We start from the raw sequence: 134113 nt of genomic DNA on the forward strand, positions 1-134113 counted from the left end.
CATGGAGAATAATGGAGCCTCCAGCACCGACCTCCACCCGCAGAGCCGCACTCCACATAGAGAATAATGGAGCCTCCAGCACTGACCTCCACCCGCAGAGCCGCACTCCACATAGAGAATAATGGAGCCTCCAGCACTGACCTCCACCCGCAGAGCCGCACTCCACATAGAGAATAATGGAGCCTCCAGCACTGACCTCCACCCGCAGAGCCACACTCCACATAGAGAATAATGGAGCCTCCAGCACCGACCTCCACCCGCAGAGCCGCACTCCACATAGAGAATAATGGAGCCTCCAGCACCAACCTCCACCCGCAGAGCCACACTCCACATAGAGAATAATGGAGCCTCCACCACCTACCTCCACCCGCAGAGCCACACTCCACATAGAGAATAATGGAGCCTCCAGCACCGACCTCCACCCGCAGAGCCGCACTGCACAGAGAATAATGGAGCCTCCAGCACCGACCTCCACCCGCAGAGCCGCACTCCACATGGAGAATAATGGAGCCTCCAGCACCGACCTCCACCCGCAGAGCCGCACTCCACATAGAGAATAATGGAGCCTCCAGCACTGACCTCCACCCGCAGAGCCGCACTCCACATAGAGAATAATGGAGCCTCCAGCACTGACCTCCACCCGCAGAGCCGCACTCCACATAGAGAATAATGGAGCCTCCAGCACTGACCTCCACCCGCAGAGCCACACTCCACATAGAGAATAATGGAGCCTCCAGCACCGACCTCCACCCGCAGAGCCGCACTCCACATAGAGAATAATGGAGCCTCCAGCACCAACCTCCACCCGCAGAGCCGCACTCCACATAGAGAATAATGGAGCCTCCAGCACCGACCTCCACCAGCAGAGCCGCACTCCACATAGAGAATAATGGAGCCTCCAGCACCGACCTCCACCCACAGAGCCGCACTCCACATGGACAATAATGGAGCCTCCAGCACCGACCTCCACCCGCAGAGCTGCACTCCACATAGAGAATAATGGGGCCTCCAGCACCGACCTCCACCCGCAGAGCCACACTCCACATAGAGAATAATGGAGCCTCCAGCACCGACCTCCACCCGCAGAGCCGCACTGCACAGAGAATAATGGAGCCTCCAGCACCGACCTCCACCCGCAGAGCCGCACTCCACATAGAGAATAATGGAGCCTCCAGCACCGACCTCCACCCGCAGAGCCGCACTGCACAGAGAATAATGGAGCCTCCAGCACCGACCTCCACCCGCAGAGCCGCACTCCACATAGAGAATAATGGAGCCTCCAGCACCGACCTCTACCCGCAGAGCCACACTCCACATAGAGAATAATGGAGCCTCCAGCACCGACCTCCACCCGCAGAGCCGCACTCCACATAGAGAATAATGGAGCCTCCAGCACCGACCTCCACCCGCAGAGCCGCACTCCACATAGAGAATAATGGAGCCTCCAGCACCGACCTCCACCCGCAGAGCCGCACTCCACATAGAGAATAATGGAGCCTCCAGCACCGACCTCCACCCGCAGAGCTGCACTCCACATAGAGAATAATGGAGCCTCCAGCACCGACCTCCACCCGCAGAGCCACACTCCACATAGAGAATAATGGAGCTTCCAGCACCGACCTCCACCCGTAGAGCCGCACTCCACATAGAGAATAATGGAGCCTCCAGCACCAACCTCCACCCGCAGAGCTGCACTCCACATAGAGAATAATGGAGCCTCCAGCACCGACCTCCACCCGCAGAGCTGCACTCCACATAGAGAATAATGGAGCCTCCAGCACCGACCTCCACCCGCAGAGCCGCACTCCACATAGAGAATAATGGAGCCTCCAGCACCGACCTCCACCCGCAGAGCTGCACTCCACATAGAGAATAATGGAGCCTCCAGCACCGACCTCCACCTGCAGAGCCGCACTCCACATAGAGAATAATGGAGCCTCCAGCACCGACCTCCACCCGCAGAGCCGCACTCCACATAGAGAATAATGGAGCCTCCAGCACCGACCTCCACCCGCAGAGCCGCACTCCACATAGAGAATAATGGAGCCTCCAGCACCGACCTCCACCCGCAGAGCCGCACTCCACATAGAGAATAATGGAGCCTCTAGCACCGACCTCCACCCGCAGAGCCGCACTCCACATAGAGAATAATGGAGCCTCCAGCACCGACCTCCACCCGCAGAGCCGCACTCCACATAGAGAATAATGGAGCCTCCAGCACCGACCTCCACCAGCAGAGCCGCACTCCACATAGAGAATAACGGAGCCTCCAGCACCGACCTCCACCCGCAGAGCCGCACTCCACATAGAGAATAATGGGGCCTCCAGCACCGACCTCCACCCGCAGAGCCGCACTCCACATAGAGAATAATGGAGCCTCCAGCACCGACCTCCACCCACAGAGCCGCACTCCACATAGAGAATAATGGAGCCTCCAGCACCGACCTCCACCAGCAGAGCCGCACTCCACATAGAGAATAATGGAGCCTCCAGCACCGACCTCCACCCGCAGAGCTGCACTCCACATAGAGAATAATGGAGCCTCCAGCACCGACCTCCACCCACAGAGCCGCACTCCACATAGAGAATAATGGAGCCTCCATTACCGACCTCCACCCGCAGAGCCACACTCCACATAGAGAATAATGGAGCCTCCAGCACCGACCTCCACCCGCAGAGCCGCACTGCACAGAAAATAATGGAGCCTCCAGCACCGACCTCCACCCGCAGAGCCGCACTCCACATAGAGAATAATGGAGCCTCCAGCACTGACCTCCACCAGCAGAGCCGCACTCCACATAGAGAATAATGGAGCCTCCAGCACCGACCTCCACCCGCAGAGCCGCACTCCACATAGAGAATAATGGAGCCTCCAGCACCGACCTCCACCAGCAGAGCCGCACTCCACATAGAGAATAATGGAGCCTCCAGCACCGACCTCCACCCGCAGAGCCGCACTCCACATAGAGAATAATGGAGCCTCCAGCACCGACCTCCACCCCCAGAGCCGCACTCCACATAGAGAATAATGGAGCCTCCAGCACCGACCTCCACCCACAGAGCCACGCTGCACATAGAGAATAATGGGGCCTCCAGCACCGACCTCCACCCGCAGAGCCGCACTGCACATAGAGAATAATAGAGCCTCCAGCACCGACCTCCACCCGCACTCCACATAGAGAATAATGGAGCCTCCAGCACCGACCTCCACCCGCAGAGCCGCACTCCACATAGAGAATAATGGAGCCTCCAGCACCGACCTCCACCCGCAGAGCCACGCTGCACATAGAGAATAATGGGGCCTCCAGCACCTACCTCCACCCGCAGAGCCGCACTCCACATAGAGAATAATGGAGCCTCCAGCACCGACCTCCACCCGCACTCCACATAGAGAATAATGGAGCCTCCAGCACCGACCTCCACCCGCAGAGCCGCACTCCACATAGAGAATAATGGAGCCTCCAGCACCGACCTCCACCCGCAAAGCCGCACTCCACATAGAGAATAATGGAGCCTCCATCACCGACCTCCACCCGCAGAGCCGCACTCCACATAGAGAATAATGGAGCCTCCAGCACCGACCTCCACCAGCAGAGCCGCACTCCACATAGAGAATAATGGAGCCTCCAGCACCGACCTCCACCCGCAGAGCCGCACTCCACATAGAGAATAATGGAGCCTCCAGCACCGACCTCCACCCGCACTTCACATAGAGAATAATGGAGCCTACAGCACCGACCTCCACCCGCAGAGCCGCACTCCACATAGAGAATAATGGGGCCTCCAGCACCGACCTCCACCCACAGAGCCGCACTCCACATAGAGAATAATGGAGCTTCCAGCACCGACCTCCACCCGCAGAGCCGCACTCCACATAGAGAATAATGGGGCCTCCAGCACCGACCTCCACCCGCAGAGCCGCACTCCACATAGAGAATAATGGAGCCTCCAGCACCGACCTCCACCCGCAGAGCCGCACTCCACATGGACAATAATGGAGCCTCCAGCACCGACCTCCACCCGCAGAGCCGCACTCCACATGGACAATAATGGAGCCTCCAGCACCAACCTCCACCCGCAGAGCCGCGCTCCACATAGAGAATAATGGAGCCTCCAGCACCGACCTCCACCCGCAGAGCCGCACTCCACATGGAGAATAATGGGGCCTCCAGCACCGACCTCCACCCGCAGAGCCACACTCCACATAGAGAATAATGGAGCCTCCAGCACCGACCTCCACCCGCAGAGCCACACTCCACATAGAGAATAATGGAGCCTCCAGCACCGACCTCCACCCGCAGAGCCGCACTGCACAGAGAATAATGGAGCCTCCAGCACCGACCTCCACCCGCAGAGCCGCACTCCACATAGAGAATAATGGAGCCTCCAGCACCGACCTCCACCAGCAGAGCCGCACTCCACATAGAGAAAAATGGAGCCTCCAGCACCGACCTCCACCCACAGAGCCGCACTCCACATGGACAATAATGGAGCCTCCAGCACCGACCTCCACCCGCAGAGCTGCACTCCACATAGAGAATAATGGAGCCTCCAGCACCGACCTCCACCCACAGAGCCACGCTGCACATAGAGAATAATGGGGCCTCCAGCACCTACCTCCACCCGCAGAGCCGCACTCCACATAGAGAATAATGGAGCCTCCAGCACCGACCTCCACCCGCACTCCACATAGAGAATAATGGAGCCTCCAGCACCGACCTCCACCCGCAGAGCCGCACTCCACATAGAGAATAATGGAGCCTCCAGCACCGACCTCCACCCGCAGAGCCGCACTCCACATAGAGAATAATGGAGCCTCCATCACCGACCTCCACCCGCAGAGCCGCACTCCACATAGAGAATAATGGAGCCTCCAGCACCGACCTCCACCAGCAGAGCCGCACTCCACATAGAGAATAATGGAGCCTCCAGCACCTACCTCCACCCGCAGAGCCGCACTCTACATAGAGAATAATGGAGCCTCCAGCACCTACCTCCACCCGCTGAGCTGCACTCCACATAGAGAATAATGGAGCCTCCAGCACCGACCTCCACCCTCAGAGCCGCACTCCACATAGAGAATAATGGAGCCTCCAGCACCGACCTCCACCCGCAGAGCCGCACTCCACATAGATAATAATGGAGCCTCCAGCACCGACCTCCACCCACAGAGCCGCACTCCACATAGAGAATAATGGAGCCTCCAGCACCGGCCTCCACCCACAGAGCCACACTCCACATAGAGAATAATGGAGCCTCCAGCATCCACCTCCACCCGCAGAGCCGCACTCCACATAGAGAATAATGGAGCCTCCAGCACCGGCCTCCACCCACAGAGCCACACTCCACATAGAGAATAATGGAGCCTCCAGCACCGACCTGCACCCGCAGAGCCACACTACACATAGAGAATAATGGAGCCTCCAGCACCGACCTCCACCCGCAGAGCCGCACTCCACATAGATAATAATGGAGCCTCCAGCACCGACCTCCACCCGCAGAGCCGCACTCCACATAGAGAATAATGGAGCCTCCAGCACCGACCTCCACCCGCAGAGCCGCACTCCACATAGAGAATAATGGGGCCTCCAGCACCGACCTCCACCCACAGAGCCGCACTCCACATAGAGAATAATGGAGCTTCCAGCACCGACCTCCACCCGCAGAGCCGCACTCCACATAGAGAATAATGGGGCCTCCAGCACCGACCTCCACCCGCAGAGCCGCACTCCACATAGAGAATAATGGGGCCTCCAGCACCGACCTCCACCCGCAGAGCCGCACTCCACATGGACAATAATGGAGCCTCCAGCACCGACCTCCACCCACAGAGCCGCACTCCACATAGAGAATAATGGAGCCTCCAGCACCGACCTCCACCCGCAGAGCCGCACTCCACATAGAGAATAATGGGGCCTCCAGCACCGACCTCCACCCGCAGAGCCGCACTCCACATAGAGAATAATGGAGCCTCCAGCACCGACCTCCACCCGCAGAGCCACAATCCACATAGAGAATAATGGAGCCTCCAGCACCGACCTCCACCCGCAGAGCCGCACTCCACATAGAGAATAATGGAGCCTCCAGCACCTACCTCCACCCGCAGAGCCGCACTCCACATAGAGAATAATGGAGCCTCCAGCACCGACCTCCACCCGCAGAGCCACACTCCACATAGAGAATAATGGAGCCTCCAGCACCGACCTCCACCCGCAGAGCCGCACTCCACATGGACAATAATGGAGCCTCCAGCACCGACCTCCACCCGCAGAGCCGCACTCAACATAGAGAATAATGGAGCCTCCAGCACCGACCTCCACCCGCAGAGCCGCACTCCACATAGACAATAATGGAGCCTCCAGCACCAACCTCCACCCGCAGAGCCGCGCTCCACATAGAGAATAATGGAGCCTCCAGCACCGACCTCCACCCGCAGAGCCGCACTCCACATGGAGAATAATGGAGCCTCCAGCACCGACCTCCACCCGCAGAGCCGCACTCCACATGGAGAATAATGGGGCCTCCAGCACCGACCTCCACCCGCAGAGCCACACTCCACATAGAGAATAATGGAGCCTCCAGCACCGACCTCCACCCGCAGAGCCGCACTCCACATGGACAATAATGGAGCCTCCAGCACCGACCTCCACCCGCAGAGCCGCACTCCACATGGACAATAATGGAGCCTCCAGCACCAACCTCCACCCGCAGAGCCGCGCTCCACATAGAGAATAATGGAGCCTCCAGCACCGACCTCCACCCGCAGAGCCGCACTCCACATGGAGAATAATGGGGCCTCCAGCACCGACCTCCACCCGCAGAGCCACACTCCACATAGAGAATAATGGAGCCTCCAGCACCGACCTCCACCCGCAGAGCCACACTCCACATAGAGAATAATGGAGCCTCCAGCACCGACCTCCACCCGCAGAGCCGCACTGCACAGAGAATAATGGAGCCTCCAGCACCGACCTCCACCCGCAGAGCCGCACTCCACATAGAGAATAATGGAGCCTCCAGCACCGACCTCCACCAGCAGAGCCGCACTCCACATAGAGAAAAATGGAGCCTCCAGCACCGACCTCCACCCACAGAGCCGCACTCCACATGGACAATAATGGAGCCTCCAGCACCGACCTCCACCCGCAGAGCTGCACTCCACATAGAGAATAATGGAGCCTCCAGCACCGACCTCCACCCACAGAGCCGCACTCCACATAGAGAATAATGGAGCCTCCAGCACCGACCTCCACCCGCACTCCACATAGAGAATAATGGAGCCTCCAGCACCGACCTCCACCCGCAGAGCCGCACTCCACATAGAGAATAATGGAGCCTCCAGCACCGACCTCCACCCGCACTCCACATAGAGAATAATGGAGCCTCCAGCACCGACCTCCACCCGCAGAGCCGCACTCCACATAGAGAATAATGGAGCCTCCAGCACCGACCTCCACCCGCAGAGCCGCACTCCACATAGAGAATAATGGAGCCTCCATCACCGACCTCCACCCGCAGAGCCGCACTCCACATAGAGAATAATGGAGCCTCCAGCACCGACCTCCACCAGCAGAGCCGCACTCCACATAGAGAATAATGGAGCCTCCAGCACCTACCTTCACCCGCAGAGCCGCACTCTACATAGAGAATAATGGAGCCTCCAGCACCTACCTCCACCCGCTGAGCTGCACTCCACATAGAGAATAATGGAGCCTCCAGCACCGACCTCCACCCGCAGAGCCGCACTCCACATAGAGAATAATGGAGCCTCCAGCACCGACCTCCACCCGCAGAGCCGCACTCCACATAGAGAATAATGGAGCTTCCAGCACCGACCTCCACCCGCAGAGCCGCACTCCACATAGAGAATAATGGAGCCTCCAGCACCGACCTCCACCCGCAGAGCCACACTCCACATAGAGAATAATGGGGCCTCCAGCACCGACCTCCACCCACAGAGCCGCACTCCACATAGAGAATAATGGAGCTTCCAGCACCGACCTCCACCCGCAGAGCCGCACTCCACATAGAGAATAATGGGGCCTCCAGCACCGACCTCCACCCGCAGAGCCGCACTCCACATAGAGAATAATGGAGCCTCCAGCACCGACCTCCACCCGCAGAGCCGCACTCCACATGGACAATAATGGAGCCTCCAGCACCGACCTCCACCCACAGAGCCGCACTCCACATAGAGAATAATGGAGCCTCCAGCACCGACCTCCACCCGCAGAGCCGCACTCCACATAGAGAATAATGGGGCCTCCAGCACCGACCTCCACCCGCAGAGCCGCACTCCACATAGAGAATAATGGAGCCTCCAGCACCGACCTCCACCCGCAGAGCCACAATCCACATAGAGAATAATGGAGCCTCCAGCACCGACCTCCACCCGCAGAGCCGCACTCCACATAGAGAATAATGGGGCCTCCAGCACCGACCTCCACCCGCAGAGCCGCACTCCACATAGAGAATAATGGAGCCTCCAGCACCGACCTCCACCCGCAGAGCCGCACTCCACATAGAGAATAATGGAGCCTCCAGCACCGACCTCCACCCGCAGAGCCTCACTCCACATAGAGAATAATGGAGCCTCCAGCACCGACCTCCACCCGCAGAGCCGCACTGGACATAGAGAATAATGGAGCCTCCAGCACCGACCTCCACCCGCAGAGCCGCACTCCACATAGAGAATAATGGAGCCTCCAGCACTGACCTCCACCCGCAGAGCCGCACTCCACATAGAGAATAATGGAGCCTCCAGCACCGACCTCCACCCGCAGAGCCGCACTGCGCATAGAGAATAATGGAGCCTCCAGCACCGACCTCCACCCGCAGAGCCGCACTCCACATAGAGAATAATGGAGCCTCCAGCACTGACCTCCACCCGCAGAGCCGCACTCCACATAGAGAATAATGGAGCCTCCAGCACCGACCTCCACCCGCAGAGCCGCACTCCACATAGAGAATAATGGAGCCTCCAGCACCGACCTCCACCCGCAGAGCCACACTCCACATAGAGAATAATGGAGCCTCCAGCATCGACCTCCACCCGCAGAGCCGCACTCTACATAGAGAATAATGGAGCCTCCAGCACCGACCTCCACCCGCAGAGCCGCACTCCACATAGAGAATAATGGAGCCTCCAGCACCGACCTCCACCCGCAGAGCCGCACTCCACATAGAGAATAATGGGGCCTCCAGCACCGACCTCCACCCGCAGAGCCACACTCCACATAGAGAATAATGGGGCCTCCAGCACCGACCTCCACCCGCAGAGCCGCACTCCACATAGAGAATAATGGAGCCTCCAGCACCGACCTCCACCCGCAGAGCCGCACTCCACATAGAGAATAATGGAGCCTCCAGCACCGACCTCCACCTGCAGAGCCGCACTCCACATAGAGAATAATGGGGCCTCCAGCACCGACCTCCACCCGCAGAGCCGCACTGCACAGAGAATAATGGAGCCTCCAGCACCGACCTCCACCCGCAGAGCCGCACTCCACATAGAGAATAATGGGGCCTCCAGCACCGACCTCCACCCGCAGAGCCGCACTCCACATAGAGAATAATGGGGCCTCCAGCACCGACCTCCACCCACAGAGCCGCACTCCACATAGAGAATAATGGAGCCTCCAGCACCGACCTCCACCCGCAGAGCCGCACTCCACATAGAGAATAATGGAACCTCCAGCACCGACCTCCACCCACAGAGCCGCACTCCACATAGAGAATAATGGAGCCTCCAGCACCTACCTCCACCCGCAGAGCCGCACTCCACATAGAGAATAATGGAGCCTCCAGCACCGACCTCCACCCGCAGAGCCGCACTCCACATAGAGAATAATGGAGCCTCCAGCACCTACCTCCACCCGCAGAGCCGCACTCCACATAGAGAATAATGGAGCCTCCAGCACCGACCTCCACCTGCCGAGCCGCACTCCACATAGAGAATAATGGAGCCTCCAGCACCGACCTCCACACGCAGAGCTGCACTCCACATAGAGAATAATGGAGCCTCCAGCACCGACCTCCACCCGCAGAGCCGCACTCCACATAGAGAATAATGGAGCCTCCAGCACCGACCTCCACCCGCAGAGCCGCACTCCACATAGAGAATAATGGAGCCTCCAGCACCGACCTCCACCCGCAGAGCCACACTCCACATAGAGAATAATGGAGCCTCCAGCACCGACCTCCACACGCAGAGCTGCACTCCACATAGAGAATAATGGAGCCTCCAGCACCGACCTCCACCCGCAGAGCCGCACTCCACATAGAGAATAATGGAGCCTCCAGCACCGACCTCCACACGCAGAGCTGCACTCCACATAGAGAATAATGGAGCCTCCAGCACCGACCTCCACCCGCAGAGCCGCACTCCACATAGAGAATAATGGAGCCTCCAGCACCGACCTCCACCCGCAGAGCCGCACTCCACATAGAGAATAATGGAGCCTCCAGCACCGACCTCCACCCTCAGAGCCACACTCCACATAGAGAATAATGGAGCCTCCAGCACTGACCTCCACCTGCAGAGCCGCACTCCTCATAGAGAATAATGGAGCCTCCAGCACCGACCTCCACCCACAGAGCCGCACTCCACATAGAGAATAATGGAGCCTCCAGCACCGACCTCCACCCGCAGAGCCGCACTCCACATAGAGAATAATGGAGCCTCCAGCACCGACCTCCACCCTCAGAGCCACACTCCACATAGAGAATAATGGGGCCTCCAGCACCGACCTCCACCCTCAGAGCCGCACTCCACATAGAGAATAATGGAGCCTCCAGCGCCGACCTCCACCCCCAGAGCCGCACTCCACATAGAGAATAATGGAGCCTCCAGCACCGACCTCCACCCGCAGAGCCGCACTCCACATAGAGAATAATGGAGCCTCCAGCACCGACCTCCACACGCAGAGCTGCACTCCACATAGAGAATAATGGAGCCTCCAGCACCGACCTCCACCCGCAGAGCCGCACTCCACATAGAGAATAATGGAGCCTCCAGCACCGACCTCCACACGCAGAGCTGCACTCCACATAGAGAATAATGGAGCCTCCAGCACCGACCTCCACCCGCAGAGCCGCACTCCACATAGAGAATAATGGAGCCTCCAGCACCGACCTCCACCCGCAGAGCCGCACTCCACATAGAGAATAATGGAGCCTCCAGCACCGACCTCCACCCTCAGAGCCACACTCCACATAGAGAATAATGGAGCCTCCAGCACTGACCTCCACCTGCAGAGCCGCACTCCTCATAGAGAATAATGGAGCCTCCAGCACCGACCTCCACCCACAGAGCCGCACTCCACATAGAGAATAATGGAGCCTCCAGCACCGACCTCCACCCGCAGAGCCGCACTCCACATAGAGAATAATGGAGCCTCCAGCACCGACCTCCACCCTCAGAGCCACACTCCACATAGAGAATAATGGAGCCTCCAGCACCGACCTCCACCCGCAGAGCCGCACTCCACATAGAGAATAATGGAGCCTCCAGCACCGACCTCCACCCGCAGAGCCGCACTCCACATAGAGAATAATGGAGCCTCCAGCACCGACCTCCACCCTCAGAGCCACACTCCACATAGAGAATAATGGAGCCTCCAGCACTGACCTCCACCTGCAGAGCCGCACTCCTCATAGAGAATAATGGAGCCTCCAGCACCGACCTCCACCCACAGAGCCGCACTCCACATAGAGAATAATGGAGCCTCCAGCACCGACCTCCACCCGCAGAGCCGCACTCCACATAGAGAATAATGGAGCCTCCAGCACCGACCTCCACCCTCAGTTCCACACTCCACATAGAGAATAATGGAGCCTCCAGCACCGACCTCCACCCGCAGAGCCGCACTCCACATAGAGAATAATGGAGCCTCCAGCACCGACCTCCACCCTCAGAGCCGCCCTCCACATAGAGAATAATGGAGCCTCCAGCACCGACCTCCACCCGCAGAGCCGCACTCCACATAGAGAATAATGGAGCCTCCAGCACCGACCTCCACCCTCAGAGCCACACTCCACATAGAGAATAATGGAGCCTCCAGCACCGACCTCCACCCGCAGAGCCGCACTCCACATAGAGAATAATGGAGCCTCCAGCACCGACCTCCACCCTCAGAGCCACACTCCACATAGAGAATAATGGAGCCTCCAGCACCGACCTCCACCCGCAGAGCTGCACTCCACATAGAGAATAATGGAGCCTCCAGCACCGACCTCCACCCGCAGAGCTGCACTCCACATAGAGAATAATGGAGCCTCCAGCACCGACCTCCACCCGCAGAGCTGCACTCCACATAGAGAATAATGGAGCCTCCAGCACCAACCTCCACCCGCAGAGCCACACTCCACATAGAGAATAATGGAGCCTCCAGCACCGACCTCCACCCGCAGAGCCACACTCCACATAGAGAATAATGGAGCCTCCAGCACCGACCTCCACCAGCAGAGCCGCACTCCACATAGAGAATAATGGAGCCTCCAGCACCGACCTCCACCCGCAGAGCCACACTCCACATAGAGAATAATGGAGCCTCCAGCACCGACCTCCACCCGCAGAGCCACACTCCACATAGAGAATAATGGAGCCTCCAGCACCGACCTCCACCCGCAGAGCCGCACTCCACATAGAGAATAATGGAGCCTCCAGCACCGACCTCCACCCGCACTTCACATAGAGAATAATGGAGCCTCCAGCACCGACCTCCACCCGCAGAGCTGCACTCCACATAGAGAATAATGGAGCCTCCAGCACCGACCTCCACCCGCAGAGCTGCACTCCACATAGAGAATAATGGAGCCTCCAGCACCGACCTCCACCCGCAGAGCTGCACTCCACATAGAGAATAACGGAGCCTCCAGCACCGACCTCCACCCGCAGAGCCGCACTCCACATAGAGAATAATGGAGCCTCCAGCACCGACCTCCACCCGCAGAGCCGCACTCCACATAGAGAATAATGGAGCCTCAAGCACTGACCTCCACCCGCAGAGCCGCACTCCACATAGAGAATAATGGAGCCTCCAGCACCTACCTCCACCCGCAGAGCCGCACTCCACATAGAGAATAATGGAGCCTCCAGCACCGACCTCCACCCGCAGAGCCGCACTCCACATAGAGAATAATGGAGCCTCCAGCACCGACCTCCACCCTCAGAGCCACACTCCACATAGAGAATAATGGAGCCTCCAGCACTGACCTCCACCTGCAGAGCCGCACTCCTCATAGAGAATAATGGAGCCTCCAGCACCGACCTCCACCCGCAGAGCCGCACTCCACATAGAGAATAATGGAGCCTCCAGCACCGACCTCCACCCTCAGAGCCACACTCCACATAGAGAATAATGGAGCCTCCAGCACCGACCTCCACCCGCAGAGCCGCACTCCACATAGAGAATAATGGAGCCTTCAGCACCGACCTCCACCCGCAGAGCCACACTCCACATAGAGAATAATGGAATCTCCAGCACCGACCTCCACCCGCAGAGCCGCACACCACATAGAGAATAATGGAGCCTCCAGCACTGACCTCCACCCACAGAGCCGCACTCCACATAGAGAATAATGGAGCCTCAAGCACTGACCTCCACTTGCAGAGCCACACAGTTGTCCATCCACTAGTTCTTGACTAAGATGACTCTTTTAATAACACTTCTGTTAGTTGTCTTACACATTAATTTATTTTTTACCCTTGTGGCAGCTATACTTACTGGATCAATGAATTTGCATCCCATGGTCTTATGGCATATACAAAAATCTATTTTTCCAGCAGCTGACCCTGTTATTTTTCTACTTTACACATATGATAATAATAATAATTTTATTTATATATAGCGCCAACATATTCCGCAGTGCTTTACAAATTATAAAGGGAATTTGTACAGACAATAGACATTACAGTAGAAAAAAAACAGTTCAAAATAGATACCAAGAGGAGTGAGGGCCCTGCTCGCAAGCTTGCAAACTATGAGGAAATAGGGGAGACACAAGAGGTGGATGGTAACAATTGCTTTCATTGTTCGGACCAGCCATAGTGTAAGGATCGGGTGTTCATGTAAAGCTGCATGAACCAGTTAACTGCCTAAATATGTAACAGTACAGATACATAGGGCTATTAAATACATAAACCGTATGAAAACATGATGCGAGGAACCTGGTTATGGTTTAAGTTTTTTGAATGGGCCACACAGGGATAGTTAGGTTATTGCATTGTGGCGGTAGGCCAGTTTGAACACATGCGTTTTTAAGGCACGCTTAAAACTGTGGGGATTGGGGATTAATCGCATTAACCTAGGTAGTGCATTCCAAAGAATTGGCGAAGCACGTGAAAAGTCTTGGGGACAGGAGTGGGAGGTTCTGATTAGTGAGGATGCTAACCTCAGGTCATTAGCAGAACGGAGAGCACGGGTTGGGTGGTAGGCTGAGACCAGGGAGGAGATGTAGGGTGGTACTAAGCCATGGAGTGCTTTGTGGATGAGGGTAATAGTTTTGTACTGGATTCTGGAGTGGATGAGTAACCAGTGTAATGACTGGCACAGGGTAGAGGCATCGGTGTAACGGTTGGCGAGGAATATAATTCTGGCAGCAGCATTCAGGACAGATTGGAGTGGGGAGAGTTTGGTAAGAGGGAAGCCGATTAAGAGAGAGTTACAATTGTCCAGACGAGAATAAATGAGTGAAACAGTAAGGGTACCGTCACACAGTGCCATTTCGATCGCTACGACTGTACGATTCGTGACGTTCCAGCGATATCGTTACGATATCGCTGTGTCTGACACTCAGCAGCGATCAGGGATCCTGCTGAGAATCGTACGTCGTAGCAGATCGTTTGGAACTTTCTTTCGTCGCTGGATCTCCCGCTGTCATCGCTAGAGCGGTGTGTGTGACACCGATCTAGCGATGCGATCTAGCGATGCGTTCGCTTGTAACCAGGGTAAACATCGGGTTACTAAGCGCAGGGCCGCGCTTAGTAACCCGATGTTTACCCTGGTTACCAGCGTAAATGTAAAAAAAAAACAAACAGTACATACTTACATTCCGGTGTCCGTCAGGTCCCTTGCCGTCTGCTTCCCGCACTCACTGACTGCCGGCCGTAAAGTGAAAGCAGAGCACAGCGGTGACGTCACCGCTGTGCTGTGCTTTCACTTTACGGCTGGCAGTTAGTGAGTGCGGGAAGCAGACGGCAAGGGACAGACACCGGAATGTAAGTATGTGCTGTTTGTTTTTTTTTACGCTGGTAACCAGGGTAAACATCGGGTTACTAAGCGCGGCCCTGCGCTTAGTAACCCGATGTTTACCCTGGTTACCCGGGGACCTCGGGATCGTTGGTCGCTGGAGAGCTGTCTGTGTGACAGCTCCCCAGCGACCACACTACGATTTACCTACGATCACGGCCAGGTCGTATCGCTGGTCGTGATCGTAGGTAAATCGTATAGTGTGACAGTACCCTAAGAGTTTTTGCAGAGTGGAAAGTAAGAAAAGGGCGAATTCTAGAAATGGTTTTGAGATGCAGATAAGAAGAGCGAGCCAGTGAGCGGATGTGGGGGGTGAAGGAAAGCTCGGAATCAAGTATGACCCCAGGGCAGCAGGCATGTTGCTTGGGAGTAATGGTGGAACCACACATGGAGATGGCAATGTCAGGCAAAGGTAGGTTAGTATATATCCAATAGAGAAAAAGGAAGGTACAGACTATGTACAAATATATAAATTTATTAAACACACATATATATCAATAAATACAGATATTGAATCACAAATATGACAAAATGTACAACAACAACAATACCCTAAAAATAGGGGAAGAATAAGGTAGGCTGTATATTAGCAAAGAACCAAAAGGGACCACTGTCATGATTCCAATGGCAGGGAATCACAAAAGGACAAGCACCAACGAGCTCTAGGGTGATGGAACCTGAGCTGACCGCGACCCTAAACCTGAACACACAAATAACAATAGCCGGGGAACGTGCCTACGTTGATCCTAGACGTCTCGCACCAGCCGAAGATCTAACTTCCCCTATTAGAAGAAACACAGACCTCTCTTGCCTCCAGAGAAATACCCCACAGAAATAGCAGCCCCCCACATATAATGACGGTGAAATGAGAGGAAGGCACATACACAGTATGAAAACAGATTCAGCAAAATGAGGCCCGCTAAAACTAGATAGCAGAGGATACAAAAGTAAACTGCGCGGTCAGCAAAAAACCCTTCAAAAAACCATCCTGTAATTACTTGAACTCATGTTCCAACTCATGGAACATGAGGAGCAATTACAGCCCACTAGAGCAACCAGCAGCAAAGAAACAATTACATGCAAGCTGGACAAGACAAAAATAAAGCAAAACGTGGAACAAGAAAATCAAAAACTTAGCTTGTCCTGAAGATTACTGAAGCCAGAAGCTGAGGTAACAAAACACTCTGATAACCTTGATAGCCGGCGGGGAAATGACAAGAAAGCCCGGTTAAATAGGAAACTCCCAAATCCTAATAGAACAGGTGGACACCAGAGACAGCAGAACACAAATCACCCAGTACCATCAGTAACCACCAGAGGGAGCCCAAAAACAGAACTCACAACAGACCACAATACATCCAGACCTCCTGACGAAACTGCGGGGGCAGTGAAACGCGCGTCGAGGTGCGCTATGGGACCACTATCTGGGGAATACCATGGCTGCAGGTAATATACCAGTTCCTTATGGCATGTGTTATCATTAGATCATACTATTACTCTATGGGTATTATTTAGCCTTTGCCTCTGGACTGTTAGTGTAGCTACCACTTTAGCTGGCTACTTCTCGGAAGAACGGATACTATTGGTACATGCGTTTCCGATACCTCTGTATGTATTTCATATATGGTTCATTTTGGACCCTTGCAGGTGAGTGTAGCCACATATTGCCAGTGCGGCTATCACCATAGTCAGATGTCCTTTTGGGACACTTATATTTTTGTTGGCTTGCCCCACCAATATTGTTACACTTATAGTTATTGGGTGTTTGGCTTGCCTTTACTTTGATTTAGAACTGTGTTACCGCAGATGGTTAACATGTAATATTGATATTTGTCATCTCTTAACATTACTTATCACATGCGGGGCACATTTCTGTACTGGCTGTAGGTGTTATAGCTAATGGTATGTGCTATTTTTAGCTTTGATGACGTATACTCTGGATGTATTGTGGTCCCTTTTGGTTCTTTGCTAATATACAGCCTACCTTATTCTTCCCCTATTTTTAGGGTATTGTTGTTGTTGTACATTTTGTCATATTTGTGATTCAATATCTGTATTTATTGATATATATGTGTGTTTAATAAATTTATATATTTGTACATAATCTGTACCTTCCTTTTTCTCTATTGGATAAAAGGTAGGTTAGTAGAGGGAGAAAACATGAGGAGTTCAGTTTTTGACAGGTTCAGTTTCAGATAGAGAGAGGACATGATGTTAGAGACAGCGGTAAGACAATCACTGGTGTTTTCTAAAAAGACAGGCGTGATATCAGGAGAAGAAGTGTATAATTGAGTATCATCAGCATAGAGATCGTACTGGAACCCAAATCTACTGATTGTTTGTCCAATAGGGGCACTATACAAAGAGAAGAGGAGGGGGCCTAGGACTGATCCTTGAGTAACCCCAACAGTAAGGGGAAGGTGAGAGGAGGAGGAACCAGCGAAAGATATAGTGAAGGATCGGTCAGACAGATAGGAGGAGAACCAGGAGAGAACGGTGTCCTTGTACATTTACCTATACTGATCCTCTTACATAGTAACATAGTAACATAGTTAGTAAGGCCGAAAAAAGACATTTGTCCATCCAGTTCAGCCTATATTCCATCATAATAAATCCCCAGATCTACGTCCTTCTACAGAACCTAATAATTGTATGATACAATATTGTTCTGCTCCAGGAAGACATCCAGGCCTCTCTTGAACCCCTCGACTGAGTTCGCCATCACCACCTCCTCAGGCAAGCAATTCCAGATTCTCACTGCCCTAACAGTAAAGAATCCTCTTCTATGTTGGTGGAAAAACCTTCTCTCCTCCAGACGCAAAGAATGCCCCCTTGTGCCCGTCACCTTCCTTGGTTTAAACAGATCCTCAGCGAGATATTTGTATTGTCCCCTTATATACTTATACATGGTTATTAGATCGCCCCTCAGTCGTCTTTTTTCTAGACTAAATAATCCTAATTTCGCTAATCTATCTGGGTATTGTAGTTCTCCCATCCCCTTTATTAATTTTGTTGCCCTCCTTTGTACTCTCTCTAGTTCCATTATATCCTTCCTGAGCACCGGTGCCCAAAACTGGACACAGTACTCCATGTGTGGTCTAACTAGGGATTTGTACAGAGGCAGTATAATGCTCTCATCATGTGTATCCAGACCTCTTTTAATGCACCCCATGATCCTGTTTGCCTTGGCAGCTGCTTCCTGGCACTGGCTGCTCCAGGTAAGTTTATCATTAGCTAGGATCCCCAAGTCCTTCTCCCAGTCAGATTTACCCAGTGGTTTCCCGTTCAGTGTGTAATGGTGATATTGATTCCTTCTTCCCATGTGTATAACCTTACATTTATCATTGTTAAACCTCATCTGCCACCTTTCAGCCCAAGTTTCCAACTTATCCAGATCCATCTGTAGCAGAATACTATCATGATGCACTCTAATATTTTTTTTCCTTTCTAACCATATTACAATTATTTATTTACTCATTTATTGGGCTAGATAGGCATAATATTCTGGATTTATTCAGCATCATGTATTTATTTGGATCATGTATGTGTTTTTGTTATGGTGATTTATCACTATTAATTTGTGCATATACCTACCCCGCACCCCCTGTACTATTTTCCACCTTTTGGGGTTTCCCCTCCTGCTTGCCCCTTCTCATGTTATGATTTATAATTATAAATATAAAATACGTTCTGTTACCCTAGTTGTGTATCATATTTGTAGGTCTAATGCATTTCTAGCAGGTTCACAACATTTTGCTTGATTGTTTATGCATATGCTAATATACAGAGGTCTGCCACATATTCATATTTACATACACCCAACTGTGCTAAATATGCACATTTGCATACACATACACTGCATATACAATACCCAATTTTGCAGTTCCTTTCAGGTCATGTGATTGATTACATGATCTGACAGGTCCTTGAGCTAGTCGGGTGGAAGGTTCTTCAGCTGATCACTAAGGGCATACAGACTGTGCAGGTCTCAGTACCTTCCTCTCCTTTCGGCTTTGCGCCAGTTAGATAAATGTGGGGCTGGAGGAGAGAGATCAGTTCTCTCAGTGATCATTGTTCTCCTCTGTCACAGAAAGCTGCCTTCAGTGTATAAACACACTCACTTATTAGGAAGATTTTTTCTTGCTAAAAATGTGTCTTATAGTGCAAAAAATTCAGTAAGTTCTAAAGTAATTTCACTTTCTCATCAAATTATATGACCGTCTGTTATATGTTTTTGATGTTTAGATGGGGTGTTCACTACTTGTATAACCAATTCTCATTCCTCATGTTTGATCCTGTTGAAAAAAATCAATGATTCAAACCTTCCATACCAGCAGCGTTCCAGCGGTGTTGCCACTTGCACTCCTAGGGCTCATGTGAGGTTGTTATGTCATGTGAGCCCTGCGCCGAATAAGTGATGGCGTCAGAGTCCCCACCTTTGGGCAAAATGAACATTAATATGAATTTGGAGAGCAGCCAAACCCCTCGCTTCCTGTTGATCTTCAACACACCTGTTGGTGAGAACAGTGAAGCTGGTGCTGATTGGGCGCAGTGCTCATGTGATGTAACAACCTCATGAACCTCGGGAACGCGAGTACAGAAAGTGATTCAACGGCATTGGCAAGGAAGGTGAGCATGAGTGCTTTATTTTTTACCAGGCTAAACATGAGGAATGACAAGTGGTTGTCCTTGTAGTGGACAAACCCTTTAAGAAGATACAATGTTCAGTTAAAACATTTTCCAAATTCTGAACATGAAAAAGACTTTTTCCCTGTGCGACATCTCTGATGTTTATTACCAATTAATTTCTGGATAAAACATTTCACACATTAAGCACATGAAAAAGGCTTTTTCCCTGTGTGGGTACGCTGGTGTCTATTAAGATTCGATTTCCGGTTAAAACCTTTACCACATTCTGAACAGGCAAAAGGCTTCTCCCCTGTGTGGGTTCTGTGGTGAATAACCAAAGCTGATTTCTGGTTAAAACATTTCCCACATTCTGAACAGAAAAAAGGCTTCTCCCCTGTGTGACTCCTCTGATGGGTATTAAGATTCACTTTCCGGTTAAAACATTTTCCACATTCTGAACAGGAAAAAAACTTCTCCCCTGTGTGGGTTGTCTGGTGCTTAACAAAATTTGATTCATTTGTAAAATATTTCCCGCATTCTGAACAGAAAAAAGGCTTCTCCCCTGTGTGGGTTCTTTGATGAATATTTAGATTTGCTTTCCGGTTAAAAAACTTTCCACATTCTGAACAGGAAAAAGGCTTCTCTCCAGTGTGAATTCTCTGGTGCTTAACAAAATCTGATTTCTGGTTAAAACATTTCCCACATTCTGAACATGAAAAAGGATTCTTCCCTGTGTGAAATCTTTGGTGTACAACAAGATTGCACTTCTGGTTAAAGCATTTCCCACATTGTGAACACGCAAAAGGCTTCTCCCCTGTGTGAGTTCTCTGGTGCTTAACAAAATCTGATTTATGGTTAAAATATTTCCCACACTTGGGACAAAAAAAACTATTCTCTGCTGTTTGAATTTTTTGATGTTTAAGAAAAGAGTTTTCAAGGGGAAAACTATTTGCATTTTCTAAAGGTAAAAATGACTTTCTTGCTTTTGGAGCAATTTGTTTTTTAATGCATATTTTGTGACTTTGATTTTCCTTAGTAGTCGGTAATAAATCAGAAGACAGACCTGTTTCAAAGGATCAGATGACAGGTCTTTGCTGTTTAGGGATAATGATATATCTGGAGTCATGGTATTCACTTCAATTGTATCCTGTGGGATCTCAAGATCATCTGATTTAAAAATTGAAGATGTCAGCTGTCCCTCTGATCTCCTGGTACAGTCATCTGGCAAGAATAAAACTAATTATTAATTTTGAATAAAATATCGTTGAATTTTATATTTTTTAACATTTCTACTTAAACTGTCTGTAAAATTAGCAAGCTATGTAAAAAAAAGAATTACTCACAAGACAATGACAGTTCACAGTCTAATAGAAAACCTGATAGCATGAACCTGTGGAGCAAGGTGTTCAACTGTTTATTAATTCTGCCTCTCAAATTTAGAATAAAAATCCACCCAACAGTGTTATGTAGGCAAAACTTATGCCAATCAAAACTTTACTCACCTCACAAAAAAAAAGCCCTGAATTAAGTCCATCATGTGTCAATGGAAAACCAGAGGTTTCCAAATTATTAGTGGTTCAAATGCTCTTGAAAAGCAACATGGCTTCCACAAACCAATCCAGCATTATCCGCTATCCCAAAATTCAAGTCTTCTCCTCGCTTCAGAGCCTTGCAGTTGGCTCAAACCACATTTAGCATCCATGTATTTGGCTTTACTACAGGGTGGGAAAGCCACTTAATTTATGGTGTGCATGTCTCTCCTGAAGCACAATCTGGGCACTTGGTGTTGGGTAATAAAATGGCAAATGTGCTATTTTCCCTCTCCAACATCCACTGCATGCTAGTTTCCAGAAAGTGGCTGTGGAGTCAAGATTGTCACTACTCCCTATAGATTAATTCACAGAGGGCTATAATTTCCAAAATGGAGTCACTTTATGAGGATTTCTACTGCTCTGGTTTTCTGCCATTTTGTTATTTTAGGGATTCTGCAAATGGTGTGTCCCATCTCCTCTGGGATCTGCTACTGCAACATCTGCTTCTTTCACCAGGAGCCACCTTATTAATTCTGCAGACGGCGCTGGTGATGTAGGAAATGTTGGAACCAGAAGCTCTGGGTGGCACAGGCCCTGTCCAGCCACTAAGATTAGGGTGCCTGGAACCTCTAGTACCATCCCGTCAGGAAGCTGCCAGATACAGCCTTGTTCTATTCTGGTTCAGGCCTCTGTGCTCAGCTCACAGCTTGTTTATTTGTTTCTTGTTGTAATCCCTGACCGTTTACGGACTACTCTTGTGTCTTCTCATTTTGTATTATCTCTGCCCTTCTGGTTATGACCCAGCTAACTGATTATTCTTCTTCCCTCACACACCACAGAACAGCACGTAACACCATGGCTCAAGCCTAGAGGTCTCTGTGTAAGTCCAGATTATGTATAGGAGTTAAAAGGCGATGAACAAGGCAATCTTCAGGATCTGGAAAAGGAATAGACAGTATCAAGCCTGTTCGCGGTAGACATTTTTTTGGCTGCCAGGTGATCACGAACAGTGCCCCAATTCATTGGGACTGCAAACTATTTCAGAAAGATCTGCAGTCATATAGCTAAATGGTGCTCCTTCTCTTCTTAACTTGCCATGTGCCCAGACAGTAGTGTACAACCGTTTATAGGGCATTGTCGGATTCAAGAGAAATTTGAAAATAATTTGTTAGTTCCATTTGTTTCCTATTATCCTTTGTGAAGAATTCCAAAGTTATCACCATATAAAGTGACGCACGTCAGATTTGAAAAATGGGCCCTGATTAAAAACAGAAATAAATCAGAGTATTTTTGGCAGTAACTACTGTAGTAAAAAACTGAATATAGACAACACATCTACTGAAATGATCAAATGCAACAGTCTTCTTAAAAAAAAAAAATTAGTAACGAGTGGTGAAACCTCTCTGGGGTAATCAGAGTACGGGGCTTTGTGGCTCTTGGCAATCTAAACTATCGTAAGGGCCAATATTTTCTGTCAGATGAGTTTCAATAAGAAATATTAGACATTTAACGAGAACTTTTTATAATAGTGCAGAGCGGAGGTGTCTTAACCCCTTTACCCCCAAGGGTGGTTTGCACGTCAATGACCAGGCCACTTTTTACAATTCTGACCACTGTCCCTTTATGAGCTTATAACTCTGGAACGCTTCAACGGATCCTGGTGATTCTGACAATGTTTTCTCGTGACATATTGTACTTCATGATAGTGGTAAAATTTCTTTGATAGTACCTGCGTTTATTTGTGAAAAAAATGGAAATTTGGCGAAAATTTTCAAAATTTCGCAATTTTCAAACTTTGAATTTTTATGCAATTAAATCACAGAGATATGTCACACAAAATACTTAATAAGTAACATTTCCCACATGTCTACTTTACATCAGCATAATTTTGGAACCAAAATTTTTTTTTGTTAGGGAGTTATAAGGGTTAAAAGTTGACCAGCAATTTCTCATTTTTACAACACTATTTTTTTTTTAGGGACCACATCTCATTTGAAGTCATTTTGAGGGGTCTATATGATAGAAAATACCCAAGTGTGACACCATTCTAAAAACTGCACCCCTCAAGGTGCTCAAAACCACATTCAAGAAGTTTATTAACCCTTCAGGTGTTTCATAGGAATTTTTGGAATGTTTAAATAAAAATGAACATTTAACTTTTTTTCACAAAAAATTTACTTCAGCTCCAATTTGTTTTATTTTACCAAGGGTAACAGGAGAAAATGGACCCCAAAAGTTGTTGTACAATTTGTCCTGAGTACGCCGATACCCCATATGTGGGGGTAAACCACTGTTTGGGCGCATGACAGAGCTTGGAAGCGAAGGAGGGCAATTTGACTTTTCAATGCAAAATTGACAGGAATTGAGATGGGACGCCATGTTGCGTTTGGAGAGCCACTGATGTGCCTAAACATTGAAACCCCCCACAAGTGACACCATTTTGGAAAGTAGACCCCCTAAGGAACTTATCTAGAGGTGTGGTGAGCACTTTGACCCACCAAGTGCTTCACAGAAGTTTATAATGCAGAACCGTAAAAATAAAAAATCATATTTTTTCACAAACATTATATTTTTGCCCCCAATTTTTAATTTTTCCATGGGTAAGAGAAGAAATTGGACCTCAAAAGTTGTTGTACAATTTGTCCTGAGTACGCTGATACCCCATATGTGGGGCTAAACCACTGTTTGGGCACATGGTAGAGCTCGGAAGCGAAGGAGCACCGTTTGACTTTTCATGCCAAAATTGACAGGAATTGAGATGGGACGCCATGTTGCATTTGGAGAGCCACTGATGTGCCTAAACATTGAAACCCCCCACAAGTGACACCATTTTGGAAAGTAGACCCCCTAAGGAACTTATCTAAAGGTGTGGTGAGCACTTTGACTCACCAAGTGCTTTACAGAAGTTTATAATGCAGAACCGTAAAAATAAAAAATCATATTTTTTCACAAAAATTATCTTTTCGCCCCCAATTTTTTATTTTCCCAAGGGTAAGAGAAGAAATTGGACCCCAAAAGTTGTTGTACAATTTGTCCTGAGTAGGCTCGGAAGGGAAGGAGCGCCATTTAGAATGCAGACTTAGATGGAATGGTCTGCAGGCGTCACATTGCGTTTGCAGAGCCCCTAATGTACCTAAACAGTAGAAACCCCCCACAAGTGACACCATTTTGGAATGCAGACCCCCTAAGGAACTCATCTAGATGTGTTGTGAGAGCTTTGAACCCTCAAGTATTTCACTACAGTTTATAACGCAGAGCCGTGCAAATAAAAAATATTTTTTTTCCACAAAAATTATATTTTAGCCCCCAGTTTTGTATTTTTCCAAGGGTAGCAGGAGAAATTGGACCCTAAATGTTGTTGTCCAATTTGTCCTGAGTACGCTGATACCCGATATGTGGGGGGGAACCACCGTTTGGGCGCATGGGAGGGCTCGGAAGGGAAGGAGCATCATTTGGAATGCTGACTTAGATGGATTGGTCTGCAGGCGTCACATTGCGTTTGCAGAGCCCCTAATGTACCTAAACAGTAGAAACCCCCCACAAGTGACACCATTTTGCACAGAGGGGTTAAATTTAGATCTCAGGCATTTGGCAGAGGAAATAGACACCTTTTCTTAACCCCTTTACCCCCAAGGGTGGTTTGCACGTTAATGACCGGGCCAATTTTTACAATTCTGACCACTGTCCCTTTATGAGGTTATAACTCTGGAACACTTCAACGGATCCCAGTGATTCTGACATTGTTTTCTCGTGACATATTGTACTTCATGATAGTGGTAAAATTTCTTTGATATTACCTGCGTTTATTTGTGAAAAAAACTGAAATTTGGCGAAAATTTTGAAAATTTCGCAATTTTCCAACTTTGAATTTTTATGCATTTAAATCACAGAGATATGTCACACAAAATACTTAATAAGTAACATTTCCCACATGTCTACTTTACATCAGCACAATTTTGGAACCAAAATTTTTTGTTAGGGAGTTGTAAGGGTTAAAAGTTGACCAGCAATTTCTCATTTTTACAACACCATTTTTTTTTTAGGGACCACATCTCATTTGAAGTCATTTTGAGGGGTCTATATGATAGAAAATACCCAAATGTGACACCATTCTAAAAACTGCACCCCTCAAGATGCTCAAATCCATATTCTAGAAGTTTATTAACCCTTCTGGTGCTTCACAGGAATTTTTGGAGTGTTTAAATAAAAATGAACATTTAACTTTTTTTCACAAAAATTTTTACTTCAGCTTCAGTGTTTGGGCGCATGACAGAGCTCGGAAGCGAAGGAACGCCATTTGACTTCTCAATGCAAAATTGACTGGAATCGAAATGGGACACCATGTTGCATTTGGAGAGCCCCTGATGTGCCTAAACATTGAAACCCCCCACAAGTGACACCATTTTGGAAAGTAGACCCCCTAAGGAACTTATCTAAAGGTGTGGTGAGCACTTTGACTCACCAAGTGCTTTACAGAAGTTTATAATGCAGAACCGTAAAAATAAAAAATCATATTTTTTCACAAAAATTATCTTTTCGCCCCCAATTTTTTATTTTCCCAAGGGTAAGAGAAGAAATTGGACCCCAAAAGTTGTTGTACAATTTGTCCTGAGTACGCTGATACCCCATATGTGGGGGTAAACCACTGATTGGGAGAGCTCGGAAGGGAAGGGAAGGAGCGCCATTTGACATTTCAATGCAAAATTGACAGGAATTGAGATGGGACGCCATGTTGCCATGAGCGCTTTGACCCACCAAGGGCTTCATAGAAGTTTATAATGCAGAGCCGTAAAAATAAAACAAAAATTTTTTCCCACAAAAATTATTTTTTAGCCCCCAGTTTTGTATTTTCCCAAGGGTAACAGGAGAAATTGGACTCCAAAAGTTGTTGTCCAATTTGTCCTGATACCCCATATGTGGGGGGAACCACCGTTTGGACGCATGGGAGGGCTCGGAAGGGAAGGAGCGCCATTTGGAATGCAGACTTAGATGGAATGGTCTGCAATCGTCACATTGCGTTTGCAGAGCCCCTAATGTGCCTAAACAGTAGAAACCCCCCACAAGTGACACCATTTTGCAAAGTAGACCCCCTAAGGAACTCATCTAGATGTGTTGTGAGAGCTTCGAACCCCCAAGTGTTTCACTACAGTTTATAACGCAGAGGCGTGAAAATAGAAAAATCTTTTTTTTCCCACAAAAATTATTTTTTAGCCCCCGGTTTTGTATTTTCCCAAGGGTAACAGGAGAAATTGGACCCCAAAAATTGTTGTCCTATTTGTCCTGAGTACGCTGATACCCCATATGTTGGGGTAAACCCCTGTTTGGGCATACGGGAGAGCTCGGAAGGGAAGGAGCACGGTTTTACTTTTTCAACGCAGAATTGGCTGGAATTGAGATCGGACGCCATGTCGTTTTTGGTAGAGCCCCTGATGTGCCTAAACAGTGGAAACCCCCCAATTATAACTGAAACCCTAATCCAAACACACCCCTAACCCTAATCCCAACAGTAACCCTAACCACACCTCTAACCCTGACACCCCTAACCCTAATCCCAACCCTATTCCCAACCGTAAATGTAATCTAAACACTAACCGTAACTTTAGCCCCAACCCTAACTGTAGCCTTAACCCTAGCCCCAACCCTAGCCCCAACCCTAGCCCTAACCCTAGCCCTAGCCCTAACCCTAACCCTAATGGGAAAATGGAAATAAATACATTTTTTTAATTTTTCCCTAACTAACGGGGTGATGAAGGGGGGTTTGATTTACTTTTATAGCGTTTCTTTTAGCGGATTTTTATGATTGGCAGCCGTCACACACTGAAAGACGCTTTTATTGCAAAAAATATTTTTTGCGTTACCACATTTTGAGAGATATAATTTTTCCATATTTTGGTCCACAGAGTCATGTGAGGTCTTGTTTTTTGCGGGACGAGTTTCCATTTTTATTGGTAACATTTTCGGGCACGTGACATTTTTTGATCGCTTTTTATTCCGATTTTTGTGAGGCAGAATGACCAAAAACCAGCTATTCATGAATTTCTTTTGGGGGAGGCTATTATACCATTCCGCGTTTGATGAAGCAGTTTTATTCTTCGGGTCAGTACGATTACAGCGATACCTCATTTATATCTTTTTTTTATGTTTTGGCGCTTTTATACGATAAAAACTATTTTATAGAAAAAATAATTATTTTTGCATCGCTTTATTCTCAGGACTATAACTTTTTTATTTTTTTGCTGATGATGCTGTATGGTGACTCGTTTTTTGCGGGACAAGATGACGTTTTCAGCGGTACCATGGTTATTTATATCTGTCTTTTTGATTGCGTGTTATTCCACTTTTTGTTCGGCAGTATGATAATAAAGCGTTGTCTTACGGTGTTTACTGAAGGGGTTAACTAGTGGGCCAGTTTTATAGGTCGGGTCGTTACGGACGCGGCGATACTAAATATGTGTACTTTTATTGGTTTTTTTTAAATTTAGATAAAGAAATGTATTTATGGGAATAATATTTTTTTTTTTTTTCATTATTTAGGATTTTTTTTTTTATTTATTTTTTACACATTTGGAAAAAAATGTTTTAAACTTTTTTACTTTTTTAAACGATCTGTCTCAGAGCACTGCAGCCTTACCAAGCGCCTGCTCTGAGCAGGCACTTGGTAAGCCACCTCCCTCCCTGCAGGACCCGGATGCCGTGGCCATATTGGATCTGGGCCTGCTGCATGGAGGGAGGTAAGGAGACCCTCGCAGCAACGCGATCACATCGTGTTGCTGCGGGGGTCTCAGGGAAGCCCGCAGGGAGCCCCCTCCCTGCGCGATGCTTCCCTATACCGCCGGCACACCGCGATCATGTTTGATCGCGGTGTTCCGGGGGTTAATGTGCCGGTCTGTGACCACTCCTGGCACATAGTGCCGGATGTCAGCTGCGATAGGCAACTGACACCCGGCCGCGATCGGCCGCGCTCCCCCCGTGAGCGCGGCCGATCGCGTATGACGTACTATCCCGTCGGTGGTCGTACGGGCCCACCCCACCTCGACGGGATAGTACGTCATATGGCAGAAAGAGGTTAAAGATACCAGGGAATTGTAGACTCACATAAGTGCGGCAGACCGATCCCACCACAATTAAACTATTATACAGAATGAACTTATACAAAAATTACATTTTTTTATTCTATGTTGCATCTTTAACAACAACATATGTTTAAGGGGAGAGCTCCAAACGAAAGCTGGAGTTGCACTCATTTATAATGGACCATTGGAGCTACTGTGAGATCTGACCAGAAGAGTAGAGAAAGTATTAGTGCCCCCAATTCAGGAGAGATTGTGCAGTAATCTGAATTCCTTAGGATGGAAAACAGAATGGAATTCATGACGTGGAGTGAATCCATGAAACCAGAACTCGAGCCAACACATCTCCTGCAGGCGTGAATAAATGTATATTACAGCCATCAGCCACACACAGCTTAGAGATATAAAACATTACACCTGTGCCATGATATATGTAGTTGATCACAATCCTCCATGAAGTTAGTCGGTTTAAAAAGAAATTGAAAATTCAGTATAAAGGGAAACTCTGATGTTATTGTACAGAAATTCACACTTGGCCCTCACTGCACATTTATTGTAGTCGATCATAAAAGTGAAGTTTGGTCAGAAAGACTGGACCTGGTCTTGTAGGGACCATATGATCACATTCAGCAGCACAGAAGGGAGAGAAGGTAGATTCATCCAATAAGATATCAGGGTTCTAGGAAGCCAACAGCATCATTACCCTCCGCTTTCTCTTAGGCTTCTTTCACATTTCCGTCGGGACTCTCCCGTCCTGCTGCGTCGCCGAGACGTAGCGACGGACGTTTACAAAATAGTGTCAAAACGTATGTGACGGGTGCACTGGGCCCGTCTTTCTGACGGATCCGTCGAGGCTATGTGCACCTGTTGTGTATGCATCTTCGCAGCGGTTTTATTTTATTTTTTTATTATTTTTAACATTATATTTTGTTACTATTGATGCTGCAAAGGCAGCATCAATAGTAAAAAGAGAAAGAGCGAGCGAGAATTTCCCTGATGGGAAATTCTTCCACGCATGCTCAGTTTGAAAAGACGGGACCCGTCGCTGGATTCCTGCTTTGCACAGTCAGCGACGCATCCTGCGCCCATAGGCTTCCCTTGTAGCCAGTGACGGACAGCGCAGGATGCGTCGCTGTCCGATTTTCCGACGTGCAGAAAAAACGTTCCTCTGAATGTTTTCTCTGCCCGAAGGACTGTTTTTTTATGCAGGATCCAGTGCATGACGGATGAAACGGACAGCCATCCGTCACAATCCGTCGCTAATACAAGTCTATGAGAATATGCAGGATCCTGCATTCTCAAAAAACGACGTATCTCGATGGGAGGTGAAAGACGGAAGTGTGAAAGAGGCCTTACAGACCCATCATAGTTTTCTTCAAGATATTTTTTTTTATTTGTTAGCACATTCCACGTACGCTGTCATTTGGCTTTGTAGTTTACAGATCTGGGCAGGTAAGAGTCAGTAACTTCTAAACCCAGGGGGTAGGTGGATCCTCCAAGTTGCAAGTTCTATAGAAGAAGGCTTTCAATACCCAAAGTAATTTGAACAGTTTTGGGTGATTGAATATGCCATGTTCCAAAGAAAAATGGTGATTGTGGTATGGACGTACTACAACACCGATAAAGCAGCCACAGTCGGTAACCGAGAAGAATCTGTGACTTCTCTGCATTTAGTGGTTACTACTCACCTGGGTAGTCATATGTAGGAATCTCCTCCTTACACCGCTCATCACCCCTCACATATGTCTCTGTAGTATTAATATGGGTCAGGTCTTCTCCCTGAAACAAATATTGTAAAAGTCACAGACAGATGGAAAAATCACATCTATGATCAGCTCTAATCCTGCCATCTCCACCGTTCTCATTACACAAGTATAAAACATATAATACTGGAGGATAAAACAAGACTGAGCACAAGACCTTCACAGCCGTGTACACATCACCATGACACCTCCTCTCCATCTACCTGATGATACTGAGGAACATTGGGATCTTCTTGTTTACAGTCCTGTGGAAGAAGAGGACGGGGACATCTCTCTGGTGTTGTCCTCTTACTGGATAGATCTGGAGGAAACACATACAGGGACTGAATTCATTCTTTACATACAGATAATTATAGGCCGTGTGTATTTAGCCCTGTCTATTACCTGGTGATGTGAGGGGCTGGGGAACCTCCATCATGATGTCCTTGTACAGATCTTTGTGTCCTTCTAAATACTCCCACTCCTCCATGGAGAAATAGATGGCGACATCCTGACACCATATAGAAACCTGACACATACAATGATACCGTCATCCCACCAATCCCTTCATAGCGTTACTGTATAATGTCCCAGCATTCCCAGCAGTGTCACCTCTCCAGTCAGCAGCTCAATCATCTTGTAGGTGAGTTCTAGGATCTTCTGGTCATTGATGTCCTCATGTATCAGGGGGTGAGGTGGAAGCCCCGTGATTGGGCTCAGGGGTCTTCCCCATCCCTCAGACACAGGGTCCTGACCGCGCTCACTAGAGGTCTTCTTCACTACTGTGTAATCCTGGTTATGGAGAGACACATTAATAAATCTCACTACAGACATTTCCAGAGTCCTCAACTCTCCAGTTCTGTCCATCTGTTATTCCCATAGATAAGAATGATGTAATGTGACGTCATCAGAATCTCTCACCTCTCCAGTAAGCCGGAAGAGGATCTCTAGGGTGAGGTGTAATATCCTCTCTGCCATCTTGTCTCTATCCATATCCATCTTTGATGGGTAAATTATGAAAAATTTCTTGTATAGAAGATCTTCAATGAGCGGATCCGATATTGTAGAGACCTGAATGAGAAGAAGATGTAACATCATAAAAATCCTGTGTAATAATACAATTACTGGAGATAATAAGGGAAACATATGAGGAGATTTATTATTTTACAGTATTTAGTTTTCTTTTTTATAATCCATATACAGTATATATATATATATATATATATATATATATATATATACGTATATATATATATATATATATATATATATATATATATATATACGTATATATATATATATATATATAAAGCAGAAAATCTGTGTGCGGTAGCCCGTGGGACACAAAACTACATTTTTCACCTGGTTTTAGGAAAATTTTGCCCGTCTTTAACACCAGACTAAAAATACTGCAAACATTAAAACTCAAAATATCCCCCCTTCACAAGATTTGGCCCTCAGAATTAAGACTCTATAGAAATAAAGGAGAAAATGGGCTTCTGTGAGTTGAATGCAAAACAACAGTTGTTGCCCAAAAGGTTTTAAAGATCTAGAATGAGAGGGCCCAAAGAGTCGCTCTTAAAGGGGTAGCAACCATATATTCGCTAAGGTGGGCAACCTGATAAGTCACTCTAAGGCTATGTGCACACGTTGCAGATTTCGTGCAGAACCGCAGCTTTTTTTTCCGCGCAGAAACACTGCAGATCTGCAAGTGATTTACAGTCCAATGTAAATCAATGGCAAAAAAAAAAATGCTGTGCTAATGGTGCGGAAAAATCTGCATGGAAAACGCAGCAGATTCAAAAAAGGACCATGTCAATTCTTTGTGCAGATCTGCTGCGTTTTTGCACCCATTCCATTATAGAAATCTGCACAAAAATCTCCAACCTGTGCACATACTAAAAAAAGGTGCTGATTCTGACCTGCATTTTCTGCCAAGAAATGCAGAATCTGCCAGAAAATTCCACAGTCAAATCTACAATGTGTGCACATAGCCTTAGGCTAGGTTCACATTGCGTTAATGGGTGTCCGCTAGCGGACTCCGTCACATGGCGCAATTGTCGCAATTAACGCTATGTAACGGATCCGTTAGCGCACCCATTGACTGCAATGTGCTATCGGATCTCTAGCGCATCGCTAGCGCATGCCATTTTTGGCATGCGCTAGCGATGTCCCGTTAGTTTCGGATGGACCGCGGACGCTGCTTGATCGGGTATCTGCGCTAGCGGGATCGCCAAACGCGATCCCTTTTGGGACATTGCGTTAGTGCAATCCGCTAGCGTATGCGCTAAACGGATTGCCCTAACGCAATGTGAACCTAGCCTTAAGCCTGTAATTATAGCAACATCTGTTGTAGAAGTAACTCGGGCCTCATTTAGGAAAACTGCCTCACAGTAAGATTGTTTTGGTTACCTATAGCAACCAAAGTGCAGCTTTCAGCATTGAAGCTACTGATATAAAGTGGAAGCTGAGATGTGATTGGTTGCTATGGACAACTAGAACAGTCTGATTGTGAGGCAGTCTCACATTTCCTGCTTTATATATATAGATTCACCTACTACATCTCTGATCAGTGAAAGATGATTACTAAGGGTCATAATACTAAGAGCTGTTTTTTAACCCCTTTCTGACATTAGACGTACTATCCCGTCGAGGTGGGGTGGGCCTCTATGACCACCGACGGGATAGTACGTCATACGCGATCGGCCGCGCTCACGGGGGGAGCGCGGCCAATCGCGTCCGGGTGTCAGCTGCCTATCGCTCCCGGCACATTAACCCTCGGCACACCGCGATCAAACATGATCGCGATGTGCCGGCAGTACGGGAAAGCATCGCGCAGGGAGGGGGCTCCCTGCGGGCTTCCCTGAGACCCCCGCAGCAACGCGATGTGATTGCGTTGCTGCGAGGGTCTCCATACCTCCCTCCCTGCTCCAGACACGGATCCAATATGGCCGCGGCATCCGGGTCCTGCAGGGAGGGAGGTGGCTTACCAAGTGCCTGCTCAGAGCAGGCGCTTGGTAAGGCTGCAGTGCTCTGAGACAGATCGTTGATCTGACAGCGTGCTGTGCAAACTGTCAGATCAGCGATCTGTGATGTCCCCCCCGGGACAAAGTAAAAAAGTTTTAAAAAAAATTTCCAAATGTGTAAAAAAAAATATTCCTAAATAATGAAAAAATATATATATATATTATTCCCATAAATACATTTCTTTATCTAAATAAAAACAAACAAACAATAAAAGTACACATATTTAGTATCGTCGCGTTCGTAACGGCCCGACCTATAAAACTGGCCCACTAGTTAACCCCTTCAGTAAACACCGTAAGAAAAAAAAAAACGAGGCAAAAAACAACGCTTTATTATCATACTGCCGAACAAAAAGTGGAATAACACACGATCAAAAAGACAGATAGAAATAACCATGGTACCGCTGAAAACGTCATCTTGTCCCGCAAAAAACGAGCCGCCATACAGCATCATCAGCAAAAAAATAAAAAAGTTATAGTCCTGAGAATAAAGCGATGCAAAAATAATTATTTTTTCTATAAAATAGTTTTTATCGTATAAAAGCGACAAAACATAAAAAAATGATATAAATGAGGTGTCGCTGTAATTGTACTGACCCGAAGAATAAAACTGCTTTATCAATTTTACCAAACACGGAACGGTATAAACGCCTCCCCCAAAAGAAATCCATGAATAGCTGGTTTTTGGTCATTCTGCCTCACAAAAATCGGAATAAAAAGCGATCAAAAAATGTCACGTGCCCGAAAATGTTACCAATAAAAACGTCAACTCGTCCCGCAAAAAAACAAGTCCTCACATGACTCTGTGGAATATTTAGAGAGTTAGGAAGCACCACAACTGGGGGACTACCATAATTGTGATGAACATATAAAAGGGTGCAGCTCAATGCATAGCAAAAACATCATGGAAAAACAACAAGAGAAAGAAAGCTATGCAAATAGGGCGCACGCCCCAAAAAAATACAAACTGAATAGCAAAAAATACAAAAATATTTTACCTATATAAGTATCAGGGGGTTCTTATTTTTCCATATTATAGGCCTTTCCCATATATTGTTTTAGGAAAGGTATGTATGTATATTCATGCATATACTTCTATGGTATAACAATCCAATTGTAGCATGTCTTTATTGCTGTCGTTTAATATCATTTATATTTGGGCTGTTTATATATGAATATCTTGGGACCAGTAGTGTGGTTGTTGTATTTTATATGTTTTTATTTTTGTGCATTTGTCTCTTTCTTTAATAAATTATTTTTGCATATTTTTTGCTATTCAGTTTGTATTTTTTTTGGGCGTGCGCCCTATTTGCATAGCTTTCTTTCTCTTGTTGTTTTCTCACATGACTCTGTGGACCAAAATATGGAAAAATTATAGCTCTCAAAATATTTTTTGCAATAATAAGCGTCTTTCAGTGTGTGACGGCTGCCAATCATAAAAATCCGCTAAAACACCCGCTATAAAAGTAAATCAAACCCCCCCTTCATCACCCCCTTAGTTAGGGAAAAATTAAATGTATTTATTTCCATTTTCCCATTAGGGCTAGGGTTAGGGTTAGGGTCAGGGTTAGGGCTGGGGTTAGGGCTAGGGTTAGGGCTAAGGTTAGGGCTAGGGATAGGGCTACAGTTAGGGTTGGGGCTAAAGTTAGGGTTAGGGTTGGGGCTAAAGTTACGGGTTTAGATTACATTTACAGTTGGGAACAGGGTTGGGATTAGGGTTAGGGGTGTGTCAGGGTTAGAGGTGTGGTTAGGGTTACTGTTGGGATTAGGGTTAGGGGTGTGTTTGGATTAGGGTTTCAGTTATAATTGGGAGGTTTCCACTGTTTAGGCACATCAGGGGCTCTCCTGTTGTGAATTCTGTTATCGAACTCCCTCCTGTGGTCATGAATGGTACTTCGGCGAGTTCTGTCCATGGACTCCCTCTGGTGGCTGTGAGTAGAGCTGCTGCTTCTGAGGTTCCTTCCACAGGTGACTTAGTTTATTCTTTGGCTGGCTGCTCTATTTAACTCCACTCAGATCGTTACTCCATGCCAGCTGTCAATGTTCTTGTACTGGTTCAGTTCGCTCTTGGATCTTTCTGGTGACCTGTCTACTCCAGCAGAAGCTAAGTCCCTGCTAGTTAATTATTTGTTCATCGTTTTCTTGTCCAGCTTGTTATCATGATTTTGCCTTGCTAGCTGGAAGCTCTGGGATGCAGAGTGGCACCTCCGCACCGTGAGTCGGTGCGGAGGTCTTTTTGCACACTCTGCGTGGTCTTTTTGTAGTTTTTGTGCTGACCGCAAAGATACCTTTCCTATCCTCTGTCTGTTTAGTTAGTCTGGCCTCCCTTTGCTGAATCCTGTTTCATTTCTGTGTTTGTGACTTCCATCTTAACTAACAGTCAATATATGTGGGGGGCTGCCTTTTCCTTTGGGGAATTTCTCTGAGGCAAGGTAGGCTTTATTTTCTATCTCTAGGGCTAGTTAGCTCTTAGGCTGTGAAGAGGCGTCTAGGCAGAGTTAGGTACGCTCCACGGCTATTTCTAGTGTGTGTGATAGGATTAGGGGTTGCGGTCAGCAGAGCTCCCACTTCCCAGAGCTTGTCCTGTGTTAGTTTAACCATCAGGTCGTTCCGGGTGCTCCTAACCACCAGGTCCATAACAGTACAGCTGGCCCAAAGTGTTAATGCATCTCAATAGAGGGATAAGAGAAGTTCTGAGACCATTTTTTTTTCTCTGCAGTGTGATTTGTCTTTCTTTTCCCCTTAACCTCTGGGTGGTTCAGGACACAGGTGTAGATATGGACATTCAAGGTCTGTCCTCTTGTGTGGATCATCTCACTGCAAGGGTACAAAACATTCAAGATTTTGTGGTTCAGAATCCTATGTTAGAGCCTAGAATTCCAATTCCTGATTTGTTTTCTGGGGATAGATCTAAGTTCCTGAATTTCAAAAATAATTGTAAATTGTTTCTTGCTTTGAAACCCAGCTCCTCTGGTGACCCCGTTCAACAAGTGAAAATCATTATTTCTTTGTTGCGTGGTGACCCACAAGACTGGGCATTTTCCCTTGCGCCAGGAGATCCTGCATTGTGTGATGTACATGCGTTTTTTCTGGCGCTTGGATTGCTTTATGATGAACCAAATTCAGTGGATAAGGCAGAGAAAATCTTGCTGGCTTTGTGTCAGGGTCAGGATGAAGCGGAGGTATATTGTCAGAAGTTTAGAAAGTGGTCTGTGCTTACTCAGTGGAATGAGTGTGCCCTGGCGGCAATTTTCAGAAAGGGTCTTTCTGAAGCCCTTAAGGATGTCATGGTGGGATTTCCCACGCCTGCTGGTCTGAATGAGTCTATGTCCTTGGCCATTCAGATCGATCGACGCTTGCGTGAGCGCAAAGCTGTGCACCATTTGGCGGTATTCTCTGAGCATAGGCCTGAACCTATGCAATGTGATAGGACTTTGACCAGAGCTGAACGGCAAGAACACAGACGTCGGAATGGGCTGTGTTTTTACTGTGGTGATTCCACTCATGCTATCTCCGATTGTCCTAAGCGCACTAAGCGGTTCGCTAGGTCTGCCACCATTGGTACGGTACAGTCTAAATTTCTTTTGTCTGTTACTCTGATTTGCTCTTTGTCGTCCTATTCTGTTATGGCATTTGTGGATTCAGGCGCTGCCCTGAATTTGATGGACTTGGAGTTTGCCAGGCGCTGTGGTTTATTCTTGGAGCCCTTGCAATATCCTATTCCATTGAGAGGAATTGATGCTACGCCTTTGGCCAAGAATAAGCCTCAGTACTGGACTCAATTGACCATGTGCATGGCTCCTGCACATCAGGAGGATATTCGCTTTTTGGTGTTGCATAATCTGCATGATGTGGTCGTTTTGGGGTTGCCATGGCTACAGGTCCATAATCCAGTATTGGACTGGAAATCTATGTCTGTGTCCAGCTGGGGTTGTCAAGGGGTACATGGTGATGTTCCATTGCTGTCAATTTCGTCTTCCACTCCTTCTGAAGTCCCTGAGTTTTTGTCGGATTACCGGGATGTATTTGATGAGCCCAAATCCAGTGCCCTACCTCCTCATAGGGATTGCGATTGTGCTATTAATTTGATTCCTGGTAGTAAGTTTCCTAAGGGCCGACTGTTCAATTTATCTGTGCCAGAGCACGCCGCTATGCGGAGTGATATAAAGGAATCCTTGGAGAAAGGTCATATTCGCCCGTCGTCATCACCGTTGGGAGCAGGGTTCTTTTTTGTGGCCAAGAAGGATGGTTCTTTGAGACCTTGTATTGATTACCGCCTTCTTAATAAGATCACGGTCAAATTTCAGTACCCTTTGCCGCTGCTGTCTGATTTGTTTGCTCGGATTAAGGGGGCTAGTTGGTTCACCAAGATAGATCTTCGAGGGGCGTATAATCTTGTGCGTATTAAACAGGGCGATGAATGGAAAACAGCATTTAATACGCCCGAGGGCCATTTTGAGTACCTGGTGATGCCATTCGGGCTTTCTAATGCTCCATCTGTGTTTCAGTCCTTTATGCATGACATCTTCCGAGAGTACCTGGATAGATTCATGATTGTATATTTGGATGATATTTTGGTCTTTTCGGATGATTGCTAGTCTCATGTGAAGCACGTCAGAATGGTGTTCCAGGTCCTTCATGCGAATTCCTTGTTTGTGAAGGGGTCTAAATGTCTCTTTGGAGTTCAGAAGGTTTCATTTTTTCCCCTTCTACTATCGAGATGGACCCTGTTAAAGTTCAGGCCATTTATGATTGGACTCAGCCGACATCTGTGATGAGCCTGCAGAAGTTCCTGGGCTTTGCTAATTTTTAGCGTCGCTTCATCGCTAATTTTTCTAGTGTTGCTAAACCGTTGACTGATTTGATCAAGAAAGGTGCTGATGTGGTCAATTGGTCCTCTGCGGCTGTAGAGGCTTTTCAAGAGTTGAAGCGTCGTTTTTCTTCTGCCCCTGTGTTGTGCCAGCCAGATGTTTCGCTCCAGTTTCAGGTCGAGGTTGATGCTTCTGAGATTGGAGCAGGGGCTGTTTTGTCGCAAAGAAGTTCTGATGGCTTGGTGATGAAACCATGTGCCTTCTTTTCTAGAAAGTTCTCGCCTGCTGAGCGCAATTATAATGTTGGCAATCGAGAGTTGTTGGCCACGAAGTGGGCATTCGAAGAGTGGCGACATTGGCTTGAAGGAGCCAAGCATCCCGTGGTGGTCTTGACGGATCACAAGAATTTGACTTATCTCGAGTCTGCCAAACGGTTGAATCCTAGACAGGCTCGATGGTCGCTGTTTTTCTCCCGTTTTGATTTTGTGGTTTCGTACCTTCTGGGCTCTAAGAATGTGAAGGCTGATGCCCTGTCAAGGAGTTTTGTGCCTGACTCTCCGGGTGTTCCTGAGCCGGCGGGTATTCTAAAAGAGGGGGTAATTTTGTCTGCCATCTCCCCTGATTTGCGGCGGGTGCTGCAGAAGTTTCAGGCTGATAGACCTGACCGTTGTCCAGCGGAGAAACTGTTTGTCCCTGATAGATGGACTAGTAGAGTTATCTCTGAGGTTCATTGTTCGGTGTTGGCTGGTCACCCTGGAATCTTTGGTACCAGAGATTTGGTGGCTAGATCCTTTTGGTGGCCTTCTTTGTCACGGGATGTGCGTTCTTTTGTGCAGTCCTGTGGGACTTGTGCTCGGGCTAAGCCCTGCTGTTCTCGTGCCAGTGGGTTGCTTTTGCCCTTGCCGGTCCCGAAGAGGCCCTGGACGCATATTTCCATGGATTTTATTTCAGATCTCCCTGTCTCTCAAAGGATGTCGGTCATTTGGGTGGTTTGTGATCGCTTCTCTAAGATGGTCCATTTGGTACCCTTGTCTAAATTGCCTTCCTCCTCTGATTTGGTGCCATTGTTTTTCCAGCATGTAGTTCGTTTGCATGGCATTCCGGAGAACATCGTCTCGGACAGAGGTTCCCAGTTTTTTTCGAGGTTTTGTGTTATGAACAGGTAATTCAGAACCACAATGGACATTGAAGTTCAGAGCACACAAAGTGACCTGACAATTACCAAAAACAAAGGACGAGCTCTGAGACGTGGGAACTCTGCTGACCGCAACCCCTATTCCTAACACACCACACTAGAGGTAGCCGTGGATTGCGCCTAACGCTCCCTATGCAACTCGGCACAGCCTGAGAAACTAACTAGCCCTGAAGATAGAAAAATAAGCCTACCTTGCCTCAGAGAAATTCCCCAAAGGAAAAGGCAGCCCCCCACATATAATGACTGTGAGTAAGATGAAAATACAAACACAGAGATGAAATAGATTTAGCAAAGTGAGGCCCGACTTACTGAATAGACCGAGGATAGGAAAGATAGCTTTGCGGTCAACACAAAAACCTACAAACAACCACGCAGAGGGGCAAAAAGACCCTCCGCACCGACTAACGGTACGGAGGTGCTCCCTCTGCATCTCAGAGCTTCCAGCAAGCAAGAAAAACCAATAAAGCAAACTGGACAGAAAAAATAGCAAGCAAAAATAACACAAGCAAAACTTAGCTTATGCAGGATAGACAGGCCACAGGAACGATCCAGGAGGAAGCAAGACCAATACTAGAACATTGACTGGAGGCCAGGATCAAAGCACCAGGTGGAGTTAAATAGAGCAGCACCTAACGACTTAACCTCATCACCTGAGGAAGGAAACTCAGAAGCCGCAGTACCACTCTCATCCACCAAAGGAAGCTCATAGACAGAACCAGCCGAAGTACCACTCTCGACCACAGGAGGGAGCTTGGCCACAGAATTCACAACAGTTTTGGCGGTCCTTTTGTGCTAAGATGGGCATTGATTTGTCTTTTTCTTCGGTTTTCCATGCTCAGACAAATGGCCAAACCGAACGAACTAATCAGACTTTGGAAACATATCTGAGATGCTTTGTTTCTGCTGATCAGGATGATTGGGTGTCCTTCTTGCCTTTGGCTGAGTTCGCCCTTAATAATCGGGCCAGCTTGGCTACTTTGGTTTCGCCTTTTTCTGTAATTCTGGTTTCCATCCTCGTTTCTCTTCAGGGCAGGTTGAGCCTTCGGACTGTCCTGGTGTGGATACTGTGGTGGACAGGTTGCAGCAGATTTGGACTCATGTGGTGGACAATTTGACATTGTCCCAGGAGAAGGCTCAGCGTTTCGCTAACCGCCGGCTCTGTGTTGGTCCCTGACTTCGTGTTGGGGATTTGGTTTGGTTGTCGTCTTGTTATGTTCCTATGAAGGTTTCCTCTCCTAAGTTTAAGCCTCGTTTCATTGGTCCGTATAAGATTTCTGAAGTTCTCAATCCTGTGTCATTTCGTTTGGCCCTTCCAGCTTCTTTTGCCATCCATAATGTGTTCCATAGGTCGTTATTGCGGAGATACGTGGCGCCTATGGTTCCCTCCGTTAATCCTCCTGCCCCGGTGTTGGTCGAGGGGGAGTTGGAGTATGTTGTGGAGAAGATTTTGGATTCTCGTATTTCGAGACGGAAACTCCAGTACCTGGTCAAGTGGAAGGGTTATGGTCAGGAAGATAATTCCTGGGTTTTTGCCTCTGATGTTCATGCTGCCGATCTAGTTCGTGCCTATCATTTGGCTCATCCTGATCGGCCTGGGGGCTCTGGTGTGGGTTCGGTGACCCCTCCTCAAGGGGGGGTACTGTTGTGAATTCTGTTATCGAACTCCCTCCTGTGGTCATGAATGGTACTTCGGCGAGTTCTGTCCATGGACTCCCTCTGGTGGCTGTGAGTGGAGCTGCTGCTTCTGAGGTTCCTTCCACAGGTGACTTAGTTTATTCTTTATTATATAGAACTGGTGCACAGCCTCAAAACAAGTGGTGCTCAGGTAGGTTCCAACACCATGACCATATATAACACAAAACCTGGCACTCAGCTTTTATGTCTGAAGAAATATTTATTTTGTCAGCAACGAAACGTTTCGGTCCCAAACAAATTGGACCTTCATCAGTCACTGAAAGTTTAAATAATGTACAGAATAACGAAAAAAATCATAAGAATACAAAAAAATAAATTTACAAAAAAATAAAGCATATACAGTAAATGACATAGAATATATGGCAATACGGTTAGTCAAGTTTCAACAACAGTATGGAACCGCCCTCTAGTGGCACAATACTACTCCGGTTAGTTAGTGGTTAACAAGGTGAAAGAATGGTAACGTACCGTGCTATATTGGTGTAGTGATAAGTGACGTACTCCTATGGGCAGGTACTAGGAGGTATCTATAATGGATGGTATAGCATGAGGGTGGTAAAATGAAAGGAATGGTAAAAAGAATGGTAGTGTGGAAGAAATGACACATACCAGTAAGGCTGTAAGGAAAAAGTCCGTATCGCTGCAAGGGCAGCATCCTATATGAATGCACAAAGTGGAGGATAAGAGGGTATACACGTAGCTTAGCCCAATAAAGAATAAACCGCCATGTGTGTGTGTATCTTACCGTGCAGTAATGGCTGTGCTAACGCGGAGTCCACCGCTAGTTAGGGAGCTAGATCAGGAGGGCGCCATGGCAGTGATCCGGTCACAGCGTGATATACGCTGCCGGCCGGAAGTGGGCGTGTCCGGCGCATGCTAACCCGAGACCCGGTGCGTCACCACCAATATGGTGGTGCGTTCCAGGAAGCCTCCAGTGCGTGTCACGCTAGCAGAGCGTGACAGAGTAACGGAGGAGTGTCTACAACAGAGCCGCATCCCACAAATGTGGCTGTACACAACAGGGGGGCTGTCACTGCATGAAATATAAGGAAATAAACACCGGCACAGAAGTGTGTACCAAATAAGAATAGGGAAAAGCCTATATGCATAAAATAGATGTAAAGTGGCAGAATACGCAGGGATAGGACTTTAGTAAGTGTATGTATTAGATAGACCCATGTTAGAAAAGTGATACCATAGACTGTGTATGGATAATGTATGGATATATAGTATAATATTATGAATGGATCACATTTGGCAAAGGGAATACCTGCATGGAAAACATATCTATCACAAACATAGTGGTACGAGGAGCGTGGAGCAGGCGTGTCTGAAGGCGAAATAACATAATATTCATTAAGGTTGAAATAGTGCTGGTGAGTAGAGGGTGAGCCTTCGTGCTACAGTGAGTGCCACATAGAAGGATTCTCAGTCCTAGGTTCAATATAGACGATTCTAGAATAAGCAAACAAAGAGAATAATTAGCAACATTGTCACACAAGTTTACTCACATAGTAATAACTGATAACATGGTTTTAGATAAATGCCAGCAAATCGTAGTCTCTATTTAACCCTTTTGGTGAAAGGGTATCCAACGTATGAATCCAGAACGCTTCTCGCTTCTTAAGGAGCGCAATGCGATCACCCCCCCGGCGTTGTGGTGGGACGGAATCAATCACTTGATATCTCAATTGTGAAATTGTGTGGCCGTGAGTTGAAAAATGATAGGGAATTGGTAGAAGAAGATTGTTACAACGGATGGTGGATTTATGCTTCGATATCCTGTCTCGCACTGATTGGGTCGTCTCCCCCACGTACAGAAGGCCACAAGGGCATTTGATGAGATAAATCACGAAAGATGAAAGGCATGTGTAATAATTATGAATCTCGAAGCTTTTACCTGTGTGGGGGTGTTGGAAAGTGTGACCTTTTTGCACATTCCCACACTGTGCACAGTGAAGGCACGGGAATGTCCCCATTCTGGGATGTGACAGGAATCTAGATTTCATTAACCGTGTAGTCCCAAAGTCTGCTTTAACCAGTGTGTCCCTAAGATTATGTGGTCTTTTATAACACGGCAAGAAGGGAAGTTTGAATTCGGGTACCGTAGGGTATGCTGTTGAAAGCAATGACCAGTGTTTTCTAATGTGTTTGTGGAGAATGGAGGTAACCGGGTGGTAGACATGTACGAAAGGGACCCTTTTGCCCTGATTGTTATCCCGTGTTCGGGAAGGAGGGTTTTTTTGTTCCTCTAGGATGCGTGTCGGGTACCCACGTAGTTGGAATTTAGTGGTCATGTCCTGTAGGCGTTGCTCACATGTGTCTTGATCAGAGACAATGCGGCGTACACGTTGAAATTGTGACTTTGGAATGCAGCGTTTAACTGCTGGAGGATGGAAGCTATCGTAGTGCAGAATACTATTCCGGTCAGTCGGTTTTGTATGTAAGTCAGTGGTTAAGTGACCCTCTTGGTCCTTCAACACCGTGGTGTCTAGAAAACTCACAGACCTCGTGTCATGGGTGATGGTAAACCTTATGCCCGGCCATGCCTCATTCAGAGCTTGTCCTGTGTTAGTTTAACCATCAGGTCGTTCCGGGTGCTCCTAACCACCAAGTCCATAACACTCTCCAAACGCGACATGGCGTCCGATCTCAATTCCAGCCAATTCTGCGTTGAAAAAGTAAAACAGTGCTTCTTCCCTTCCGAGCTCTCCCGTGTGCCCAAACAGGGGTTTACCCCAACATATGGGGTATCAGCGTACTCAGGACAAATTGGACAACAACTTTTGGTGTCCAATTTCTCCTGTTACCCTTGGGAAAATACAAAACTGGGGGCTAAAAAATAATTTTTGTGGAAAAAAAAAAGATTTTTTATTTTCACGGCTCTGCGTTATAAACTGTAGTGAAACACTTGGGGGTTCAAAGTTCTCCCAACACATCTAGATAAGTACCCTGGGGGTTCTAGTTTCCAATATGGGGTCACTTGTGGGGGGTTTCTACTGTTTAGGTACATTAGGGGCTCTGCAAACGCAATGTGACGCCTGCAGACCATTCCATCTAAGTCTGCATTCCAAATTGCACTCCTTCCCTTCCGAGCCCTCCAATGCGCCCAAACGTTGGTTCCCCCCCACATATGGGGTATCAGCGTACTCAGGACAAATTGGACAAAAACTTTTGGGGTTGAATTACTCCTCTTACCCTCGGGAAAATACAAAACTGGGGGCTAAAAAATAATTTTGGGGGGAAAGTTTTTTTTTATTATTTTCACGGCTCTGCGTTACAAACTGTAGTGAAACACTTGGGGGTTCAAAGCTCTCACAACACATCTAGATAAGTTCCTTAGGGGGTCTAGTTTCCAAAATGGTGTCACTTGTGGGGGCTTTCTACTGTTTAGGTACATTAAGGGCTCTGCAAACGCAATGTGACACCTGCAGACCATTCCATCTAAGTCTGCATTCCAAATGGCGCTCCTTCCCTTCCGAGCCCTCCCATGCGCCCAAACAGTGGTTCACCCCACATATTGGGTGTCATCTCACTCAGGACAAATTGGGCAACACATTTTGGGGTCCAATTTCTCCTGTTACCCTCGGGAAAATACAAAACTGGGGGCTAAAAAAATAATTTTTGTGGGAAAAAATTTTTGTTTTATTTTTACGGCTCTGCATTATAAACTTCTGTGAAGCCCTTGGTGGGTCAAAGCGCTCAAAACACATCTAGATAAGTTCCTTAGGGGGTCTACTTTCCAAAATTGTGTCACTTGTGGGGGGTTTCAATGTTTAGGCACATCAGTGGCTCTCCAAACGCAACATGGCGTCCTGTTATGATCTGGTGGTTTAGGAACAACATGAGACAAGCTCTGAAGGAGGTGGTATCTGTACTGACCGCAAACCCTGAACCTAGCAGCGCAACTAAAAATTGCCGTGGGGGGTACCTGACACTCCCTAGACCCCTCGGCACAGCCTAAGATCTAACTTCCCCTAAAGATGGAAACAGGAAACCTATCTTGCCTCAGAGAAAATCCCCAAAGGAAAGATAGCCCCCCACAAATATTGACGGTGAGAGGAGGGGAAAATAACATACGCAGAAATGAAATCAGATTTTAGCATAGGAGGCCAGTCTAGCTTGATAGACAGGACAGGAAAGGATACTGTGCGGTCAGTATAAAAACTACAAAACAATCCTCACAGAGTTTACAAAATCTCCACACCTGACTAAGGCTGGTTTCACACTTGCGTTTTTGTCTGCTGCGTTTTTTTTTTCAAAAAAACGCATGCGTTTTTTTTCCTATATTTAACATTGAAAACGCATGCGTTTTTTTGTGTATGCGTTTGGTCGCGTTTTGCAACGCATGCGTTTTTTTACTGCATGCGTTTTTTTTCTAAAATGCTACTTGTAGCATTTTTATCAGCGTTTTTTGGACCAAAAAAAAACGCATGCGTTTTCATGCGTTTTTTTTGTGTCAAAAAATGCATTGGAGTCAATGGTCAAAAAACGCATGCTTTTTTTATTAAAAACACTGAAAACACACTAATATGCCACCACCCAACGTAAAGGTGATAAAGGGATCCTAACCCTACCCCTAACCCTACCCCTAACCCTAAGGGATCCTAACCCTACCCCTAACCCTACCCCTAACCCTAAGGGATCCTAACCCTACCCCTAACCCTACCCCTAACCCCTTTATGGTTAGGGGTAGGGTTAGGGGTAGGGTTAGGATCCCTTAGGGTTAGGGGTAGGGTTAGGGGTAGTGTTAGGATCCCTTAGGGTTAGGGTTAGGGGTAGGGTTAGGGTTAGGGGTAGGGTTAGGATCCCTTTAGGGTTAGGGTTATGATCCCTACCCCTAACCCTACCCCTACCCCTAACCCTAACTATTTCTGTTTATAGTGGGTTTTTTACTTTTTTTTAATGATTGGCAGCTGTCACACATTTCTCAGCATGCGTTTAAAAAACGCAAACGCATGAAAAAACGCATGTAAACGCGGTAAAACGCCGCGTTTTTACACCACATGCAAAAACGCATGCGTCAAAAAAACGCAGCGTTTGCATGCGTTTACATGCGTTTTTTCACCATGCGTTTTTTTGCGTTTTTTTACCGCAAAAACGCACCCAAAAAAACGCAAATGTGAAACCAGCCTAAAGGTGTGGAGGGTAAATCTGCTTCCCAGAGCTTCCAGGTAACAGAAATAATAATCCATACTGACAAGCTGGACAAATATAGAATGCACAGAACAATAAGTCCACAACATGTGGACTGAAATGAGCAAAGCCAGAACTTATCTTTGCAGAACTGGTCAGGAAACCAGGAGAATCCAAACAGAGATGTGAATCCAGCCAGGAAACATTGACAAGTGGCACAGGCTGAAGAAAGAGCCAGACTTAAATAGCGGAGCAGAAGAGACGATAAGTGGAGGCAGCTGATGACAGCTAACTCCAAGGAGCAGCCATACCACTAGAAACCACAAGAGGGAGCCCAAGAGCAGAACTCACAAAAGTGCCACTTACAACCACCGGAGGGAGCCCAAGAGCGGAATTCACAACAGCGTCCCATCTCAATTCCTGTCAATTTTGCATTGAAAAGTCAAACAGCGCTCCTTCCCTTCCGAGCTCTCCCATGCGCCCAAACAGTGGTTTACCCCCACATATGGGGTATCAGCGTACTCAGGACGAATTGCACAACAACTTGTGCGGTCCAATTTCTTCTCTTACCCTTGGGAAAATAAAAAATTGGGGGCGAAAAGATAATTTTTGTGAAAAAATATGATTTTTTATTTTTACAGTTCTGCATTATAAACTTCTGTGAAGCACTTGGTGGGTCAACGTGCTCACCACACCTCTAGATAAGTTCCTTAGGGGGTCTACGTTCCAAAATGGTGTCACTTGTGGGGGGTTTCAATGTTTAGGCACATCAGGGGCTCTCCAAACGCAACATGGTGTCCCATCTCGATTCCAGTCAATTTTGCATTGAAAAGTCAAATGGCGCTCCTCGACTTCCGAGCTCTGTCATGCGCCCAAACAGTGGTTTACCGTAAACAGTACTTAGCTGAGCGGGCACCATCCAATTATAATAAGTAAAGGGGATCACCAACTGCATACCATATATACATGTGACACAACGAAGAAAGATGTATGCAGAAAAATTGGGATCACCACAATGAGTATATGGATATAAAAATCAACTTTATTTGGGAACAAAAACACAAAACATTAAAAACACTTAAAACCCATATCAAAACTTGGGGTGATGGGTTCACATGAATATCAGGTACAATACCATCAAAAACAGCATAACACTAAACAGCCACTAGATAGCAGAATACATAAGCATAGGTAGATCCTCCATTGCACTCAAAGATGATACAAATAATCCTAGTATGAACAGGTCCTAATGACAGAGACAAACACGCTCTCACAGATAAGAGCACATAGGTACATTCCCCATAAGCAGCAACACATGCTGACACGGGAGAAGAAAGATAGTGTGTATTCCTCCAAATAAAGTCCCCCGTAGCAAAAAAGGATCTCACCTAGCCTCTCATAAAGGATTTAACCTATAGTTAGAGTATATCACACACATGAAATCTGCATGGAATCTGCTGGGCTGTGTGAGTGCTAAGACCCACGCGTATCAACGCTAAGAAGCATCTTCCTCAAGGTCAGCAATCTCGATCTCGATACGCGTGCGTCTTTTTGAAATGTCTCTGTCATTAGGACCTGTTCATACTAGGATTATTTGTATCATCTTTGAGTGCAATGGAGGATCTACCTATGCTTATGTATTCTGCTATCTAGTGGCTGTTTAGTGTTATGCTGTTTTTGATGGTATTGTACCTGATATTCATGTGGACCCATCACCCCAAGTTTTGATATGGGTTTTAAGTGTTTTAAATGTTTTGTGTTTTTGTTCCCAAATAAAGTTGATTTTTATATCCATATACTCATTGTGGTGATCCCAATTTTTCTGCATACATCTTTCTTCGTTGTGTCAAACAGTGGTTTACCCCCACATATGGGGTATCGGTGTACTCAGGACAAATTGTTCAACAACTATTGGGGTCCATTTTCTCCTGTTACCCTTGGTAAAATAAAACAAATTGGAGCTGAAGTAAATTTTTTGTGAAAAAAAGTTAAATGTTCATTTTTATTTAAGCATTCCAAAAATTCCTGTGAAGCACCAGAAGGGTTAATAAACTTCTTGAATATGGTTTTGAGCAGATTGAGGGGTGCAGTTTTTAGAATAGTGTCACACTTGGGTATTTTCTATCATATAGACCCACAAAAAAGCACAAAGTGGAAAAAATAAAACATAACTTTTAATACACAAAAGTAGATAAAAACAAGTCACCCAAGTGAACACTTAATACGGGGCCACGTCACCACCATATAAAATGGACATAGAAAGATGACAGGCCCTACACGGGATTAAAAGTTTCCAGCAATATATGCGGAATCAATCCGGGATAGGGTACCCAAAGGAGCTGTTCAAAAAAATATATAAGACAGCAACTGACTCTATACAACCAGACGCATATAGACACAATAGACAGTAATCAGCATGTACTGTAAAATATGCTTACTGTACTAATAAACAAACAGGAACGGTCTCACCAATTCCGTAGGCAGGCATAGGAGCACCGGATATTCTTTAGTCAGACAGACATCCGGACCATGAAGAGATGACAATCCCTATGTCAATCCCTATGGGGCTACGATAGACTATCCCCCAAGCTCCTGCCCTTACAAGGGCAGTCCACATCTACCCCTGTAAACATGTGCCCTGCACTCTCCCTATGTTGTCCCGACGCGTTTCTTCCAAGCTCAAGTCATCAGGGGACTAGCTTGTATGAGGAGATTAGGTGCTAATAACAGAGGGACAAAAAGTCCTGCCCCCCTCTATGCTGTCATGCAAAGAATGGAGGGTTGGGGCAATTCTTAAATAGGAAATGTGAAGTAACATATCACACTCCCCATTGGGCAATCTGAATACATGGCAGCTGGAAGTAGTTAGGGTAAATAAGAAAAATAACGGCAGCGCGCTGTATACTGCATAAAAGATGTAACCCGGCACTTGATAAACATACAAAAATGCATGAGAATGGAACACTCACAGATCCGGTGATGTCACACGCCCAGCACCATGTGGAGCATGTGTCTCCGCAACAAAGGAGGTATTTCCGGTCCTGCGTCCCAGAACCGGAAGTACACGCTGCCTAGCGACCGGACAATACACGCTCTAGGATGACGCTTACTAAAATAATAAAAAAATCCTTTAGAAAACAAGGAAGAGCGATACCGAACGAGCGATATGTAACGCTATGTCTCAAAGAAGCGTACGCTAAATGCGGCTCGCGATACCAAGACCGGAAGTGTCGCCAGATGCAGTGCGTAACCATGGAGGCGTTTACAGTCCTCAGTTCCAGGGCCGGAAGTAATTGTTACCTGGCAACCGGACAGCGCATAATAGAGTCAATCTTAGCAGCTGGATCTCCAATACTACAAAAAGGAGGCGGTCACAAAAGGACTACATTTACATATGAGTCGATGGTAGCAACCCCGGACCTCAATGATAGCCGGCAGACAATGTAAGGCTACGTTCACACTAGCGTTCTGCTAGTGTGCGTCGCCTTAGCGTCGGGCGACGCAGCGGCGACGCACGCGTCATGCGCCCCTATGTTTAACATGGGGGACGCATGCGTTTTTGTGTGTTGCGTTTTGCAACACTTGCGTCTTTTTTGCAGCTAGCGTCGGACCAAGAAAACGCAACAAGTTGCATTTTTCTTGCGTCCGATTTTCGGCAAAAAACGACGCACGCGTCGCAAAACGCAGAGTTTTTGCGTGCGTTTTGCCGCGTTTTTGTGTGCGTCGTGCGTTGCGTCGCCGACGCAGCGGCGCGCAACGCTAGTCTGAACGTAGCCTTACATACACATAGTGCGGTGAAAAAACCACCGCGACCATATAGATGATGATATATTCACAAAACAGCACCACAACTAAAGTACTCATAAATTGGCACCCAGAATACCCCAAGTGGTGCAGTGAATATACCACCTCTACTATATGACCAAATGCCAGGATAATAGTATGTCTAACAGCAGAGTCCATAAAACATAGTAGAACACAATAACGGTAATCTGCCAATGAGATAAATTTGAGCGGCAGAAGCAAGAGTGCTGAACTAAGCATATAAATGTAATGTGGACACTACAAAGGACAATGTGTGATGAATAAAAAACCCTAAAAAAAGGGGGCAGTATATGCGGCTAAATAATCGCATAGAATAAAAAATACCCCAACTACCCAAAATATACAGACCATGCAAAAAGAGCCCCATAGAAATTAGATATGGTGAATAGCATATTATATTGTAAATATAGCGAATCCTATAAACAATAATTGGATGACAAAATTAAGGATTTAGGCACGATGGTACTGAAAAACTGTGAAAAATCAGAAGGTAGGCTAGAAAGGGAGGCCAGGAGGCCCTTCAAACAAAGCAGCTATAATTGATCTGATCGTTAAGGCCATGTGGGCTCACAGTATACAGTATTTAGGTAAAAAGTCCACTTGGCCTCCTGCTGCAACAGTACACGATCCCAATCACCTCCCCGTATTGGTTTATTTACTTTCTCGATGGCCATAAATTTGAGATGGCTAAGTTGGCCATCATGCAAATGATTGATATGCCGGGCGATAGAAGTATCTCTCTTATGTTCCACATCACCAATGTGTTCTCCGACACGTCGCTTGAATTCTCTAATCGTCTTTCCGATATATTCGGCGCCGCAGGAGCAAGAGGCCCTATAGACAACTCCTCTAGTACTGCAATTGATAAATTGTTTAATAGTGTAACTCTTACCCGTAACATTGCTTGTAAAGCATTTACCTACTTCAATGTACCGACAGATAGTGCAGTGTTATGAACAGGTGATTCAGAACCACAATGGACCTAGTGGTTAAGAGCACACAAGTGACCTGTTTAGTTACTAAATAGGACGAGCTCTGAGACGTGAGAACTCTGCTGACCGCAATCACTGATCCTATCATACCACACTAAAGGTAGCCGTGGAGCGCTCCTGACCAGAACCTAGGCGCCTCGTCACAGCCTGAGAAACTAGCTAGCCCTGAAGATAGAAAAATAAGCCTACCTTGCCTCAGAGAAATTCCCCAAAGGAAAAGGCAGCCCCCCACATATAATGACTGTGAGTAAGATGAAAATACAAACACAGAGATGAAATAGATTTAGCAAAGTGAGGCCCGACTTACTGAATAGACCGAGGATAGGAAAGATAGCTTTGCGGTCAACACAAAAACCTACAAATAACCACGCAGAGGGGACAAAAAGACCCTCCGCACCGACTAACGGTACGGAGGTGCTCCCTCTGTGTCTCAGAGCTTCCAGCAAGCAAGAAAAACCAATATAGCAAGCTGGACAGAAAATATAGGAAACAAAAGTAACATAAGCAAAACTTAGCTCATGCAAGGCAGACAGGCCACAGGAACGATCCAGGAGATAGCAAGGCCAATACTGGAACATAGACTGGAGGCCAGGAACAAAGAACTAGGTGGAGTTAAGTAGAGCAGCACCTAACGACTTAACCTCATCACCTGAGGAAGGAAACTCAGAAGCCGCAGCCCCACTCACATCCACCAGAGGAAGCTCATAGACAGAACCAGCCGAAGTACCACTCATGACCACAGGAGGGAGCTTGACCACAGAATTCACAACAGTACCCCCCCTTGAGGAGGGTCACCGAACCCTCACCAGAGCCCCCAGGCCGACCAGGATGAGCCAAATGAAAGGCACGAACCAGATCAGCAGCATGAACAACAGAGGCAAAGACCCAGGAATTATCTTCCTGACCATAACCCTTCCACTTAACCAGGTACTGGAGTTTCCGTCTCGAAATACGAGAATCCAAAATCTTCTCCACTATATACTCCAACTCCCCCTCAACCAAAACCGGGGCAGGAGGATCAACGGATGGAACCACAGGTGCCACGTATCTCCGCAACAATGACCTATGGAACACGTTATGGATGGAAAAAGAAGCTGGAAGGGTCAAACGAAAAGACACAGGATTAAGAACCTCAGAAATCCTATAAGGACCAATGAAACGAGGCTTAAACTTAGGAGAGGAAACTTTCATAGGAATATAACGAGATGACAACCAAACCAAATCCCCAACACGAAGTCGGGGACCCACACAGCGCCTGCGGTTAGCGAAACGCTGAGCCTTCTCCTGAGAAAATGTCAAATTGTCCACCACATGAGTCCAAATCTGCTGCAACCTATCCACCACAGTATCCACGCCAGGACAGTCAGAAGATTCAACCTGCCCTGAAGAGAAACGAGGATGGAAGCCGGAATTGCAGAAAAACGGCGAAACCAAAGTAGCCGAGCTGGCCCGATTATTAAGGGCGAACTCAGCCAAAGGCAAAAAGGACACCCAATCATCCTGATCGGCAGAAACAAAACATCTCAGATATGTTTCCAAGGTCTGATTGGTTCGTTCAGTCTGGCCATTTGTCTGAGGATGGAAAGCCGAGGAAAAAGACAAATCAATGCCCATCCTAGCACAAAAGGCTCGCCAAAACCTCGACACAAACTGGGAACCTCTGTCAGAAACGATATTCTCCGGAATACCATGTAAACGAACCACATGCTGGAAGAACAATGGCACCAAATCAGAGGAGGAGGGCAATTTAGACAAGGGTACCAAATGGACCATCTTAGAAAAGCGATCACAAACAACCCAAATGACCGACATTTTTTGAGAGACGGGGAGATCCGAAATAAAATCCATAGAGATATGTGTCCAGGGCCTCTTCGGGACTGGCAAGGGCAAAAGCAACCCACTGGCACGAGAACATCTGGTTGGCACAACACAGGGGCAGAGGAAAAACGACGCTTCAACTCTTGAAAAGCTTCCACAGCAGCCGAAGACCAATTGACCACATCAGCACCCTTCTTGGTCAAATCAGTCAACGGTTTAGCAATACAAGAAAAATTATTGATGAAGCGACGATAAAAATTAGCAAAGCCCAGGAACTTTTGCAGACTCTTCAGAGATGTCGGCTGAGTCCAATCATGAATGGCTCGAACTTTAACAGGGTCCATCTCAATAGTAGAAGGGGAAAAAATGAAACCCAAAAATGAAACCTTCTGAACACCAAAGAGACACTTAGACCCCTTCACAAACAAAGAATTTGCACGCAGGATCTGGAACACCATTCTGACCTGCTTCACGTGAGACTCCCAATCATCCGAGAAGACCAAAATATCATCCAAGTATACAATCAGGAATTTATCCAGGTACTCTCGGAAGATGTCATGCATAAAGGACTGAAACACCGATGGAGCATTAGAAAGCCCGAATGGCATCACCAGGTACTCAAAATGGCCCTCGGGCGTATTAAATGCTGTTTTCCATTCATCGCCCCTTTTAATACGCACAAGATTATACGCACCACGAAGATCTATCTTGGTGAACCAACTAGCCACCTTAATCCGAGCGAACAAATCAGACAGCAAGGGCAAGGGGTACTGAAATTTGACCGTGATTTTATTTAGAAGGCGGTAATCAATACAAGGTCTCAGCGAACCATCCTTCTTGGTCACAAAAAAGAACCCTGCTCCCAATGGTGATGACGACGGGCGAATATGACCCTTCTCCAAGGATTCCTTTATGTAACTGCGCATAGCGGCGTGCTCAGGTACAGACAAATTAAACAGTCGACCTTTAGGAAACTTACTACCAGGAATCAAATCGATAGCACAATCACAATCCCTATGCGGAGGTAGGGCACTGGACTTGGGCTCATCAAATACATCCTGGTAATCTGACAAGAACTCTGGGACCTCAGAAGGGGTGGATGATGAAATAGACAGAAATGGAACATCACCATGTACCCCCTGACAACCCCAGCTGGACACAGACATTGATTTCCAATCCAAAACTGGATTATGGACTTGTAGCCATGGCAACCCCAACACGACCACATCATGCAGATTATGCAACACCAAAAAGCAAATATCCTCCTGATGCGCAGGAGCCATGCACATGGTCAGCTGGGTCCAATACTGAGGCTTATTCTTGGCCAAAGGCGTAGCATCAATTCCTCTCAATGGAATAGGATGCTGCAAGGGCTCCAAGGAAAACCCACAGCGCCTAGCATACTCAAAGTCCATCAAATTCAGGGCAGCGCCTGAATCCACAAATGCCATGACGGAATAGGATGACAAAGAGCAGATCAAAGTAACTGACAAAAGAAATTTCGACTGTACAGCACCAATGGTGGCAGACCTAGCGGACCGCTTAGTGCGCTTAGGACAATCGGAGATAGCATGAGTGGAATCACCACAATAAAAACACAGCCCATTCTGACGTCTGTGTTCTTGCCGTTCAGCTCTGGTCAAAGTCCTATCGCACTGCATAGACTCAGGTACATGCTCAGATAATACCGCCAAATGGTGCACAGTTTTACGCTCACGCAAGCGTCGACCGATCTACATAGCCAAAGACATAGACTCATTCAAACCAGCAGGCATAGGAAATCCCACCATGACATCCTTAAGGGCTTCAGAGAGACCCTTTCTGAAAATTGCTGCCAGCGCGCATTCATTCCATTGAGTGAGCACAGACCACTTCCTAAACTTTTGACAATATATCCCTACCTCATCCTGACCCTGACACAGAGCCAGCAAATTTTTCTCTGCCTGATCCACTGAATTAGGTTCATCATACAGCAATCCGAGCGCCAGAAAAAGCGCATCAATATTACATAATGCCGGATCTCCTGGCGCAAGAGAAAATGCCCAATCTTGAGGGTCGCCGCGTAATAAAGAAATAATGATCTTTACTTATAGATAAATAAAAACACCGCGCTAACTAGAAAAGGAGGATCAATAAATAAATAATAAGGCTATACCTTCAGCAGGAAACAGTACTGCATAAAATGGGGATATTATCCCAGTAGTCAATAATGGGCAATAATATCTATATATGGCAGTAAAAAAGAGCAAATGCTCACAAAACCAGCAGAGTAATCAATAATAATAATAAAGCATGTTGCAAAAAATGTATAATAGATCAATAAAAAGACCGCACACTTACTTAGTGGAAGGTGACTGCTGAGAGGCTGCTGGCGCTGTCTAAATGGAAGATAACTGCTGAGAGGCTGATAGCGCTGTCCTAACAAAAATGGGCGCTGTCCCAGGAGGTAATGAGACGGGATCTCCAGCGGTCCGGGTAGCTGAAGCTGCAGGATCCAAGATCACGACAAGAGGCGGCACAACACCTGTAGATATGGGGAGCGTCCTCCCCGGTGAGTGCACAGCCTCCGTGCGTCTGGAACGCTGCTAGGCGGCACACGTGGGCCAGAGGAAAGCCGCTGTACAGAGCGGTGAGAGAGAGGGGGCGTGGTCTGGGTGACGTCACCAAGACAGAAGAGAAAGGAGCAGCGGACGGAGGCCGCACAGGGACAAACTTGCCTACGCGTTTCGAAGGTCACCGGACCTTCTTCGTCAGGGCTATGGTCCCGGCAGTCAGAAGCTCCTTATATAGCCCCAGATACCCTCAAAGACACGCCTGCCTATAGGACACAGCAGTAACATAAAAAAGAAGAATGGGAAATATAGTAAATATACAATGTGCAAATGTGAGTGGAGTGTGCCCTTATATAAAAAAATATATATATAACCTTTATTAAATACAAATGAATAAAAGCCCATAAAGGCACATAAAAACAAGGATACACCAAGTATCCTACAGAATAGGAAATAAATAGGGGAAATGAAAAAAATGAAATATAATATTGTATAAAATGTGATATAAATATATAATAAATATACATATACAATCTAGGGAAAAAAGGGGGACGACTAAGAAGTAGAGAAAACACAAAAGAAAAAAGAAAAAGCTAAAAAACTAATAAAAGAGGGAGCTCTAAGCAATATGAACATTAAGAACCAGAGTTTAATTAAAAGCATATAGTTCAACCTCATGGTTCAAGCCTCTAGGGGCTAAACTATCTAACATAAAAATCCACTTGGATTCGGTGCGTGACATAAGTTTAATGTAATCACCTCCCCTCCAGTTCCTATGAACCCGCTGAATGCCACAAAAAATCAATCCTCTGGTTGACCTCCCATGGTGTTCTATAAAATGTCTCGACAGAGGATGGCCAACAAAACCTCTCTTAATATTGTAGAAATGTTCTTTAAGTCGATCCATAAGCCTACGTTTAGTCCGGCCTACGTAAATTTTGTCGCAAGGGCATTTAATAAGATAAATCACTCCCGTAGACCAACATGAGATACTGTCCTTGATTAAAAATTCACGGGTACCATCTGAATTAAAAAATTGGCGTTGTTTAATTTTCCCAAAATTAGTGCGCACACAACAAGAACAGGTGCCACAAGGAGTGAAGCCTGGATTAATTGGGAGTGTCTTAATGATGGGACCCTTTCTAGTAGTTGGGGCTATAGTATTACCAATAGTTTGTGTCTTCCTAAAGATAAATCTAGGGTGTTGGGGTAATATATCACCTATCACTTTATCGGTTTTAAGGGTAGACCAATGTTTACGTATGATTTTAGTAAATTGTTTATACCCCTGATAAAACTGCGTGATAATAGGTAGCTGGTGGATTTGTTCAGTAATATCCCCTAAAGTAGATGTTTTCCTAGTAGTTTTATGTATGAGGGAATCCCTCGGAATTACAGATACCTCCTTGTTAGCTGCCTCAATGAGATCTTTAGGATAACCCTTTTTCAGAAATTTTCTGGCCAAATGCACAGCCTCAGTTTCATAATCTTGTAACTTACTACAATTCCGTCTTAGCCGAATGAATTGGCTTTTGGGGATATTAGTCAACCAGACAGGCAGATGACAGCTACTGATGTCAATAAAGCCATTGGAATCAGCCGACTTACGATGACATTTAGTTAACACCTGATTCCCTTCAATAAAAATACTCAGGTCTAAAAAATTAACCGTTGTTTTACTAGTAATAGCCGTAAACTCCAGCCCGAAGTCGTTATGATTAAGACTGGCAATAAAAACATCCAAATCATGTTGGGGGCCATTCCAAATAAACAATACATCGTCTATAAACCTTTTCCACATAACCAACCCAGTATTAGGGCTGTTAGTGAGTTTTATGTGTAGCTCCTCCCATCTAGCAACGTATGTGTTCGCGTAACTGGGGGCGAAGCGGGTACCCATGGCCGTTCCCCATGTTTGAAGGTAGAATTGGCCATCATAAATAAAATAATTATGTTCTAAAATGAATAGGATACTCTCGATAATAAAACTAATCTGTATGTCTTTATAAATATTCAGTTTATTCAAAAAATATTCTGCCGCTTCGATACCTTTTGAGTGACTAATCACTGTATAGAGTGACCTAATATCAAGTGTCCCCAGAATAAAACCACTCTCCCAATGTATCTTCTCCAATAATTGGAGCACATGGCTAGTGTCTTTAAGGTAGGCCGGAATAATAGACATACACTTCTGAAGATGTGTGTCAACATAGCGTGATAAATTAGAAGTCAGACAATTGACGCCTGAAATAATAGGCCTACCAGGTGGATGTATCGCATCTTTGTGGACTTTAGGGAGGTAATAAAAAACTGCGATACTAGGGTTTTTATTCAGAATAAATTCAAATTCTTTTTTATTTAGGATTCCTAGGGATTTACCTCTTGTTGCAAAAGCACTCAGGTTATTAACAAAACGATCAGAAGGGTCACTAATAAGTGTCTTATAGGTAGTTACGTCTGACAAGAGTCTAATAGACTCCTCCTGATAAGTAGTCAGATCCAATATCACAATATCACCCCCTTTGTCAGCGGGACGTATAACAATATCATTGTTTTCTTGAAGATCACGTAGTGCCTTCCTCTCACGATAGGTTAAATTTTGGGAGATATATTTACCATTTTTATTACTTATTTTTCTAATGTCCTGTGTCACCGCTGACTCAAATGCATGGAACGCGTTGGAATATTCATGTATGGGGTGGAAAGTGGACGGATTAGATAATGATGTCTGTATATACTCCGTCGTATTGGTGGCGGTGAGCGACGGGCCTTTTTTGAGGAAATATTTTTTAATGGCTAGGTTACGTAGATATTGTTTAAGACCAATGTATAAATTAAAAGGTTTCACCATCGTAGTTGGCGCGAACTTAAGACCCTTTTGAAGAAGGGATGTTTCGCTTTCTGAAAGTGTATGGGAACTCAAATTAAATATTTTCTGAGTAGAGGGGGGTTTTGTCACTTTCTTTTTGGAGAGTTTCCCCCCCCTCTTACCTCTTTTGGTTTTGAAACATCTACTCGAAAAAAATCCCGATTAATTGTAGTTTGTACTTTAGATCCTCTCCCTCTATTTGGTAGGAGGCTAGGGATTCTATTGGAGTTGTTAATCCTATTATTAGTTTTACCAGCATTACTAGAAACAAATCCAGTCCTCTTAAAGGGTTTGGATAATCTCTGAGTAATAATCTCTGAGTAATGGTAGTTCTCATCGGTTTCCCATTTCTATTAGGGAAAATTAAACAACGCCAATTTTTTAATTCAGATGGTACCCGTGAATTTTTAATCAAGGACAGTATCTCATGTTGGTCTACGGGAGTGATTTATCTTATTAAATGCCCTTGCGACAAAATTTACGTAGGCCGGACTAAACGTAGGCTTATGGATCGACTTAAAGAACATTTCTACAATATTAAGAGAGGTTTTGTTGGCCATCCTCTGTCGAGACATTTTATAGAACACCATGGGAGGTCAACCAGAGGATTGATTTTTTGTGGCATTCAGCGGGTTCATAGGAACTGGAGGGGAGGTGATTACATTAAACTTATGTCACGCACCGAATCCAAGTGGATTTTTATGTTAGATAGTTTAGCCCCTAGAGGCTTGAACCATGAGGTTGAGCTATATGCTTTTAATTAAACTCTGGTTCTTAATGTTAATATTGCTTAGAGCTCCCTCTTTTATTAGTTTTTTAGCTTTTTCTTTTTTCTTTTGTGTTTTCTCTACTTCTTAGTCGTCCCCCTTTTTTTCCCTAGATTGTATATGTTTATTTATTATATATTTATATCACATTTTATACAATATTATATTTCATTTTTTTCATTTCCCCTATTTATTTCCTATTCTGTAGGATACTTGGTGTATCCTTGTTTTTATGTGCCTTTATGGCCTTTTATTCATTTGTATTTAATAAAGGTTATATATATATTTTTTTATATAAGGGCACACTCCACTCACATTTGCACATTGTATATTTACTATATTTCCCATTCTTCTTTTTTATGTTACTGCTGTGTCCTATAGGCAGGCGTGTCTTTGAGGGTATCTGGGGCTATATAAGGAGCTTCTGACTGCCGGGACCATAGCCCTGACGAAGAAGGTCCGGTGACCTTCGAAACGCGTAGGCAAGTTTGTCCCTGTGCGGCCTCCGTCCGCTGCTCCTTTCTCTTCTGTCTTGGTGACGTCACCCAGACCACGCCCCCTCTCTCTCACCGCTCTGTACAGCGGCTTTCCTCTGGCCCACGTGTGCCGCCTAGCAGCGTTCCAGACGCACGGAGGCTGTGCACTCACCGGGGAGGACGCTCCCCATATCTACAGGTGTTGTGCCGCCTCTTGTCGTGATCTTGGATCCTGCAGCTTCAGCTACCCGGACCGCTGGAGATCCCATCTCATTACCTCCTGCGACAGCGCCCATTTTTGTTAGGACAGCGCTATCAGCCTCTCAGCAGTTATCTTCCATTTAGACAGCGCCAGCAGCCTCTCAGCAGTCACCTTCCACTAAGTAAGTGTGCGGTCTTTTTATTGATCTATTATACATTTTTTGCAACATGCTTTATTATTATTATTGATTACTCTGCTGGTTTTGTGAGCATTTGCTCTTTTTTACTGCCTTATATAGATATTATTGCCCATTATTGACTACTGGGATAATATCCCCATTTTATGCAGTACTGTTTCCTGCTGATGGTATAGCCTTATTATTTATTTATTGATCCTCCTTTTCTAGTTAGCGCGGTGTTTTTATTTATCTATATCTTTTTACTGCGGTTCTTGACAGATTTAGCACAGTAACTGTCTAAAACACCTGCAGCTTTCTAGTAGATATCCCCTCTGGGAGCGCCGGTGTGTTTTTTTCTTTTTTCTTTTTTATATAATGATCTTTACTTGTTGAACTGGGTCACCAGAGGAGCGGGGTTTCAAAGCCAGAAATAATTTACAATTATTTTTGAAATTCAGAAATTTAGCTCTATCTCCAGAAAATAACTCAGGAATAGGAATTTTAGGTTCTAACATAGGATTCTGAACCACTAAATCTTGAATGTTCTGTACACTTATAGCGAGATTATCCATCAAAGAGGACAGAGCTTGAATATCCATCACAACACCTGTGTTCTGTACCACCCAAATGTCTAGGGGAAAAGAGAGACAAAACACAGTGCAAAGAAAAAAAAATGGTCTCAGAACTTCCCTTTTCCCTCTATTGAGAAGCATTAGTACTTAGGGCCTCCAGTACTGTTATGAACAGGTGATTCAGAACCACAATGGACCTAGTGGTTAAGAGCACACAAGTGACCTGTTTAGTTACTAAATAGGACGAGCTCTGAGACGTAGGAACTCTGCTGACCGCAATCCCTGATCCTATCATACCACACTAAAGGTAGCCGTGGAGCGCTCCTGACCAGAACCTAGGCGCCTCGTCACAGCCTGAGAAACTAGCTAGCCCTGAAGATAGAAAAATAAGCCTACCCTGCCTCAGAGAAATTCCCCAAAGGAAAAGGCAGCCCCCCACATATAATGACTGTGAGTAAGATGAAAATACAAACACAGAGATGAAATAGATTTAGCAAAGTGAGGCCCGACTTACTGAACAGACCGAGGATAGGAAAGATAGCTTTGCGGTCAACACAAAAACCTACAAATAACCACGCAGAGGGGACAAAAAGACCCTCCGCACCGACTAACGGTACGGAGGTGCTCCCTCTGTGTCTCAGAGCTTCCAGCAAGCAAGAAAAACCAATATAGCAAGCTGGACAGAAAATATAGGAAACAAAAGTAACATAAGCAAAACTTAGCTCATGCAAGGCAGACAGGCCACAGGAACGATCCAGGAGATAGCAAGGCCAATACTGGAACATAGACTGGAGGCCAGGAACAAAGAACTAGGTGGAGTTAAGTAGAGCAGCACCTAACGACTTAACCTCATCACCTGAGGAAGGAAACTCAGAAGCCGCAGCCCCATTCACATCCACCAGAGGAAGCTCATAGACAGAACCAGCCGAAGTACCACTCATGACCACAGGAGGGAGCTTGACCACAGAATTCACAACAGTGCAGTGCCCACACTTAAAACATCCCGTAACATCACTTCTAAGCCAGGTGTCCCCAACAGGGCTAATAAAGTGACTACGAACCAATCTGTCATTTAGGGAGCGAGACTTTCTGTAAGTAATTGTAGGGGAGTCACTGAGATACTGAGAGATGTCACGGTCCATACGCAAGACAGGCCAATGTTTTTGAATAATCCGCCTTACATAATTTGCCCCATTGTCAAAGGTAGTTATAAAACGAACAGTATCCTGTTCCTGTGTCCTGATAGTAGGATTCAACAGACTTGTTCTATCCCTTCTTTTTGCTTATTGATAAGCCCTTGTGAGGGTTTTAGAGGGATAACCTCTATCCTGGAAATTCCTCCTCAATTCCTTGGCCTGGAGTTCAAAAGTTGCATCCTCAGAACAGTTCCTCCGGATCCTAAGGTACTGTCCCCTAGGGATCCCCCTCTTGAGATGTTCAGGATGGTGGCTACTCCAGTGAAGGAGGGCATTCATGGCCGTAGGTTTTTTATACGTAGAAGTGATCAGATTACCATCACTGCCCTTCGTAATAAGAATGTCCAAGAAGGGCAATGAAGTAGGCTCAATCACAGATGTAAAAAAGAGCCCAATATCATTGTGATTGAGCTTCTTGACAAAGTTGTCAAAGTCACTGATGGAGCCAGACCAGATGAGAAAAACATCATCTATGTAGGGTTGAGGCCCTTGTGTACCTTGGGGAGGCAGTAGAAGGTGGCGGTGATAGGATGTTGTGGGAGGATGAAGTCAAATTCAGTCTTATTAATTACTCCACTCTCCAGACCCTCCTGCAGTATAAGACGGAGTTCCTCACAATACTCCCTGCTGGGATCATATGCTAGGATCTCATAAGAATTCCTATCAGCTAGTATGGATTCACACATTTGTTGATAATGGACAGTGTCAAGGATGACAACATTGCCACCCTTGTCTGAGGGTTTAATCGCAATGGAATCATCATGTTCAAGACGATTAATTGCCTCCATCTCTCTTCTGGAGCAATTAAAATTACACGACACATGAGTTTGAGAGAGAGAGACGAGATCAGATGTCACCAAATTAGAAAAAACATCAATAGCCGAAAGATCCCCAGTGGGAGGTGGCATTCTCTGGCTTTTGGTTTTAAGTTGGGTAAACGGGCCCATCCCTTGTTGGTTAGGGTCCGTTTCCCCAATACTGTGTAATAGTCTGACATCAGCCAACATATCAGTGGGAATACCAAGTTCACCACAGGTGCAAGAGTCCTGCTTATGAAAATACTTCTTCCATCGTATTTTACGCAGGAAGAGATTTAGGTCCTTAGTCGCCCTGAAAAGATCAAAATCGCTATTAGGAACAAAGGAAAGACCCTTCTTTAGGACCGACATTTCATCAGAGTCCAACTGTCTAATCGATAAATTAATGATTTGGATATCTTGTTTAATGGCGGACCCCAAAGGGTTCCCAGACAGATTGGTCATATAGGGTTCCCCTCCTATTGTTTCCTCGTCGGACGAGGTCTGTCTCTCAGGCTGTAGACTTGATCTAAAAAAACACCGCCTGAGATGTTAGCTGCTCGATCAGGGGGACCCTGTGCCCCTCGGCCTCTCCCTCTCCCCCAATTTTTACCCTTACGAGATTTATTCCTATTCTCAGACTCAGAAAAGTCAGTATCTGTGGAGGATAATTCAGTATCACGGTCAAGAGGGGCAGGTCTAGGAGTTAACACAAGGTAGGCCTTATTCTCTTTAAAATCCTGTATATCCCGCATATACTGGCGATGTTTCCTTTCTTTTAGATGGTACTGAAAACGTTCAATGTGTGTCTGCAATTTAGTCTCCTTCAACGCAAAATCACTTTCTGTTGAGAATTTCCTTGTGATCTCTATCTGTTCTCTAAGTTTGTCATTTAATGCGGCAAGAGATGTTCTCTCCTCATCAAGCAATAACTGCATGAAACGGAGAGAACTTTCCGTTGCCTCTTTCTCCCATTTATTTATAAATGAAGGGTTTTTGTGACGATTCCCCACTGGCAGATTAATGCGCAACCCCTGTGGAACAATTTTTGCCTTCAAATAACTCTCCAAACTTTGCACCTCCCACCATGAGGTAATTTGGTCCCGATAAATCTGTCTCGCTCCCTAAATGACAGATTGGTTCGTAGTCACTTTATTAGCCCTGTTGGGGACACCTGGCTTAGAAGTGATGTTACGGGATGTTTTAAGTGTGGGCACTGCACTATCTGTCGGTACATTGAAGTAGGTAAAAGCTTTACAAGCAATGTTACGGGTAAGAGTTACACTATTAAACAATTTATCAATTGCAGTACTAGAGGAGTTGTCTATAGGGCCTGCGGCGCCGAATATATCGGAAAGACGATTAGAGAATTCAAGCGACGTGTCGGAGAACACATTGGTGATGTGGAACATAAGAGAGATACTTCTATCGCCCGGCATATCAATCATTTGCATGATGGCCAACTTAGCCATCTCAAATTTATGGCCATCGAGAAAGTAAATAAACCAATACGGGGAGGTGATTGGGATCGTGTGCTGTTGCAGCAGGAGGCCAAGTGGACTTTTTACCTAAATACTGTGAGCCCACATGGCCTTAACGATCAGATCAATTATAGCTGCTTTGTTTGAAGGGCCTCCTGGCCACCCTTTCTAGCCTACCTTCTGATTTTTCACAGTTTTTTAGTACCATCGTGCCTAAATCCTTAATTTTGTCATCCAATTATTGTTTATGGGATTCGCTATATTTACAATATAATATGCTATTCACCATATCTTATTTCTATGGGCCTCTTTTTGCATGGTCTGTATATTTTGGGTAGTTGGGGTATTTTTTATTCTATGCGATTATTTAGCCGCATATACTGCCCCCTTTTTTTAGGGTTTTTTATTCATCACACATTGTCCTTTGTAGTGTCCACATTACATTTATATGCTTAGTTCAACACTCTTGCTTCTGCCGCTCAAATTTATCTCATTGGCAGATTACCGTTATTGTGTTCTACTATGTTTTATGGACTCTGCTGTTAGACATACTATTATCCTGGCATTTGGTCATATAGTAGAGGTGGTATATTCACTGCACCACTTGGGGTATTCTGGGTGCCAATTTATGAGTACTTTAGTTGTGGTGCTGTTTTGTGAATATATCATCATCTATATGGTCGCGGTAGTTTTTTCACCGCACTATATGTATGTTACATTGTCTGCCGGCTATCATTGAGGTCCGGGGTTGCTACCATCGACTCATATGTAAATGTAGTCCTTTTGTGACTGCCTCCTTTTTGTAGTATTGGAGATCCAGCTGCTAAGATTGACTCTATTATGCGCTGTCCGGTTGCCAGGTAACAATTACTTCCGGCCCTGGAACTGAGGACTGTAAACGCCTCCATGGTTACGCACTGCATCTGGCGACACTTCCGGTCTTGGTATCGCCAGCCGCATTTAGCGTACGCTTCTTTGAGACATAGCGTTACATATCGCTCGTTCGGTATCGCTCCTCCTTGTTTTCTAAAGGATTTTTTTATTATTTTAGTGAGCGTCATCCTAGAGCGTGTATTGTCCGGTCGCTAGGCAGCGTGTACTTCCGGTTCTGGGACGCAGGACCGGAAATACCTCCTTTGTTGCGGAGACACATGCTCCACATGGTGCTGGGCGTGTGACATCACCGGATCTGTGAGTGTTCCATTCTCATGCATTTTTGTATGTTTATCAAGTGCCGGGTTACATCTTTTATGCAGTATACAGCGCGCTGCCGTTATTTTTCTTATTTACCCTAACTACTTCCAGCTGCCATGTATTCAGATTGCCCAATGGGGAGTGTGATATGTTACTTCACATTTCCTATTTAAGAATTGCCCCAACCCTCCATTCTTTGCAGGACAGCATAGAGGGGGGCAGGACTTTTTGTCCCTCTGTTATTAGCACCTAATCTCCTCATACAAGCTAGTCCCCTGATGACTTGAGCTTGGAAGAAACGCGTCGGGACAACATAGGGAGAGTGCAGGGCACATGTTTACAGGGGTAGATGTGGACTGCCCTTGTAAGGGCAGGAGCTTGGGGGATAGTCTATCGTAGCCCCATAGGGATTGACATAGGGATTGTCATCTCTTCATGGTCCGGATGTCTGTCTGACTAAAGAATATCTGGTGCTCCTATGCCTGCCTACGGAATTGGTGAGACCGTTCCTGTTTGTTTATTAGTACAGTAAGCATATTTTACAGTACATGCTGATTACTGTCTATTGTGTCTATATGCGTCTGGTTGTATAGAGTCAGTTGCTGTCTTATATATTTTTTTGAACAGCTCCTTTGGGTACCCTATCCCGGATTGATTCCGCATATATTGCTGGAAACTTTTAATCCCGTGTAGGGCCTGTCATCTTTCTATGTCCATTTTATATGGTGGTGATGTGGCCCCGTATTAAGTGTTCACTTGGGTGACTTGTTTTTATCTACTTTTGTGTATTAAAAGTTATGTTTTATTTTTTCCACTTCGTGCTTTATTGTGATACTTGTTAGTGGAATCATCTGCTAGATCTACACTCTTTATGCAGATTTTTTGCTTTGTTATATCATATAGACCCCTCAAAATGACTTCAAATGAGATGTGGTCCCTAAAAAAAAAATGGTGTTGTAAAAATGAGAAATTGCTGGTCAACTTTTAACCCTTATAACTCCCTAACAAAAAAAAATTTTGGTTCCAAAATTGTGCTGATGTAAAGTAGACATGTGGGAAATGTTACTTATTAAGTATTTTGTGTGACATATCTCTGTGATTTAATTGCATAAAAATTCAAATTTGGAAAATTGCGAAATTTTCATAATTTTTGCCCAATTTCCGTTTTTTCCACAAATAAGCGCAGGTACTATCAAATAATTTTTACCACTATCATGAAGTACAATATGTCACGAGAATACCGTGTCAGAATGACTGGGATCTGTTGAAGCGTTCCAGAGTTATAACCTCATAAAGGGACAGTGGTCAGATTTGTAAAAATTGGCCCGGTCATTAACGTGCAAACCACCCTTGGGGGTAAAGGGGTTAAAATGCCGACCAAAAAACGACCATCTATTGGGCAAGTTAATCCAAAAGTTAAGAAAGCAAAACTGTCTCAAACAGCTGAGACAAGTGAACAATGCTAGTCCTGGATTGAAAGGAAATGAATGAGACAGGCTGAATCAAAGGCAGCGGAAACATCTGAACAAAAGGATGAATGTTGTCAAAATGATGTAGGCAGGCTGACCTGAGTTTGGAAGCATTTCACTACGACCCAATTCAGGACTATAGGTCACATCTGACAGTCATAGTAAGCAAAATGGACGTAATATGAGAACATTGTCAAGCAAAAATGTTTATCTTTAAACCACCTGGTATGTGGTGGTCAACTGGTAATGTCAGTTTGCCACTTTTAAGTCTATCTCTCGAACCACTTCTTTCATACATATCAGGAACAAAACATGAGTCTAAGCATTTACTGTTAAGTATTAGTAGATACAATTTATCTTTCCAGATGACATCCTTTGGTACAGCAGCTGGACTTGAAGCAGGATTTATGTTGACTTTTAAAGTCCCAAGACAAATATATCACAAAAAAGGTTAGATGTTTCCTTTAGCAAATCAAGACCCAACATTTTTACAAATTTACTGTTTGTGAGATGAACAGATACAAGCTGATCGATGTTGTGAAGTTATACCTGAGACAAAAAAAACATTGTTTTGAATTTGCAAAGATTTTTCCATCAACACAATCAGTTAGTAAACCTTTGTAAAACAGCCTTAGAAAGAATGCCAAGTGCGGAATATCAAGGTGTAATAAGAGCAGACAAGACACCGGTTGGTGGCACAAAAGGAGATTTACTTCTCCGGGTGTTAATGAAGTGGATCGCCCCCAGAGTAGGGCAATGGGGTACTCGGCACCAGGTCCTGCGGTTCGGGGGGATGTCATGGTGGCTGACCCGGTCCGTGGCCCTCAGGGGTGTCCAGTAAAAGAGTTTATATATGGGATAGTGTTCGTGACGCCACCTGTGGTATTCGGTCAGGGTGACCGACGCTGCTTAGGGATCCACTGGGGTGATGTTATGGCAGCTAGATGGTGTACCTTCCCACAGGTGAAGTATGTCCCCAGGGCTACCCAGAGTGTAGATGATGGATGGTGCAAGGCGCAGTGAATAACGAGGACACAAGGGTGCAGTCTCTTTACCTTTACTGAAGGCTTCAGCATCCACAGTCCAGGGTAGAGACCACAGGGTAGGCAGAGTCCGGCCGGTCTGAAGGCAAATCCAGAGTCCCCTTATCCAGGAGGAATTCAATAGCCTTCCCCTAGCGCACAGTAACTCAGTAGGTCCCTACTTGCATAAGCTCCAATAAGGTCCTCACTGTTGTTACTCCTCTCACTGTTCCCCGTGGTCGGATAGAACAAACCCGTATGACTGATGGCCTGAGGCTTTTTACAGGGACTCTAGAGACGCCCCGGCCCCCACAAGTTGCCACCGTGTCTTCTTAGGTATTAAGGTCGGGCAGCTAACATGGAATTAACTGTCCTGCCAGTCTCTGAAGTAACGGCATAGAGCTCTTTACTCCCTCGGTGTTCTGGCTACCGGATCTGCGCTTCAGATGTAAGCAGCCTGCTTCTAGCTGGTCTCCCACTGATGTTTCACTCCTGTTGCTATGACTTCTTTTCTCACTCACTACAGCACAATTCCTTTCGTGTCCTTTCCTAGGATGCTGCCGCATGGGTTGCAGGCGCAGCTCCGTGTCCTTCTCCCTCCTCAGAACGTAGTCTGGATCTGACTGGAGATCACTCCAGCCAGCTCGACCTGGAGACCTTTCCTCGTCGGTCCCCAGCCAGGAACTCTCTCTCTTCCTAACCAACCCACCAGTTTTACCCTAATGTGAGGAGTAGCCTAATAGATAGAACCCTTAGCTCCCCCTGGTGGCTGGAGTGTGAAGTGTGTGTGTGGCTGTTATACCTGGACACAAGATCTCCTTCATTGCCCTCAGACGTAACATCACTCCCCCTGGTGGAAGAACAAGATTACTGCAACGAACCAGGACTCTGGGGCGATGCAGAAGTAGCTATTGTAATGGTTGGGACTTTCTAAGCCGAGATATAATTATTCAGTGACGTAGAGAACATCTTCAGTGTATTACAGAAACACATAGATCATATGATGCTCTGCAATATCCTATAATATTGTGGAATGGCCAAGATGGCGATCACTATAATCTAACACCGACCGATCCCAACACTGCTAGTGTGAAGGAGAAAATGTCTAATGAAATCAATTATTAAACCTTATATAAGTAAGTTCATATATGGTGTAGCAAGATGGCGATTGTGTCTTTAAAACTGTCTTGAAGATCCTTGAAGACTTGGAAGGAATCTTTGGAATGCAAGAGTGAAGACACAAATACACCGTATTTGGAAATGAAGCTTGGAATGAACCAATCAGAGTGACACTAACTATTCAGAAGTTGTGAGACCTCCCCTATTCTGTGTTTTTAGTATTTCCTTTGTTCAGAATAAAGTTCAGTTGGGAAAACCTTCACTAAGAAAGGAGTGTCTGTATCGTCTTTGTGAATGTGATGCATTCCAAGCCTCTAAGCTAGCACTCAGTTTATATTTGGTCGGGTACGAGCAATCATATTGATCTCACTTTAAGAGATCACCCTCACACTAGGCCGACCAATAAACCAACCAATAAAATATCAGCTATGGACTTCTACACCTACCAAATAATGATCAGACAATGGAGGCAACTTTCTCATCAATGTATAGTAGATCTGTATGCCAAGGTGGAGAGCGAGCGTCTTCTGTACATACAACTGAACCAACAAACACTTACAGGGAGGCCATGCCAAAAGCGTGGTCTGATGGAGGATGGTCCATGCTGGGACCTGACATTGCCAGAGGCGTCCCTCACTCGCTTTCCACCTCAACTTCTAACCTGCTCCCTATAATGACTACAACCTGTGCACCTTCCAATCCCCGGGCTCTGTGGGACAAATACACAGAATATCCTAGAGAAGATCTTCATAGAGAGCACAGGAGAGGTAATCCGGACTTAGACATTAATGTCACTGCTGACAGATCCACCACAGTCCTCCTGACTCTAGAAGAAAGGAGCCGATGTATCAGTAGTGACCCTCTAATGGCATCAGGTTACCGGCACCAGCTCCACCAGCCTCTGTGTTATGGGCAGAGATATTCTGGGAGAGGAAAGCCAGGATTTGGGAAGATGAGAGGATTTGTCCCAGTAAATAAGCCTCTTCTGGTTGATGACAACAGATCGGGGGATTTGGCAATTATGGCTCAGATTCCATGTGGGTATAGGAGACGGTTTTCCTTGATGCCCCAGGAGGTTCCGGTAAAACATTCTCATTAATTTGCTGCTCTCAGAAATTCCCTCCATCAATAACATTGCTCCGGCCGCTGCATCGTCTGGGGTTGTGGCCGCTCTTTTAGATGGAGGCGCACGGCTCAGTCAGCACTAGGATTACCCCTGAATCCAGCGCTCTTGGAATCTCCCATCTGTAATATCACTAAAATCTATGAAAGGTCTGGGGGGATCCAATCACTTAAAGGGAACCTGTCACCCCGTTTTTTGAGATTGAGCTATAAATACTGTTAAATAGGGCCTGCGCTGTGTGTTCCTATAGTGTATGTAGTGTACCCCGATTCCCCACCTATGCTGAGAAATAACTTACCAAAGTCGCCGTTTTCGCCTGTCAATCAGGCTGGTCAGGTCGGGAGGGCGTGGTGACATCGCTGGTTCTTCCTCAGCTTTACGTTGGTGGCGTAGTGGCGTAGTGGTGAAGAAGCAGCGCGCGATCTGCGCTGTCATCCCTTTCGTCGGTGGGGGCGGCCATCTTCCTGGGGCCGCGCGTGCGCAGATCGAGTGCTCTGCTGCACGGGGCTTCAGGAAAATGGCCGCGGGATGCCGCGCGTGCGCATTAGAGATCGCGGCGGCCATTTTCCCAAAGCCGAGATGCAACTCGGCTTTGGGAAAATGGCCGCCGCGATCTCTAATGCGCACGCGCGGCATCCCGCGGCCATTTTCCTGAAGCCCCGTGCAGCAGAGCACTCGATCTGCGCACGCGCGGCCCCAGGAAGATGGCCGCCCCCACCGACGAAAGGGATGACAGCGCAGATCGCGCGCTGCTTCTTCACCACTACGCCACCAACGTAAAGCTGAGGAAGAACCAGCGATGTCACCACGCCCTCCCGACCTGACCAGCCTGATTGACAGGCGAAAACGGCGACTTTGGTAAGTTATTTCTCAGCATAGGTGGGGAATCGGGGTACACTACATACACTATAGGAACACACAGCGCAGGCCCTATTTAACAGTATTTATAGCTCAATCTCAAAAAACGGGGTGACAGGTTCCCTTTAATGGGGGGAATTGTTCTACTTTTAGCAACGTTACCTGTTCTTAAAGGAGCAGCACCAGCAGAGGAGCTGAATACTTGTCAGCACAGCAGAGTCCTGCATACACTGAGGCCCCTGATCATGTGACCCTTGGCTCCTCCCCTCCTGTGACCTCATCACAGGTCCTGTGTGCACAGAAAAGCCATACAAGTAAGTGGAGTGCGGCCCTGCGGGTGGAGGTAGGTGGTGGAGATTCCCCATTACTGGGCATGAGGGTTTTGGGGGCATTATCCCCTTCAGCACTGAGGAGACTCCTTTGAGGTCCCTGTGTGGTGTGAACAGTGAGGTAACATCTGTGGACAGAATGCGGCTTCGCTGGTTCCACATTATTTCCAGTCAGACACCTGCAGGATGAGCGGACAGAAGCCCAGAGAAGTTCTCCCACAATGCGATGACTCCTCTCCTGGCTCCAGCACAATAATGTAGATACTAGTGACAGTGCCGGTTTTAGGCAAAGTGGGGTCCTAGGCAAAGTTTAAAATGGGGCCCCAAATGCTAACATATTGCACACCACACAGAAGCATTTAGATTGTACTTACATGCGCTGATCTCAGGACGCTAAACGAGTGTGATCGACAATACTGAAGTTATTGGACGCTTGTTTCCCGGCCTCTTTACACCGTCTGAGAAAGAATGATGGGGACAGAACCATCACTAATAGATCATTAACAGATCACCAGACAGTATCATGTTATCAGCAGCACATCTACAGTTTACACCGGCGATGTGCTGCTGAGAACAAGGATTTCTGTTCCCACATAAACATTCCAATCACCCAATGAATAGGCAGCATTTTGCTTGTTTAGTATAATACACCCCATACTCCTCCATATATTATAATGTGCACCTCAGTCCTCCATATTGTAAAATGTATAATGCACTCCTCATAATCCTCCATATAATATTATACACTTCCCATAGTCCTCCATATAGTATTATATTCTCCCCATAGTCCTCCATGTAGTATAATACACTCCTCATAGTCCTCCATATATTAAAATATACTCCTCAGTCCTCCATATAGCATAATACACTCCTCACAGTGCTCCATATAGTATAATGCACCGCCATAGTCATCCATGTAGTACAATTCACTTCCCATAGTATAATGCACCCCATAGTTCTTCATATAGTATAATGTATTCCCCATAGTCCTCGATACACTATAATGCAGCCCACATATAGTATAATGCAGCCACCACTCCACAGAGTACAATGCAGCCCCCCACAGAGTATAATGTAACCTCCCCATAGAATATAATGCAGCCCCCCCATATAGTATAATGTAGCCCCCTCATAGAGTATGATGCAATCACCCCCCATAGAATATAAATATAATACAGCCTCCCATAGAATGTAATGTAGCCCTGAACAGGATATAATACAGCCCACCTCCCCATAGAATATAATGTAGCCCCATCAAAGAGTATGCAATCATCCCTCATAAAATCTAATAAAGCCCCCCACAGAATATAATGCAGCCCCCCATAGTATATAACACAGCCTCCTCCATAGAATATAATGTATATCGTACCCCCCAAATATATAACAGTCACATAGTATATAGCACAGCCCACATAGCATATGGCACAGCCCACATAGTAATATATAGCACTGCCACGTAGTATATTGCACAACCCACACAGTAGTATACAGCACAGCCCACACAGTAGTATATAGCACTGCCCACACAGTAGTATATAGCACAGCCCACACAGTAGTATATAGCACTGCCCACACAGTAGTATATAGCACAGCCCACACAGTAGTATACAGCACAGCCAACACAGTAGCATATAGCACTGCCGACACAGTAGTATATAGCACTGCCCACACAGTAGTATATAGCACTGCCCACACAGTAGTATATAGCACTGCCCACACAGTAGTATATAGCACTGCCCACACAGTAGTATACAGCACAGCCCACACAGTAGTATACAGCACTGCCCACACAGTAGTATACAGCAGAGCCCACACAGTAGTATACAGCACTGCCCACACAGTAGTATACAGCAGAGCCCACACAGTAGAATATAGCACTGCCCACAACATAGTATACAGCAAAGCCCACACAGTAGTATACAGCACTGCCTACACAGTAGTATATAGCAGAGCCCACACAGTAGTATATAGCACTGCCCACACAGTAGTATATAGCACAGCCCACATAGTAGTATACAGCACTGCCCACACAGTAGTATATAGCACTGCCCACACAGTAGTATACAGCACTTCCCACAACGTAGTATACAGCAGAGCCCACACAGTAGTATACAGCACTGCCCACAAAGTAGTATACAGCAGAGCCCACACAGTAGTATACAGCAGAACCCACATAGTAGTATATAGCACTGCCCACACAGTAGCATATAGCACTGCCCACATCCCCCCTTCCCTCCCCTCCTCTCCCCTCCCGAGAATGGCCCCAGAGTCCAGTAAATAAAATTTTTAAAAAAAGCTCCTCACCTCCCCTCGTGCCCGCGGCGCTCCCTGCTCCTGTCTCAGCGGCTGCCGCTGCACTGCCTGGGACACCATGAGTCCGCGCGCACCAGAGGCAGAGGCAGAGCAGGGAATGATGGGAGAGGGAGCTTTAGGTGACGCTCTCTCCTCCATCATAAAATTGAACTGTACCAGCAGACGCCAGTATAGTTCAATGCGGCGGGGGAGTCGGGGCTGACGGCAGGCGGGCCCCCCTGCCTCACAGGGACCCCATAGCGGCTGCGTGACTTGCCGCTAGCTGGGGACCCCTGGGGGAGCGAGGGCCCCAGGCAACTGCCTGGTCTGTCTGCCCCTAACGTCGGCCCTGACTAGTGATGAGTGAGCCGCTCTCCACTACTCGATCAGATATCGGGAGCTCGGACAAGCTTGTTACTGGAGTATCGCAGGTGATGGAGCACCATGCTCGAGTTCCCAGCCAATAAACATGCAGGGATTGCCTGCCATACACGGGAGTGCTGTAGCCATGTTGGCTACTGGCAGGGCCGATGTCAGCAAGTGCCGGGGCCCTGGCGAGACTGGGGGGCCCATAACGGTAAGACACTTATTATGCCAGCATTGCCGACACTGATGCGCAGCGCATCATGCACTGCTGGGGGGCCCCCGAAACCGGACAACATCATTCCCAAGTCCAACCCTCCCTGTGCTAGTGTGATGTGTGCGACTCCAGCCAGGACTCGGAGGCGGAGCTGGAGCGGATATATGATTCCCGGCAGCAGGAGGTGGGACTCACTGACTGGGACTCACTGCAGCAGGAATACTCGCCAATCACCGTCCATGGGGATAGAAGAGTCACTTCTAGGCCAGCAGTCGTCACTTCCGAGTGAGAGTGAGGAGCTCGTCATCCTAAGAAGAGCAGCGCTGACACACAGATCGCATCGCGACAAGGTCCCGGACCTGGGTCCACAGTCCATTTCCAGCGCAGCGAGCAGCAGAAGACGAGCAGCATTCGTCAGTGCATGTGCGCAGATCCTGTGTCCACAAAGGTCGATGGCGATGACGTGGTGGTGGGTGAGCTGGGCTGCCTGTGTTATATACTACGTGGGCTGCTTGTGTTATATACTACGTGGGCTGCCTGTGTTATATACTACGTGGCTGTGCTATATGCTACGTGGCTGCCTGTATTATATACTACATACGTGGGCTGCCTGTGTTATATACTACGTACGTGGGCTGCCTGTGTTATATACTATGTACGTGCCTGGGCTGCCTGTGTTATATACGATGTGGGCTGCCTATGTTATATACTACCTACGTGGGCTGCCTGTGTTATATACTATGTGGCTATGCTATATACTACGTGGCTAGGCAATATATTACGTGGCTGTGCAATATACTACGTGTCTGTGCTATATACTACGTGTCTTGGCAATATACGACGTGGCTGGGCAATATAGTACGTGGCTGTGCAATATACTACGTGGCTGTGCAATATACTACGTGGCTGTGCTATATACTACGTGTCTGGGCAATATACTACGTGGCTGTGCAATATACTACGTGGCTGGGCAATATACTACGTGTCTGCTTTATACTATGTGGGCTGTGCTGTATACTACGTGGCTGTGCTATTTACTTCGTGGCTGTGTTATATACTACATGGGCTGTGCTATATATTACGTGGCTGTGTTATATACTACGTGGCTAGGCAATATATTAAGTGGCTGTGCAATATACTACGTGTCTGGGCAATATACTACGTGGCTGGGCAATATAGTACATGGCTGGGCAATATACTACGTGGCTGTGCAATATACTACGTGGCTGTGCTATATACTACGTGTCTGGGCAATATAATACGTGGCTGGGCAATATACTACGTGGCTGGGCAATATACTATGTGTCTGTGCTTTATACTACGTGGGCTGTGCTGTATACTACGTGTCTGTGCTATATACTACGTGTCTTGGCAATATACTACGTGGCTGGGCAATATTCTACGTGGCTGTGCAATATACTACGTGGCTGGGCAATATACTACGTGTCTGCTTTATACTATGTGGGCTGTGCTGTATACTACGTGGCTGTGCTATTTACTTCGTGGCTGTGTTATATACTACATGGGCTGTGCTATATATTACGTGGCTGTGTTATATACTACGTGGCTAGGCAATATATTAAGTGGCTGTGCAATATACTACGTGTCTGGGCAATATACTACGTGGCTGTGTAATATACTACGTGGCTGGGCAATATACTACGTGTCTGCTTTATACTATGTGGGCTGTGCTGTATACTACGTGGCTGTGCTATTTACTTCGTGGCTGTGTTATATACTACATGGGCTGTGCTATATATTACGTGGCTGTGTTATATACTACGTGGCTAGGCAATATATTAAGTGGCTGTGCAATATACTACGTGGCTGGGCGATATACTACGTGGCTGGGCAATATAGTACATGGCTGGGCAATATACTACGTGGCTGTGCAATATACTACGTGGCTGTGCTATATACTACGTGTCTGGGCAATATAATACGTGGCTGGGCAATATACTACGTGGCTGGGCAATATACTATGTGTCTGTGCTTTATACTACGTGGGCTGTGCTGTATACTACGTGGCTGTGCTATTTACTTCGTGGCTGTGTTATATACTACGTGGGCTGTGCTATATACTACTTGGCTGTGTTATATACTACGTGGGCTGCGCTATATTTCTCTGCTGTATCTGTGCATCATGAATTGTGGTATGTGTTAAAGAGGGGGCCCACTGAGACTCTTTCGCCCGGGGCCCTCAAAAACCTGGAGCCGGCCCTGGCTACTGGTATTACTGTGACTGTCCGGCCTCATCACGTTATTGGGTTTATAGAAGACCCAGTGACATGATGCTCGGCACACCGTCCTCAGGAAGCAGCTCAGGGAGAGTTGTTATAGGAGGGAACGCTTAGATTATTGTCAGCCCCCCTAAGTATTATAAAGTTGTATTCTTTAGTGTCTCTCATGTGGCGCTATAGCGTGTATTTAACTCATTCACCCCGAAGCCTGTTTTCACCTTCCTGACCAGGCCAATATTTCCAATTCTGACCATTATCGCTTTATGAGGTAATAACTCTGGACGCTTCAATGGATCCCACTGATTCTGAGACTGTTTTTCGTGACATATTGTACTTCATGATAGTGGTAACATTTCTTTGATATGACATTTATTTGTGAAAAAATCAGAAATTAGGTGAACATTTTGCAATTTTCAAAACTTAATTTTTATGCCCTTAAATCAGAGTCATGTCACACAAAGGAGTTAATAAATAACATTTCCCACATGTTTCCTTCACATCAGCACAATTTTTGAAACATATTTTATTGTTAGGAAGTTGTAAGGGTTAAAAGTTGTCCAGCTGTTTCTCATTTTTAAAGCAAAACTTGCAAAACCATTTTTTTAGGGACCACATCACATTTGACAGGCTTATATGACTTAAAGTGCCCAAAAGTGACACCATTCTGAAAACTGCACCCCTCAAGGTGTTCAAAACCACATTCAAGAAGTTTATTAACCCTTCAAGTGCTGCACAGGAACTGAAGCAATGTGGAAGTAAACAACAAAAGTTGTTGTGCAATTTCTCTTGAGTACGCTTTTACCCCATATGTGGGGGAAAACCACTGTTTGGGTGCACAGCAGGTCTCGGAAAGGAAGGAGCACTGTTTGACTTTTTGAACTCAAAATTGCCTGGAATTGAGAGTGGACGCCATGTCGCATTTGAAGAGCCCCTGATGTGCCTATACTGTAGAAACCCCCACAGGCATTTACAACGTAGAGCCATGAAAATAAAAAATAATCAATTTTTTCAGCAAAAATGATCTTTCGGCCTGGATTTTTTTATTTTCACAAGGATAGCAGGAGAAAATAGACCACGACCAATGTTGTCCAGTTTCTCCTGAGTATGCCGATACTACATATGTGGAGTAAAATCGCTATACGCTTTGAATCAATCCTTAATTCAAAGACCAGGATTCTCAGGGCAGGTTTCACAATGGTAAATTGTGTCCTTTTGGATTCCCCTCTTTGAGCATACTCTACACTGTTTTTGTGATCTTCCATCTAGGCTTTGGGATTCTCCTGCTGCGCAGGTAGATCCCAAGTATTATCTGGTACTATGGTATCCCATTCAGGTCCGCCCGCTCCTAGTGCTGCTCAGCACAGGCATCGGTCCCAGCGTCTTGCTCAGGCTCGTGGTATACGTTTGGTTACTGGTGGCTCTTCAGCCAAGTCTGTGGTAATCAGTGATATGCAGGTGTAACCTTGCGCTCTGGAGTCTAAATCCAGAGATGACCTTACTGAGCATGTCTCTGATGTAACATCTTCTTATTGGCAGTCGGACGTTAGCTGCTCTGGTGATGTGGCAGCTCTGGATTGACCTGCGGGTGATGTCTTGACCGACTAGGCATGAGTGTTTGGGGTGGAGCCTAGTGTATAAAAGGCTCTCAGCGGCGCAAGTGGGCACGCTAGTGTCATTTATGTTTTGGTGAGAGTGGGTGGTTATTCTACTACTCTGCATGTTTGTGTGAGTCTGTCTATGCTCAAGGACTGTACATGTTGGCAGGCAGGTAGCACATTTAGGCGGTTTCTCTACTCATGAGTCTCTAGTTTGCTACTTGCTTAGGGTGCCGGTCAGGCACAAGTTCGGTAGCGTCAGGACTGGGGTAACTAGCCGCTTGGCTTTGCATCTGTTTCTTTCCTGTGTGTGGTTAGCACAGTTCAGTTACAGAGCCAGCTCAACCCACGTGCTACCATCCCTGTGACGTTAACAGGGTATAGTACTTGGCATTCCTAGTGCAGTACCTCTCTGTGATGTAACTGAGCTTGATACTCAATGTTCCGATCACTCTGTGTGGCGTTATCTCAGTCTGTTTAAGGTAATACTCACTGTTTTGTTCCATCATTGTTCACTCTACCAGCAGGATCATCTCCGCACGGTGGAACCTGGGTTGCAATTGCACTTTATTTTATATTTTATTTAGTGCAATCTGCCAACCCTAGCACTTCCTTTTTTCACTGTTTGGAGAACCGGTCCTGGAAAATGTTGTCCTGGGACAATATGGCACAATCAGTTTCAGAAGTACCAGAACCCTCACCTTCCTGAGTGCCAAACATTAGAACCTTGATGACTACCTCCTGAAACTGAAGGAAGGTCCCTGTATCGCCTGCAGATCAGAATAGCACAAAAGCATTGTACGGTGCCATCAATACAATGTGCATAGCCCATTTTTTATACCATGCTTTAGCTTTTCGCATGGCACTGTATGTTTTGAGGACCTGGTCTGAGAGATCTACACCCTATGTACCGATTGTAATCCAAGATCCAATCTGGCTTTGGGACTTGTGTTGTGGTACCATGAACAGTGACAAGGGAGCTGTTGTCACGGTGTATGGTGGTGAAGATAAGAACATCCCTTTTGTCCTTATCCTTGACCACCAGCATGTTTTCGCTGCATTGGGCTTGACTTTCGCCCTTTCTCAGCATTTGCCCAATTAATGGCTTAGGCAGGTCTCTCTGATTTTTTTCACATGGTGCCACAGGCAACTGTACTTCTGACAGAAAGGATCTTGAAGAGGGGGGGATACTGGTGTGAAAGTTATCAATGTAGAGGTGATAACCCTTATCCAGCAGTGGGTGCAGCAATTCTCACACAATTTTCCCACTCACCCCCAAGATGGGGGGGGCATTCAGGGGGTTAATCTGAGTGTCATTTCCCTTGTAGACACTAAATCTGTGGGTGTACCCTGAGGTACTCTCCCACAGTTTGTATAGTTTAATTCCTTACCTGGACCTCTTTCTTGGCAGGTATTGTTGAAATTTTAGCCTCCCTTTGAAATGAACCAGAGATTCATCTGTGGTGATGTCCCTTTGGAGGTTGTACACCTCAGCAAATATTCTGCTAAATTGTTCAACCACTGACCAAATGTTATATAGACGATCAAAGTTCAGATCGTCTCGGGGAGGTCACTGCTCATTATCACTATAATGCAATCATTTTTGGATCTCTTCAAATCGTGTCCTTGTCATGGCCATACGGAATTCAGGTGTACTGTAGAGAATATCAGTACTCCAGTATTGCTGAAGCTCTGGTTTTCTGACTACAGGGCTGCCACTAGAAATTTCGGGGCCTCATACTTGCATATTTTTCGGGGCCCCCTTGAGACTCCACCCAGGCTCCACCCCAGCACCGCCTCCACGCTCCACCCCTCGAACTGTCCACAGTCCCACTGCTCTCTCTTGGAAAAAGTCCACTTCTTACCTATCACACACTAAGGCTATGTGCACACGTAGGAAGGGGGCTGCGGGTTCTCCCGCGGGTTTTCCCGCAGCGGATTTGATAAATCTGCAGGGCAATCCCGCTGCGGTTATCCCTGCAGATTTATCGCAGTTTGTGTTGCGGGTTCCGCTGCGGGATTAATCCTGCGCTTGGTTTACTATTGATGCTGCATATGCAGCATCAATAGTAATGTTAAAAATAATAAAAATAATGATATACTCACCCTCTGACGTCCCGATCTCCTCGGCGCTGCACGCGGCGGTCCGGTTCCAAAGATGCTGTGCGAGAAGGACCTTCGTGACGTCACGGTCATGTGACCGCGACATCACGGTCATGTGACCGCAGGTCCTGCTCGCATAGCAACCTGAGACCGGACGGCCGTGTGCAGCGCTGAGAGGTGAGTATATCATTATTTTTTATTTTAATTCTTTTTTTTTTTTTTTTTACTCAAATATGGTTCCCAGGGCCTGGAGGAGAGTCTCCTCTCCTCCACCCCGGGTACCATCTGCACATTATCCGCATTACTTCCCGCATGGTGGGCACAGCCCCATGCGGGAAGTAAGCGGATCAATGCATTCCTATGGGTTCAGAACCGCCGTGATTCTGCACAAAGAAGTGACATGCTGCAGGATGTAAACTGCTGCGGTTTCCATAGGGTTTACATGTTACTGTAAACACAATGGAAACTGCAGCGGACCCACAGTGGCAAAATCGCCGCGGTTCCACGGTAAAAACCGCAAAGTGTGAACAGGTCCCATCACCAGATCACACATATAGCCGGCAGCTTTTATTTTGGCTAAAAAAAATTTTTAGCCGTCACCATAACACAGTAGACACTGCTGGCCAGGCCCTACTCTGATGTAACCTATTAAATATTTGTTAAAATATGCAATACAATTTAGGTATATTTTTATTTATTTTTCAATTTTTAAAATGACCAATAATATCACATACAAGGAACAAACAGAGGTGTATCTAGCCTTTCCTGCACCCGGGGCAAAGGATCAGTTTGTGTATATGATACCAGTTATTATAAAAAGTAAAGAGAAAAAATTTAGAAGAAAAAGTTGAAAAGAAAAAATAGATGTATAGAAAAAAATTAGAGATGTTCACTACAGTCATGGACAAAAATTTTGAGAATGAGACAAATATTAATTTTTCCAAAGTCTACTGCTTCATTTTTTCTAATGGCAATTTGCATATACTCCTGAATGTCAGAGTGATCAGCTTAACAGCAATTACTGTACTTGCAAAGTCAATATTTGCCCAGAAAATGAACTTTAACCCCCAAAACACATTTCAACATCATTGCAGTCCTGCCTTAAAAGGAGCAGCTAACATCGTTTTAGTGATTGATCCATTAACACAGGTGTGGGTGTTGATGAGGACAGGGCTGGCGATCAATCAGTCATGATTAAGTAAGAATGACATCACTGGACACTTTAAAAGGAGGCTGGTGCTTGGTATCATTGTTTCTCTTCAGTTAACCATGGTTATCTCTAAAGAAACACGTGAAGCCATCATTGCACTGCACAAAAATGGCCTAACAGGGAAGAGTATCGCATCTACAAAGATTGCACCTCAGTCAACAATCTATCGCATCATCAAGAACTTCAAGGAGAGAGCTTCCATTGTTGTCAAAAAGGCTCCAGGGCGCCCAAGAAAGACCAGCAAGCCAGGACCCTATGAGCTTGCTCAGGAATGGCAGCAGGCTGGTGTGAGTGCTTCCGCACGCACTGTCAGGCGGAGACTCTTTGAGCAAGGCCTGGTTTCAAGGAGGGCAGCAAAGAAGCCACTTCTCTCCAGAAAAAAACATCAGGGACCGACTTATATTCTGCAAAAGGTACAGGGAGTGGACTGCTGAGGACTGGAGCAAAGTCATTTTCTCTGATGAATCCCCTTTTCGATTGTTTGGAACATCTGGAAAACAGCTTATTCGGAGAAGAAGAGGTGAGCGCTACCACCAGTCTTGTCTCATGCCAACTGTAAAGCATCCTGAAACCATTCATGTCTGGGTTTGCTTCTCAGCCAAGGGAATCGGCTCACTCACAGTCTTGCCTAAAAACACAGCCATGAATAAAGAATGGTACCAGAATGTCCTCCAAGAGCAACTTCTCCCAACCGTCCAAGAGCAGTTTGGCACCCAACAATGCCTTTTCCAGCATGATGGAGCACCTTGCCATAAAGCAAAGGTGATAACTAAATGGCTCATGGAACAAAACATAGAGATTTTGGGTCCATGGCCTGGAAACTCCCCAGATCTTAATCCCATTGAGAACTTGTGGTCAATCATCAAGAGACGGGTGGACAAACAAAAACCAACAAATTCTGGCAAAATGCAAGCATTGATTATGCAAGAATGGACTGCTATCAGTAAGGATTTGGTCCAGAAGTTGATTGAGAGCATGCCAGGGAGAATTGCAGAGGTCTTGAAGAAGAAGGGTCAACACTGCAAATATTGACTTGCTGCATTAACTCATTCTAACTGTCAATATAACCTATTGGTACTCATAATATGATTGCAATTATATTTCTGTATGTGATATAAACATCAGACAAACACTAATAAAAACCAGAGGGCAGCAGATCATGTGAAAATATAATTTTGGTGTCATTCTGAAAAATTTTGGTCATGACTGTACACTAATGTCCTCCCTATAAATTTACCCGACAATAGATTTGTGCTAAAGAAAAATGGACGTCACTAGCAATACAACGTACACTCCCATAATGCACTACCTAAAAATTTACTTGACGGAAATAATTATTTGTTTGCAAAAACAAAATGAACGTTACCAACAATATGACGTACGCTCCTCTAATGCACTAGAAATTACCCGGTGATAACCATTTTTTTATGCAAAAGAAAGACACTACCTCCCTATCTATACAGGCAGGGCCGTATTTGCCACTAGGCACTTGAGGACACGTGCCTAGGGTGGGGACAATGCAGGGGGGCGGCACCTGAGCAAGGGGGGAGGGGGTCTCGGGCGCGAGGCCACCATCAGGGCATTGCTGCCCTGACTACTGTATGGGGCAGAAATGGGTGCTGTACCTTTAAGCAGCAGCAGCCCAAGTGCATCATGGTCCCCCTGACGCCGGTCATGTCACACGCTGCGCGCTCTTCTTAAGAGCACTGGAGCAGACTGCAGAGAACCAGGTAATGTTTGTGGGAGAAGATACTGAAGTCGGCGGTGAGCAGGGAGAGGAGGAGGCGGGCAGTGTGTGAGGACTCAGAGGAAGCTGCAGAGAGGAGTGAGGTGAGAGAGGAGACGGGAGTCTGCTGATGTGAGTGAGTGAGTGAGGGGAGGGAGGCTGCTAAGGGGAGGAGATGAGAGGCTGGTAAGGAGAGGAGATGAGAGGCTGGTAAGGAGATGAGAGGCAGGAGAGGAGAGGCTGGAAAGGAGAGGAGATGAGAGGCTGGTAAGGAGAGGAGAGGCTGGAAAGGAGAGGAAAGGCTGGAGAGGAGAGGAGAGGCTGGTAAGGAGAGGAGATGAGAGGCTGGTAAGGAGAGGAGATGAGAGGCTGGTAAGGAGAGGAGATGAGAGGCTGGTAAAGAGATGAGAGGCTGGAAAGGAGAGGAGATGAGAGGCTGGTAAGGAGAGGAGAGGCTGGAGAGGAGTAGCTGGAAAGGAGATGAGAGGCTGGAGAGGAGAGGAGATGAGAGGCTGGTAAGGAGAGGAGATGAGAGGCTGGAAAGGAAAGGAGATGAGCGGCTGGAAAGGAGATGAGAGGCTGGAAAGGAGAGGCTGGAAAGGAGAGGAGAGGCTGGAAAGGAGATGAGAGGCTGGAAAGGAGAGGCTGGAGAGGAGAGGCTGGAAAGGAGATGAGAGGCTGGAAAGGAGAGGAGATGAGAGGCTGGTAAGGAGAGGAGATGAGAGGCTGGTAAGGAGAGGAGATGAGAGGCTAGTAAGGAGAGGAGATGAGGCTGGAAAGGAGAGATGAGAGGCTGGTAAGGAGAGGAGAGGCTGGAAAGGAGATGAGAGGCAGGAGAGGAGAGGCTGGAAAGGAGAGGAGATGAGAGGCTGGTAAGGAGAGGAGAGGCTGGAGAGGAGATGAGAGGCTGGTAAGGAGTGGAGATGAGAGGCTGGAAAGGAGAGGAGAGGCTGGAAAGGAGATGAGAGGCTGGAAAGGAGATGAGATGAGAGGCTGGAGATGAGAGGCTGGAAAGGAGAGGAGAGGCTGGAAAGGAGAGGAGAGGCTGGAAAGGAGATGAGATGAGAGGCTGGAGAGGAGATGAGAGGCTGGAGAGGAGAGGCTGGAAAGGAGATGAGATGAGAGGCTGGAGAGGAGATGAGAGGCTGGAAATGAGAGGAGAGGCTGGAAATGAGAGGAGAGGCTGGAAATGAGAGGAGATGAGAGGCTGGTGAGGGGAGGCTGCTGAGGAGAGGAGATGAGAGGCTGGAGAGGGGAGGCTGCTGAGGAGAGGACATGAGAGGCTGGTGAGGGGAGGCTGCTGAGGAGAGGACATGAGAGGCTGGTGAGGGGAGGCTGCTGAGGAGAGAACATGAGAGGCTGGTGAGGGGAGGCTGCTGAGGAGAGGACATGAGAGGCTGGTGAGGGGAGGCTGCTGAGGAGAGGACATGAGAGGCTGGTGAGGGGAGGCTGCTGAGGAGAGGACATGAGAGGCTGGTGAGGGGAGGCTGCTGAGGACATTACTACAGGTAATGAGTGGAGGAAAGAGGAGACTCTTAAAGAAGAAGTTACAGGTCTGTGAGAGCCAGAAATCTTGATTGTTTGTTTCTGACTAAATACTTATTTTCCACCATAATATGCAAATAAAATGTTAAAAAAACAGACAATGTGATTTTCTGGATTTTTTTTTCTCAGTTTGTCTCCCATAGTTGAGGTCTACCTATGATGTAAATTACAGACGCCTCTCATCTTTTTAAGTGGTGGAACTTGCACTATTGCTGACTGACTAAATACTTTTTTGCCCCACTGTATATAGCACATGTTGGGAAGGGGTTAACTTTTTTAAACCTATTAAATAACTAATAAAAAAAAACTGCCATGGGGACCGGCTATTTTTGATAACCAGCCAAGGTAAAGCAGATAGCTGGGGCTGATAAGAAGGCCGATGGATATTGTTCCCTTCCCAGCCTAAAAATACCAGCCCGTAGCAGCCCCAAAATCGGCGCATCACATTAGATACACCAATTCTGGCATTTTGCCTGGCTCTTTCTGGGTGCATGGGCCATCAGCTGTGTAGTGTAGTTATCAAATATGGAAAGGGTCCCCACTTAATTTTTTAAAATTATTTATTTATTACCCATCAGCGACCCTGGAGTCTGATGTGCGTCCAGGCATCTTCACCATGCTGTTCCCATTCCATTTGAGTGCTGATTCCATCCATTTCAGCAATTTTCCTGCCCACCCAGCCCTCCTTTTAGGGTCTTCTGGTAAAATGCTTCCCATTGACTTCCATTATAGTTGGTACTCGACTCTGAGCGCCCGACCTGCTTGATTTGAATAACGAGCACTCAAGCATTTTAGTCCTCGCTCATCACTAGTAGATACAATTGATAACACTTCAGGGAATTTGCAGGAATATGTGGCGAATACTCACTGGATCTTCTGCTTTCAGGACTGGTTCCTCCTGTAAGTCCTATTAAACAATCCAGGAGAAGATCTTGTCAGAAACGTGATGTGGCATTCATCAGCTGGCGGCATAAGCAGTATTTCATGGAGACAGGATAGAAAGGGAGTTAAATTGTGAAAATTCACCTTTTGCGATGTTTCAGGGTTGGACGCCTTTTTTAAGCATGTGTCATATCCCTTAGATGTTCCTTATATAGTGATTGTCACATGACAACAAGATCCCGAATGTCAGAACCAGCACACATACGTGACATAAAGATAATAAATGATACAAGAAACAACAAAGAAAAGGGAAAGAAACAAACAACCAACGTCCATAGAGTGACAGGATTATTACTTGTTAATACTAGAAATATATTGCATAGGGAAAATTGCAACCATTTCTCACAAGAAGAATCCTGGAAACACAGAATTAGAAATGATTATTTCTCCCCAGTTTCTGTTTTTTCGAAATCACTGCGCCTGCCGCCACGCTGCTAGCACTGTTGCACTTTTTGTTTATTGTCTGAATCAAATGAAAATTAAAAAGTGTCTTCTAAAATGGTTTAGTGCTGACTTTCATCATTCCGTTTTCTTGATTATAAATAGTCTCACGTCTATGCACCACCCTGAATATTTATTACTAGATGGTGGCCCGATTCTAACGCATCGGGTATTCTAGAATATGCATGTCCACATAGTATATTGCACAGCCCACGTAGTATATTCCCCAGCCCACGTAGTATATTCCCCAGCCCACGAAGTATATTGCCCAGCCACGTAGTATATTGCTCAGCCACGTAATATATTGCAGTCACGTAGTATATTGGCCAGCCACGTAGTATATTGCCCAGACACGTAGTATATTGCCCAGCTACGTATTATATTGCCCAGTGACATAGTATATTGCCCAGTGATTAGTATATTGCCCAGTGACGTAGTATATTGCCCAGCCATGCAGTATATTGATCAGTGACGTAGTATATTGCCCAGTCACGTAGTATATTGCCCAACCACGTAGTATATTGCCCAACTACGTAGTATATTGCCCAGTGACATAGTATATTGCCCAGTGACGTAGTATATTGCCCAGTCACATAGTATATTGCCCAACCACGTAGTATATTGCCCAACCACGTAGTATATTGCCCAGTGACGTAGTATATTGCCCAGCCACGTAGTATATTGCCCAGCCACGTAGTATATTGCCCAGTGATGTAGTATATTGCCCAGTCACGTAGTATATTGCCCAGCTACATAGTATATTGCCTAGTGACGTAGTATATTGCCCAACCACGTAGTATATTGCCTAGTGATGCCACGTAGTATATTGCCCAGTGACGTAGTATATTGCCCAGTAACGTATTATAGAGCACGGAGCCACGTAGTATATTGCCCAGTTACGTAGTATATTGCCCAGTGACGTAGTATACAGCACAGAGCCACGTAGTATATTGCACTGTAACGTAGTATACAGCACAGAGCCACGTAGTATATTGGCCAGTCACGTAGTATATTGCCCATGCCCAGTGTCGTAGTATACAGCACAGAGCCACGTAGTATATTGCACAGCGAAGTAGTATACAGCACAGAGCCATGTACTATATTGGCCAGTCACGTAGTATATTGCCCAGCTACGTAGTATATTGCCCAGCCAGGTTTGTCGCAGGTTAAAAAATAAAAAATAAACATATACTCACCTTTCCGAGGGCCACTTGTAGTCCACGGCAGCTTCCGGTCCCAGGGTTGGTATGAGCGCAGGACCTGTGATGAATTCGCGGTCACATGACCGTGACGTCATGGCAGGTCCTTCTCCCATGCCATCTTTGCCACCGGAACCTGCAACGGAAGATGGCGGCCGGCGCGAGCGACTACGGAGGGTGAGTATAGAAGGTTTTTTTTATTTTTATTATTTTTAACATTACATTTTTTACTATTGATGCCGCATAGGTAGCGTCAATAGTAAAAAGTTGGGGACACACAGGGTTAATAGCGGCGGTAACGGAGTGCGTTACCCACGGCATAACGCGGACCGTTACCGCCGGCATTAACCCTGTGTTAGCAGTGACCGGAGGGGAGTATGCGGGCGACAGGCACTGACTGCGGGGAATAAGGAACGGCCATTTTCTTCTGGACTGTGCCCGTCGCTGATTGGTCGCGGCAGCCGTGACAGGCAGCTGGCGAGACCAATCAGCGAATGAATAACCGTGACAGAAGAACAGACAGACAGACGGAAGTGACCCTTAGACAATTATATATAAGATAGTGGAGGTTGTAACATTGGTTCTAGGTGTCCATATACTGGGTAAAAACTTTCTGTTTGGTGCCTCAACACTTCACTATATATATTTTTGTAATATTTTCACACTTTTTTTTTGGGTGCTTTTCATGCGAGTTGCCCTACCAGGGCCTGGGGTACTCAGTACCGGGTCCGATCTTAATGGGGGTGGCTACGACTCGGTCTGTGGCCCTGGGACTCAATTAAAGGGGTTTGGTATGATGTAGTCTATTCGTGACACCACCTGTGGTTTTCGGTCATTAGTGGGTCTGACTCTGCGTTAAAGCGGTCCTCTGGGGGATGTTGAACCAGAAAACATGAAGAAAAAGTACATGCATATAACAGGGATCACCCAAACCGATAAGAGTGTCAAAAAAGCTTTATTATAGAAAAACAAGGAGCACACATAAAACAATTAAAAATCCTCAAAGGATAATATACATGAATGCAGATCCATAGATAAAGGGTAAAGTACCCAAAAGAAGGGGTAATCCTGAGCTGGAAGTGACAAATGTAACAATTTCACAGATTACAGCGACAAAGCATACCCTTTATCTATGGATCTGCATTCATGTATATTATCCTTTGAGGATTTTTAATTGTTTTTATGTGTGCTCCTTGTTTTTCTATAATAAAGCTTTTTTGACACTCTTATCGGTTTGGGTGATCCCTGTTACATGCATGTACTTTTTCTTCATGTTTTCTGGTTCGTGTTTCCTGACATGCATTAGGTGATCCCCAGGATATATATTAGAATCATATCATTTAGTATTGTTAGTGGATGGTGCCCGCCTATTTGTCTATTTTGATGCCTCTGGGGGATGTTACTGCAGCACTGATGGTACACTTCCCACATGTGAAGCGGGGTCCCCAGGGGCCATAAGGTGTGTGGCAAGATGGTGAAAGCCGACGAATAAGTGGAGGACACAAGTTGTAAGTCTTTACCTGGTTTACTGTGGTTGGCAGGCCACAGTCCAGGATACCAGGCACGGATGATGGTGGTCCAGCTGGCCCATAAGCAGTGGAGGGTTCCCTTTTCCAGTAGATGTCCGTGAGCCTTTCCAGCTAGCGCCTGCTGTATATGAAGTTCCTGCTGCCTGAAGCTTTCTGCAGAGTCCTCTATTCCCCCTGTCCTTAGACAGGTGCCTGCATGATGGGCAGCTTGAGTCTTTTTACAGGGACTCTATCATGCCCAGGGCTTCTCAGGTGCTGCTGTGTCTCAGGTGTGGTGTGGGCAATGTCTGTATGATCTTATGCCCTCCGGTTCTGCCAAGTGTTGTACCGTTCCACTAAGGCCTCGGGCTCCCGTTACACGGCTTCTGCGCTATGGCTCTGAGGGTGTCGTATCGCTGTTCACCTCTGATCCCTGTTCCTCTCCTTTGCTCCTTCCCTTCCGGCTACTCTACATACAACCCTTCTAGGTTATCTGTCCTTTCAGAGGCTGCAGCTCCCTCGTGGCTGCCAGGCCTCTCACGTCTGCTCCAGATGTCCTTCCACTTCAGTCTCTGTGTCCAACTAGTCCTTGGTCTCCTAGGACCAACTGCCTAGCTCCTCCTCCAGGTCAGGATACATATAGCTTAGGGAAGCTCCCCTGAATCTGGGTCTTGAGCTCCCCCCCTGGGCTGGATTCAGAATGTGTTGCATGTGTGTGCCTTATCTGGTGAAGAGAACTCCATTGCCTGTGAGCATGACATTACCTTCCCCGAAGGAAAAGCAACATCACTGTAGCAACCGGTCACCTGGGGTGCTACACATGTACTATATGGAAGCCTACATGGAGACATTGGCATCAAATAACTCCTGTCTTGTTGTCCTTACAAACAAGCTTTTATAAAAGCCTCAAACTTCTGTGTGTGAATCAGACATGAGATCTAACCTGATAGAACATTACAGTGCGGGGAAGACGGGAAACATTCATATAGATGGCCGGTGGTGATGGAGTCAGTGACGGACTCTGCTCAAATGTGTTTCTAGAGCCATAGTAGAAGATGAAGAAGTCATCCTCATCATGAAGTAGTTATTTCTCCTGTCACGTGTAATGAATATCTCCTGCAGTATTGCTAATGCCGATTCCAGTAAATGAGACGAGAATTAGCGTTATGGCAGATGAGTTTATGAGAAACGTATTCAGCTGCCGACTCCGAGGAAAAAACTGCATGTTGTCTGTGACCTAAAATATATAGGTTTTATTACTAGATGTCAGGAAAAAAACAGAATGTTGTAAAATAATAAAAATTTTATTACTGCTGGAGTTCCCGCCAGTCTCTGTATTTCCTGGTCAATCCTAACAAACTTGTAATTCCTACAGCTAATCAGCTACCGAAGCAGTGAGTAACATAGTCAGTGATTGGGAGCATGGAATAGATGTTTTGGTCAGAAATTCAGCTTATGTTCCAGTCCAAACATGACTAAAGAATACACGTTCTTCCTCCTGATACAGTATGTTTCCCTTATTAGCTCCACTAATTGTATTATTACACAGGATTTTTATAATGTTACATTGGCTCATCTTCTCATTCAGGTCTCTACAATCTCGGATCCTCTCAGTGAAGATCTTCTATATAAAAGAACTTTCCTGATCTACCAAAGATGGATATGGACAGAGACAAGATGGCGGAGAGGATATTACACCTCACCCTAGATATCCTCTTCCGGCTTACTGGAGAGGTGAGAGATTCTGGTGACGTCACATTACATCATTCTTATCTCTGAGCATAACAGATGGACAGAACAGGAGAGGTGAGGACTCTGGAAATGTCTGTAGTGAGATTTATTATTGTGTCTCTCCATAACCAGGATTACACAGAAGTGAAGAAGACCTCTAGTGAGTACTGTCAGGACCCTGTGTCTGAGGGACGGGGAAGACCCCTGAGCCAAATCATAGTGCCTCCACCTCACCCCCTGAGACATGAAGACATCAATGACCAGAAGATCCTAGAACTCACCTACAAGATGATTGAGCTGCTGACTGGAGAGGTGACACTGCTGGGAATGCTGGGACATTATACAATAACGCTATGAAGGGATCAGGGGGATGACGGTATCATTATATGTGTCAGGTTCCTATAAGATGTCAGGATGTCGCTGTCTATTTCTCCAAGGATGAGTGGGAGTTTTTAGAAGGTCACAAAGATCTGTACAATGATGACATGATGGAGGTTCCCCAGCCCCTCACATCACCAGGTAATAGACAAGACTAAATACACACGGCGTATAATTTTCTGTGTGTAAAGAATTAATCAGTCCCTGTTTGTGTTTCCTCCAGTTCTATCCAGTAAGAGGACAACACCAGAGAGATGTCCTCCTCCTCTTCTTCCACAGGACTGTAAAGAAGAAGATCCCAATGTTCCTCAGGATCATCAGGTAGTTGGAGAGAAGGTGTCATGAGATCTCCCATGAAGTGTCATGAGATGAGGTGCATCTGTCTAATCAGTTCCTGACCAATTATCAAGAGGCCTCCTGTATATAGTGCAGCTCCACCCTGTGGTCTGGGCCTGTGCAATGTGTTCGCTCAGTTAGTGTTTAGCTGCTGAGTTTGCCTGGCCTTGCTCTGAGTTACTCCCTCTCTGGAGGCTTTTCTCTGTGCTATTGCCTTGATCTTGTAGTCCGCCCTCCAGGAGGCAGAATATCCTGGTCCCTGTGTCTTTGTCCCTGTGTCTTGTTCCATTGCCTTGTCTGTACTTTGTCTTTTCTCGGTCTCCTTGTCTGTGGCTTCCTTCCCTGCTTTGTCTTTCCTTGTGTTCTCAGTCTGCTTACACTCCGCACTCTTGCGGCTCTGCGCTCAGACCTTGCTTCGCACTCTCTGGCTTTGCTCTGTGGCTCCGCTCTTTGCGGTTCTATCTGGCTCCGCTCTTTGCGGTTCTATCTGGCTCCGCCTCCTGTGTTTCTGCACTTGGCTCCGTCTCTGCTCTTGGCTCCGCCTCCAGCGTCTCCGCTCTTGGCTCCGCCTCCAGCGTCTCCGCTCTTGGCTCCGCCTTCAGCGTCTCCGCTCTTGGCTTCGCCTCCAGCGTCTCCACTCTTGGCTCCGCCTCCAGCGTCTCCGCTCTTGGCCCCGCCTCCAGCGTCTCCGCTCTTGGCTCCGCCTCTAGCATCTCTGCTCTTGGCTCCGCCTCCAGCATCTCCGCCTCTTGCGGCTCCGCCCTTGGCTTTGCCTTCTCCTTCTCTTCTCTTAGTTCCACCTTCTACTCGTACTCAGCCTCCTGCGTTTCTGTTCTTGGTTCTAGCTCTTGTGCTTTCGCTCTGCATCCGCTCTTGCGGTCTTTCTCTACTTGTTACTTAGTCCTCCTGTCTGAACAGGTTCCAACCTGTTTCACATACCTGCCTGCAGACCGGTCCCTACCGGTTCTTCCTATGTTCCAGCCGTACCCGCCTGCCTACCAGAGAGCCAGCCGTGTCCGCCTGCCCGCCAGTGTCTCTGTTGTACCCGTCTGCCTGCCTGTGTCCCAGCCGTGCCCGTCTGTCAGCCAGAGTGCCAGCCGTGCCCGCTCCGTTCCTTAGTGGGATCAGCAGCCACAGCCAGACATCACCCTGGAGTGGCACCTGGTAGCTTCCTATTGCATAAGTCTGACCTCACCATCAGAGGCTCCAGCAAACACCTAGGAAGCTACTTAGTTACGCCCCTTCCAGGGAAGTTTGGTCTGTGGTCCAGTGGGGCCACACCCCCGTATGCCCGCGCCAACCAGTCTGGGCGCGTGCGTGACAATGTCTGTGTAGGTCTTATGCTCAGTCTTGTTTTATCCACCAGTATTACAGTGCCTTGCGAATTTGTTCAGCCCCCTGGGACTTCTCAACCTTTTACCACATATCATGCTTCAAACATAAAGATACCAAATGTAAATTTTTTTGAGAAGAATCAGCAACAAGTGGAACACAATTGTGAAGTTGAATGAAATTTATTGCTTATTTAAAATTTTTGTGGAAATTCAAAAACTGAAAAGTGGGGCGTGCAATATTTTTCGGCCCCTTTAACGTAATACTTTGTTGCTCCACCTCTTGCTGCGATTACAGCTGCAAGTCACTTGGGGTATGTGTCGATCAGTTTTGTACATCGAGAGACTGCAATTCTTACTAGTAGATACAACTGGACACCAGTGGCTAGGTCAAAGAGACTGCAGACACATTGGTTTGAACAAGCAGATTTGTATTTGTGATCTGAATGCAATATAGCATGTACCGTATATACTCGAGTATAAGCCGAGATTTTCAGCCCAAATTTTTGGGCTGAAAGTGCCCCCCTCGGCTTATACTCGAGTCACGGTAGTGGTGGGGTCGGCGGGTGAGGGGGTGAGGGCGCTGAGGTATACTTACCTAGTCCCAGCGATCCTCGCGCTGTCCCTGCCGTCCCACGGGCTTCGGCGCTGCAGTTTCTTCCTCTCTTCAGCGGTCACGTGGGACCGCTCATTACAGAAATGAATAAGCGGCTCCACCTCCCATAGGGGCGGAGCCGCTTATTCATTTCTCTAATCAGCGGTGCCGGTGACCGCTGATAGAGAAAGAAGCTGCAGCGCCGAAGACAGGAGGGGACAGTGCGAGGATCGCCAGGACTAGGTGAGTATGTTATATTCACCTGTCCACGTTCCAGCCGCCGGGCGCCGATCCATCTTCCCGGCCGGCGCCTCCATCTTCCCGGCGTCTCTGCTCTCTGACTGATCAGGCAGAGGGCGCGATGACGCATATAGTGTGCGCGGCGCCCTCTGCCTGATCAGTCAGAGCAGAGACGCCGGGAAGATGGAGGCGCCGGAACGAGACGCTGGGAGCTGCAATCAAGGGAGGTGAGTATGTGTTTTTTTTTCTTTATTGCGGCAGCGGCGGCACAAATTTATGTGGAACATCTATGGGGCACAGTGAACGGTGCAGAGCACCGTATATGGCACAGCACAGCTATGGGGCACAGTGAACGGTGCAGAGCACCGTATAAGGCACAGCTAGGGGGCACAATGAACGGTGCAGAGCACCGTATATGGCACAGCACAGCTATGGGGCACAGTGAACGGTGCAGAGCACCGTATATGGCACAGCACAGCTATGGGGCACAGTGAACGGTGCAGAGCACCGTATATGGCACAGCACAGCTATGGGGCACAGTGAACGGTGCAGAGCACCGTTTATGGCACAGCACAGCTATGGGGCACAGTGAACGGTGCAGAGCACCGTATATGGCACAGCAATGGGGCACAGTGAACGGTGCAGAGCACCGTATATGGCACAGCACAGCTATGGGGCACAGTGAACGGTGCAGAGCACCGTATATGGCACAGCTATGGGGCACAGTGAACGGTGCAGAGCACCGTATATGGCACAGCACAGCTATGGGGCACAGTGAACGGTGCAGAGCACCGTATATGGCACAGCAATGGGGCACAGTGAACGGTGCAGAGCACCGTATATGGCACAGCAATGGGGCACAGTGAACGGTGCAGAGCACCGTATATGGCACAGCTAGGGGGCACAATGAACGGTGCAGAGCACTATATGGGGCACACCTATGGGGAAATATGAACGGTGCAGAACACTATATGGCACAGCTATGGGGAAATAATGATCTATTTTTATTTTTGAAATTCACCGGTAAATGCTGCATTTCCACCCTAGGCTTATACTCGAGTCAATAAGTTTTCCCAGTTTTTTGTGGCAAAATTAGGGGGGTCGGCTTATACTCGGGTCGGCTTATACTCGAGTATATACGGTAAGTCCAGATAAATGTTCAGTCAATCTGATAAACAGTAATAGCAGAGCTGATACTCTGCGACACAGCATGCAAAGTCACTGAGCAATGAGTGCACAAGACACAGTCTCTTGCAGAGCAGAGGTACACACTAGCTGGCTGGAGTTCTTACTTCACCGCAGGTGTGGTCAGTCAGAGGTTTCTGAAGTCAGGTGTCCAGCAATCACTTGGTCAGTAGGCAGGGATCCAGACGTGCAGGTTGGCAGAGGACTCCACCATTAGGAAAGGACCAACAGGGATCGTAAGTTCAGGATTGGGACTGCAGAGGAACAAGGTCCAAAACATAATACACAGGCAATGAAACAGAGCAGGTGCTGGCTTTATATACAACTTTGGCAGGAAGCAAGATGAAACATCAAGATCCATGTTAACTAAGGGCAAGTCTAAGGGCAAGATAAACAGATTCCATGTCTAGATACTAACATTGAGGTTGATGGAGATCATTTGTGATCAGCAGTTTTCAGCTCTTTCCACAGATTCTCGATTGGATTGAGGTCTGGACTTTGACTTGGCCATTCTAACACCTGGATACGTTTATTTGTGAACCATTCCATTGTAGATTTTGCTTTATGTTTGGGATCATTGTCTTGTTGGAAGACAAATCTCCATCCCAGTCTCAGGTCTTTTGCAGACTCCAACAGGTTTTCTTCAAGAATCGCCCTGTATTTGGCTCCATCCATCTCCCCATCAATTTAAACCATCTTCCCTGTCCCTGCTGAAGAAAAGCAGGCCGAAACCATGATGCTGCCACCACCTTATTTGACAGTAAGGATGGTGTGTTCAGGATGATGAGCTGTGTTGCCTTTATACCAAACATATCGTTTGGCATTGTTTCCAAAATGTTCGATTTTGGTTTCATCTGACCAGAGCACCTTCTTCCACATGTTTGGTGTGTCTCCTAGGTGGCTTGTTGTAAACTTTAAATTACACTTTTTATGGATATCTTTGAGAAATGGCTTCTTGCCACCCTTCCTTAATAGCCAGATTTGTGCAGTGTACGACTGATTGTTGAACAAACTGTCCCACCTCAGCTGCAGATCTCTGCAGTTCTTCCAGAGTGATCATGGGCATCTTGGTTGCATCTCTAATCAGTCTTCTCCTTGTTTGAGATGAAAGTTTAGGGTCTTGGTAGATTTGAAGTGGTATGATACTCCTTCCATTTCAATATTATCGCTTGCACAGTGCTCCTTGGGATGTGTGAAGTTTTGGAAATCATTTTGTATCCAAATCCGGCTTTAAAATTCTCCACAACAGTATCAAAGACCTGCCTGTTGTGTTCCTTGGTCTTCATGATGCGCTCTGTGCTTCAAACAGAACCTTGAGACTATCACAGAGCAGGTGCATTTATACGGAGACTTGATTACACGCAGATGGATTATATTTATCATAATTAGGCATCTAGGACAACATTGGATCATTCAGAGATGCACACTGAACTTCTGGAGTGAGTTTGCTGCACTGAAAGTAAAGAGGCCAAATAATATTGCACGCCCCACTTTTTCAGTTTTTGAATTTCCACAAAAATTTTAAATAACTAATAAATTTCATCCAACTTCACAATTGTGTTCCACTTATTGTTGATTCTTCACCAAAAATTTACATTTGGTATCTTTATGTTTGAAGCATGATATGTGGGAAAAGGTTGAAAAGTTCCAGAGGGCCGAATACTTTCATAAGGCACTGTATATGTTTTATACTTGTGTAATGTGAACGGTGGAGATGGCAGGATTAGAGCTGATCATAGATGTGACTTCTCCAATTTCTGTTTCAGGGTGAAGATCTGACCCATATTAATACTACAGAGACATATGTGAGGGGTGATGAGTGGTGTAAGAAGGAAATTCCTACATATGACTACCCAGGTGAGTAGTGACCACTAAATGCAGAAAAGTCACAGATTCTTCCTTGTCACCGGTTGTGGCTGCTTTATCGATTGTCTATTCCGGTCGTGTCACAATCGTGTGATCACCATTTTGCCTCTAGACCACAACATTATCCTTCACCCCAAGCTGCACAAATGACTTTGGGCATTGAAAACCCTTTTCTATAGAACTTACAACCTAGAGGATCCACCTACCCTCTAGGATTAGGAGATGCTGACCTTTACCTGCGTAGATATATTAACTACAAAAGACAGCGTACATAGAATGTACTGACAAGTTAGAAAATCACTTGAAGAAAAAAATTGTGATGAATCTCTAAGAGAAAGTGGAGGGTAATGATGCTGTTGGCTTCCTAGAACTGATATCTTATTTGATGAATCTACCTTCTCTCCCTTCTGTGCTGCTGAATGTTCTCATATGGTCTTTACAAGACGAGGTCCAGTCTTTCTGGACAAACTTCACTTTTATGAATGACAACATTGAATGTGCAGTAAGGGAAAAGTGTGAGTTTCTGCACAATAACAGCAGAGTTTCCCTTTATCCTAACTTTTCATTTCCATTTAAAACCGACTAACTTCAAACAGGGTTGTGACAAACTACATAAAAACCATTACACCTGTGCCATGATATATCTCTAAGCTGTGCGTGGCTGATGGCTGTAGTATACATTTATTCACGCCTGCAGGAGTTGTGTTGGCATGGTTCGAGCCCTCGTTTCATGGAAACAGTCTGCTCATAAATTACATTATGTTTTCAATCCTAAGGAATTCAGATTACTGCACAATCTCTCCTGAAATGGGGGCACTAATACTTTATCTACTCTTCTGGTCAGTAACTCCAGTAGTCCACCATAAATGAGTGTAACTCCTGTTTAGAATTGGCGTTCTCCCCTCATACATATATTGTTGTTAAATTTAAAAAAATATTTTTTACAGGTTCATTCTGTCTGAAAGTTTGGATTGGTCTCCCTCTCTTCTGTGAGTCTGGTAGTCTTTAAAATAAGTCTCAATTTCTTCTGCCAAATGCCCGAGATTTCCTCTTGAAATTCCTCTGACAGAAAATATTGGCCTTTACGATATTTTAGATTAAGAGCCACTTAGCCACATAGTCAAATTACCCCCAGAGGTTTTACCACTAGTTACTCATTTTTTATTGATGAAGACTGTTGCATTTGATCATGTCAGTAGATGTGTTGTTGTCTATACTTGCAGCTTTTGACTACAGTAGTAAGTGTCCAAAATAATCTTATTTGACCATTTCCCGCACTCAGTTTTTTGTTCTTAATCAGGGTCCATTTTTCCTATCTGACGTGTGTCACTTTATGTGGTGATAACTGTGGAATTCTTCACAAAGGATAATCGGAAATAAGTGGACCTTACAAATTATTTTCAAAATTCTCTTGAAACTTCTGGTTCCAATGTCTACTCCATTACCAGTGTTGCCTGCAGAATGAATAAGGCAGCTCCTGGTGACAGATCCAAGAAGAGATGTGAAACACTGTGCAGAAGACCTAATGTGACAAAAGGGCAGAAAACCCTTTTGGAGCATTAGAAATCCCCATAAATTGACTCTATTTTGGAAATTGTAACTCCAAATGAATTAATCTTTAGAAGTAGGGAATATTTTGATTTAACAGACATTTTCCGGATATTATCACACAGTGGATGTTGGAGAGTGAAAATTGCATATCTGCAGTTTTATTACCTGACACATAATGCCCAGATTGTGCTCCAGGAGAAAGCACACACAGTAAATTAAGTGGGTTCTTCTCACTATAACACATGAATGCTAAATGTGGTTTGGGAACATTGAAAGATTCAGAAGCAAGGGGGTCGGGGTGATTTGACTTTGGGAGAGTGGATATTGCTGGTTTGTTTTATGAAAGCCATGTTGCTTTTCAAAAGCCTTTTAGCCACTACTATTGGAAAATTCTGTTTTTCCACTGACAGTGAAGGACCTGAGTGGTGACTTATTTTTTATGAGATAAGTAGGAATTTTTATTTATAATATTTTTACCTACATATAACAATAATAATAATAATCTTTATTTATATAGCACCAACATATTCCGCAGCGCTTTACAGTTAAATAGTTTCAAACACAACAGTCATAAGTAACAGCGTTAACAATAATATAATGATTAAAGCAAAATAAAATAACCCTGCTTGTGAGAGCTTACAATCTACAATGAGCTGGGGAGATACAAAGTACAGGTGTGTATTTACAATTATGTATTTACAATGATGGCCCAGCCATCTTCAGGGGGTGGGGGATAGGTGGTGATAGTGAATGGGCTACACACGCACACTTACACATAAAATGACTTTGATTAAGGAACGTGATAGGCCGCTCTGAACAAATGTGTTTTGAGAAAGTGCCTAAAACTATGCAAATTGTGAATGGTCCTAATTTCTTGGGGTAGAGCATTCCAGAGGATTTGGCACAACACTGGAGAAGTTTTGGAGTCGGGCGTGGGAGGTGCAGAGGTTAGTCGAAAGTCGTTTACAGAGCACAGCGATCGGCTAGGCCTACAGACAGAAATAAGGGAGGTGATGTAAGGGAGTGCTGCACTGTGGAGAGCTTTGTGGGTGAGAACAAGTAGTTTGAATTGGATCCTACAGGGCTGCCACTAGAAATTTCAGGGCCCCATACTGGCAAAATTTCCGGGGCCCCCTTGAGACTCCGCCCAGGCTCCACCCCAGCCCCGCCTCCACGCTCCACCCCTCAAACTGTCCACAGTCCCACCACTCTTTCTTGGAAAAACTCCACTTCTCACCTATCACACATTAACAGTTCCCATCACCAGATCACACATATAGCCGGCAGCTTTTGTTTTGGCCAAAAGATTTTTTAAGCCACCAAAATGACAAGGTAGACACTTTTGGCCGAGCCCTACTCTACTGTAACCTATTAAATATTTGTTAAAATATGCAATACAATTTAGGTATATTTTTATTTATTTTTCAATTTTTAAAATGACCTATAATACCACATACAAGGAACAAATACCACAGCACCATGACCAGACACCATATCACCACAGTGACCTATAATACTATCTACAAGGCACAAATACTGCCACACCATGACCAGATGACATATTACCACCACAGTGATCGAATAATATCAAATACAAGGAACAAATACCACAACATCATGACCAGACCACATATTACCACCACATAGTGACTGAATACTACAATACTGATCAATAATAAAAAAAAAAACCACAATACGATCACCATCAGTGCCATTATACACAGGAGATCTGTACTTAGTATGCAGTGTCTGTGTACAGGTAATACAGTGATCACCAGTGACATTAGACACAGGAGCTCTGTATATAGTGTATAGGTAATCCAGTGATCACTGGTGAAATTATACACAGGACCTCTGTATATAGTATACAGTGTATAGTGTCAGTGTATAGGTAACACACTGACTCACCAGTGACGTCTCTAGGTGAAGTCCTTCATCTTTCATCCAGCACAGACCACCATCACTTCATCCAGCCAGGACTCATCTCTGCAGGAAATAACACCGTTATCTCGAGTTCCACTTGCAGAACACATTACTTAATTTTCCCAACTTCTACATTACACCACATGAAGAAGGCGACATAGTATCACTCTACACAATAATAGGACAGACCCCCCATTTAGAACAGTATACTCAAAAAATAAAATAAATACCTCACTGCAGTAATAATATCCCTTAATTAGCCCCTATGGTAATAATATTCGCCATCCTAGCCCCCGTGTGTCTCATTCCTGACGTCAGCCATATGTTCTGCCATCCTGCCCTAATGAGTATACATCCTGTCCCATATGATCTCCCCATCCTGCCCCATCTGTCTCCATCGTATCCATCCTGCCCCATGATCCTGCCCCATCTGTCTCCAATCCTGCCTCCAGTGTCTCCAATCTTGCCCGTATCACCATTCTGCCCCGTCTGCAATCATGCCCCCTGTGTCTCAATTCTGCCCCATCTGTCTCCAGTCATGCCCCAGTGCCTCCAGTCATGCCGCCATGTCTGTCATCCTGCCCCCTGTGTCTCCAATCATGCCCCGTTTCTCCATTCTGCCCCTGTGTCCAGCAATCTGCCCCTGTGTCCAGCAATCTGCCCCTGTGTCCAGCAATCTGCCCCTGTGTCCAGCAATCTGCCCCTGTGTCCAGCAATCTGCCCCTGTGTCCAGCTTTCTGCCCGTGTCCAGCTTTCTGCCCCTGCGTCCAGCTTTCTGCCCCTGCGTCCAGCTTTCTGCCCCTGCGTCCAGCTTTCTGCCCCGGTGTCCAGCTTTCTGCCCCGGTGTCCAGCTTTCTGCCCCTGTGTGCAGCTTTCTGCCCCTGTGTGCAGCTTTCTGCCCCTGTGTCCAGCATTCTGCCCCTGTGTGCAGCGTTCTGCCCGTGTCCAGCGTTCTGCCCTTGTCCAGCTTTCTGCCCCTGTGTCCAGCTTTCTGCCCTTGTGCCCAGCTTTCTGCCCCCCCTGTGTCCAGCTTTCTGCCCCCCCTGTGTCCAGCTTTCTGCCCCCCCCTGTGTCCAGCTTTCTGCCCCCCTGTGTCCAGCTTTCTGCCCCCCTGTGTCCAGCTTTCTGCCCCCCCTGTGTCCAGCTTTCTGCCCCCCCCTGTGTCCAGCTTTCTGCCCCCCTGTGTCCAGCTTTCTGCCCCCCTGTGTCCAGCTTTCTGCCCCCCCCCTGTGTCCAGCTTTCTGCCCCCCCCCCGTGTCCAGCTTTCTGCCCCCCCTGTGTCCAGCTTTCTGCCCCCCTGTGTCCAGCTTTCTGCCCCCTCTGTGTCAAGCTTTCTGCCCCCCTGTGTCCAGCTTTCTGCCCCCCCCCCCCGTGTCCAGCTTTCTGCCCCCCCGTGTCCAGCTTTCTGCCCCCCCTGTGTCCAGCTTTCTGCCCCCCCTGTGTCCAGCTTTCTGCCCCCCTGTGTCCAGCTTTCTGCCCCCCCTGTGTCCAGCTTTCTGCCCCCCTGTGTCCAGCTTTCTGCCAGTGTCCAGCGTTCTGCCAGTGTCCAGCTTTCTGCCCCTGTGTCCAGCTTTCTGCCCGTGTCCAGCTTTCTGCCCGTGTCCAGCTTTCTGCCCGTGTCCAGCTTTCTGCCCCTGTGCGCAGCTTTCTGCCCCCCCCTGTGTCCAGCTTTCTGCCCCCCTGTGTCCAGCTTTCTGCCCCCCCTGTGTCCAGCTTTCTGCGCCCCCCCTGTGTCCAGCTTTCTGCCCCACCTGTGTCCAGCTTTCTGCCCCCGTTTCCAGCTTTCTGCCCCCCCTGTTTCCAGCTTTCTGCCCCCCCCCCCCTGTGTCCAGCTTTCTGCCCCCCCTGTGTCCAGCTTTCTGCCCGCCCTGTGTCCAGCTTTGTGCCCCCCCTGTGTCCAGCTTTCTGCCCTCCCTGTGTCCAGCTTTACTGCCCTGGGCCCCCCCCAGAGCGCCGCTCTCAATAAAATAAAATATAAAAAAAACAAGTTCTGCTTACCTGCCGCGCTCCCGCTCACTCCACGCAGCTGAAGCGTGCACTCGCCGGTGACTGACAATGACGTCAGACGCCAGCGACCTGCACGCTGCGGCTGGCGGCTGTTAACTATTGACGTGCGGGCGCGGGCCCGCACTTCAATAGCGTTAAACAGCTGCAGCGCCAGCCGCCGCTAAGGGCCCGGTTCGGCCTGCGGCTGCCGGTAGGGGCCCGGTGAGCAGATAAGGGGGCCCGATGTGGGCCCCCTCTGCTCACCGGGCCCCATACGCCAGTCACGGCTGTAATGCCCTGATGGCGGCCCTGGGATCCTATAATGAATGGGCAGCCAGTGTAACGAGCAACGACGCGTCCGATTAACAATTAGCCAGGCGGTTGACCCTGGCCGCTGCATTATGTATTGACTGGAGAGGGGAAAGTCGAGTAAGGGGGAGGCCAATTAATAAAGTGTTACAGTAGTCCAGGCGGGAGTGGATCAGGGCAAGTGAGGGTTTTTGTTGTTTCCATGGCGAGAAAAGTACAGATTCTAGAGACAGTCTTTAGAGATTGTATATGGGAGGTGAAGGAGAGATTGGTGACAAACATAACACCCAGACAGCGCGCCTGCTGCCGGGGCGTTATTATGGTGCCACCCACGGAGAGGGAAATGTCAGATTTTGGGAGGTTAGAAGTAGGGAGTAGACGTTCGGTTTTGGAAAGGTTGAGTTTCAGATAGAGAGTGGACATGATGTTGGAGACTGCGGACAGTCACTTGCGTTCTGTAGTACAGCGGGGTAAGGTCAGGGGATGACGTGTATAGTCGTGTGTCATCAGCATAAAGATGGTACCGAAAGCCAAATATGCTGATGGTCTGTCCAATTGGGGCCATGTAGAGGGAGAAGAGAAGAGTGCTAAGGACTGAGCCCTGAAGTATCACGACAGTAGCACGCCTAGAGAGTAGGAGAGGGTGGTCAACAGTGTCGAAAGCTGCAGAAAGGTCGAGAAGAATGAGCAGAGAGTTGTCACCATTACATTTTGCTGTCAGAAGGTCGTTGGTCACTTTGATGAGTGCAGTTTCTGTCGAATGTAGGGGTGGAAACCGGACTGTGAAGTGTCTAGGAGGGAATGAGTGGAGAAGTAACCAGTAAGGCTGGAGTAGATCAGGTGACCAAGAGTTTAGAGATGAAGGGGAGATTGGGGAATGGTCTGTAGTTGTTTGCGCAGGATTGGTCGATGGCGGGTTTCTTTAACCCTTTTACCCCCAAGGGTGGTTTGCACGTTAATGACCGGGCCAATTTTTACAATTCTGACCACTGTCTCTTTATGAGGTTATAACTCTGAAACGCTTCAACGGATCTTGGCGATTCTGAGATTGTTTTCCCGTGACATATTGTACTTCATGATAGTGGTAAAATTTCTTCGATATAACTTGTGTTTATTTTGAAAAAGAACGAAAATTTGGCAAAAATTTTGAAAATTTCACTATTTTCAAATTTTGAATTTTTATTCTCTTAAACCAGAGTTATGTGACACAAAATACTTAATAAATAACATTTCCCACATGTCTACTTTACATCAGCACAATTTTGGAAACCAAATTTTTTTTTTGCTAGGAAGTTATAAGAGTTAAAATTTGACTAGCAATTTCTAATTTTTACAACAAAATTTACAAGCCATTTTTTTAGGGACCACCTCACATTTGAAGTCACTTTGAGGGGGTCTATATGGCAGAAAATACCCAAAAGTGACACCGTTCTGAAAACTTCACCCCTCATGGTGCTCAAAACCACATTCCAGAAGTTTATTAACCCTTCAGGTGTTTCACAGCAGCAGCAACATGGAAAGAAAAAATGAACATTTAACTTTTTAGTCACATAAATGATCCTTCAGCAATAATTTTTTTATTTTCCCAATGGTAAAAAGAGGAAATGGACGTCAAAAGTTGTTGTCCAACTTGTCCTGAGTGCGCTGATACCCCACATGTGGGAGGGGACCACTTTTTGGGTGCACGGCAGAGCTCAGAAGGAAAGGAGCGCCTTTGACAGTTTCAAGCTAAAATTGGCTGGAATTGAGATCGGACACCATGTCGCGTTTGACGAGCCCCTGATGTGTCTAAACAGTGTAAACCCCCACAAGTGACCCCATTTTGGAAACTACACCTCCTAAGGAACTTATCTAGGTGTGTTGAGCACTTTGAACCCCCAAGTGCTTCACAGAAGTTTAAACCGCCAGGGCGTGAAAATAAAAAATCCTATTGTTTCCACAAACATGATCGTTTAGTCCCCAATTTTTTATTTTCTCAAGGGTAACAGGAGAAATTGAACCCCAAGAGTTGTTGTCCAATTTGTCCTGAGTACGCATATACCCCATATGTGGGGGGAACCACCGTTTGGGCGCATGGCAGCGCTCAGAAGGAAAGGAGCGCCGTTTGACATTTTCAAGCTAAAATTGGCTGGAATTGAGATAGGATGCCATGTCGCGTTTGGCGAGCACCTGATGTGCTTAAACAGTGGAAACCCCCCACAAGTGACCCCATTTTGGAAACTAGACCCCCTAAGGAATTTATCTAGGTGTGTGCTGAGCACTTTGAACCCCCAACTGCTTCACAGAAGTTTATAACGCCCGGGCGTGAAAATAAGCAATTCTATTTTTTTCCTGCAAAAATGATCTTTCAGTCCCCAATTTTTAATTTTCCCAAGGGTAACAGGAGAAATTGGACCCCAAAAGTTGTTGTCCAATTTGTCCTGAGTACGCTAGTACCCCATATGTGGGAGAAAACTACTGTTTGGGCACACTTCGGGGCTCAGAAGGGAAGTAGTGACATTTTGGAATGCAGACTTTGATGGAATGGTCTGCGGGCATCATGTTCCATTTGGTGAGCCCCTGATGTGCCTAAACAGCAGAAACCCCCAAAAGTGACCCCATTTTGGAAACTTGACCCCCTAAGGAACTTATCTAGGTGTGTGGTGAGAATTTTGAACCCCCAAGTGCTTCACTAAAATTTATGACGCCCGGGCGTGAAAATAAAAAATTATATTTTTTCCCCACAAAAATGATCTTTCAGTCCCCAATTTTTTTTCCCCAAGGGTAACTGGAGAAATTGGACCCCAAAAGTTGTTGCCCAATTTGTCCTGTTACTGTTTTTGTCCTGAAAAAACTGTTTGGGCATGTCGGGACTCAGAAGGGAAGCAGTGACGATTTGGAATTCAGACTTTGATGGAATAGTCTGAGGACGTCATGTTCCATTTGCAGAGCCCCTGATGTGCCTAACTAGTAAAAAAAAAACACAAGTGACATCATTTTGGAACCTAGACCCCCAAGGAACTTACCTAGATGTGCCCCCTCTTTGGAACTAATCTACTGGTTCCTGTAAAGTAAATTAGTGGTTCATGGAGGTGTGGTACAATTTGAAGCAATCCTTCATACACAGGCTGGGTTTGTCAGGGCCAGTGTCGCATTGATAGATGGTGTCTTTGCGTATTCCTCTTTTGTAGCACACTTGGCACCTTTTTTGCGGCTTACCTTTTCTTCCAGTTGGCAGGATTACCCCCAGAAAATGCTGACCCGGTACGATACGAGCACCCTCAGTTCTGGAAGTACTGGGGCCCGCTCCTTCCCTCGTGCCAAACATCAGGACCTTAACCACTGCCTCCTGGAACTGAAGGTATGACGTATCAGTGTGGCGTGCACATCGTGACAGCAGGAAAGCGTTGAGCATTGCCATTTGTACGATGTACACGGACAGCTTTTTGTACCACATCTTGGCCTTTCTCAAAGCACTCTACGGTTGGAGGAGTTGATTGGAGAGATCAACGCCCCCCATATTTTTTTGTACCCCAGTACACAGTCCGGTTTGCAGACCTGTGTAGAGGTACCTTGTACAATGCTGAGGGCGCTGCCATCACGTGTATGGTGGTCAAGAGGAGGACATCCCTCTTGTACTTGACCACCAGCAGGTGGTCGCTACATTGGGCTTTGCTCTCACCTTTTCTGAGCATCTGCCCAAGTAGCGTCTTCGTGAGGCCTCTCTGATTTTTGCGGACAGTACCTCAGGCTGCGGTACCTTGCGCAGAGAGGGATTTGTAGAGTGAGATGCTGGAATAAAAGTTATCGGTGTAGAGGTGATAACCTTTATCCAGCAGTGGGTGCACCAAATCCCACACAATTTTCCCACTCACTCACAGGATAGAAGGACACTCAGGCGGTTCAATCCTGCTGTCCTTCCCTTCATACACTCTAAAGCTGTAGGTGTACCCTGAGGTACTCTCACACAGCTTGTAGAGTTTGATTCCGTACCTGGCCCTCTTGTTGGGCAGGTATTGACGGAATCTGAGCCTCCCCTTAGAATGAACCAGGACTCATCCACACAGATGTCCCTTTGGGGCACGTACACTTCAGGCCCCAAAACTGCATAATTTGAACTGTGTCTACAGGAGACCAGTTAGAATATGATGAACCGGGATTTTGCTCCAAAAATTGCCGAGCATACAAATTAGTTTGCTCCACCATGAGGTCAACAAAATCCTCAGAGAAAAAGACTTAAAAAAAGTCTATTTCTGTGAGGCCTGTGGTGTCAAACTTGATTCCTGATTCTGCCATAAAATCAGGAATCAGTGGCTCATAAATTTCGGGGGGCGAGGTCCATAATACGGGGTCCGAAGAGGGGCGCGCTGGTTCATCTTCAGGAGTGGGTGCTGCTTCATCTTCATGAACAGTGGGCACTGCTACTGTCTGGCGATGTCTGCGTGGCGGTTCCGCCTGGACCTGAGGAGGAAGATGAGGAGGAGGAGGAAGAGGATGAAGATTCTAAAGAGTAAATGAATGGGGGATCCCCCTCCCTCGCTATCAGTGTCGGAGGCAAGGAAAGAATATGCCTCCTCCGCTGAATAGCGCTGCCGGGACGAGCGGGACATTTTTTTTTTGTATGGTGCTTGGGTGTACTTTATTGGTAACTGTGTATATGTGGGGGGGATAGTGTTTGGTGCAAACTATTCTGAAAAAGAGATGGCTAAAGGAAAAAAAAGCAAATAGGGAGAAAAAAATACCTGTGAAAGGAAAAGTCTAAAACAGCAGGCCCTAGCTCTGATAAGTGAACCGCGTCACTTATCAGAGTTCGGCGGCTGCTGGGTGTGTGAACGGGGATGTGAAAAAAACTGGCAGGCACGAGAGCTCTGATAAGTGAACCGCGTCACTTATCAAAGTTCGGCGGCTGCTGGGTGTGTGAACGGGGATGTGAAAAAAAACCCGGCAGGCACGAGAGCTATGATAAGTGAACCGCATAACTTATCAAAGTTCGGCGGCTGCTGGGTGTGCGCACGGGGATGTGGAGGAAAAAAACAACAAAAAACACGCGTTTAGACGCGGCGGCTGGGTGCCCACGGGGATGTGGAAAAAAAAAACCTAAAGGCACGAGATTAGACACGGCGGCTGGGTGCTTACGGGGATGTGGAAAAAAAAAAGAAATGAAAGGCGGCAGCTAGGTGCGCGGACAGCTATGTGTAAAAAAAAAAGAAAGGCACGGGTTTAGACGCGGCGGCTGGGTGCGCGGACGGGGATGTGGGAAAAAAAACGAAAGGCACGGGTTTAGATGCAACGGCTGGGTGCGCGCATGGGATGTGGAAAAAAAACGAAAGGCACGGGTTTCGACGCGGCGGCTGGGTGCGCACGGGGATGTGGAAAAACAGAAAAGAAAGGCAGGGGTTTAGAAGCGGCGGCTGGGTGCGCACGGGGATGTGGAAAAAAAGAGAAACGAAAGGCACGGGTTTAGACACGGCGGCTGGGTGTGTGGACAGGGATGTGGAAAAAAAGAAACGAAAGGCACGGGTTTAGACATGGCGGATGGGTGCGCGCACAGGGATGTGGAAAAAAACACGAAAGGCACAGGTTTAGACACGGCGGCTGGGTGCGCGGACGGGGATGTGGAAAAAAAGAAACGAAAGGCATGGGTTTTGACACGGCGGCTGGGTGCGCGCACGGGGATGTGGAAAAAAAAAAAAGAAACGAAAGGCACGGGTTTAGACGCGGCAGCTGGGTGCGCACGGGCATATGGAAAAAAAAAAGAAACGAAAGGCACGGGTTTAGACCCGGCGGCTGGGTGCGCGCATGGGGATGTGGGAAAAAAAGAAAAGAAACGAAAGGCACGGGTTTAGACACAGCGGCTGGGTGCGCGGACGGGGATGTGAAAAAAACCCGAAAGGCATGGGTTTAGACACGGCAGCTGGGTGCGCTGACGGGGATGTGTAAAAAAAAACAAACGAAAGGCACGGGTTTAGACATGGTGGCTGGGTGCGCACGGGGATGTGGAAAAAAAACTCGAAAGGCACGGGTTTAGACGCGGCGGCTGGGTGCGCACGGGGATGTGGAAAAGAAAAGTGAGCACGAGTGTTGATCGGTGAACTGCGTCACCAATCAACGCTCGGCGGTGCTAAGGGGGTGAAAAAGAAAAGTGAGCACGAGTGTTGATCGGTGAACTGCGTCACCAATCAACGCTCGGCGGCTGCTAAATTTGGGCACGGTCGGACGTGGCGCAAAGTAGGGAAGGGGAGTAAAGAGAGATCGGGCCGGGATCGGGGATGAACTTACGTTTGTAGTCTCTCTTCTTTCTTCTGTCTTCTTTCTTTTGTCTTTAGCAAGAATTGTGGTGTCACAGGCTACTGTGGCACCACAAGTCTCAGCACAGGAGGGGATCTGTCAGTGTGACCGCTCTGCAGGAATCCTCAACAAGTGTGAGGATTCCTGCAGAGCAGTCAGACAAGTCAGGGAGAGGTGAGACAGGTCACAGAGCGGTCATACCGCTGCTGTGGCCTGTCATTGGTGGGATCAAATGATCACATCGATCCCACCAATCAGAGGAGGCCCTGGTGACTCCAGTGTTGCTAGGAACCAGCCTAGGTCACCTAGGCAGGTCACCGGCAGGTCACCAGCAAGTGACCGGCAGGTCACCATCAGGGCACAGCGCGGTCACACCGCTGCTGTGCCCTCTGATTGGTGCAATCGACGACCACATTAATTGCGCCAATCAGTAGCTGCAGGCTCCAGGGTAGGATCGGTGAATTTACAGGCAGGGCAGGAAGTTACAGTCAGGGCGCAGCGCGGTAACATCGCCGCTGTGCCCTGCGATTGGCGCGATCGATGTGATCGTCGATTGCGCCAATCCGGGGGTTTTGGCCGATGCCTGGCGTTGCCAGGCACCAGCCCTAGGATCGAGTACATTGGTACTCGATCCTAGCCTGGTACCTCACTGTTTCAGCCAATGAGAAAGGCTGTGATTGGTTGTTCAGAATTGAACAGCCAATCACAGCGATCGGGAGGCCGGGGGGGGGGGAGCGGCGCCATACCCCAGGATGCCGAGGCCATCTTCCATAAGGTGAGGTGGCACCGGAATTTTAATGCGATCACTTAAGTCGCGGTGTTGCATTAAAGGGCATGACGTACTATCCTGTCAGTGGTCATATGGGCCAACCCCACCTCGACAGGACAGTACATCATATGTCAGAAAGGGGTTAATAATGGAGTAATGATAGAGTGTTTGAAGGAGGAGGGTAAAATACCAGAGGAGAGGGAGAGATTAAAGATTGTAGTTAGGTGAGTTGTGATGACTGGAGAGAGAGACTGGAGGTGATGTGAGGGAATGGGGTCAGTAGTGTATGTAGTCGGACGAGAAGAAGAGAGGAGCTTGGAGACGACTTCTTCTGTGATGGGATCAAATATGGAGAGTGAGCCAGGGGTAATGCAGGGAGGGATGGGAGTCACTGCACTTGGTGGCTGGGAGCAAATTTCCTGATGGATATTATCTATTTTGTCTATATAATGGGAGGCCAGGTCATCAGCCCAAATGGCTGTGATAGGGGCTTGTGCTTTTGGCCTGAGGAGTGAGTGAAAGGTGTCAAAAAGTTTCTTGGGGTTTTTGGATAGCGAGGAGATCAGGGTGGTGTAATACGTCTGTTTGGTGAGGTGAATGGCAGAATTATAGGTTCTTAGCAAAAATTGGAAGTGGATGAAGTCTTCTGGTGTGCGAGTTTTCCTCCATAAGCGTTCAGCACAACTAGAGCATCGCTGGAGAAATCGGGTTTCTGATGTGAGCCAGGGCTGTTTTACTCTGTGTTTGGAGGTTCTGAGGGTGAGGGGCGCTACTTGGTCAAGGGTGCTTCTAAGAGTGTCGTTGTAGTGATGTACAGCCAGACCAGGACAGGACATATCATTGTTTGGTGGCTTTTTATTTAGTATATTTGGGAGGCAGAAAGAACAAACAGTTGAACACCACGATCCACTGGTTCATCCTATGAAGTTTTCTATTAGCTCTCAGTCTATCATTGTCTCGGTGAATAATTTAAGATTATTACATAACATGCTATTTTTACTGATAGTCTAAGTAGAAATGTTCAAAAATATAAAATTTAAGGATATTTTATTCAAAAGTAAATATTGATTTTATTTTTGGCAGATGTCTGTACCAGGAAATCAGAGGTACAGCTGAAATCTTCAATTTTTAAATCAGATGATCTTGAGATGCCACAGGATACTACTGAAGTGGATTCCATTACTCCAGATATACCATCATCTCTTCACAACAAAGATCTGTCATCTGATCCTTTGAAACAGGTCCTGTCTTCTGATTCATTACCGACTACTAAGGAAAATCAAAGTAATAAAAGAAGCATTAAAAAATGCATTGCTTCTAAAGCAAAGGAGCCATTTTCACTTTCGGAATATGGAAATAGTTTTCCCCTCAAAAAGTCTTTTCTTAAACATCAAAAGATTCACACAGCGAAGAACAGCTTTTCTTGTTCCAAGTGTGGGAAATATTTTAACCAGAAAGCGCATCTTGATAGCCACCAAAGAACTCACACAGAGAAGTCTTTTTCATGTTCAGAATGTGGGAAATGTTTTAACCAGAAATGGATTCTTGTTAGACATCAAAGAACTCACACAGGGGAGAAGCCTTTTTTATGTTCAAAATGTGGGAAATGTTTTAACAGTAAAGAGTATCTTGATAGCCACCAGAGAACTCACACGGAGGAGAAGCCTTTTTCATGTTCAGAATGTGGGAAATGTTTTAACCAGAAATGGATTCTTGTTAGACATCAAAGAACTCACACAGGGGAGAAGCCTTTTTTATGTTCAAAATGTGAGAAATGTTTTAACAGTAAAGAGTATCTTGATAGCCACCAGAGAACTCACACGGAGGAGAAGCCTTTTTCATGTTCAGAATGTGGGAAATGTTTTAAAAGGAAAGGGCATCTTAATACCCACTGGAGAACTCACACAGGGGAGAAGCCTTTTTCATGTTCAGAATGTGGCAAATGTTTTAAGCAGAAATCAGAATGTGTTATACACATGAGAATTCACACAGGGGAGAAGCCTTTTTCATGTTCAGAATGTGGCAAATGTTTTAAGCTGAAATCAGAATGTGTTATACACATGAGAATTCACACAGGGGAGAAGCCTTTTTCATGTTCAGAATGTGGGAAATGTGTTAACAGTAAGGCGAATCTTGATAGCCACCAGAGAACTCACACGGAGGAGAAGCCTTTTTCATGTTTAGAATGTGGGAAATGTTTTAAAAGGAAAGAGTATCTTGATACCCACTGGAGAACTCACACAGGGGAGAAGCCTTTTTCATGTTCAGAATGTGGCAAATGTTTTAAACAGAAATCAGAATGTGTTATACACATGAGAATTCACACAGGGGAGAAGCCTTTTTCATGTTCAGAATGTGGCAAATGTTTTAAGCAGAAATCAGAATGTGTTATACACATGAGAATTCACACAGGGGAGAAGCCTTTTTCATGTTCAGAATGTGGGAAATGTTTTAACCAGAAATGGATTCTTGTTAGACATCAAAGAACTCACACAGGGGAGAAGCCTTTTTTATGTTCAAAATGTGGGAAATGTTTTAACCATAAACGGGGTCTTGTTATTCACCAAATAACTCACACAGGGTAGAAGCCTTTTTCATGTTCAGAATGTGGAAAATGTTTTAAACGGAAATTAAATGTTGTTATACACCAGAGGACTCACACAGGGGAGAAGCCTTTTTGCTGTTCAGAATGTGGGAAATGTTTTACCCAGAAATGCCATCTTATTCTGCACCAGAGAACTCACACAGGGGAGAAGCCTTTTTCATGTTCAGAATGTGAGAAATGTTTTAACCGAAAAGCAGACCTTGATAGGCACGGGAGAACCCACACAGTGTAGAAGTGTTTTTATTGTTCAGAATGTGAGAAATGTTTTGTGAAGAAATCATCTAAATATTAGTCACCAAAGAATTCACACAGGGAAAAAGGCTTTTTCATGTTCTTAATGTGGGAAATGTTTTACACGGAAATCAACTCTTAATAAACTTCCAAAAGGTCACACACAGGCGAAGCCTTTTTCATGTTCTGAATGTTGTAAATGTTTTAACTAAAAATTGTATTTTCTTAAAGGGATAATCCACTACTAGAACAAACCTTTGTCAATCCTCATGATTGGCCGCGTTAAAATAAAAACACTTGTTCTTGCGTTCCATTACGGCTCTGTTCCAGCGGTGTCGGGACTCGCATTCCATGTCACAGCTTACTGACAAGTTACAGAGATTAGAGGATGATGTCATACAAGGTGTGGGCCATCATAATGCTCTTAAACAAACAGTGGATCTTCACAGCCAGCAAGTAAACATTGTGCTTAATATGATTGATGACCAAGAAAATCACAATAATATCCAGCTACCTGAAAACATCAATACACAAACGCTTATGCCAACACTGTGGACATTATTCAATAATATGGGGCATCACGGTGGCACAGTGGTTAGCACTACAGCCTTGCAGCGCTGGGGTCCTGGGTTCTAATCCCACCCAGGACAACATCTGCAAAGAGTTTGTATGTTCTCTCCGTGTTTGCATGGGTTTCCCCTGGGCACTCCGGTTTCCTCCCACATTCCAAACACATACTGATAGGGGTTCTAGATTGTGAGCCCCATTGGGGACAGTGATGATAATGTGTGCAAAACTGTAAAGCGCTGCGGAATATGTTAGCGCTATATAAAGATTATTAAAATAAAGATTATTAATAATATCTTTGTTGATCCTATTGATAAGAAGCTGGAAATTGACAGGGCGCTCTGTACATTAGGCAAAAATGACCCATGCTTCAAATGGAAAATGCATACAATTGCTCACAGATCTATCCTAAAAGACACTTGCTAAAGGAAGGGTGCTGAATCCACTACTTGATGCCCTCTAAGAAAATGGCCTGATGTACTTCTGGTGGTGCCCATTCCAGCTGCATACTTTCAAAGATCCAAGTGACATGAGACCATTCTGTGATGCCCTGGACATTCCCAGAATCCATATTTCTGACTGGCCACCTACTCCACCTTTGCCAAACAGAGTTCCAGCACGTTGCAGAAAAAGCTCAATAGATCAAGAACTTGATGACCATGCACCTAGACTGGAAAGGAATCATGTGAACTTCATAAATTAATCTAGTCTTCCTTGATGAGAGAGACAGTTTGCAGATTATTACTTATTTCTTGAAGCATATAATTAGATATAGCTAAATAGAGTTTTATGTTCTTCTCTCCCACTATATAGAATGTCTCAGTTCATATTTTAGAACGGCATATAAGTTGAGTTCACATTATATTACTGTAATATCCGGCTGCATTACTTTACTCACTTTATATTCCATGGTTTCCCCGTAATAGGATCCTTAGGACTAAAAGTTTGACTTACACCTGTAAAGACAACCCCCAGTTATGGACTTGCATTGGGATCTGCTTGTTTCGCAGTTTCCTTGTGTTCGATATATTCATAATCTATACCTCTTAGACGCTGAGAGGTAGACTTTACTATCTAACATCTGTACTTCCATCTCGCTCTTAATCCTTCTATACTTTTTTCTTTTCCCCTGTTTTTTCATATAATATGGCATAACTGAAAATGTTGTCATTGAATGTCAGAGGACTTAATTATCCATAGAAAAGAGCTCAAGTGTTTTATCAGATACATAAACTACACATACATTTTCTCTCTCTTCAGGAGACCCACTTTAGGGGCGATCATATACTTCATTTACCAACAGATATTATTCATCTTGGCGCCACAGTACAAATGCTGTTTCGAAGTCTAAGGTGCTGATTATAGGCCGACACAAATCACTGCCGCATACTACAGGGTGGGCCATTTATATGGATACACCGAAATAAAATGGGAATGGTTAGTGATATCAACTTCCTGTTTGCGGCATTAGTATTAGTATATGGGAGGGGGGAAACTTTTCAAGATGGGTGGTGACCATGGTGACCATTTTGAAGTTGGCCATTTTGAATCCAACTTTGTTTTTTCCAATGGGAAGAGTCATGTGACACATCAAACTTATTGAAAAATTTCACAAGAAAAACAGTGGTGTGCGTGGTTTTAATGTAACTTTATTCTGTCATAAGTTTTTTACAAGTTTATGAAGACTTGTAGACCGCACATGGAGTACTGTGTCCAGTTTTGGGCACCGGTGCTCAGGAAGCATATAATGGAACTAGAGAGAGTACAAAGGAGGGCAACAAAATTAATAAAGGGGATGGGAGAACTACAATACCCAGATAGATTAGCAAAATTAGGATTATTTAGTCTAGAAAAAAGACGACTGAGGGGCGATCTAATAACCATGTATAAGTATATAAGGGGACAATACAAATATCTCGCTGAGGATCTGTTTATACCAAGGAAGGTGACGGGCACAAGGGGGCATTCTTTGCGTCTGGAGGAGAGAAGGTTTTTCCACCAACATAGAAGAGGATTCTTTACTGTTAGGGCAGTGAGAATCTGGAATTGCTTGCCTGAGGAGGTGGTGATGGCGAACTCAGTCGAGGAGTTCAAGAGAGGCCTGGATGTCTTCCTGCAGCAGAACAATATTGTAACATACAATTATTAGGTTCTGTAGAAGGACGTAGATCTGGGGATTTATTATGATGGAATATAGGCTGAACTGGATGGACAAATGTCTTTTTTCGGCCTTACTAACTATGTTACTATGTTACTTTGAAAATGTGTTCAAAGTGCTACCCATTGTGTTGGATTGTCAATGCAACCCTCTTCTCCCACTCTTGACACACTGACAGCAACACCACAGAAGAAATGCTAGCACAGGCTTCCAGTATTCATTGTTTCAGATGCTGCACATCTCGTATCTTCACAGCATAGACAATTGCCTTCAGATGACCCCAAAGATAAAAGTCTGAATCGGAAGATCTTGGTGGCCATTAAACTGGCCCACGACGACCATCATGATGATGTGTTGCCCTCTTTATGCACTGAAGATGGCACGTTCCCTGAATTTTTCCTGCAACATGATGCACCACCACATGGGTGTCAGGTCCTACATGAACAGTTTCCTGGAAAGTGGATTGGTCATTGTGGGCCAGTTGAATGTCTAGACATCTCTGCTGCGCAGACTCCACTGCAGCTGGGGCAGAATGGGAGACCGCAGAGGACATGGTTCAAGGTTCCCCCTGTGCAGTGGTGGGAACTTGACACCTAACATTACCCCCTCCTAGGGCCCCCCTCCTTGCGTCTCGCTACGCTCAAAGGCAGTAATGAGCTGAGGAGCCCGAATGTGCTCAATAGGCTCCCAGGTCCTGTCCTCTTGGCCATAACCCTTCCAATCCACCAGATTGTACTTTTTGCCACATACCACCTTACACCCAACAATAGCATTCGTAATCGTCCATGGACGAGCCAGATGTCCTGGCAGATGACTCGGAATCCGGGGACAAACTTCTCAGGCTCTCTGAAGGGACAATAAGCTGAAGCTCCTCCTCTGATGACACTAAGGAGTGGGAGAGAGCGTCGGCAGGAATGTTCTTCTCCCCGGAGAGAAAATGGAGGGTGAAGTGGAATCGGGAGAACAACAGGGACCATCTGGCCTAGTGAGAGTTTAGCCGCTGGGGGGTTTGTAAATATACCAAATTTTTCTGGTCGGTGAATACTTGGAAGGGATAGCGAGACCCCTCCAGGAGGTGTCTCCACTCTGAAAAGGCCAACTCATGGCTAGCAACTCCCTGTCCCCAATGGAATAATTCATCTATGCGGGTCTGAAGGTCTTGGAGAAATAGAAGCAAGGATGCTTCCAACCTTGAGCATCCTTCTGGAAGAGGACTGCTCCAGCACCGACGGAAGAGGCATCTACCTCCACAATAAATGGTTTATCTACTTTGGGGCGATGTAGAATGGGAGCGCTAGCAAAGTGTGATAGAGAAGAAAGCCTTGGAGACCTCCTCCGACCACAATTTGGGATTAGCTCCCTTCTTGGTGAGGGCTACCAAGGGAGCTACCAAAGTTGAGAAGTGGGGAATGAACTGGCAATAATAGTTAATGAACCCCATAAAGTTCTCCACCGCTTTGAGAGAATGGGGTTCTTGCCAGTCCATCACAGCCTGTAGCTTGGCAGGATCCATAGCCAATCACTGGGCTGAGATGTTAAAGCCCAAGAAAGGCAAAGACTCCTGACCACACTATTCTAACTTGATATAGAGGGAGTTTGCCCGTAGGAGGTCGAAGACTTTGCAAACATCTCTCCGGTGGGAGTCTATATCTAGAGAGTAGATGAATATATCATCCAGATAGACTATGACTGAGGTGGTGAGCATATCCCGAAAGATGTTGTTTACATAGTCTTGGAAGACGGCAGGGGCATTACCAAGTCCGAAAGGCATCACCAGATACTCATAATGGCCATCCCTGGTGTTAAATACTGCCTTCCATTCGTCCCCCTCACAGATGTGAATAAGGTTGTAAGCACCCCACAGTGTTGTGAATTCTGCTCTTGGGCTCCCTCCGGTGGTTATGAGTGGTAGTGCTGCTGTCTTTGGATCGCAGCATTTATCAGGTGTTTTGCAATTTGGACTGGGCTATTTAGTCCTGCTTGATCCTTTAGTCAGTGCCAGTTATCCATTGTTTTTGGAGGATTCACATCCATACCTGGTCTCTCCTGTTTTGCTGTTTATTTCAACAAGATAAGTTCTGGCTTTGTTTTTGCTGTCTACATGCTGTGGACCTTATAGTTCAGTGCATTTTCATGTTTTGTCTTGTCCAGCTTTGTCTGTGAAGGATTTTTTGCAGCCAAGCTGTGTCTCTGGAGATGCAGATATACCCTCCATGTATTTAGTCAGATGTGGAGATTTGTATTTTCTGTGGTGGATATTTTCTAGTGTTTTAATACTGATCGCATAGTACTCTGTCCTATTCTTTCTTTTTAGCTAGAATGGCCTCCTTTGCTATATTCTGATTTCAGTCTGCGTTTGTCATTTCCCTCTCCTCTCACAGTCAATATTTGTGGGGGGCTGTCTATCCTTTGGGAATTTTCTCTGAGGCAAGATAGTGTTCCCGTTTCTATCTTTAGGGGAAGTTAGTTCTTAGGCTGTGTCGAGGTGTCTAGGCAGTGTTAGGTACATCCCACGGCTACTTCTAGTTGCGGTGCTAAGTTCAGGGTCTGCGGTCAGTACAGGTACCACCTTCTCCAGAGTACATCTCATGCTGCTCCTAGGCCACCAGATCATAACACAGATCAAGTTTAGTAAATACCCTCGCTCCTCGCAACCTGTCAAAGAGCTCAGATATCAGGGGCAGAAAATACTTGTTCTTAACGGTGATGGCATTAAGATCCCTGTAATCTAGGCATGGACATAGTTCTTTATTCTTCTGCACAAAGAAGAACCCCACCCCTGCAGGTGACACTGACTTCCCAATGAATCCTCTTGCCTTGCCAGATTCTCCTGGATGTACTCAGTCTCTGGGAGAGGTGCAAAAAAACATCAACTAAATACCCTGTTTTTTTCCATCTTTTGACTAGCACTTGCTTATTACTGTGATTTTTTTTTAACAACAGAGTATTTTTGACCTAACTGTGCTCTTTTGTGTCTTCAAGTTTGTTGATGGTGTGAACAGGTTCCTACAGACTTGTTCAATGTGCAAGTAGCCCATGTGTTTCTGTTTCTTGCTTACATGACAACCTACATCTCAGATATGACCTGCTATATGATCAGAGGATGCTCCTGTATATTGTAATCTGACTGTACCGGACTCGGACTCAACAAAGGCTTCAGATGTTGGAACATAAATGATAATCTACTGAAATACTCACTCTGTGTCTCAGACCTTCGTGAGACTATAGACTCCTTGTGATATATGAGCATGAGGACACTGCCTTACCACTTCAATGGGAAATACTAAAAAGTGTCCTCAGAGGGATACTTAGAAAACATGGATTCAGGCTAAAAAAGAGAGAGCAGGTATGTTCTCCCATTTGCTTGAGGTAATCGATCTCCATAGCAAACAACATAAATGATCTGCTTACCTCCAGGTATGCGCAGAGCTGTTTAACCCCTTCATGACCCAGCCTATTTTGACCTTAATGACCTGGCGGTTTTTTGCAATTCTGACCAGTGTCCCTTTATGAGGTAATAACTCAGGAACGCTTCAATGGATCCTAGCGGTTCTGAGACTGTTTTTTCGTGACATATTGGGCTTCATGTTAGTGGTAAATTTAGGTCAATAAATTCTGTGTTTATTTGTGATAAAAACGGAAATTTGGTAAAAATTTTGAAAATTTCGCAATTTTCACATTTTGAATTTTTATTCTGTTAAACCAGAGAGTTATGTGACACAAAATAGTTAATAAATAACATTTCCCACATGTGTACTTTACATCAGCACAATTTTGGAAACAAAATTTTTTTTTGCTAGGAAGTTATAACGGTTAAAATTTGACCAGCGATTTCTCTTTTTTACAACGAAATTTACAAAACCATTTTTTTTAGGGACCACATCACATTTGAAGTCAGTTTGAGGGGTCTATATGGCTGAAAATACCCAAAAGTGACACCATTCTAAAAACTGCACCCCTCAAGGTGCACAAAACCACATTCAAGAAGTTTATTAACCCTTCAGGTGCTTCACACCAGCAGAAGCAACATGGAAGGAAAAAATGAACATTTAACTTTTTAGTCACAAAAATGATTTTTTAGCAACAATTTTTTTATTTTCCCAATGGTAAAAGGAGAAACTGAACAACGAAAGTTGTTGTCCAATTTGTCCTGAGTACGCTGATACCTCATATGTGGGGGTAAACCACTGTTTGGGCGCACGGCAGGGCTTGGAAGGGAAGGAGCGCCATTTGACTTTTTGAATGAAAAATTGGCTGCACTCTTTAGCGGACACCATGTCACGTTTGGAGAGCCCCCGTGTGCCTAAAAATTGGAGCTCCCCCACATGTGACCCCATTTTGGAAACTAGACGCCCCAATGAACTTATCTAGATGCATAGTGAGCACTTTAAACCCCCAGGTGCTTCACAAATTGATCCGTAAAAATGAAAAAGTACTTTTTTTTCACAAAAAAATTCTTTTAGCCTCAATTTTTTCATTTTCACATGGGCAACAGGATAAAATGGATCCTAAAATTTGTTGGGCAATTTCTCCTGAGTACACCGATACCTCACATGTGGGGGTAAACCACTGTTTGGGCACATGGTAAGGCTCGGAAGGGAAGGAGCGCCATTTGACTTTTTGAATGAAAAATTATCTCCATCGTTAGAGGACACCATGTCGCGTTTGGAGAGACCCTGTGTGCCTAAACATTGGAGCTCCCCCACAAGTGACCCCATTTTGGAAACTAGACCCCCCAAGGAACTTATCTAGATGCCTAGTGAGCACTTTAAACCCTCAGGTGCTTCACAAATTGATCCGTAAAAATGAAAAAGTACTTTTTTTTCACAAAAAAAAATTTTCGCCTCAATTTTTTCATTTTCACATGGGCAATAGGATAAAATGGATCGTAAAACTTGTTGGGCAATTTCTCCTGAGTACGTCGATACCTCATATGTGGGGGTAAACCACTGTTTGGGCACACGGCAGGGCTCGGAAGGGAAGGGACGCCTTTTGACTTTTTGAATGGAAAATTAGCTCCAATTGTTAGCGGACACCATGTCGCATTTGGAGAGCCCCTGTGTGCCTAAGCATTGGAGCTCCCCCACAAGTGACCCCATTTTGGAAACTAGACCCCCCAAGGAACTTATCTAGATGCATACTGAGCACTTTAAACCCCCAGGTGCTTCACAGAAGTTTATAACGCAGAGCCATGAAAATAAAAAATAATTTTTCTTTCCTCAAAAATGATATTTTAGCCTGGAATTTCCTATTTTGCCAAAGGTAATAGGAGAAATTGGACCCCAAATGTTGTTGTCCAGTTTGTCCTGAGTACGCAGATACCCCATATGTGGGGGTAAACCACTGTATGGCCGCACAGCAGGGTCGGAAGGGAAGGCACGCCATTTGGCTTTTTAAATGGAAAATTAGCTCCAATCATTAGCGGACACCATGTCGCGTTTGGAGAGCCCCTGTGTGCATAAACATTGGAGATCCCCCACAAATGACCCCATTTTGGAAACTAGACCCGCAAATGAACTAATCTAGATGTGTGGTGAGCACTTTGAACCCTCAAGTGCTTCACAGAAGTTTATAACGCAGAGCCATGAAAATAAAAAAAAAAATTTCTTTTCTCAAAAATGATTTTTTAGCCCGCAATTTTTTATTTTCCCAAGGGTAACAGGAGAAATATGACCCCAAAAGTTGTTGTCCAGTTTCTCCTGAGTACGCTGATACCCCATATGTGGTGTCACGATTCCCCTGACCGCTGTCACCAATTGGTCAGGATTCACACCGTGACCGTCACCCCTACGTCACGGATTGAGGTGACTTTAGGCCAACAGTCGGCTATCACATGTGCAGGGGGCTTATCTTGGTTATCCCTCCACTCCACAATGTGCTGAAAAAACACACACAAGGCTATTGACCTCTTAGTTTACAGCAGGGGCTTATTCTAGGTATCCCACTGCTTTCAATATACCACAAACTGCAGGGATTTATGTATATCCCACTTACAGTTCCACTTAACACTTGCAGCTCTCTGGCGCCCCCCTTACTCTCAGGTCAGATTAGGTACTGTACCCTGGGTAATTAGTCGCCAGAAAGGCTGCCTGCTATGTACTGGCTATTGGGCACGCTGCAGCGACACGATAACTACTCCCACTCAGGCAGGAACAATAATTATCAACGCCGCAGTCGCTATCGCATCACTCAACAGTCAGCACACTATCGCTGCCACCAGCTTCGATTAAACGGGTCCGAAGCTAACCCAATACAACAGTAACAGTAGCGTATTTCCCTTCAGAAGACTTAGGGTACGGTTTAGAACAAGAGAACGAACTAATATTAATCCCTTAGCGACCGCCGATACGCCTTTTAACGACGGCCGCTAAGGGTACTTAAACCACAGCGCCGTTAATTAACGGCGCTGTGGAAAAAGTAAATAGCGCCCCCCAGAGTCGGATTTTCTCCGGGGTCTCGGCTGCCGGGGGTAGCCGAGACCCCAGAGAACATGATTCGGGGTTTTTTTACCCTCCCCGCATTTGCGATCGCCGGTAATTAACCGTTTACCGGCGATCGCAAAAAAAACAAAAAAAACGCGATCTCTTTTTAATTTCTCTGTCCTCCGATGTGATCGCACATCGGAGGACAGAGAAAAGGGGTCCCAGGTAGCCCCCCAATACTCACCTAGCTCCCCCGGTGCTCCTTGTGTCTCCCGGTGGGCGCCGCCATCTTCAAAATGGCGGGCGCATGCGCAGTGCGCCCGCCGGCCGGCCCCGCGAGAATCTTTGGGGTCTCGGCTGCCGGGGGTAGCCGAGACCCCAAAGAGCATGATCGGGGTCGGTTTTACCGACCCCTGTTTTGCGATCGCCGGTAATTAACTGTTTACCGGCGACCGCAAAAAAAAAAAAGTAAAGTGTAATTCTCTGTCCTCTGATGTGATCGCACATCAGAGGACAGAGAAATAGGGGGATTCGGGGACCCTACAATACTCACCTGTGTCCCTGGATCCTCTTGCTGCTCCTCCTGGCCGCCGGCAGAAGAAAATGGCTGGCGCATGCGCAGTGCGCCCGCCATCTGTCTCCATCTGCCGGCTGGCAGGAGAACAGCAGTTGGGGCTAAAAGTAGGGTTAGGGGTAGGGTTAGGGGTAGGGGTAGGGTTAGGGGTAGGGTTAGGGGTAGGGTTAGGGGTAGGGTTAGGGCTAGGGTTAGGGCTAGGGTTGGTGCTAAATTTAGGGTTAGGGTTGGGGCTAAATTTAGGGTTAGGGTTGGGGCTAAATTTAGGGTTAGGCTTCTTTCACACTTACGTCGGTACGGGGCCGTCGCAATGCGTCGGCCCGACATACTGACGCACGTTGTGAAAATTGTGCACAATGTGGGCACCAGCTGTAGTTTTTCAACGCATCCGCTGCCCAATCTATGTCCTGGGGAGGAGGGGGCGGAGTTACGGCCACGCATGCGCGGTCAGAAATGGCGGATGTGACGTACAAAAAAACGTTTCATTGAACGTTTATTTGTGCCGACGGTCCGCCAAAACACAACTGATCCAGTGCACGACGGACGCGACGTGTGGCCATCCGTCACGATCCGTCGGCAATACAAGTCTATGGGCAAAAAACGCATCCTGCGGGCACATTTGCAGGATCCGTTTCTTGTCCAAAACGACGGATTGCGACGGAATGCCAAACGACGCAAGTGTGAAAGTAGCCTTAGGGTTAGGGTTGGGGCTAAAGTTAGGGCTAGGGTTGGGGCTAAAGTTAGGGTTAGAGTTGGGATTAGGGTTAGGGTTTGGATTAGGGTTGGTATTAGGGTTAGGGTTAGCATTAGGGTTACGCTTGGGATTAGGGTTAGGTTTGGGATTAGGGTTGAGATTAGGATTAGGGGTGTGTTGGATTTAGGGTTTTGATTAGGGTTATGGTTAGGGTTGACATTAGGGTTGTTTTGGGGTAAGGGTTGTGATTATGGTTAGGGTTAGTGATTAGGATTATGGATCAGGTTGGGATTAGGGTGAGGGGTGTGTTGGGGTTAGGGTTGGAGCTAGAATTGGGGGGTTTCCACTGTTTAGGTACATCAGGGGGTCTCCAAACACGACAGCCAATTTTGCGCTCAAAAAGTCAAATGGTGCTCCCTCCCTTCTGAGCTCTGCCGTGCGCCCAAACAGTGGGTTACCCCCACATATGGGGCATCAGCGTACTCGGGATAAATTGGACAATAACTTTCTGGGGTCCAATTTCTCTTGTTACCCTTGTGAAAATAAAAACTTGGGGGCTACAAAATCTTTTTTGTGGAAAAATATATATATATATTTTTTTACGACTCTGCATTATAAACTTCTGTGAAGCACTTGGGCATTCAAAGTTCTCACCACACATCTAGATAAGTTCCTTGGGGGGTCTAGTTTCCAAAATGGGGTCACTTGTGGGGGGTTACTACAGTTTAGGTACATCAGGGGCTCTGCAATCGCAACATAATGACCACAGACCATTCTATCAAAGTCTGCATTCCAAAAAGGCGCTCCTTCCCTTCCGAGCTCTGCCGTGCGCCCAAACAGTGGTTTACCCCCACATATGGTGCATCAGCGTACTTGGGATAAATTGGACAACAACTATTGCAGTCCAATTTCTCCTGTTACCCTTGTGAAAATAAAAACTTGGGTGCTACAATATCTTTTTTGTGGAAAAAAAAATATTTTTTTATTTTCACGACTCTGCATTCTAAACTTCTGTGAAGCACTTGGGTATTCAAAGTTCTCACCACACATCTAGATAAGTTCCTTGGGGGGTCTAGTTTCCAAAATGGGGTCACTTGTGGAGGGTTTCTACTGGTTAGGTACATCAGGGGCTCTGCAAACGCAACATAATACCCGCAGACCATTCTATCAAAGTCTGCATTCCAAAACGGCGCTCCTTCCTTCTGAGCTCTGCCGTGCGCCCAAACAGTGGTTTACCCCCATATATGGGGTACCAGCATACTCAGGATAAATTGGACAACAACTTTTGGGGTCCAATTTCTCTTGTTACCCTTGTGAAAATAAAAACTTGGGGGCTAAAAAATCTTTTTTGTGGAAAAAAAAATATTTTTTGTTTTCACGACTCTGCATTATAAACTTCTGTGAAGCACTTGGGCATTCAAGGTTCTCACCACACATCTAGATAAGTTCCATGGGGGGTCTAGTTTCCAAAATGGGGTCACTTGTGGGGGATTTCTACTGTTTAGGCACATCAGGGGCTCTCCTAACGCGACATGGCGTCCGATCTCAATTCCAGCCAATTCTACATTGAAAAAGTAAAACGGCACTCTTTCTCTTCCAAGCTCTGCGGTGCGCCCAAACAGTGGTTTACCCCCACATATTGGGTATCGACGTACTCAGGAGAAATTGCACAACAACTTTAGTGGTCTAATTTCTCCTGTTACCCTTGTGAAAATAAAAATTTGTGGGCAAAAAGATCATTTTTGTAGAAAAAATGCAATTTTTTTTTTCACGGCTCTACGTTATAAACTTCTGTGAAGCACATGGGGGTTCAAAGTGCTCGCCACACATCTAGATAAGTTCCTTAAGGGTTCTAGTTTCCAAAATGGTGTCACTTGTGGGGGGTTTCCACTGTTTAGGCACATCAGGGGCTCTCCAAACACGACATGGCGTCCAATCTCAATTCCAGCCAATTCTACATTGAAAAAGTAAAACGACACTCCTTCTCTTCCAAGCTCTGCGGTGCGCCCTAACAGTGGTTTACCCCCACATAATGGGTATCAGCGTACTCAGGAGAAATTGCACAACAACTTTTGTGGTCTAATTTCTCCTGTTACCCTTGTGAAAATAAAAATTTGTGGGCAAAAAGATCATTTTTGTAGAAAAAATTCGATTTTTTTTTTCATGGTTCTACATTATAAACTTCTGTGAAGCACATGGGGGTTCAAAGTGCTCACCACACATCTAGATATGTTCCTTAAGGGGTCTAGTTTCCAAAATGGGGTCACTTGTGGGGGGTTTCCACTGATTAGGCACATCAGAGGCTCTCCAAACGCGACATGGCGTCCAATCTCAATTCCAGCCAATTCTACATTGAAAAAGTAAAACGGCGCTCCTTCACTTCCAAGCTCTGCGGTGCGCCCAAACAGTGGTTTACCCTTACATATGGGGTATCGATGTATTCAGGAGAAATCGCACAACAACTTTTGTGGTCTAATTTCTCCTGTTACCCTTGTGAAAATAAGAATTTGTGGGCGAAAAGATCATTTTTGTGTAAACAAAAGCGATTTTTTATTTTCACGGCTCTACATTATAAACTTCTGTGAAGCACTTGAGGGTTCAGAGTGCTCACCACACATCTAGATAAGTTCCTTAAGGGGTCTAGTTTCCAAAATGGTGTCACTTGAGGGGTTTCCACTGTTTAGGCACATCAGGGGCTCTCTAAACCTGACATGGCGTCCGATCTCAATTCCAGCCAATTCTGCATTGAAAAAGTCAAACGGCGCTCCTTCACTTCTAAATTCTGCGGTGCGCTCAAAAAGTGGTTTACCCCCACATATGGGGTATTGGCGTATTCAGGAGAAATTGCGTAACAAAATTTATGGTTACATTTCTGTTTTTACACTTGTGAAAATAAAAAAAATGGTTCTGAATTAAGATGTTTGCAAAAAAAAGTTAAATGTTCATTTTTTCCTTCCACATTGTTTCAGTTCCTGTGAAGCACATAAAGGGTTAATAAACTTCTTGAATGTGGTTTTGAGAACCTTGAGGGGTGTAGTTTTTAGAATGGTGTCACACTTCATTATTTTCTATCATATAGACCCCTCAAAATGACTTCAAATGTGATGTGGTCCCTAAAAAAAAATGGTGTTGTAAAAATGAGAAATTGCTGGTCAACTTTTAACCCTTATAACTCCCTAACAAAAAAAAATTTTGTTTCCAAAATTGTGCTGATGTAAAGTAGACATGTGGGAAATGTTATTTATTAACTATTTTTCATGACATATCTCTCTGATTTAAGGGCATAAAAATACAAAGTTTGAAAATTGCAAAATTTTAAAAATTTTCGCCATATTTCCGTTTTTTTCATAAATAATCGCAAGTAATATCGAAGAAATGTTACCACTAACATGAAGTACAATATGTCACGAAAAAACAATCTCAGAATCAGCGGGATCCGTTGAAGCGTTCCAGAGTTATAACCTCATAAAGTGACAATGGTCAGAATTGCAAAAATTGGCCTGGTCATTAAGTACCAAATTGGCTCTGTCACTAAATATTATATCCCATAAAAAATTAGGCAGTGCTTTATCAAAAATATTTTATAAAGATGTTACAATTGAGACAATTGCAAATATGTACAAGGGTAATTATAACATAAAGGGAATAAATGAGAAAAAGTAACACTCACATGTTCAAAGCATGACAGGCAACCAGGCTAGGGCAGTTTTCCATACGTCCCAGCTCATGGGATATACTCAGCTCTTCCAGGAAAATAGGACAAGAAACAAGCTGGGGATGTGTGCAGACAGTTATAGCTTAAGCCTGTAACATCCCAGAAAGGGGTTGGATCACCTCGTCCCTCCTACCTCTTCAGTTAACTCATTTTTTCTAATCTATATCTAATTTTGATAACTCCGCTACAAAACATGTTATAGTCCTAACAAATCTATCATTCATCTCGGATTAACGTGAGCATTCTAATGAGATCAAATATGTCCTATCTGGGATACATATTTACAGAGAAATCCCTACTTCTTTACCAGATGGAGTTAGAAGCCCGTGTTTCGCGGGATGGGTAGATACACCGAGTGAGAATAAGAATATATATTTTCGTATTTCTAGCTTAAATCGTTTGCCTAATATCTAACAAAAACTAAACAAAGAATCTTTCATGGATCCTCGAAGTTTCTACTTCACTTATAGCTGAACAAGAGCTTACACAGGAAATGCCGGTCGTAAATACCTTTGGCTCTCCTAACCCCCACACTCTCTGAGAAGGAAAGCCAGGAATTTGCAGCTACCAACTGTTGCAGTATCACTCCAAGAACGGGGGCTTAGCCCACGCAGGCTAGCAAGAGAACTACTTATGATATTTCATACCATATCGTGACATGTGGGGGTAAACTACTGTTTGGGCACATGCCGGGGCTCGGAAGTAAAGTAGTGACGTTTTGAAATGCAGACTTTCATGGAATGCTCTACGGGCATCACGTTGCGTTTGCAGAGCCCCTGATGTGGCTAAACAGTAGAAACCCCCCACAAGTGGCCCCATTTTGGAAACTAGACCCCGAAAGGAACTTATCTAGATATGTGGTGAGCACTTTCAACCCCCAAGTGCTTCACAGAAGTTTATAACGCAGATCCGTGAAAATAATAAATACGTGTTCTTTCCTCAAAAATAATATTTAGCCCAGAATTTTTTATTTTCCCAAGGGTTACAGGAGAAATTGGACCACAAAAGTTGTTGTCCAGTTTCTCCTGAGTACGCTGATACCCCAAGTGTGGGGGTAAACCACTGTTTGGGCACACGTCGGGGATCAGAAGGGAAGTAGTGACTTTTGAAATGCAGACTTTGATGGAATGGTCTGCGGATGTCACGTTGCGTTTGCAGAGCCCCTGGTGTGCCTAAACAGTAGAAACCCCCCCACAAGTGACCCCATTTTGTAAACTAATCCCCCCAAGGAACTTATCTAGATATGTGGTGAGCACTTTGAACCCCCAAGTACTTCACAGACGTTTACAACGCAGAGCCGTGAAAATAAAAAATAATTTTTCTTTCCTCAAAAATGATGTTTTAGCAAGCAATTTTTTATTTTCTCAAGGGTAACAGGAGAAATTGGACCCCAATAATTGTTGCGCAGTTTGTCCTGAGTATGCTGGTACCCCATATGTGGGGGTAAACCACTGTTTGGGCACACGTCGGGGCTCGGAAGTGAGGGAGCACCATTTTACTTTTTGAATACAAGATTGGCTGGAATCAATGGTGGCGCCATGTTGCGTTTGGAGACCCCTGATGTGCCTAAACAGTGGTAACCCCTCAATTCTACCTCCAACACTAAACCCAACACACCCCTAACCCTTATCGCAACTGTAGCCATAACCCTAATCACAACCCTAACCCCAACACATCCCTAACCACAACCCTAACCACAACACACCCCTAACCCTAACCACAACCCTAATTCCAACCCAACCCTAACCCTAAGGCTATGTGCCCACGTTGCGGATTCGTGTGAGATTTTTCAGCACCATTTTTGAAAAATCCGCGGGTAAAAGGCACTGCGTTTTACCTGCGGATTTACCGCGGATTGCCAGTGTTTTTTGTGCGGATTTCACCTGCGGATTCCTATTGAGGAACAGGTGTAAAACGCTGCGGAATCCGCACAAAGAATTGACATGCTGCGAAAAATACAATGCAGCGTTTCCACGTGGTATTTTCCGCACCATGGGCACAGCGGATTTGGTTTTCCATAGGTTTACATGGTACTGTAAACCTGATGGAACACTGCTGCGGATCCGCAGCCAAATCCGCTCCGTGTGCACATTGCCTAATTCTAAAGGTATGTGCACACGCTGCGGAAAGTGCTGCGGATCCGCAGCAGTTTCCCATGAGTTTACAGTTCAATGTAAACCTATGGGAAACAAAAAATCGCTGTACACATGTCACTTCTTTCTGCGGAATCCACAGCGGTTTTACAACTACTCCAATAGAAAATCGCAGTTGTAAAACCGCAGTGAAATGTGCAGAAAAACCGCGGTAAATCCGTGATAAATCCACAGCGGTTTAGCAGTGCAGATTTATCAAATCCGCTGCGGAAAAATCCGCAGAGGACCAGAATACGTGTGCACATACCCTAATCCTAGTTCTAACTCCAATCTTAGTGGAAAAAAAAAATTCTTTATTTTATCATTGTCCCTACCTATGGGGGTGACAAAGGGGGGGGGGGGGGGTCATTTACTGTTTTTTTTTTATTTTGATCACTGTGAGGTTTTATCACAGTGATCAAAATTCACATTGGAACGAATCTGCCGGTCGGCAGATTCGGCGGGCGCACTGCGCATGCGCCCGCCATTTTGGAAGATGGCGGCGCCCAGGAAAGAAGACGGACGGACCCCGGGAGGCTCGGTAAGTATGATGGCATGGGGGGAGCACGGGGGGGGTGGATCGGAGCATGGGGGGGTGGATCGGAACACGGGGGTGGATCGGAACACGGGGGGTGGATCGGAGCACGGGGGGATGGATTGGAGCACGGGGGGTGGATCGCAGTGCGGGGGGGTGGATCGGAGTGCGGGGGGTGGATCGGAGTGCGGGGGGGTTGGATTGGAGCACGGGGGGTGGGATTGGAGCACGGGGGGAGCGGACAGGAGGACGGGGGAGCGGAGCACAGGACGGAGGGGAGCGGACCACAGATCGGAGGGCTGGGGGGGCAATCGGTGGGGTGGTGTTTCCAGCCATGGCCGATGATATTGCAGCATTGGCCATGGCTGGATTGTAATATTTCACCAGTTTTTTAGGTGAAATATTACAAATCGCTCTGATTGGCAGTTTCACCTTCAACAGCCAATCAGAGCGATCGTAGCCACGGGGGGGGGGGGGGGGGTGAAGCCACCGCCCCTGGGCTAAAGTACAACTCCTCCTGTCCCTGCAGGTCGGGTGAAATTACAGTTAACCCTTTCACCCGGCCTGCAGGAGCCCAATCCGGCCATGACGCATATGCTGCGTCACAGGTCGGAATGGCACAGGTTTTCATGATGCATACGCTGCGTCAAAGGTCGGGAAGGGGTTAACAATAGAAAGTAGTTAAGGTAGTTTCATGGATGGGTACATGCAAATATTATGTAATTTCATGGCACCTACTTATGGAAGGAACCAAGTGGAAGCTTCCGTTCTTAGTACTAGATAAGGGTTCGCCTCGAGAAAATGACCTAAAATGTCCTACACTAAAGTTAATATATAAGATGTGGGATAGGGGTAAACAATATTCTGGATTGGAAAATATGCAAACTATACTGCTTTATGGCACAACTATAACTTACCAGAGCGACAGAAACTAAAAGGAGGATAGGCATACTGTATATGTTTGGTATTGATATGGAAATTTGGGTTGGATAAATCTATCCTGTGTGTGCTGCGGCCGTTCCCAATAAGACTGAGTATTTTGAGCGCTCAAGGAATGACACTGCACAACATTGTGTCCATAGCATTCCACCAATACTGACTCTTTATTTCCTGATACATAGTTTTATAATTGCATATAGAAAGGAGTGGTTAGTTAATTAACATATTGTCTAGCTCCTCTGTTATTGGTTATCTGAATATATATGGAATATTGTGATTAATGCACATATGACTGCTGATTAAGCAACTAAAATGAAGTTCTCTGCATCTGGGACAAAGTTGACACATCTCATCAGCACTTAATACATCTGGAGTTCTTCTGCTTTTTGGGTGGAAAACACCGAACAGTCTGTCTGGCTTATATTAGTTTATGTCAGCCATTTTAAGCCATTGATTATAATGTATATAGATATATTTGCGTTTATATGAGTATATATGATTATAGAGGAGTATACATGCAAGTGAGATCTACATGATATAAATATTTCTATCACAAGCCCCCGTTAGATATCACTTGCCCTAAACCTAGCCTCCTGTCCCAAAGCGCTGCAACTCTTTTGTGCTGCCGGCGAACTGACGCAAGCCTAGTGCCTACGCCCTACACCGTACAGACTTTTCGCAAATGGGCGATCAGGAGATCTGTCCCTAAAGGGGGTTCGTTGCAATCAGTCTCTTAGTCAATAGCATGTGTAGTGTATTCTTTATCAGGTAGGTCATATATTCGGTCAGGCAGGGCATCCACAACATCGCTCTGGCTTGGGAGTCAACTTCTGGTAGGGGAGCGTTCATGCGATGCGTGGATCTAAGTGGGTCTTCCCTCCAGCTTCACAGAGGTTGGTGTCATCAGTGGTACTTTGGACAGGACCATCAAATCTGGGATCGAGTGGTGTTCTCCTTACAAACTTTTTCACCAACACCCAGTCTCCTGGCTTCAAGGAGTGCGTACCGGACACTGAATCTGGATCTGGCACTGAAGAAAAAACTCGAGAATGGATATTAGCAAGTTTCTTGGTGAGTTCAATTACATAAGCAGACAAAGTATCATATTACATAGTCAGCTGCTGAGGGAAAGAATACCCCTAACCTGGGACTAGACCCAAACAAAATTTCATATGGTGACAGCTTTTCTAGGCCTCTGGGAGTGTGCCTTACACTAAGTAGTGTGATTGGGAGTGTCTCATGCCATGGTTTGTTTGTTTCTTGAGCAACTTTCAACATCCTGTTCTTAAGTGTCCCATTCAGTCTATCCACTTTCTCGCTACTCTGGGGATTGTAAGAAGTGTGTAGGCCTAAATCTGACCCTACTGCTGACCAGATCTCTCGTGTGAGATTTGCTGTGAATGCGGGTCCCTGGTCACTGCCTATCACTTCTGGGACCCCATATCTGCGTATCTCATCTGTGAGGGTAGTCTCTTTGCAGTAGTCTTTGCTGACTGGTTCCTCACTGGGAAAAACTTCTGGCCATCCTGAGAACACGTCCACGACCACAAGGGCATATTCAAAACCTCCACTTGGCGGCATCTGGATGTGGTCTATCTGGATCCTCTGGAAGGGGTACAGCAGGCTGGCAAGATGATGTGTGGGAACTTTCTTCATTCTTCCAGGGTTGCATTTGCCACAGGTCAGACAGCTGCTAGTGAACTTAGCTGTTAGGGAGGAGATCCCTGGAGTGAACCAGTAAGCACCAATCAGATCATTCATCTGTGTCTTTGATCTGTGTGTGGGCCCATGTGCCCACTGGACCACCATAGGATACATGCTTCGGGATAAACAGGGTTTGTAGTCCATTGCGTATACCCTTCCTTCTTCATGTGTTGCTCCCTTCCGCATCCAGCATTCCTTCTTGTCCTTTTTTGGGGCTTGCTCTTGCAGCTTTTTGAGCAGATCCCAGGACGTTATCAGGTCAGGTTTCTTGTCTTCAGTCGTCATGTAGTAGCCGTTCGGCTCTGCGACCTCTCCCACTTCTCCATTTTGCCTTCCTTTGGCTGCTTCTTTGGCTGCTATATCCCCCATGTTGTTACCCTATGCCTCTACTGTGTTCAATTTTCCATGTGCTTTGAATTTTAGTACTGCCACCATTTTTTTGCACGTTGGAGTGCATCCAGCAGGTCCTTGATGGCTCCATGATGCTTCACTGTTGTTCCGCTTGCTGTGATGAAGTCTCTTGCAGTCCAGACAGGTCCAGAGTTGTGTGCTATGCCATGCGAGTACCTTAAATCGGTGTATATGTTCGCAGTTTTGCCTTCTGCAATCTGGCAGGCCTTCGTCAGCGCTATCATTTCTGCTTCCTGAGCTGACAGACTAAGCGGCAGACTTCTGGACCACGGGATCTCTTGATTGCTGGTCACTGCACATCCCGTGTGGAATCTTCCTTCATCATCTGCAAATCTGGAGCCATCCATGTAGAGGATCAACTCTGGTTTGGTCAGTGGCTCTTCTGCCACCTTAGGTAGTCCTGCTGTTTCCTGTTGCATGATGCTGAAACAATCATGGTCATCCGTCCGGAGCAAATCCAGATCCCTGCGTAAGGTATCATGCACATTTTGATCAGAATTTTGATCTGAGGGTCCATATCTGTATCCCCCCTTGGGAGTGGGAGTAGAGTGGACGGGTTGAGGACTGTGCATCTGGAGATGGTGACATTGTCGGGCAGGAGTAGAGAGCACTGGAGGTGGAGATGCCTGGCGGTGGAGAGATGTTTTGGCTGGGTTTGGTTGAGGATTGCTGAGATGTCATGCAGGAGGGGGCTTCCCTTGCAACTGGATCCAAGCAAGCTGAAAATTAGCCCAAAGGTCTCGGCTTTCCCCCCTGAAGCTGCGTCAGGACTCCAGTAGCAAGGTCTTCTTTTTCCATCAGGTAGAGACGGAATGGCTTCTCGTAGTCAGGTAAGCCTAGTGCTGGCGCTGGGACTACAGAGTCTTTTAACTTCTTGAACGAGCTGAAGGCTGCATCTGTCAGGAGGAACAGGGTTATATTGACACAGTCATACAGAGGCTGCATTAGGACTGAAGCATGAGGGATCCAGGCTCTGCAATACGAAACTAGACCAAGGAAGGCCTGTAGTGCCCTTGGAGTTGTTGGAGGAACCGTCTTCTCCACTGTGGTCTTCCAGTTATCTGTCAGATGTTTCGTCTGGTGAGCAATACAGTGTCTCTGGAACGTAACTCGCTTCAGACACCACTGGACTTGGTTCTTTGAGACCTTGCAGTGCTGCTCCGCCAGGTAGAGTAGGAGAGACGAGGCATGGGCTTTACACCTGCACAAAGGAGTAGATTGTAGATTGTAGCAGGGTTACTTCTGCATGTTCTGTGACCCAGTTGGTGAGGACTGTGGACATTGCTTTGCTGAACTGTGAAGGGCTGTTCTGGGCTTGCTGTGGCATCACTGTACATGTGTGTTGTCCCCCCTGGTGCGTTAAGGGAAACAGGTACTGGTCTTCTGGATGAAGTGAACACTGGAGAAAGCATTAGCCAGGTTGGTCACTGTAAACACTTTTGCTGTGGAAGGCACATTTGAGAGCAGAGTGTGCGGATTCGGCACAATTGGAGTTTCAAACACCGTGGCGTCATTCACGTCTCTCAGGTCATGTACCATTTTGAACTTGGCTGGCTCTCCTTTTACAGTCTTTTTTCCTTGACCGGGAAAAGCAGGGTATTGCAAGGCGATGTGCAAGGAACAATGATTCCTATTTCCAAGTAGACCTTCAGTTGGTCAGAGGCAGCTTGACTCTAGGCCTGGCCTGGGCCTTACGAGGGTATGGGGTACCTGGCTTGAATGACAGCCGTACTGGGGCAACTTGAGGTTTTCCTGGGGTCCCTTAGACGATAGACTCTCTGGTACTACATCCAGTACCTCCTTGGGTAGGCCTCATCGGTTGTTTGAGGTTTTTGTAGCGCCGCCAGCATTATTCTTCTTGGGTCAGAGATGAAGAAAGTGTCACGGTCCCATCTTCCTGGAACACTGTTGTTGCCTTCAGCTTCTGCAGTAGGTCCGCTCCCAGCAGGTTGAGTGGCAGGTTCTTGACACCACAAACTGGGACAGGATAGAGTGTCCTGGCTGAATGCGCACGCTCAGAGGCTTTGTAAGCTGAGAATGTCTGACTTGACCATCAATGCCCATGCGAGACACAGAGGATTCTGATAGGCAGGTGGGGTCAGCGAGTTCCGCAGGTCTCATCACACTTCTGGCTGCACCGTTGTGCAGAAGAAAAGATCTGACAACGCCATCCACTTTCAGGGGAATTTGAGGTATTGGTCCTGCAGACGGGGTTTTACATGTCAGGAGCGTAGTGTCTTGCAGACCTAGCTTGCTTGCTCCTGTCCTATGGACGGGGTACTTCACTGCCTTCTGTACTTCTTCCTTGACCTATTTCTCTGGACCAACTCTTGGGTTGCATGGGTGCTCTGCACTGGTTCCAGAAATGGCCAAACTTGACATAGATGTAACATTTGACACTTCTTCTGTCTTTGTAGGGTGGTTGCGCTTCCAGGTCAGTGGTCACCATGAGAGGGGCTGTCTTCTGCACTCCTGGTTGGGACTCGATGCCTTTGGCTACTGTGGGCAACGGCATGATGGACACTGTAGCAGCAGTGGGGTCTGGCCTGCTGATTGAAGCTGCGGTGGTAAGATGGGGCCTGCAGGTGCATCCGTGGCGAGGCCCGGGGGTGCCATGAGACTGGTGGCTGCATCCAACCCGAGGTCTTGGGG

At 46.2% G+C, this 134113-nt stretch overlaps 2 protein-coding genes across 3 annotated transcripts; one reads left to right on the forward strand and one right to left on the reverse strand.

Moving 5' to 3' along the window:
* Positions 1-20039: 20039 nt before the first annotated feature.
* LOC138666494 (oocyte zinc finger protein XlCOF6-like) lies at positions 20040-20953 on the reverse strand (the record flags this gene model as incomplete). Its single annotated transcript, XM_069754711.1, has 1 exon — positions 20040-20953. A coding segment is annotated over one exon (873 nt), but the record flags the coding sequence as incomplete, so codon positions are not given.
* A 49941-nt stretch (positions 20954-70894) lies between these two features.
* On the forward strand, positions 70895-111770 carry LOC138663579 (oocyte zinc finger protein XlCOF6-like). 2 transcript variants are annotated; one of them, XM_069749827.1, is made up of 7 exons: positions 70895-70940; positions 89896-90041; positions 90171-90350; positions 90434-90557; positions 90640-90737; positions 95870-95960; positions 109858-111770. In XM_069749827.1, exons 2-7 carry the CDS (start codon positions 89964-89966, stop codon positions 111357-111359), a joined length of 2073 nt encoding a protein of 690 aa, XP_069605928.1. In that variant the 5' UTR covers positions 70895-70940; positions 89896-89963; the 3' UTR covers positions 111360-111770. The 2 variants fall into 2 exon arrangements, with proteins under 2 accessions (XP_069605928.1, XP_069605929.1); XM_069749828.1 differs by lacking the exon at positions 70895-70940 and having other exon boundaries at positions 89300-90041.
* The last annotated feature ends 22343 nt before the right edge of the window (positions 111771-134113 follow it).

Source organism: Ranitomeya imitator, chromosome 2 (genome assembly GCF_032444005.1).
Source record: "Ranitomeya imitator isolate aRanImi1 chromosome 2, aRanImi1.pri, whole genome shotgun sequence".
In the NCBI taxonomy this organism is placed as follows: Eukaryota; Metazoa; Chordata; class Amphibia; order Anura; family Dendrobatidae; genus Ranitomeya; species Ranitomeya imitator.

Excerpts from the sequence above, each read along its gene's own strand:
- LOC138663579 (XM_069749827.1), top strand. The coding sequence starts at position 89,964 with ATGGATATGGACAGAGACAAGATGGCGGAGAGGATATTACACCTCACC. Across the intron at positions 90,351-90,433 it reads TTGAGCTGCTGACTGGAGAG|GTTCCTATAAGATGTCAGGA; the intron begins GTGACACTGCTG and ends TATATGTGTCAG. Across the intron at positions 90,738-95,869 it reads ATGTTCCTCAGGATCATCAG|GGTGAAGATCTGACCCATAT; the intron begins GTAGTTGGAGAG and ends TTTCTGTTTCAG.